Here is a 106,688-nt window from a genome sequence, read left to right as displayed (position 1 = left end):
AAATACTGGGGTTCAATTTAAAGCAAATCCAAATGGGACTTTTTTATACAGGAAAGGGTTATTTTGTATTGTTGCTTGTTGTACACGTTTGCATATGTTCATATAGTTCTTGCAAAGGATGCCCCAATTACTGTGCAGGGATCTTTTCCCCTTCTGATTTCAGAGGGAATTGTTTCTATGCTTTTCCCTCAGAATAAGGGTTCAGAGACAAAATATGCTTCTTATATGAACTGTGTTTTGAGTTTGAGAAAGCATTCTAATTCCATTCTGTGAGGAGCAGTACTTGTTGCATGTTATAATATTTTACTACTTGTTTAATAAATACTATTTCCTAAGAGGTGTGTCTTAAAATAATACTTAAATTATTTTGATGCTTTCTTGGTGCTCTTTGAAAGAAGGTGCAGCTGAAGGCCAGGTTTATAGTTGACATCCCTACAAAGGGCTTCTGAAAGTTTGCTTTCAATTCTAGCAGTGCTGGAAATACTGTTAGATTTAGCTGGGGCAGCAGCTTCATGGCTGTTCTTACAGGGTGCCAACAGATTAAGATACTGCAGGGTTATGATTTTTTTCATGTTGCTTTTTGTTCTCTTTTGGTGTCATTTTTCATGTAGCTCCTGTTCATCTTGAATACTAAAACACCTGCTAAACTTTGAAAAGCTCTATTGAACTTTGGTTGTAAAATCAGTTCAGTGCCCCGAGCAGGCCCATAAGAATTGCTGCATTTTGAGGGCTAAATTTGTAATTGAAACAAATTCTTTGCGGCTTTTTGTTTTAAATAATATATGGTTCTGCTCTGCTGTGGTTATATGCGGACAGCATGTGTATGTGAAAGGACAGCTGCTGGATTTTTGGTGTTAAATTTGACCTCTGTACGCCCACTGTCCACAAAATAATGAAAAGGAGAGCTTCTGAAAGTCTGACTGTGTGTGTGCTTCTCACAGGTTGTTTTATCAGCTAAGCGCCACACACAAGTTACTATTTTACTCTAAAATAATGATTGGAGAGGTGAGCATATGAAGAACAAAAGCCATTTTGCTTCTAATAGGATTGCCTCCAGGGTGTGGTATCGGTGGTGTTAGTACAAACAGGCCCAATATTTTTTCCTTAATGCAAACAGACTCAGTATTTCTTCTGGTTATCTCTTCTTCCCATTCTCTTGTGGGAAATGTGTAAAGAGTGAAAACATCCAATCACACATTAAATGTATTGTGCTCTCATGCATTAGTTGTTTGCCCAGGTATTAACTGTTTGCTCATGCACAAACTAACTTTGTCCTCGTGTGTGAGCAGGACGTGTGCTTATGGATGAACTTCTAGCTCATGAGTGGACTCCTTACGTCTTCAGACGTAAACGAATTGCCTCAGTGTAAACCGATTGTGCGGTCCTGGTGTAGCCAGTGTTAGTAAGGTGGGTCTGGACCTTCACAGTGTCTTCTTTCTGCTCTGTTGTGTAGATAACTTGTGAAGCGTGAAAGAGGGGGCGGGGAGGAGGTGTTTGTGTGCTTGCACACGTGGATCTCCAGAGCTAGAAGTAAAAAGAATTCAAGTCTTGGTGTGGACTTGCTCAGGGTTTTTCTCTGTGGCCTTTGCAGTAGGGCCACTGTGACTAGCACCCTCACCCTCTGGCTCCATCACACCATACTCCCCCAAAGAATGGGATTTTCTTGTTCTGAGGTAAAGCTCCAGTGTATGAGGTGTCTTCAGAACTCCAGTGGTGGGCTGTGTCACTTGAGTGTCGGGTGGCCTTGTTGCAAGCACAACAGCCTTGACTCGGGGAATTCTCCCTTTATTGAATTCATTGCTTATTAGTACAACTTCTGATCTAGGAACTGGGGGGGAAACCACAAGGAATCCTACACTTTGGGAAATGCCTTTCCTTCCCCTTCCCCAGGCTCAGTTTAAGGCAAACACCTACACTTGTCCTTCCCAGGCTCAATTGTCCTTGGTTTTGACCCAGAGTCGTGCTCAGGCCATCCCAGTTCCTTCGAGGAGGTGCTAAGTGGCTCAGAAGGTTGGTTGTTCGCAGGAGCATTTGTTAACTGGTTTCTGTCACCTGTGGGCTGCAGGCTCTCGGCAGGGTGCCTGGGTGAGGCTGCCTGTGCTAATTGCGCCCTCCTGTGTGATTCAGTGAGGGCTGAAATTCAGGTCCCCTGCAAGCCGTGGTCCGAAAGGAGCCATATTGAGGCTTCTCTGGGTTTCTTTATAGGGAACCCCCTCTTTTGGAGAGAGGCAACAGCCGCTCCAGTGTCTGAAGGGACAGCTACTAATTTTTCTGAGGTAAGCTGAGGGTCAGGGTGGGCTGGGGGCGCAGTGCCCGCGCCTGGGTCTGCCCGGGCCTCGGGAGCACCCGGAGCTGCGGTTTGTGGGGCCTAGAAGCTTCCTCGCAGGCCGCGCTGGGCTCTCAGCCGTGGCGGGGCTGAGGCTCTCCCTGCACTGGCACCCATGCTTGTCTGTGCCCGTGGGTCCCTGCTAGCTCTTGATTCCTCTGTGAGGAAACCAAATCTGAACCAGGGATGAATGCTTTGTCAGCAGCAGGGAACGTGAAACGCAAAATACGTGAGGCGAAGCTTAAAGCTTCCAGTTCAAGCCCGTTTTAAGATGAGCGTTGTGAATACGTGGGCACAGGAGTTCTGTGTATCAAGAAATACTAATCATGTTGCCAACTTATATGAGGTGATTATAGATGCAGGAATTGTACATCAGCTCAGCTCTTGATTTTTCATCTCTGTTAAGCAATATACACGTGTACCAAGCTTTGGAGGACACAGGGCTATGTCTTCTCTCCAGTGGGCTCATGTGTCATGCTGGTCCGGGATTACTTTTAGCAGCCTCTTCAGGTTGGTAAGAGTGAGCTATTTTCCAGCAGTTTGGCGGTTCCACAGCTCAGCTTTTCCACGTGTGATTGCCACTAGATGGTGTGTTTGTGCCAGTTTATCAGCCAGGGAGCGGGCTTAATGAGGCTGGAATCGGGCATGTTGCATTCCTTTTAAGAACAGTAGGGATGCACACATCTGAACTATCTGTGGTCCATGTAGTTGAACTGCAAGCCACACTGTAAGGGGCCTTGTTCCTCCTCTCCTTATTGCACCTCCTTTCTCTCTCTCTCTCCTTATTTTTGAGCAGGTTTGGATATTAAATCCACAGCTCTAGTAGCAGGTGGTTAGGTCTCTTATATGGATGTTTTGCTCTGAATGCCACAGAGGAGTTAATCTTCTCTTTCAGCTGACTTCCACTGACTGCCTTCCTTCTGCAGAAGCCCCTTCAATTGTCAGCGAGATGATCTTCAAAGAGTGATTCGGAGGATTTAGATGAAGGCCCTGCTCTGAGTCACTGCTTGCGAAGAGAAATGCTCCTACCAGTTATTTAAAAAGACAAACCCAAAGAGCCTAGGAAGCTCTGCCAGCAAAGGGAGGTCCTGGGAATCCCCCTCAGTCTCATTCAGGCACCTACACACACACACCCCCCCTGCTCCCTGCCTCGCTTCTGTGGCTGGAACAGAAAACTGCAGTGTTGGCTGCCTTGAAACCAGGGGGATTGTTTATGGCTTGCAGGGCTTTTTTAAGCAGCTCAGCAGTACTGGGACTTCTTCTGTATTCCTCTAGCAGCAGAGGGTCTTACTGATAGGCCTCTGTCTCTTGGGTTTGTGACAGCATGTAGAAAACGTGACCTCTACTTATTTTTTTTCTGAGTTGCAGCCTTCGGTCAACATTCTTATAGGTTCTATAAATAAACCACAACACAGCACGTCCCCTTGTAAGCAGTAGAGAGGCTTTGGAAATGGCTAAGGAAGTAATTGCATTCCCCTTTCCCAGCAGTAGTTATCAGACTGTTTAGCTATTTTTCATTGTGTTGCCTCACATCTATATTGATTTGGGGGTTAGAACATCTCTCTTCTGAAGAAAGGCTGAGGGACTTGGGGCCTTTTGCCTACAGAAGACTGAGGGGGCAGCTTACCAATCCTTATAAATACTTAAATGGTAGGTGTCAGGAAGATGGGGCCAGGTTTTTTTCAGTGGTGCCCAGGGACAGGACAAGAGGTAACTGGCACAACTTGAACATAAGAAGTTCCATATAAACGTGAGGAGGAACTTCTTTGCTTTGGCAGAGCACTGGAACAGGCTGCCCAGAGAGGTGGTGGAGTCTCCATCTCTGGAGTCGTTCAAAACCCACCTGGGTGCTGTCCTGTGCAACCTGCTCTTGGTGACCCTGCTCTGGCAGAGGGGTTGGACTAGAGAATCTCCAGAGGTCCCCTCCAACCCCCACATACTGTGAGTCACTCTTTCCCCTTTTGTTTTTATCAATTAAAAAAAAGGGGTTGTGTGTTACTAACAGTAGGAAAGAAGGACAATTTGCCTGTGCACAGTGCTGACTTAGCACAGGTGTAAAAGTCTTGATTGGCAGAATCCATGCTACGTACAATGTAAGGAGATGCTTAGCACGTTAAGGCCTATAACTGATCCTGAGCTGTTGCTGGGATGTGCTAGGTCATTTTTGTGACTTCATATTGTGAACTGTCACCCACTATGGCTCAGGTTGTGCATGCCTACCCTACCTGCATTCCCTTGAAAATTTGAGCACAGGTCTCTAGAAGCAACAAGTCAGGCTACATTTTGTTTGGCTTTTTCTCTTGCTTTCAGCATCACCAGAATTCCTGTGAGATGGCTTCTTCTCCTTTTTGTTTTATCCAGTTGGTTGGTTGACATAAACATAAACATGGCTACATGCAGAGACAAAGTTGGAAATACTTTACATGAAATGTTTGCTTGTTTGTCAGTGGTTTGTTTGGCTTTTCTGTCCCCTACTTGTGTTTTTGCCCCTAACTGTTGTTTCCTTATCTCCACCCTTTTAAATCTCTCAGCCTTATGTAGAAGACTGAAAAGATAAGGGTGTGAGCAGTGAAGACTCCTGCTTAATGGCGACCTTCCAGTCAGAAGCTGCCAGCAGAAGAGAGTGAGGTGGGAGAGCTGTGAATGCTGAGGGCTGATCTGTTCTTCTGCAATAGATGGATGTGATTCAGGGAGGCAGGGAGCAGTCCCAGTTCCCAGCAAGAGCAACAAGGGAGATCTGAGGAGGGGATATCTGGGAAATGATGCTTTGTGCATTGTCTAGGGAGAGGTGAGGTACCCAGTCCTCTCAATGCTCTGGGTGTGCTGCACCCTCTCCAGTCTGTTCTCTCCTCCACAGAGTCCCTTCTTTGGCCATTATTCTATATACTGGAGTGCAGTTGCTGACTGCAATCTGTTTGGCATCTCTCTGAGCATGGCAAGGAGGCTGCAGATCCTGCATGGATCTGGAACAGGTCTTCTGCTCCTTCAGCATTTCCAGAACCAGGCTGCAAGGTGCAGAGCTGTGGTCTGGAGAGAGTGCCATAGTGGGAGCTCCTTGCCTTCAGTCTTCCCTTCTCCACCACGCAGCAGCGGGCAGCATGTGCTAGGACTCACGTTGACAGTGAAGTGTAGCAGGCACTCCAGGAACCTCTGACACCTGTGGGTTTAGTCTGTGCTGTCCTGATACAAGCTGCACACCCACGTCTTCCCTCTCAGCCCCCAAGACCAGCAGACCCTAGTGAGTGAGATGTGTTTCCCTTCACTCTGTGGATTTCCCCTCCCTCGGTGGTTCTCTGGCCATGCAACTCCGTAACCAGTTTCCCGTCAAGAGCAAATTCGGCTTTTCTCACCGAGAAGGTGGCCTGTGGTGAGGGGGTGGGGTGTGTGTTGGGGGAGCTATTGCTGCTGCAGTTTCATGCCTCAATCTGTATTCTCTCTCTTCTCTGCATGGCTTCCTGTTTTTTACACCACTGTTCTTTGAAACAACAAGCAGCAGGGATATGGGGTGAAGGTTACAGGGCTGGAAGAAGCCTCTGGCAATGCTTGCAAAAGGTCTGGGTGCAGGCTCTGGAAAAGGCACCACACACATGTGTTGCTCAGGTGTGATCCTGTCCACAGAAGGTAGTGATGCGGTGTGCTCCGCAGACCTGCATTGCCCAGCGTTGTGGCAATGGCAGAAGTGTGTTAGTTCTCCTCTTTGGCACTTGACTTCCTCAGCTGCGCTTGAGTGGACAAAACTGGAATTTGTCCTGTAGTTAAGCATCTTGTGATAATCAGTCAGATGCAGTCAGTGTCAGAATACTGCTGAAAGATGAACCACCAGTGCTGATTCCTGCAGAATCTGGAATTTTGTGCTTAGTGTGTGAAATGAAAAAGCATCTGGTTTGAAGTGCAGCAGTTAGGAGCTGCCCTACCTTTCCATGACCTTGGGCAACTGGCAGCTTCTACAGAGGCTGGACAACGGTCGGCTGCTCCAAGAAGTGATTGCTAACTGAGCCAGACAGCAATTGCTAACACTTTGCAAAGAGCTGAAAGTTCTTAGAACCCTGACTTCTGATTTTCAGCATTCACACAAACCAAGTTGCATTAGGAACTCTGCAGTCAGTCTAATTCCTCTATTTACTGCTTGTTTCTCCCTGCTTTTGAGAGAAGGAAATAGAGCATCAGCAAAGGGCAGAATTTGAAGTTGGTTCTAGGATATTGGGATGAGGGAGATGCACCATGAGGTGTCCTGCTTCAGTCAAGCCTACAGCAGAGTCCTCTCCCAAAGAGGACTTGTTAGCAGTGTTGTCTGAAAGCATTTTTCCAGTCTCCTGTAACAAGAGTTAAGTCTAGTTAACATGAGTTGAGTCTAGTGAAATCCAGAATTCATCCTTGGTAGATGAACAACCTGTGGGGTTGAGAGAGCTGTTCAACCATACAGGACAAGTTTCATGATCCACCTCAGGATCTGGTCTGTGCTCTTGTTCAATGCCACAAGCTTTAGAGAGACCCAAGGAGACCTGTGTTCTGGTCAGTAGGATTGTTGCAGAGTGGAGATTGGTTTTAATCTGAAAGCAGTGTTTCTGCCGTGTCTGCCAGGGATTCTCTAGAAGCAACAAAATTGTGAGGAATGGAGCTAGACAGCTACAGATAACTTTGTTTCAAGACATGAGACAAATGGGTGTTTGTGAGATGCTATTTTTATCACGTCACCATCGGAGCCTTGATTTGCGGACATGTTGCTAAGTGACTTCAAAAGCTGCTCCTCTGGATAATAGTTGTAGAGTCCAGAGAAAGGTAAATAGAGGATTAGGTTGCAAAGAGTCTTGTTCTGGCAGCGGTTCCTCTCTGCAGGAGGCGGATGGGCAGCCAACTGAGCACAGCTGCTGGTGGAGTTCCTTGCTTGCCAGACAGTGCTGTAGGAAGGAGATGAAAAATGGGGAAGATTGCATCAATTATTGAGCCTTGTAAAAAATAATTAGCAAGACAACAGCAGGCAAATGGGCAGGGAGGAGGAGAAAAACAGCTGCCAAAGCGTGGAAAGATAGGGCTCCAGTGGAGACAGAAAAGGAAGGGGAATTGGGTAAGGTGCCCCTTTAATGATTGGCTGGGGAGAGAGATGAAAAATTAATGGATGAGTTTTGCATGCACATTAGAGCAGGGCAGGGAGGGAGGGGATGTCTCCTCATTTAAGTTGCCTGCTCTTGGTTTCTACCAAAGGCTCTTGCAGATTAAATGCCATTTTTGTGGCTTTTCAACGTGCTACCATCGGTACCAGACAAGACCAGTGATACAAGCAGAGGCAAGAGCAGCTTGTGCAAGTGTTTGTTAGGGATTGCCTGGTTTGGTATCAAGGCTGTAATGGAACTGGCCAGTCCAGGTTCCTCAGTAACAGGAACAGGCTTCCATTAGGATTCAGCTTTCTCCTTCATTTTGCAGTTCCCTCCAGAGCCACCAGCAAGTCCATGGCTGATTTTTGTGCTGTAAGGCTGTGGTCTCTGATCTGTGGGCAGAGCTGTTGATAGTGATACAGGGATGTAGTTAATAAGATTTCACAGTGAGGATTTAACAATGAGGCTCCACTGTGTGCTGAATGCAACTTTGTCATTGGAGATTTCATGGTAATGCTCATTCATGTCTTCCAGATTAATTCCTAGGGTTGTTATCCTCCTGGATTTGTCTCCTTGTGACAAGTTTTCCAGGCACATCTGTTTAGAATTTAGCAGATGCTCTGTCCTCGTGGAGAGCTGCAGCTGACTGGCCTCTCACCTGGTTCCACGCAATCTCTTGCAGAGATTTTGGTCTGTATTCCCTAGGCAGATTTTTGTTGGTGGTGGTTTTTTGTTTGTTTGCTTGCCTTTTTTTTGTAAACCAGTGTGATGTTGCAGATCATAAAATGGCTGGGGTTGGAAGGGACCTTGGAGATCAGCTGCTCCAACCTCCCTGCCACGGACAGGGACACCTCTCAGCTAGACTCAGCTGCTCAAGGCCTCATCCGGTCTGACTTTGAACACCCCCAGGGAGGCATCCGCAGCCTCCCTGTGCAGCCTATTCCCAAGTCTCACCATCCTTCTACTGAAGAACTTCTCCTGAAGATGCAGGCTAACCCTACTCTCCCTCAGCTGCAAACCATTCCCTCTTGTCCTGTCACTAGACACCCTTACAAAAAGTCCCTCTCCAGCCTTCCTGTAGGATCCCTTCAGGTATTGGAAGGCAAATAGCATAAAAGTCTGCACTGCACTTTAGAGGAAACAGCCTGTCAGCTGGCAGTTCCCAGCCCTCCCACCAGAATGTTAAGGCAACGAGCTCAAAAGGGGAGGAAAGCTGTGAAGGTGAAGCCCTGATGCAGCCAGATGACTTCTGAGCGCTTGCAATCTGCTGATGTGGTCCTTTCCTTCAGGGAGAGTCAACTACACTTATGTAGTGGAGGGTGATTCAGTCACCCGTGATAAGATCTAACTGATATCTTCACTGAAGTAAACAAACAATATCAGCACACAATCAGTGGCTGGCTTTACTAGAGCTCACTTCTGCCTCCGTAATGGAAAGTTATAGGGAAACTTTGGGGGAATTTGCACACGTGCAATCAGAGCTGCTGACTCCTCACTCAGAGCAGAGAAAAACAGGTTGCAGAATCACTTAGCCTGCCCTTATCCCCTCCCCCTTTTTTTCTGTTGATGGCCTCTTCCTCTATTTTTTGGTGACATAAGGGAAGCAATGTGACTTGTGATTTGAATTTTCTGTTATAATACTAATCTCAAGGGAGTAAGTGTGGAGTAGTACTACTGGGTAATTTGTGCTCAATGTCTTCTCCTGATGCTGCCAGCATGGAGGAAGTCCACCTTCCCCTGGACCCAATGACAGGAGCACTGTTTACTGAGCTCATTAAGTCAGTGCTAATTCACATGTGGGCAGCACTACCAGAGCATGTGTTTACCCATGCCAGTTTGTAGCTGCAAGGTCTCCAAAGTACAGCCAAGGTCACAGGCTCAACCATCTGTCAATGATCTGGAAGCACTGATCATCAAGAAGGTGATAAAAAATTAATCAAGGTTTGGTTGTCCCATGACTGGTCATTTCACTGTCTGAAGTGCCTGAAGGGGAAGACTTTGCTCTGTGAGCTCTCCTCCCTGTGCAAGTTTGTCAGGTGGCCTCATCTTTACTGTTTTGTAACATAGCAGATTGACTTCAGAAGCTGTTTGTTGTCATTTTTAAACTGAGTAGACATTCAGCTGCCTTCCCTCTTTTGGTCAGCTGGACCCCAGCAAAGGGCTTCAGAAAGAGGGAGGAGGAGGGAGAAATGCTGTCATGTTCTGAAATGAGTCATTCCTAGTGCCAGGTTATTTTGTGTGGCCCAGCATCTTGGGGTGTCTGTTATCAGAGATAAGAGAAGACAGAAGTTTAGTCAAGGTGGGAGCTGTGGGGCAGAAGAGAGCCATTCTGGTAAAGAAGATCAGATGTGTGGACTTGTGTGCCTCTCCTCTTGGTGCAATACATTTCAAATCTCTGGGGGCTTTTGCTGGTTCTGATTCATCACTGAAACAAAAGAAAAAAAGATGAGGTGTGGTGGGTTTTGAGGGATTGATGGTTTGCTTTTCACCATTTGCTAGTCTGAGGGAGCTACTCCAGGCTTTAAAGTTCCTTCTGCGGATATTTATGGGACCACAGGGAAAAGACTGTCTGGTGTTTCAGGAGCAGAAAGCAATGTTAGACTCCATTCCCACTGCAGCACGTGAGCTCCCAACACAGGGGGACACAGGCAGAGAGCAGCAGCAATCAATAATGCACTGAAGGAAGAGAGGAATGAAGGATGGAGGAAGAGTCAGGGCATGACCTGTTAGCTCTGAACGGTCTGTAAGTGGGTGCTGTGCTTCAGGATGTAGTGGCATGACACTGAAAACCCACGTGGCATCATCAGGAACTCAGTGTTTTGAGAGGGCATTTGTCTGGCTCCATGTGGGGAGCAAGTAAAAGAGACAAGTGTGACAAGCTGGGAAATGGCCCAGAAAGAGGAATGCTTCTGTAGAAAGGGAAGTCTGAAGAGAAGGGTGGACGTATTTTTAGTGTCAGGGGGCTTGTGAATTTATTTTGCTTTGGCCACAGAAGAAATCATGTAGTAGCTAGGTATATTTTTGTTGGGGGCTTTTGAGAGTATGGAATAAAGTATCTTTAAAGGCCCCTTTTCTTGGCAAATGTTTCTTTAGAGTGTCCTGAAGGAACCTGACAGAGGAGCTGGTGGGTGGTCACCACAGAAGCAGGCAGGAAACACTTCCATCAGAGGTTCACTGGGATGCTGTGCCATATGTCTGCAGGAGGCTTGTTAACCTGTTGGGCATCTGACTGGTGAGTCACACCTCTGGCAAGTAGATCACCACAAGAGGCATATTAGTCATGTTTTACTTTGCAAAGATTTCACTGCATTTTCCCATTACATTTCCAAGCCTAATTCTGAAAGGCTTGCCAGAGTTGGGCATGAACTCTGTGGCACAACCAATCTCCTTTTTGACAGTGGTGTGCACCTGGCTGTTTTCTGCAGGCATCCAAGCACCAGCCTCTTGCTGCCTGGGAGCTCTGCTGACTATGTGTGTCTGTTACTGACTTCTCCTTACCCCTGTCATTTCATCCAGGAGACTTTGCTCTGTGCCTTCCTACCAGTGGCCTTTAGAAGAAGAGAAAATTGAAAATCTATCTTCTGACAGTAGCTAATTCACACCAGTTGCTCTAAACACCAAACAGAAAGTGGGCAGGAGGAGGAAGTGAGAGGCTGAGGTTTTTTCCTGTTGCAGGTAACAAGGAAATAAAATAGGAAGTTCAATGCAAAGTTGTCATCTTGCTGAGTTCCTCCCACCAGCATCACAGGCTGCAGGTGCTTCATGGCTGCTTGTGTTGGATGATTTATTCCTCTTGGTGTCAGGATAAAGCTGGACTGAAGGGCTTTGTGTGATGGTGCAAACAGGCTTGCAGCACAGACACCTTAGAAACAAGACTTCCAGACAGTCTCTGTAAGACCAAACTTTTTTCCTGTTTAAGACATGGGAGGTGAATTGCTGTGTGCTTGTACTTATACAGAAACTGGCTATTGAGGACCCAGTGGAAATAAAATTGCACCAAGGTCAGTCCAAGATCATTAAAATTTTCCAGCCACTGTGAGATCACTTGCAAAGGTGTGTGAGAGCTGGGGTGGTTTGTGTTGGGTCCCTGTCCTTCTGTAAAAATGGAACAATGGCTGTTAAAATGGAAAAATCACTTGTGTGGAGCCTCATTACCCAGGGCTAATGTAAAATGTACAAACATGAAGACAGGCTGCAAACCCTTCTAGTAAGCAATTAAGATTGTCTGCACATGGAAACTGTCCTCATTCAATTGATTTAATAACTGAAGGAATATCTAGTGTTGTTTACCAATATGGACAGGTTTATTGTCTGTTTAGGTCCAGATGACTACTTTTATGTGCTAGGCTCAGCTAAAGCAGCAGTTAAATGAATAGGACTTATTTTTCTCCCTTAATTTTCAAATCTTGAAGTGTTTGCCTTGAAATAATAAGCAAGATCTCTTGAAAAAATGGAAAGGAAAAGGTGGAAAAGGGTGGATCTCTGAAGTGATCACACTGCAAAGCTCTGAAGTGATCCCATACTAAACGTTGCTGTTCCCACTGTCCTGAATGGGTAAGCAAGGCAGCAGGTTTGTGCCGTGGCCAGTGTCATAGGCAGGGTGAGACCTGCAAAAGTCCTTCGAGGCCACAAATGCAGCTGCTTAAATGCATGCTGCTGGTGGGAGGAGAGACCCAGCCCCGCTGAAGTGCTGGCTGTGTCCTCATTTGAAATGACACAGGAACAATAAAGAGTGAAGCTTTTCATTTTGTTTTGAGAGGTGCAGTCACCCTTGTAGCATATAGTTAAGTGCTTCATGTAGGCAATGCTTGTCCAGTAGAGTTCCCAGTCCTAGCTCTGTTTAGGCTGGCTGGAATGTTTGCTTCTGTGAAATACATCTTCTCTTCTTTGTAAATATTTTTGAAGACTTAATGAAAACAAACATTATCTATTCCTGGACCAAAATTTGAGTGCAAAAGCTTTGCACTTTCCTGCCACCGAAAAGAGTTTGTTTTTCCTTCAACGCTGTTCCCAGGGTAAAAATTGTCATTTCACCTCCTGATATGTAAATGATTTTTCATCAATATGTCTCAGGTGGAAATTCCCCTCTTCACAAATGGAAATTTTACTCTGGTAGCAGTACAAATAATTTTCTTTCAGCCAAAGTCATCTCTCATTTAAAAAAAAAAAAAAAAAAGGAAAAAAAATAATCCCTGAACATTCCTTTTCTCCTTGCTGTCATTGATGACTCATGCAAAGGCCTCTGCTACTTATTTCTGACCCTTAAGTGATTTTTCAGGTGTCTGCTAGAGAATTCTTAAAGCATTTGTCACTGGCATCTGCCTCATTTAGTAAGGTGACACACATGCTTTGGGTTTTTTACGCAGAGAGTATATTTATTTGGGTTCTGGATGTTGCTTGGTTTGGAGTACACAGGCTTTAAACATCAAATAAAGCCAAACAAACCAAACCCACCCAAAATACAACAAAGTCATGAGTTTGTGCAAAATATTTAGCACGGGCAGGCACCTGCATCTGTCTGCCTTCAGTGTGCAGGCAGCCACCCACACGCGAGTTTGCAAGGTCATCCGGTCTTACTGGAAATGATTAATGAGGACCCCCAAAATTCCCAAACTGGATGAAGGACTTTTCTTTTGTAGTGCTCTGACTTTAGCACTGATGTCTAGTTTTTGGTTTCTTTTTTTTTTTCTTGAGAACACAGTGCTCATCTGAACTTGAAGTGTACTTTTGAGTGTGGGAATGCTGGGTGCTGCTTTTTCTTCTGGTAGCGAAGGATCCAGAAAGCCCTTACAGTAATTTCAAGATTAAATTGTGTGGTTCAGTTCAACAGGCAGTTTACAGCTCGTAATGGAAATTTGTGAGTTTATAGATCACTCACTTTCTGCAAAAAAAAAAAAAAAAAAGGAAATAATCCCAAGAAGTAGTACTGCAAAAAGAGAATGAGGGGGAAAGTTGTTTGTCCCTCCTGAAGGAACCAATAGTAGACAAGGGGCTGTAGCTTCTGGCCTTTTGTGTTTGACAGTCCTTGGTTTTGTGTTAAAAAACATCATCACATCTTCAACAGAAGTGGGTTTTTGAGAGGTGTTCCTTGTGGGTGTGCAAAAATGCTGTGTGTACCCATGCAGTCGTATTTTGAAGTGCTAAAGAAGTAAACAATGTTTTGTGTTGAGATCTGGAGGCTTTGAACTTGTGTAGCACCGCCGGTTAAAGACCTCAGATGACCTGGACAAACAACAGTGCCCTGCAAAGCGGGGAAATAATTTGTCTGTATTCTGCAGGCAGAGAGGTGAAGCAAGTCCATAAAAGCACCAGTGCCAGTAGGAGGAATAGAATGGGAGTACCTTACTCCAGGTCCTGTCCTTGGAAGCCATATGTCTTGGGTTTTCAGGGTAGCATGTGTGATTTTGGAGGGGATTTTTGTTGGTGTTGCTTGGTTTTGTGTGGTTTTCCCCAAACAACATTGTCTTAGGATTTTGCAGTCAGTAACTCAAACTTATCCCTGACACAACAGTGACCTCGCGTATCTTGCAGAACTGGGTCAGTAGCATCTCCTCCTGCCTAGGGTTGGACTAATACCTCACTTGCTGTTCTCTCTGGGATGTTGTGCTGCTTGTGACACCACCAATGAACAGAACCTGCTTTTTCCTTAACACAAGACTTTGGCACAGGCAGAGATTGTAACTTTGAAATTCCGATGAAGAAACATCCAAGAGGTATCAAATGAAGCCTCCTGGTCTGTTTCGATAACCTCCAAAGAGGAACTGCCTCTGGGGATTTTTCTTCCTCAGAAGTCCTGTGGTGTTGCTGATGATCAAGATAGGAATCTCAGCAGCCTGCTGCAGCTAACTCAGGTCAGTTCTTGTCGCTTGTTTTTCCTCTGCAAACATTTGTGGGGAAATCGTGGAGGAAGACATAGTTCTCAGGTCTGCAATATCCTTCATTTAAATGCACAGTCACACAAATAAAACGGTTTTTGACTGGGCAAGGACACCAAAGGACACCATTCTGGCCTTCAGCAAGTGAGCTGAGTATCTTGGTCGTTATTCTCCCTTCTCTCTGTCATTCAGGGTCCCAGGCTTGACAGCATTTCAGTGGCTTTCTGAATAAATGAGCTGCTTGGGTCCTTGAATTCCATCCTCTAGTAATTCATCATCAGCTCATGGAAAGATTTGACTTGGTGAGTTTCTTGTTTGAACACATGTCCGTCAAACAAAGAGAAAAATGTGCTGGGGCTTTGTCATGGGTTTCTTCTCTGAAATGTCTCTTGTGACAATATCAACAAGCAAACTGTGGCCTTGCTTTTGAAAGAAAAACAGTTGGTGTTATAAGCACTGTGCACTCAGCTGTCCCAAAGTCTAAACTATGAAATAACTGCTGCATTTTTCTTCAGAGAAATATCTTCCTCCTGGGAAGGTCGCAGGAGTACAGATGAAGAACAGGAGAAAACCAGCATCTGTTTCAGGGCTGCTTAGGGAGGGATGTGTGCTTCAGGAGACTGGATAAGTTAGCACAGTGCATAGAGGCGGTCAGCCCAGGGCAGCAAAGAGCTGGGTGCTCAGTGAGGCCCTTGTCTTTGTATCTGGATTCCACTCAGGTTAAAGCTGGTAAATGTGCTGGCAAATCCTCTGGGTTTTGTTCCTCTAAATAACCCTGCCTGGTGTTTGTCCCCTGCCTTGTCCTTCACAGGGAATATTCCTTCTTTGTGCCGCTCAAGGTGGAGGAATTGGAACCTGAGATGTATGATAGTGACCCCCTGAGAGAAATGGTAGTTTTAGTCTTCATTTTAAGAAGGGGTTATGGTGAATTTGTCTTCTCAGTTTTATTCAGCACAGCCTTTTGCTTCTGTTCTCTCCAGAGACCCATGTCAGGGGCTAGCTACTGCAGTCCTTGCTGGCTGCTACAGATCCATGTTTCCTGACTCTGCTACTTCGCCCAGGGAAAGTTCCCTTTGTAACCTTACGATCTCCATCCTCTTTCCTTCCCTGGCTTCTATCATGGGAGCTATGGGATTGTTGTCCTTGCAACTCTTTCCTGGACAGCCATTGTCCATCATCTCTTTACATTTCCACCACTGGTGGTTCCCAATGCATTTGCTGCTCTTTGTCCAGTCACTTGCCAACCTGCTAGAATTATTCTGGACCTAACTCTGTTGTTTTTTTCAAGTCTCCATTTCCTCCACTTTTTTTTTCTCTTTTTAATTCTTCTCCTCACTGAATATGTAAATGTTCCACAAGTAAATTTACATAATCCTAATAAAACAGCTCCTTTAGCGAGGGTAGCAGAAATCTAATCTGATTTTTTTTTTTCCCCCACCATCCCCCTTATTTTACTTTTGGCCAATTAATTTCTGTGCCTTGGTTTTCTTGAGTGTCAAGAACAAAGGAGGGAAAGGAGGAGCGTGCAGAGTTTACACTACGTGCCCTTCAAGTGTTTTAAGCAGTACAAATGGAAATGTGTGCATCCTGAGCAGATGAACAACGTTTACTCTTTATTATTAGCTGTGCTGTGCTCCTATCGAACAGGAATTCATGTCAAGTGAGGCTGGTGCTGTCACACTCCCAGTGCTTGGTTTCCCTGGGATGAGTGTTTGCTCTGATAATATTTCTGGCTAGTTGAGCAGTTTGTGCATCGTTATCTCTGATGTTCTACCATGCTGCTGACTGCTCAGTGAGCAGTCTTACAGGGCTTGACATTCAAATTGCAAATTCCTATCTGAATTTCCCCAACAAAGATTAAGAGCTTTTTGCATCTGCAGTTGGTTCTGATTAGTCAATGCCTTCCTCAGAGCACTAGCACTGATTTTCAAAGTGATGAAGGTCTAGTCTTTCCCTCATCTTTTAGGTTGTGTTCTACTTGAACAAACATCTATCAAACCCAGCAGTAGTAAGCTCATCATAACTGGTAAGACTCTGGTTATTTGAAGATGGAGAATTGCAAAGTTCTAAATATGAAAATGAATGTGTGCAGCAGTTGGAGGCTGTCAGGAGCTGTTAAAATACTTAGTACAGTTTATTCTAATATCCTGAGTTCCCTTCAGCATGCACATTGCTTGCAAGAGAGCTTTTAGGGGTCCCAAATATGTATTTAAAGGAATCCCAATAAAGAATTAAAATGCTGTAGCAGTGTAGCCTTAGGCTACAGCACACAGACCCTTTGTGTAGGATGCAACAACAAATGGTGCTCTTCAAGTCTGGGAGCGCTGGTTTGGCTGGAGGTGTTTCTCAGCAGAGGATGTGCTGTGGCTGTGCTTACCCAGGTGAGCTCTGCTGCTCACCTCTCCAATAGCTGCTGTGGATCAGTGTGGTATACTTCATGCAGCTATGAGCCTATTTCTGCCAAAACCCTCTCGTTTGACTTTTAAATGTGCCCAAGTTGCCAGCTGTATCTGCAGCCCAAGCACACAGCTGAAGCAGAAGCGTGGTTTCCCGCCTGTTGGGTAGTGTTAACCACACTATGGAGCAAATAGTTTCAACTCTCCTAAAACTGCTCTGGCTTCCTGTTTGCTTTGTGGTGCAAATAAATGTGGTGAGTTGGTTTGTTTGTTTGTTTATCCCATAGCCCAGTAAGTGGTGGGTTGGAGAGGCTACCTTCAGCCTTGTGTGCAGCAGTGGTGAGTGAACACAGCTTCCCAAATGGCACTGTTTGCTAAAATTGCCAATGTCTGTGGCTCAGGACCCAGGAGGAGACATGGTGGTGGTGTCTCCAGGTGCACACTGGCAGTTAAAAGCGCTCCTGCCAGGCAATCCTGTAAATACCAAGACACTCTGGTTACTTTATTGGCTTGTTGTTATCCTCCTCCTCTTTCACCCTTTGTCCTCTTTCCTCCCAAATCTGACCAGCTGTCTCATCCAGGCTGTGAGTATTGGCCCTTTTCTCCTGTCCATTTGTCTTTCTGCTGTCTGCGGTTTTGTTACCCGTGGGTAGTGCCAGTGCCCGTCCTTTGTCATGCAGGCTGAGAGAAGAGCCCATTTCCTTTACACACGGGCAAATACTCGTTGTTTGAGTGGAAGTCAGTTTGTGTTACTCAAGAACTGTGTCAAAATCAGGTTTAGACACCAATTGTTCTTCTTTGCCTGATGCTTAGCCTGGAGCCAAGCTGTAGCAGCAGCATTGTACCCTTTATGTTATTGCTGTAAGGCTCTTCACTGGGAACCACGGCTGGAGGGTGGAATCATCTCCCTGGCAAATTCACCAAGTAAGTGGCACGAAGGACGTGTCCACTGCGTGGCATGAGAACGTAAGAGCTGAGAACACAAAATGAACCTTTCAGTGTTTTCTGAGTAAGTCTGGGTATATTTCTAGCAGATTGGCATGGCATGGAGTCGGTGGTTTGAACTGGAAAGCCCAGCACATGCCACCTGCTGGATGTATTTGACATGGTGCCACATGGCTACCACTAGCCCTCTTACCAGTGTTTATTTCAAACCCTTTAGCACTGTTTCACTCTCAGCAACAGAGAGCAAAAACAGCCTTTCCCTTCTGTTCTTCCTGGAGGTCTTGAATCTTTTATCCAGCAGGTTAAAACTTTTTTCTGACTTTCAGTTCACTTTTTTTCCCTTCCCTATGGTTTCTGCTGTCCAATTTCTCACAGGCCATGTGGGCAAATGTCCTCTAAGTGTTCAGTACAGTCCTGCATGTGAAACTTGGAGGTGGTGAATAGAAAAGCTGTTGAAAAGGGGGTGGGGGGGGGGGAAGGCAGAACAGAAACCAGAATTCCTGTAAACAGTCTGTTAAAAATATCTTCAACACATGTCAGGGCTGATGATTTAAAATAGACAGTTTCTGAGCTTTAAAAGGTCACATTAAGACATGATAGTAGATTCACATGGAGTTGAAGAATGAATGTTTCAACAGTCACATTTTGTACTGATGGTAAGATATCTCTGTTGCCAACTAGTAATGTTCGGGGGGGGGGGGGGAAACCTGTGAGTCAGATTGCAAGAATAATGAGCTTTTCTTGGATTGTAACATGGAAAAAAAAGAAGGAGGAATTTATACCTTAATCACATGCCTCCATCAGCAGAAGCTTTAGGAAAATGGTGATTCTGGGAGTCATAACATTGCAGGAGCAGTCAGGACAATGCACTGAGGCTAACCATGTCCTGACCAAGACTGGTTGTTTCCATAAGTTGGAGTGAAAGAATTAACACAAATCCAGGTCCCCAATCTCATTATTTGTGACTGAAACTGTAGTAGGCACTTTGCAAGGGCAAGAGTTGTGTTAAAAGAGGTATTTTTTTATAATAGCAAATTGTCTTTGGGTGTCTAATTGCTGCTGGAATTTTAATGAGACAGAGGAGATTGTCTGCGGACACTGGAAACATTTCCTATCCCCATCTCCTGCTTTGGCACCACCAGTTTGCTGTGACAGGTCAGAGGGATGCTGTGTGCAGAAAGGTGATGGGGTGTCTGAGAAATGCCCAGTGTTTGAGGCACTTTGAGGCTCTGGTGGGCATTTGCACAATGGTTTGGTGCCTAGGTGGGTTCCCCCTGCAGTCAAGGAGCCTGTGCAAGGAGTCGGGGAGGAAAAAAAAAATGGGTGGATAACCTGTGTGTCCTTGGTGTCCAGCATAGACAGGTGTGCTTGGTTCTCTGCCATGACTAGCAGGAACTAGTGAAACACCAGGCATGTTTCCTGATCATGCCTTGAGCCCCAAGGGCACCTTGCCTGCCTTGGAGGCCTTTGTTCTTATTCCCCAGACACCCTCCTTTGGGATTTGGGGTCCTCCCCATCCTTAGTGTTCACAAGTTTTCTAGTTGAAGAAAGAACAGCATGACTGAGATAGCAAAAGGAGCCCTTTCCAGGGAAGGAGTGAATCCCAAGCCATCTTACATCTCCCATGTGAGCAGTTTTACATGTGTATGTAGATTTAGGGCCCACCTTCAACGTTTTACCCTTCGGCTCTGGCAGTACCAAAGCTCCTGTCTGGTGTCACCAGCATGTGGTGGTTCTTCAGCTCAAATACCACCAGAGCTATTTTCTGGTGTCCCTGCTGTGTACATGATGTCAGTTGCCTCAGGAGGGTGGCAGCCATGCAATGCTTTGGCCATTTCGGTGCTTGGCTGCCAGCACCGATTATCTCCTGGTGGAGTTGTGTTGCCTGTGGTGATCTCCCTGTGCACAAACCAGTGCCGCCCAGGTTACTGGTGTGCAACACACAGCTGGAGTGACCCGTGCGTGACAGCGGGTGGCTGCTGCATCGGGTTACTGGGGCACGATGCCACCTCCTTGCAGGGCTTGCAGCGCTGTGACGCACCACTGCAGCAGCTGCACCCTTCTTGGGGCCCAGTGTGGGATGGCTGGCGCCGGACCATTGATGCGGGGGTCAGGTGTACGGCTGCTCTCCCAGTGTCGGGCTACTGGGGTGCAGGGCTACCGGGGTGTGTGGTTCCCGCTGGCCCCACGCACTGGCCGGGTCACGGGTGGGCGGTGCGCGCTCGCCGGCGCCCGGCCCTTTGCAGTCGGTGCCTGGGCGCGACGGGCCGGGGCGGCGCCGGCAGCGGGGCCGGGCTGGAGCCGGCAAAGGGCTGGAGCCGGGGCCGCGTAGCGTCGTGAGCGGGACCCGGCTGGAGCCGGGGCCGCGCCGGGAGCGAGCAGCGCAGGTGAGCGCCGAGCTGGGGCCGGGGGAACGCGGCTGGGGACGGGAGCGGGGCCCGGGGCAGGAGCCGCCGCCGCGCTGGGGCCACGGGCGCTGCGCATCCCCCGCCGCGGCCCCGGCAGTCTCGGCCCGGTTCCCGCGGATGCTGAGTACGCGTTCGGCTCCGGCGGAGGCTCGCTCGGTCCTGCGTCTGTGTGCTGCTTGCAGCGAATCCGCTGGGGCTCCGTGAGCTTCTCAAGGCAAGGCGTTTCTGTTCTGTGCTCTATGGACCCGAGTGTTGTAAGGCTCGGCAGCCGGCAAGGCGGATGGAGATTGATCCGCTTTGGGGCCAGCCCTTGCCGTGTCTTCCCCCGCAGCGATAGAGGTGCTGGCAGCCGGGCTCCTCACGGGTTCCGGCGGGTGATGGCAGCGGTCGGCCTTTTCTTGTCCAGGAATTGGAAGGTAGTCACTCGTGTCATCTGCTAATGAACCCCCACGGGGTGCTGGAGGGGTCTCGTCCTTGCCTTTACCCGGGAGGTTTGGATCCTGGAACCTTGTGACTGCGATTAAAGTCACCCAGATTCCTGGGTGCTTGGCAACATCTGGTCATCTGTACCTTTGGAGTTGTGCTGCCCAGGGTAGTTGCTCTGGTTGCTCTGTATGTTTCTCTGGTGGGTTAGCTTTGGGCTGTAGGTTTTGGCAGGGCATGATGAAGTCCTTCAAGAGCATGGTGGGCTGTACATGTTCAAGATGAGAACCTGAAAATAAAAAGTTGAATGTGGTTTGGGAGGGTCACTAGAAATGCAGTGGCTTGGTTTTTGTTTTCATCAGCAAGATGCATGTGGGTTTCTGCAACTGCCCACTCATGGGAGCAGTCGAAAAAGACTAATTTCAGCAATTTCTTCAGCTAGATGCTTTTATTTATCCCAACTTCCTCCAACTCCCAGGCTGTGTCCGTTGTTAGCAGTAATACCAGCAAGATACAAATCACTGTGCCGGCACTGAAGAATTGTGCTATCCTTCATGAGATACTCTTGTGCACATGAGAAAACTGGTACAGAGAGGAGTCGGTTTGAAGTTAGGCACCACCAAACAAGCTGTCAGGGTTGGGAATGGAACTTGGCAAGTTTTCAGTTTTCACTCTCTTGCTTTCACCCCTAAATACATTGTTTCCCACTGGATGCTTCCTCAGACGGCACCGAAAGCGTGGTTGACTGACTGTGAATTTGCCTAAAAGGCTGTTTGAAAGTTTTCCCCAGAGAAAGGTTCTCTTGCTTTTCCAACTGCTTGATGTTCCTGTCTCTCTGCAGTGATACTGTTTTACTTTCAGAAGGAGGTATGGCTTTACAGTTCCATTTCTCTAGTTACTTTACCTGAGTTCCTTTCTCTCTCCCTCCCTCTGGCTATTATTTGTGGTTGGATCTAAGCTCCTGCTGAGTTGGAGTGATGGTGTATCACTGATGCTCTTTCCCTGTAGCTCTGGAGCTGGGAGCCCCACGGAACTGCAGCCTGTTGTTATCACTTGTGTGTACATTCTGCTTTCCTATCTCTTCCCTTACTGACAACCCCTTTCATCATCAGCCCTGCACACAAACAAGGTTAGCTCCAGTTCAGATTACATTAGTGTAGTTCTGCTTCCCATTGCTTTTCTCTGTGAGCCTGTTTTGGAGGGGGTTGTGTGCAAGGTGGGCATTGAGCAATGTAAATGCTCAAGGTAAAGGAGGCTTATGAAATACAGGGAAGGACACAAACTAAGGGATTCTTTGAATCCAGCAGTTGTTCAAAGCCTGAGTCTTTAGTTTCCACATGGCTAGAACACTCTTTGGAAGGTGGAAAAAGCCATGGTTCTCTGCTGACATCTTGATGCACAGAAGATGCAGGTTTATATCAGCTCCCCTGGTAGGGAAGGGGGTGCTATGTAGTGTTTTGGAGGATTCAGGAGTTAGATGCCCTTAGTTTCATCCCTTCCCCAGGTACCCTGGGCAGATTCCATTGTGGGCTGTACACATACATGTAATAGTTTGTGTAAGCAAAGAAAGGAGTAACAGTGATTAATCAGGCCTTAGAACTCTCTTAATAAAGGGCATTATCAAACCAGTGGAACTGTGTGTCTGCTGTCTAGAGCTGGATGAACAATGAACTGCTGTTGGAAGAATGAATGAATCAGTGCAGGGGGTTGTGTGGCAGGATATGAGAGATCAAATCTGTCCTCCAAGATGATGCTAGCAGGTATTTGGAAGGCAACAAAGCCATTCTTCTGGCATAAAAGGCTGCTGCCAGCTGAATGCCCAGGCTCAGAGTCACTCTTGGCAGCCTGCAGGGCATGGCTGCAAGTTGTCAGCCCAGCTTGTCATGGATCCTGTAGGCTGGCCAGAGCGTTCGATCTGATCTGCTGCGGTGAAGATCCCTGCCCAGCTGGGGTGAGTGGGGCACCCCAGCAGACACTTGCACCTCTGCAGGCTGGCAGTCCCTCAGGCTGTTTCTAGCACCTCTCACCAGTGTGTGCTCATATTCAGATGAGTAAAGAGCCAGGTGGTCAATACTTGTCAGCAGGCAGAGCTGCAAAGGTCAATCTTACTGTGAGCTTCTTTGGTTTGCATTCTCATCACAGGACTGGGGCCTGAATCAGGATTTTTTTGTTGTGCCACAAGGGAGGCAGGTGCAGCACGTTATTTTGGGTGATTAAGTGGCTGGCACTTGGGTCTGAGTATCTACCTAGCCCTGGAAGAAGGAACTCCCCTACAAGACTCCCACATTCAGGCACAGTTCACATGCTTAGGGGAGTTTTCCCAGCCCGTTCTTGGAGGGGAATTTGTGGGTTAATTTCACAGCCTGTCAATAGCTAAATGACTTGCCCACAGTGTACAACAGTCCTGTTTTACCCCCATCAAGCAGCCACTTTTAGAACACTCACTGAAATGGATCTCTGCCTGTGAAATCTTAGGCTTGGTTCAGATCTGCCAGGTGTGTTGATTGTGGTGAAGGCACATCAAGCACCTGTGCAGGTGAAAATTTTCATGGTCTCCTCCCCAACAAAGTTGATACCTGCAATAAAAGTGGCTTCCTGCTGTCTCCCACTCAACACACATCACCCCTGAGCTCTGTGCCACTCGTTTCTTATAAATTTGCAAGGTATTTTTGTAGCTCTGGGGTTTGGTAATAGTGTCATCTGTGGGCGTTGGAGCTTCCGTGTCTGTCTGATGCTGCAGCCTCAGAGGTTTGTGGAACACTGCTCCATGTGTGAGTTTGCAAGCTTGCTGCTTTTTCCTCTCTTTCAATAGCTGTTGTATGTTGTAAACACCAGAGCTGTGGTTGGTAAGCTTCAGAAGAGGAGGTTTGTGTGGTTTATGTTTACTTCTGGGTTGATGCATAGCCACTGGCTGAGTCCAACCGTGTCTGTTACCATCTGCATAAATTTACCTTTATGCAAAACTGTTGCCCAGGGGGTGTGAACTCAAAATGTGTCACCTGCCATTGCTGATGTTGTGCCTGAGCTGGTTAGACAGCACCCAGTGACGCTGGGGTTTATGTCCTGGCAGGCTGGTGCATGGACTAGTCCCATGTGCACATCAGCTCTGCCTTGCCTGTCTCTCCTCTTTGGAGAGATGCACGTTTATGACCTTTGCATTGATCGATTAATCACAGAATGATTTGGGTTGGAAAGGACTTTAAAGGTCATCTAGTTCCAACCACCCTGCCATGGGCAGGGGCACCTTCCAGCAGACCAGGTTGCTCAAGGCCTTGTCCCAGCTGGCTTTGAACACCTCCAGGGAGGGGGCACCCAATAATGCAAGAGGGTGAAGCAGTCTGTAGCTTTCCTGCAGATTAATGAGTTCAGGTAAAGAGAGGAGAGGAAATGAAGGAGTTGTCTTCATCTGAAACCTGGAGTTTTGTCTCATGATTATTTTGGTCCAGATGGTACATATCATGGGGTAGGTTTTTAGGTCAGGCTTGTGTACAAGTAGTCCAGGAGGAAAACTACTGCCTGAGATGGATGAGGAGGTATTTGAGACCCTGTGGTTTCCTCAAATGTTCTGTCCATTCCTCTAGTTCAGGGGATACCTGAAGTTCACAGAGTAATATACTTAGCCCTCACAAGGGCCAAGACTTTACCTTGTGTCTACATGTCACTGTGACTTGGTTGGCCACCCAAACAGATCAGCTGGCTGAGGTGTATTTCTCTCAGTGTGCCCCAGCTATAGACTAAGAGCTTTGTGTTCTGGTTGTCTGTTCTGTTGCTTGGGCAGCAGTGTACCTGCCTTGCACTTGAAATGAGGTTTGGAAGGTTGTGGGAGTTGTGGAGGAAGAAGCGTTGTAGGAAGATGTAGGTGGGGGAATGTGGAAGGGTTCTAGCAAAGTGTTTTGTGGTATATTGCAGGAGGAAAGAATAAGGGCCGGGGGTGTCTTATGGTAGAAAGTGGGTGGCAGTAAGCTGGAGTCTCTGATAGCTTCTGTACCTGCTTGAGGTTGGTTCTGTGGCTTTGCATCCCACTAAAACACAAACTTTTGTCTCACCCTTGCTTGCCCTAGCTCTGAGAAGCGTGCAGGTTGTGCAGTAGATTAATTTCTGTCCAGCGTGGATTGATTAACTTGAACCTCAGGCTAGCAGGTCAGAACACTACCATCACATGGGATTTTTAGCAATAATCTGTCTGCCCACCAGGGTGAAAGTCTGAGGTGATGCTGGGGCTTCTAAAAATCAACAGCTGCCAGGGGGAATCTTTATATAAAGACTGCAGTGAAGTGTCTCTCAGACAACCCTGGTAGCATAAACCCTGATCAAAAGGAGCGATGCTGCATTTGGCTGTTCACAAAGGGTAGACTGACCCTGAGAAAAGGGAACTGTAACTCACCCAGATAGTGCAAGCAAGGTTACAGCCTGGAGAACTCTCTCCCAGGTTCCCAGGACAAAAGGGAAGATGACAGTGGGGTGGTGCAGAGTAAAAACTGTCACACTGAATCAGATGTAAGGTCCAGCTAGTGGAGCATTCTGGATTTAGCAATGGAAGGGAGAGAGGATTGGTAAACAAAGTGTTGGAGGGAGTGCAAGACCAGAGTTACTCTGCGTGACACATCCATCCTAGGCTCTGTTGGAGAAATCCCTCTACACTGGGAGATCATCAGTGAGTTTGGGAAGACATAAGATATTGTGCAACTCAAACTTGACATTGTAATGCTGATAGCTTAGGTGGGTGCTTCATGTCTCTTGGGATGTGACACCAGCTAGAAATCCTCAGCAGACAGAGGCAGTTCAGCCATTGCTGTGTCTTCCATCTGTGCTGGTCAGTAGGGTGGTGATAGTTGGCTGCTTTTGTTGCCTTTGGGAGAGGCTGAGGTAGCTGATACTCTAGAAACTGGCAGGGTTTGTTGTTAATGGGCAGAGGAGGAGGCCAGCTTGTTTTGCTTTATTCAAACTTGTGAACCTTGTCTCCTCCCCCTTTCTCTTCCCTCCCTCTTGAGGCACATGGGGTTGTGGTCTCTGTATCCGGTCTCTGTGCGCTGAGGAAGCAGGACAGATAAAACACAGCTCATACTTCTGGGAATCCTCACCTCGCTGCTGCTGGGGAAGTGGTGTGCTCCCAGGCACTGCCAGATAAGATGCTGGGCTCCTTGTCATGCTGAAGTGTAGGACTGGCTCATGAGAAGCTGCCAGCAGGACTTCATGATTTGGGAGATCTAGTCCTCAGCAGCATGTTGCTCAGCCTCTTCCTAAGTTTGTACATTGTCTGACAGCTGCAAAGCCACATTTCAAGTTGTGAATGAGCAATTTTTTTGCTGGTTTCATGGGCTGAGGACAAGTGGTACTGATAGAGCTGCTTAGGGTACGTGCAGGGCTGGATTTGGAACCAATAACAGGGCAGACTGGTAGGAGGCTGAAGCCACAGCTTCCCCAGCAGCTGCGAGCCACGGCTAGGTGAGCACCCTCCAGGCTGCGCTGCTGGCACGTGTCTCTGCTGACCTGGTGGAAGGACTCTGGTACGTGAGAGGGAATTCAGGTGAGCTGGTTTCTCTGCTGAGGTGGTTGAAGGGAGTTGGAGCCACTTTTCTATCTCTCACTAGGAGCTAATGGGAACAGTTCCAAGTTCTCCCTGCACATGGGGACCCCACACTCTGTCATCTGTGGAGGAAACTGGAGTTTTACACTGCTGTAGTACTTTGCTTGTAGACAAATCACAGAATGTTAGGGGTTGAAAGGGACCTCTGGAGATTATTTAGTCCAACCCCCCTGCCAGAAAAAGATCACCCAGAGCAGGTTGCACAGGATGGTGTCCAGGCAGGTTTGGAATGACATATGGATGGAGCATGAGGGCTTCTCTGCTTTTGATGTTTGTGTCTTTAAGAAAGGAAACTTACAACAAGCTTCTGCTGAATGCCTTTCGGTTTAGCTGTGCTTCCACACAGCACTTTGTACCTGATAGCCTTCAGATTCCTTTTCTTTGGATGTACTGAGCATAAACTGTAGAGCCTGCCAAGTGAGAGGATGCCAGTGGAATTAACAAACCTGTTTTCATAGAATCACAGAATTGTTTCGGTTGGAAAAGACCTTTGAGATCATCGAGTCCAACCAGTATCTGACTCTACAATTTTGATTGTCTCAGCCTTAGATTTCCTTTTATTCTGTAATTGTGAAGGGAGGGATACACAATGGAGTGTTGTGTTTGTGTGTATAGAAATGCTTGTGTGCTCAGAACCAATAACACCTCTTTCTCCCTCTTGCAGACTGGAACTGAGCTCTGGAAAAACAAGGTGGAGCTTGGAGCATGTGGCCTGAGGATTGCCTTACCAAGCCGGGGTAGGGATGGACTCATTGTTTCTGTTGGCTGCTTGGTTGTAGATGAGCTATGAGGACAAGTGCCTTTGTTCTCATGAGAAGATAATTGTTTAATTTCTTTGTCCAGCATAGGTGTTCATCCCAGTATAGGAAAGATTAGGAAAAGGTGGTACTGAGGTAGGAGCAAATGCTATAGCAAGAACACCTGTGTGGTTTAAAGGCACTGGACTGGAAAGCTGGCTAAAGTGCATGTTTTCCTGGGTTGTGAGGATCTGCTAACCTCACTTTCTTTGGGTTCTTTTGCACATGAACTTTCTGCAGAGCCCAGCACAGGTCTGAGGATATATTATGTAGTCAACAGCAACAGACACTTTGCCTTTTTTCTTGCAGGTGGTAGCTGAGAAGTGAGCAGGATGCCCCCAGGCATTTACTGCCCTACGGAATTCTGGTCCAAGGGGGAAAACCAAAACATCCAGGTGGACTTTCTACTGCCCACAGGCATATACTTAAACCTCTCTGTGTCCTGCAATGCCAGCTTGGGCACCATCAAGCAGGTAACAACCTTATGCCAGTCTTTATGTGAAGTCTCCTGGAATGAGGAGTCTGTTCTTGGGGAGTACCTGAGGAAGCAGGTTGGATCTTAACTGCGTGCAAGTTTGGTTCCTTCTGTGTTGCTCTGAGGTGGTTGCTTGTGCTTCACTCTGAGAGCATCTCCTTTGTGACAGCCTCTCAATCCACTAAACCCATGTCTAGCCCCTGAGACTGCCAGAAACAGGGTGCTGTTGGGGTCAGGCTCAATTCTCTGGATGCCTGTCCAGCCTTGGTTGGTGAGAGTAACTATGGAGTGAGGGCAGATCTGAGATGGCCACCTAGGGCTTGTGGATTGTGTGAGAAGCAGCCAGTGAGTGCAGGCCCAGGAATGGTGTGAGGAGGTTTGGCTGGGCATTGCCTTCACTGAATGGTGAGGCTGTAGGGTGATGGTAAGAGGAAGAGGATGTTCTGCCAGTGCAGTGGCAATTTCACCCTGCTGTTGTTCTGGCCCAGGTGGTGTGGAAGCATGCTCAGTATGAGCCCCTCTATCATATGCTCAGTGACCCCGACTCCTACGTCTTCACCTGCATCAACCAGACCGCAGAACAGCAAGAGCTGGAGGACGAGCAGCGGCGGCTTTGTGACATCCAGCCCTTCCTGCCTGTGCTGCGGCTCGTGGCTCGAGAAGGAGACAGAGTCAAGAAGGTTATTAACTCCCAGATCAGCCTGCTCATTGGAAAAGGTCAGTTCTCCCAGCACTGCTCTCACCAGCAGTGTGCAGGCTGCTGGCTGTAGGTGAAAGGTGCTTCTGTCCCAGACAGCCTTGCTGTGTGTGGAATAGTGATGGAGCCCTGCTCACGCAGGTGGTGAGTTGGCCAGGTTGGTCTCCGGTGGGTCTGGTGAGGGAACTGTGTGTGCAGACACAAGGAGGATGATCTTTCCCGCTTGCAGAGGGCTGTGGTAATGGAGTGGGTGCTATTGTATGATAAGTGATTACCAGGAGCTTGGGCTGACTTCTCCTTTGGGCTGAATACTAAGCACATGTGCAGGGAGATTGTTTCACAGACACTTGGTTATCAAAGGCTCATTTCCCCATTGGGTGCAGGTGCTCATTTTGCCTTTCTTTCTTACTCCCTGCTTAGGTCTGCATGAGTTTGACTCTGTGCAGGATCCAGAGGTGAACGATTTCCGCACCAAAATGTGCCAGTTCTGTGAGGAGAGAGCAGCAAAGCGGCAGCAGCTCAGCTGGGCAGCTTGGATGGAGTACAACTTTCCCTTGCAGCTGGAGCCTATGGCCAAAGGCCTTGGGACTGGCCCTCTGCATATCCCCACCAAGAACATTTTTGTCAACATCAAGTTTCAGTCTGGCGGGGTAAAGCACAAGCTCTTCTGTGCTGATGTGTAACTGATTTGTGCTTTCCCTTTGGGAGCCTTTGGGCATTTGGAGACAGGACAATGTGTGTGTGGACAGCGTTTCCACGTGTTCAGTCTTCATTCTCCAGAGTCTTTTGCCTGTGGAGATGGTTGGGAGGGATCCTCTGAGCCTCCAACCAAGGGAGGGGACTTCCTGACCATGCATTTGGTGTACTGGTTAGCTGGTGGCTCAGGTTGCTGCTTGCATGTATGGGGGAAAGCTGTTTGGGTAGGAGAGGAGCACAGAATCCAACACGTGCCTTTAATTTTGAAGCCCAAGAGCCTGCTCAGCTCCTGCTCAGCAAACACTGCTTGCAGGCATTGGTTTGTGTGGCCCATGGGTCCCTGTTCTTGCCTGCTACCTTTGGTTAGTGTTATTTTTGCATGTTGTGCCAGGGCATGAAGCAGGAGGGACAAGGGCCTTGCAGAGCAGTATGTTTGAGCATGGTGCCTTGCTGGTGGAATGGCATTGGGAAGATTTTAATGACTAGCAAGCACATAAACTGGTGATTCTGCTTAAACTGGACTTGAAGTTCCTGCTTTCCAGCCTTGTGCTTACACTGCTGAAACAAGCTGCTGCCCCATTTGGCAAGCATCCCTGTTTATTTGCTTGTGTGTGTGTGATTCTGCCTTCCTGTCACCTACTGTCAGCAGCAGGAGTGTTGTTACCTATCTGCTGAGCTACTGCTATTCCTTGTGCCCATTTCAGCCCTTTGCTGTCATTTGACAGTGTGTGCTGTGTTGTTGGGATTGCAGGAGAGCTTCACTTTCCAGATCTCCCCAAGGGAGTTCCCCATCACATTGATGAGCTGTGCTATCAAGAAGCAGGCTACTGTCTTCCGCCATGAGACAGTGGAGAACCCTGAGGACTATACCCTGCAGGTCAATGGGAAATGTGAATATCTCTATGGGAACTACCCCCTGTACCAGTTCCAGGTGAGCCTGTGTCTTGTTTTGTCAATGAGTCTGTGCCCATACGGCCTCCTCTTGCTGGGAGGGTGGAGTGAGATGTGTTATCCTTTAGCCAGGGTGCTGCTTAGGGCAAGGGGTGCTTCCAGGAACCTAACAGATCCTTATCTTCTGGGGGGATAGTGATCTAAGCCTGTCCCTGGGTACCAAGTGCTGTGTAAATGCATTTATAGACTATAATTCTGTTTGCTTGCATGGTGAGCTAGGGGTTCTCTTCCTGAAAGCTGGACAAGTAATTCCATAGCCTATATTCCTCTGGCAGGGAAAGCTGCTGCTGGGAGTGCTGAATCCCTCTGTGTTTTCTCTTAATGCAGCTATTTGAGTCTGTTGATGAAATGCCAGCTATAAAAGGCACTTCATATTCTCAGTCCTGGCAACATGAGTCTAGTGAGTTGTAGGTTTATAAAGCAAGGGTTGCTGTGTCCTCTCCTCTCTCTTTCCACCTGTTTCTGCTTCATCCAGTTCTGATTTGCCTGACTGTCTTTGGCTGCTTGGCTGTTTGACCCCTGCTGACTCTCTCCTCTTTGCAGTATATTCGCAGCTGCCTGCACCGTGGCCTCACGCCTCACCTGACCATGGTCCATTCCTCCACTATCATTGCTATGAGAGATGAGCAAACCAACTGCATTGCCAGCCCCCCAAAGATGGTTGCCAAGCCTCCCCCACTCCCTAAGAAAAAGGTAAAAGGGGACAGTGACCCAGCAGGGTCACCCTCAACTCATTCACTGATGGAGACGCTGATCTTGTCTGGGAAGAGCAGCTGCTTCTCCTTGCCTCTCTCAGGACAGGTTCCTAACCAGGGTCCACAAGCTGGGAATTTGCAGTCAGCCTTCCAGCTGCCTCCACAGCTTCCCTGGTTGTCACAGCCTTTGTGCTGCCCACCTGCTCTGCAGTGATTTGTTTTTTTTTTACCAAAAAGCACATGATGAGAGATGAAGTTCAGGGCTGCGTTGAGAAGTCTGTTTCCTGTGTTCCTGATCCCAGCCCTTCTCTTTTTCTAGCCGAACTATGGTTCCCTCTGGTCTTTGGAGCAGTCTTTTTACATTGAGCTGGTGCAAGGCAGTAAGGTCAATGCAGATGAGAGAATGAAGGTATGTACTGACTCACTTTGGGGTTTTGGTTTTGTTTTGACTTTCCTAGTAGCATCATCCTATTTGTGTGGTGAGGAGAGCAGAGGCTGACAGCTTGGTCTCACGTGATCCTTCATCATGCTTCATTCAGCCTTTGGGCAGTTTGTGAACTGCAGCACAACAGGAAGGGGAAGGGAACTTGCTAGCCAGCAGCTCAGCAGTGCTTTCTTAGAAACATTCCCCTGCAAAGGTTTCTGAGCAGCAGACAGGGCTGCTGCCCTGTGGTAACATAGCTTGATAGCAGTGTGGAAAGGCAGGGAAGCCTGGAAAAAAACAGAGGAGGGGAAATCCAGCTCTGAGAAGAGAGAATGGTGGAAGAGGTGGTGACTCGTAATGTGAAGACAGAATGCAGCAAAGCCCTGGGATTTTTGAGGTCATGAAGGGGGAACAGGTGAATGAGAAAGGGAATAGTTGCTCTCAGGGAAAGGAAAGAGCCAGGGCAAGAATACATCATGGACACAGGTGGTCTGTTAGGCAAGGTTTGATAAAGGAACAGGCAGTGAAACAGCTCTGCCCAGTGCCTCATCATTTGCAGGGAGCTGCTTCTGGGGAAAACTCCTGTGGAGTAGTCAGCAATATTGGAACAGGGGGTAAAGCTGGGGGTGAGGCTGGCTTTTGGCTGTACAGTAATCTGGTAGGCTGCAAGAGGAGAGTAAAGAGACTGTAGGGCATCCTGTCAGGGGAGTGGATGTCCTTCCCTTCCTCTTCTAATCATGTCTTCAGCCAAGAAGGCCCCGTGGATTCATGGTGTTATCCTTTCTCCTTCCCACAGCTGGTGGTGCAGGCAGGTCTCTTCCATGGCAATGAGATGCTGTGCAAGACAGTCTCAAGTTCTGAAGTGAATGTATGCTCAGAGCCAGTGTGGAGGCAGAGGCTGGATTTTGATATCAACATCTGTGACCTTCCCCGCATGGCGCGGCTCTGCTTCGCGCTCTACGCGGTCATCGAGAAGGCCAAGAAGGCACGGTCCACCAAGAAGAAGTCCAAGAAAGCTGTAAGTAAAGCCAGGTTGGGGGCACAGGGCAGCATTCTGAACCAAAAGCCCTTTGCTTTCAGAAGACTTTACTAATAAAATTGCTTAGATCATGATGGCCAGAAACTGCTTCAGTAGGAACAGGGAAGTGAGGAAAGGTTGTTTAGAAGCTGATGTCTTGCCCAGAGAGACCAATAAGAAACATAACTGGCATCTGAATGCACATAAAGAGGAACCATTTGTTGGTGTCTCTCTTGCTGTTACACAACTTCCTTGTTTTGTAGTTGAGGTTAGAGCATCTTCTGTGGTGCAACTTCTTTCTAGTAAAGTCTTTCATGCAACCCCCCCTGTGGAGCAAATTAACAGCTAAGAAGGGGGAAGAACATGAGGAATGGAAACACTGGTTAGAGCAAAGCTTTAGGTGAGGTAAAATGAAAGTGCAGAATCTTCAAGATTACTGTTCAAATGCTGCAAACTGAGTGTAGAAAGTTCCTTTGGAGGCTCTTACTATTATGAGATCGCTTTGGAAGCTCTTGTTTGGAGCTTCTGAATCAAATGCAGTGGTATTTCTCCTTTTCCTCACCTCTATTCCAAAACGTTTAGCCCTTTCATAATTCAGTAACTAAAAGTAGAGCTAATTGCAGCCTTGAGTTGCTGGTTTGTAATTGAATTGCTGGTTTCCCATTGTTGTATCTTACACATGATGTTTGGAGCCCTTTGCACGTGAAAGGTTTTCTTTATGAGCAACAAATTCATTTGTTCCTCTGCAAATTACTGTTTCTGCATCCACAAACCCACTGTTGCCATGCTTTAAAGAGAGGTTTGGTGATGCCATCTTTACTAGAGCACAGAGAAATGTGGGGCTGATAAATGTGATCAGAGAAGATTTCAGTCATGGTTCTGTTAGCTCCTTTTGACTGCTGGGTGGTTCACTGAGCTTTGTTGTGTTGGCATCAGTAGGGATCTCGGTGCATTAAACAACAGGCAGCCCACAAGTCCTGCTTGTGTGGACCAATTTCTGGGTTGGGGACTTCAGACTGGAAACATTTTGAAGCCAACACCAGGATCAACATTTTATTGCTCTTTTTTTTTGTTTGGTGTTTTTTAAACTTAAGAATAGTAAAACTCCAACTCCTGCTGGAGGCTTTTGTTGGACAGAATATCTGATTCATCCACAGGCTGCGTTTTTGTGGTCACACTGAAATGATTTTCAGTTTTGAAGCAGTCAGAAGGAAATCTCACTCTCCTGATTGACACAAAAACACCAGCCTGGTTAGTTGAGTTGTTCAGAGGATCTTGGTCATTGTGTGTTCTGGTCCTGGGCAAAGGTGGATGCATTCTGGTGAGCCCTTCATGTAAAAACCACAATATTAGCTGGACCTGAGCTCTGCAGGAAGGGATTTTTCCACAGGGTTAGCTGTGAGTGAGGTGCCCAGATCTCATTTAAAATGCTTGGTAAGAGGAGGGTACAGTCAGGGTGCCCCCTGGTTTGTAGGTTTTGATTAATAATCTTTTTGCTTGCCTTGCTGACTGTACTCAGAGGTTAATTACATGCATGTTGTTTGTCTGTGCAGACTGTCCAGAGCAGATAGTAAACGATTTAGTCCCAGCTACCACAAAAACAGGCATGCTTGCAGACTGGGATGAGTCAGAGGGTTAGTGTCACCCAGAGGGTTGGCTTCCAGTGTTTTTCTAAGTCATGCAGGAGGTATTTCTGTCCTTACCATGCTGAATCGTTGCTTTGCTGGACCTGAATGGTCAAAAATCTTGCCTTGTGTTTTGGCAGGCTCTGTGCTGTGGTTTGCTGTCGCTGACTCTGTTAGAAAAGGTTATTGCTGGTGGTGGTGTTTTGTTTGGCTTTTCCCTGTGATCTAGAAGCTGATGTCTCAAATGGGATCTTACTGAAGACACTTAGCCTAATCAAATCAACTCAAAGCTTTATGAGGGGCCACTTGGAAAAGATTGATTTTGGCATGCTGGAGGAAAATGCTGGCTTTGCTCCCGCCTCTAAGGCCTTTGGTGTACATTTGGGGTGAGCCTCATGTGTTCTCTGGAAGGTCTCAGTGGAACAAGATGATGTCTCCCTGTGGTTCCCTTCAAGTACTCGTTAGTGGGTGCATCTCGCTGGAATTTTGCCTCATAGCTCCTTTGCAAGTCAGTTTCTGTACTAGCTTGCGTGTAAGGCTTGGCGTGTTCTGAGCAGCTGAGTGAAGTGCTGGTATTGCTGAAACTGTAGCATGAGGTAAACTGTTCCATTTGGGGAACCCGACAGCAGGAAATCTGAGGTCACTCATGGAATATGTCTGTCTGCTCTAGTGGCAGGGAACTGGGTTACAGCAGGGAGAGGAGTTTGCTTTCTTGGCCGTGTCTCAGTCACTTTATTGCTGGAGTCTCCCACCTCCGAAATGAGACTGGGTTGGACTTGAGGGATTTATTTTGGGGTGTGTGGTGGAGGACTGGCAGCATGAAGTTGGATTTCTCTAGTTTGTGTTCATTATTGTAGAAAGGAGCCAAGCCTTTTCTTCACATTATCAGATACATCTAGCACTTTGCCTGGTTTCTGAAGTTCTGTCTTCCCTGTTTCAAAATTAAGGTTCTTCTCCTCAAACTGTGAAATGTGTGTCACAGCTTCTTCAAATACCCTCGGGTCTGGAGTTGCAAGGCATTACCAGAAACTTAAGAGATTCTTCAGCTATGCAAAAGATGGGTGGGGAGCGTTTGGTGTCATTCAGCACTACCCAAAACACCCCAGGTTTTGATGCCATCTTGTACTCTGATTTCAGGAGAACTTAAAAGTCAAGCTAGCAGGGGTAGTTTATTTGCAGCACCCCCTTGGTGAGGGAGGGGGTGCCTACATACTCTTGAATGGGAAGTACCTGCCTGTAGCATTCTGTGTAGCACTTTGCAGACTTGGAAAAGATGAAGATTATAGAACTCCTTATTCCTACCTATTGTGAGGGCTTTGCTTTGCATGGGAATATCTCACTTCCTTGTTAATTCCTCTCTTCCCTTCTTCCAGCTTTTGCAGTCACAGTACCCAAATGAGCTTCTTCCTTTGCTTTTCAGGACTGTCCCATTGCCTGGGTGAATGTCATGCTCTTTGACTACAAGGACCAGCTGAAAACGGGGGAGTGCTGCTTGCACATGTGGTCCTCCTTTCCAGGTATGTCAGGAGATGGAGCTTCTGTATTGTGCTGTGTCTTGAGTTACTAGCACAAAGCCAGGAGACTCCCTGCATTCTGGCCACTAGTTGTAGGAGGGGCTGTATTACTTCAGATTGGCAGACCTGGTATGTTGTGATGGCATCTAGAGCCCTGCCACGATGAAGGCCTTGTTTTGCTCGGCATTAGATGTATGACGTGAAAGGTTGCTGCTGTCGTGCATGCTGCAGCTGTGAGAGGTCAGCAACATGAAGTGAGCTGCTCAGACTGAGGCCGTGTCCAGTGATGGAGCTGGGAGCCATCTGCTCTGCTTTCTGGAGCAAAGCTTCATAGGGTTTGTGGTGATGGGTTTATGTACTTTGCTTTCCAGATGAGAAAGGGGAGCTGCTGAACCCCATGGGCACTGTACAGTGCAACCCCAACACAGAAAGTGCAGCAGCCTTGGTCATCTGCTTCCCCAGCGTTGCTCCACACCCTGTGTACTACCCCTCATTTGAACAGGTAGGGAGCATGGACACTTCTGGGGGGCACAGAAACTCCCTGGGCAGGAGCACCCAGTGCCACTGTCTCTTGGGCAGCTGTTGACAGGGAGCACAAGCATGCTGTTGCTCAAAAATTGGACTTTTTTCTCTCTTAACGAGTGGACCTTAGAATGAATGCTGCTTCAGGCTGTGAATTCCTGAGGGGAAGCTGCTCTGAGATGAGCATTTGTTTAAAAAATGGGTTTAGCTGAGCTGCCTTCCCAATGCAGGCAGCATTAGGCTCTATAGGAAGGAAGAGGAATGAAAGGGGAAATGAGTGAAAGTAGACAGCCTCCTCCCTTTCAGCGCAGAGCGATAATGTGCTGTGTGGTGTGGGGATTTTCCATCTGTCATTGCAACTGGCCAGGCACTTGCAATGTGTGAGTGGAAGAAGAAATGTGCCTGTTACAGGGAAGAAAGGAGATCTGCTCTGCCAGGGACATACATGCACGCTCCCCGTGCTGCATGTTCTGGCTCAGCAGTGTGAACAGATTGTACTGGAGTGGAAGGTGGCCTGGGCAGTGCTGTCTGCTTGGCAAGCCCACACCAGCTCGAAGAATCTGGATTGGCTCCTCTTAGCCTGGAGCTGGGAGACCCAGAACCTCTGCTCTCAAATGGTATGGGTGTGTAGGTGTGCCCTTTTTGAGGGGAAAGGACTCATCCCTTCATCCCTGTCACTGTCATGGGAGAGGCTCTATGGCTTACATCTCTGAGCAGAGGGGTCCTGCTGAGTACATTACCTACCCTTGGGCTGTGAGAGGTGTGAGTCCCTTCTCCAGAGGTGGCAAATGACTGAAGTCTAACGCAGAATAAATGCCTGAAGTGGTGGTGAGCTGGAAGTAAATGAGAAGCCTTTCTCAGACTCTTTATTTGTGCCCTAGCTGCTGGAATTGGGGAGGAATGGAGAACAACCCCGTGCTGCACCGGAAGATCCTGAGGAGGTGAGTCTTCTGCCATCAGTTTTTTGTGAGGCTATGTGCAAGCCTGCTTTCACAGATCAAGTTATGTGCTTTCATCTTAACCCCCAGCCAGCTTTTTTCACCAAACTGGGTCATGCCCCAGACCTACAGGCTCTCTCTGGGCTGACCAAGTCCTCTGAGTTCAAACTGAACCTTGTGCATGCTCTTTCCTGTCATTCCCATGAGTAGAAGCAGCAGCTGAAGGAGATCCTGGAGCGCAGGAGCCACACTGAGCTGTACGAGCACGAGAAAGACCTGGTGTGGAAGATGAGATACGATATCCGTGACCAGTACCCACAAGCTTTGGCCAAGCTGCTCATCATCACCAAATGGAACAAGCATGAAGATGTTGCCCAGGTGAGGATGCTGGGCTTGGCACCTAGGACCCCATTACGATCCGTCTTTCAGTGTCTACATTCTTCCTGTGGTGTGGCTGAGAGGCCAGGTCTGGTTTAATTCATGGCAGGTTTAGGATCTGGATTGGTGATTTTTAACTGATAGTGAGAGACCAGCAGTGAATCTCTTCCACCAAGAGTATTAGACATCGGTTTGGGGTGGTGTCTGTGCTGCTCATCCCTCCTTACTTCTAGAGCTCTGATAGGACCTTCTAAAGGTCCCTTCTTGGTCTACATCATTATGCTGCAGAGGAGTGCTCTTCTCAAAGAGCTTATCCAATTTTTGCCTGTGGTACAGCAAATGTAACCCTGCTGTGGACTTGGATGGCTTCTCCTGTCAGCCTTGCTAGAAAGTTTGCAGACACCAGGTCAAAAACCATCAGGCCAAACTTGCTCTGGGGCATCTATAAATAGTGACACTCCCCTCAAAAAGGAGCTGCTCTTCCATCAGTGGGATTTTACACTTCTATCCATTGGCATGAAAACTCTTTTTTCCTATTTCCCCCTTACAGATGATTTCCTTGCTTCAGACCTGGCCAGAGCTGCCTGTCCTGAATGCCTTGGAGCTGCTGGATTTTAGCTTTCCTGACCGTTACGTTGGTTCCTTTGCTATCAACTCCCTGAAGAAGCTGACGTAAGGCACAGGGAGACGCAGAGCCCCTTCCCGTTTCTGTGCAGGGCTGTGAGCAAGGCGGACAGCCTTGTCGGTAACAGCTGTTGCAAGCACGTTTGTTGCAGTGCAGTGCACATTGTCTTCTCCTTTACCTTTCTGTCCACAGAGATCATGAATTGTTCCAGTACCTGCTGCAGCTCGTCCAGGTGCTTAAATATGAATCCTACTTAGACTGTGAATTAACCAAGTTCCTGCTGGACAGGGCATTATCCAACCGCAAGATTGGCCACTTCCTCTTCTGGCATCTGAGGTAGGGAGCAAACACTTAATGCTTTTCTCAGTAGTAAGTGAAGCCAGCAGTCACTGGTTTCCTTGGTGCTCTAGCAGGCTCATCTGTATCTATAGATGCCAGGGTATTTATTTACAGGCTGGTGGCTCTGCTTTAGCTGGTAGTGCCTTTCGTAATTTGCTTGCTGTGATTACCAAAACCCTGGAACTGCTGCTTTTGACTCTGGGAGACTGAAGAAGGGTTATTCCAGGGGAACACCACATCTTTGTTTGTTATTTTTCCTTCTGTTGCCGTTGTGGTGATGAGATTAGGTTCTATTTTCAGAATTTATATACACACACATATTGCCTGTGAGCTGAAATTTACTTTGGACATCCCTGGCCACCTGCCATTTCTGAGCCATAGGCTCTGAACTGTCCTTGCTTCTTAAGTAATGTTCTCAGGAGAGCTGTTAGAAATTTAGTCATCCAAAAGGATGTCTCATGACTTCAAGCACTGTTTTTTCTACATCACCTTCTGGGGTGGGTGCATCTGTTTTCCCTCCCTAGTACATAGAATCTAAACAGCAGCTAACATTCTGCACCCTCCTCTTGCCTCTCCTCTCTCCTCGTGCTGGCATAAATGGGATGAATGAATTAGTCACTCACTGCAGTGAGTCAGAATTGCTTTAACCTCCCTCCTTCCCCTAGGTCAGAAATGCATGTTCCTGCAGTTGCCTTGAGGTTTGGCCTGATCCTGGAAGCATACTGCAGAGGTAGCACCCACCATATGAAGGTTCTGATGAAACAGGTGAAAATTGCTTTTAGCCATAAGGTTAACTTCCCTCTTGCTTAGAGATGGTTCTTAGCTGCTTTGCTTTTCTAGCCTCATGTTATCATTAATACATATATATATATATATAGTACAACCCCCATCTTTTAACTGCTCTGTTGGTTTTGGCATAGCCTGTTAAGAGCTGGAGTTCCCCATCACATGTGGCTTTGCTCATCCCTTACTCACCCACACGTGCCCTGAACTACGCAGGGGATGGGGTTTAGTGGGAGCTGATCCCAACTGGCTGATTCAGTTGCTGTGTGGAAGTAATCCTGCTATTTACCCACTCCCTAATACATGTCTTTTGTCTTACCAATTATCACTGTACCCAGTTTGGAAGGGAGGGACTCATCTGACATCTAAGATGTGCCCCCAAACCAGTGCTGCTTCTGGTTTGGAGAGACTGTGGCACTACTGCACAACCAGGGCTCCCCAGAAGCACTGAAGAGAAGGGCTGTATGTCCTAGCGTCCCTTTTCTAGCCACTGCACCTCACGTCTTCCTTTGGTGCTTGCTAATGTGCATTATTCCTAGTGCAATCCATCTGTGCCCAGCAGAATATCCACCAGTTATGGATCTCCCTCAAGCACAGACTAAATTGGTTTTGTTGCAGTATGTGAAATTGCCAGAAGTCAGAGAGGGGAAGAGACACAACCAAGGTTTCTATTTCACAGTAGATTGTAAGAGGAGTTAAACTTTTCTCTAGGAATTCTCTACCTGATTCATCCCTCCCTTGTTTTCAGGGAGAAGCACTCAACAAGATGAAAGCTCTGAATGACTTTGTTAAAGTGAGTTCTCAGAAGGCCACCAAGCCTCAAACCAAGGAGATGATGCATGTGTGCATGAAGCAAGAAACCTATCTTGAAGCACTTTCCCACCTCCAGTCCCCCTTGAACCCCAACATTATCCTCGCTGAAGTCTGGTAAGGATGATTGCTGCATCTCTTAATTGGTGCTGCAGGCTCTGTGCAGCAGCAGAGCCAGGCTTCTGGTGGCCCCAAGGGCCTCCTTTCTCCTGGAAGTCACCAGATGCTGCTGAATGTGCATCTTAGCTGACCACTGGTTTTAATAGATAAAACCTTGATGGTATTACTTCTGCTTCCTCCAGTGTGGACCAGTGCACCTTTATGGACTCCAAGATGAAACCTTTATGGATTGTGTTTAATAATGAAGAGACAGGTGGAGGTGGAGTGGGCATTATTTTTAAGAATGGAGATGGTAAGTCTTTAAAGAATATATTTTCATAATAGTCTCAAATGTTTATTGTGGGGAGTGGCCTTAAATGCAGACCATTAAATTGGTGTTTGAATGAGGAACATCAAAGTGTTAAAGAGTTTTTTAACATTAAGCTGGAGATACAATAAAGTCTCCTCTGTATGTCACTTGCTGGCCTCTCCCTCAAGATCTTAGCACAGCAGCAGCTGGATACCCTTGCACAGTAAAAAGAAACCTGATATGAGGTCTGAAAGAGCTACAGCCACCCCAAGCTTTGTAGGGCTGGAGTGGCTGCTGCTCACTGTGTCCAGACAGATGCTTTCTAAAGTGCTACACTGACTACTCTAGGGAGAGCTTTGGTCAAGTGAAGTGTTCATGTCTCAGTGGAGGTGTCCAGTGTGGTGCCTTCAGACTGTTAACTGTTCTAGTAAATACTGCTCTGTGCTACTAGCTCAACCTGACCTAGAAGCCTGCTTCCAGGGGCAGAACAAGAGCCACTTGCAAGAGCACAAGAGGAGAAGAGAACAGGAGGTACTTATGACCCTTTTTTCCTTTGTAATGCTGCTCAGATCTTCGTCAGGACATGCTGACTCTCCAGATGATCCAGTTGATGGACATCCTGTGGAAGCAGGAAGGCCTGGACTTGAGGTGAGCAACGTGCACACAGTTACCCTGCTGCAGTGATGGAGGCCATTTTGTCTGCGAGTTTGTTTTGTCCCCAGCAGGTCTGTTTAGTATTCTGTGAGCAGCCAGACAGGCTTTGTGGTACTGAGGAGCAGATACGGAGTAGATGTTGGAGGAACAGACAGGGGAAAACTTAAGTCAACACAACCCAGTTCTGGGCAAGATTTCAGTGGAAGGGTTTCTTTCATCTCTGCAGGATGACCCCTTATGGCTGCCTCTCCACAGGAGACAAGACTGGCCTGATAGAGGTAGTGATGCATTCAGACACCATTGCCAACATCCAGCTGAACAAGAGCAACATGGTGGCCACAGCAGCCTTCAACAAGGATGCGCTGCTGAACTGGCTGAAGTCCAAGAACCCAGGGCAAGTGCCTTCCCTTTTACTCAGTGCTGCTTTACTGCTTCTTTCCCCCTAGAGATGTTTTTTTCTGCTTTGCCTAATTTTCCCCTTTGGTTAAGCATATCTGCATGCTGTCCAGCAATCTCTGTGGCTGCTTCTCTGCCTGGCACACTTGAAGGCATCACATAGATCTGTAGCATCTATTTCTTGAGCAGAAATTGAGGTGTCTGGGTTAGTGTTTGCAAGCTTTTTGAGAGCTTAAGGTAGCACTGTCCACAGGCTGGATTCTAAACCCTGCTCTTACTATGGGTCCTGTAATTTTCTCCACAGGTAGTCAGCATGGTGGCAGCTGGGAAAGGGGCAGAAAGGGTAATGCAAAACTGGGGGGTGAAAAAAGCAAGCAACACCAAAGCTGTGTAGCTTGTAGGTGTACTGCTGCTCACTCTGTATCCAGTAAATCAGTGTTCTGTGATGTAGGAGGACACCAACAGGAATCATTGCAGCAGCCCACTTTGTCTTTTGGGGCTGTGGAGATCTAGAAAGGAGTTAATTTAGTTGAGACTGAACCATTTTTGCTGAGACTGTGGACACAACCTTACCCAGATCTCCAGTTACTGACAGTTGGTAATGCAGCTGTGGTTGTGCAGCCTGTGGAGAGCACTGCAGAAATTCAGACATGGATCCTGTACCTTCCCTTGCAGCTTTGCATGGGGGAAGCTATAAGAACAACTTCCCCAGTGGTGAAGTACTGGTGTTCTAAGTGTCCCTGTTGTTCTCACCCTCTGCAGTGATGCCTTGGAACAAGCTATAGAGGAGTTCACTCTCTCCTGTGCTGGGTACTGCGTGGCCACCTACGTGCTGGGGATCGGCGACCGGCACAGCGACAACATCATGATCCGGGAGACTGGCCAGGTATGGGGACTCACTGGAAGAGGGGCAGGAGAGCTACTTAGCAATGGACAGGTACAGCCCAGAGCAATCCTACTAAGGAATTCACCTCACCTCCCAGCCCTGAGACAGACTGGACAAATACTCTCAGTAGCTTCTGTCATGAAGAGGGTAAATATTTTTATACCTTGAATTGCAATTCCATAAGCATGGCTGCAATCAGCTGCTGCTCTTGACACCCACTTAGGAATGTCAGTGGAGCAATTCATCTCTCTCATACCTAAAATTGTGTGCAGATGCACACTCAAGCACGTACTTATCAATCTGAAGACTCACTTGGCTTCAGCAGATCCCAAATCACTTGTAGTTGCTGGGTAAAATCCTCAGTGACTTCCCCAAGCTGATGTATTTATAGATTCCTCCTGGAAAAAACTGTTGGTTTATTTGTTTCACTTCAAAAATGAATGCAAATGATCACATTGTGATCATCAGTGTACTGTACTGAGTCCTTTGCTTCTCTGTTCCACAATAGCTGCCAGAGTTTCTCTCATACACTATTTGGAAGACAAAGGACAAAACTAGGAAAAAGAAACTCTTTACCTCAGCATTTTGTTAAAGGGAGAAGTCTGACCTAGCTTTCTTGTTTAAGCCTAAACCAACCCTGCACTGGGCAGTGCAACTACGTCTACTGCAGGTCCAGTGAGGTCAGCTGGTTGGTTAGTTAATACTTGAAGTAAGAAACTGTCTGCTGATGTTTTGAGCCTTATCTCCCAGGTATGTGCAGCTGCCTGTCTGCAACTCTATGTAGCCACCCTCCCTCTCCAGCTTATCCCCATAAATCAAGCAGAGAAACCTGGGAGTGCCTTTGGGGTCACAGCTAGGACAGGGACACTGTGTCACTTGCTAACAAGAGAGCACTGTCCCTCTGGGCTGTGACTGGCAGCAGCCCTTCTCTGAGTGCCTCTTCTCCCCATGAGAAGCTAGCTGCTGGGCAGGGAGCTCAGAGACCTTCCTCCGTTGTTTGTCCACCGGGGGGAGCTGATGCCCTGCGCTGGACAACCTTGGGTTTGGGTACCCAGAGCTGACAGCCACAGTGTGCCAGGCTCTGCACTGCATCCTCCTCCTTTGCACTGAGCTGGCTATGGAAAACAGAGCAAGTCAAAACACACAGCTCCTTGTTCTCAGTATCTTCTGCATTCAGGAACTGTGAAGAGATCAACTGATCAGCTGAAACAGATAACTATACTGAAAAGTTGTTAATTTTTTCCCCTTCTTTTCAGCTGTTCCATATTGATTTTGGTCACTTTTTGGGGAACTTCAAGACTAAATTTGGCATCAACAGAGAACGAGTTCCTTTCATCTTAACCTACGACTTCGTGCACGTCATCCAGCAAGGAAAAACCAACAACAATGAGAAGTTTGAAAGGTAAGTGGGAGCAGTTCAGCTTGCCTGGAGCTTTTTAAGCTCTGAATTCTCCGAGTGTATCTAGCCTACACCTGTCTCTACACACAAAAGAAATTATCATCCATCTATAATGGAGGTAAACCACAGCACAGAAAGTTCCACTTCAACATGAGCAAGAACTTTACTGTAAGGGTCATGGAGCACTGAACAGGCTCCCCAGAGAGGTTGTGGAATCTCCTTCTCTGGAGCCTTTCAAGACCTGTCTGGATGCATTCCTGTGTGACCTGTGCTAGATTCTACAGTCCTGCTCTGGCAGGGGGACTGGACTTCATCTCCAGAGGTCTCATCCAACCCATAACATCCTGTGATCTGTTCAAGATGGTGAAAGAGCTTGGTAGTCATCAGTGTAGCTAGCAGGGTTCACACTACAACATAGTTCTTGTACAGCTTGCAGCCTTCATTCCTTTGCCTCATCTTCCTTTCTGAACAGATTCAGGGGTTACTGTGAGAAGGCCTACATGATACTGCGGCGCCATGGCCTTCTCTTCCTGCACTTGTTTGCACTGATGAAAGCTGCTGGCCTGCCAGAACTCAGCTGCTCTAAAGACATTCAGTATCTAAAGGTAAGAGAATCAGAGCCCACATGGTTAAAACTGAATACCTGGTCTTGTAGTTCAGTGTGGAAGGGTCTGTCCTTAGAAACCAAGGACCTCTAAACATCATGAGTTGACAGCCAGTGTTCATGTGCAGGCCATCCGAAGTGCCGGATGTCGGTCCTCAGGAAGTAACTTCAGATTTCTCAGCAGAGAGGCAACAGGTACCTTGCAGAAGCAGCTTGCAGGCAAGGAGACAAAGCCCTTGGGGTGTTGATTCCTGTTTGCCTCTTAAATTGTAACAACCTAGCCCTGGCCACCTGAAAGACAGCAGCTCTGTACAAGAGCACTAAAGCCCCTGTTTCCCTGTGCCCAGTATGAGAGTAGGGTGTATGTGTTCATCAGAATGAAAAGACTTGTGCAGCTACAGTAACTGTTACAAATTAATGGCTACGCCTGCCTTACCTGGTGCTCCTTTCAATGGAGCAATTTCCTAGCAAGTAAACATCCTAGCAGGTGAGCAGTTAATAGCTCAGTTTGCTTTCAGTGAGGCCAGACTGATTTCTGCCTCTTACCTTCAGGATTCCCTAGCCCTTGGCAAAACAGATGAGGAGGCACTGAAGCACTTCAGACTCAAGTTTAATGAAGCCCTGCGAGAGAGCTGGAAAACCAAAGTGAACTGGCTGGCACACAACGTATCCAAAGACAACAGGCAGTAGAGCAGCAGCCTGCACCCTGCTCCCACAGAATGTAAAACCTGCACTGAGTCCAGCAGCTGCAGACAGGTTTGTAAAGACTGATGAATGTTGCTGTGCTGAAGATCCCCCACCTGTGCTCCCAGAGATCAGACATTCCTGCATGACTGAAAAATTGTTGGCCTGTCATCAGCTGCATAATCATCTCTGCTGTAGAGCTTCGGGGACAAGGGAGACATGAGGCAATAAAATTACTGCAAACAGTGAAAGGTAGGTAGGTACTGTGCCCCTGTCAATTTGTTAGGCTTCAACTACATCTTCTAGTGAAGAGTTCAGGCAGTTGTAACATCCTCCCAGTGTGTTAATGTGTATAGTTCTATTTTCTTGAAAATATAGCTGAACACTGAGAACCAACCACTCCTGTAGCTCCTGTACTATAGCCTGTCTTCTAGGTCCCCCTCACCGCAGCCCAGAGGCATTAACTCCACCATGTGACTGTTCTCTTACCTTGTTTCAGTGCACACCAAGGTAGGTCAGCTTAAATGCCCACTGAAGCCAGCCTGGACAGATGCATGTAGTCTACATTGTGACGGGGTAAGAACATCCATACTGTCCTCTTACTGCTACAGAGGCTGAAGTGTTCTGAAACTGAACTGGATAGTGCAGTCAAAAACCTGATGCCTGGCTTGGGCTGCCCACTGGGTTAGGTACTTTTGTTTGCTTTCCTATGTCAGACTGCAGCTGAGGCTCCAGCAGTTCCTGGGTTTGTTTGTTCTAAGCCTGGAAACTGCAAGATTGGCTTCTCAAAACTGGCCTGTAGCATTGGTTTCCACACGTCCCTCCTCCTGGGGTACATTAGAGGCAGGGTGCCACCTGGTTTCCCTGCAGTACCTGCATGCAGGGCCCTGGCCTACAGCTGCATCTCTGGGAAGCAACACTGGCAGTCCAATGTCAGTTGGGACAGATGGTACTGGTCTGTGCCCAAGTTCTTTGGCCAGTCTGCATTCCTGTGTGAGGATAGAGGGGTGCCAGGTTAACACTGAGGGGTTTCAGTGGTTAACACTGAAACACTTTACAGTAAGTTGCATCTCAAGTCTCATCTTCTTATGAATCTATTCCCTGTTCCTCTCCACTCTCTTCCTCCTTTCAACCACAGTACACAACTCCTGGCCTGTTGTTAGAGCTGGTGTGCAAAGACTGTGCCCATGAGGGGTTCAGCCAGGGAGCAAACCCTACTCATCTGTGCTGTTCCCTAAATCAGGACAAACTCTCTCCTCCAGCCTCACCCCCCTCCCCATGCTGCCTCTGCCTCCTTCCTGAGCAGAGTCTGCCCCACCTCCCACAAGGTGCTGTATTTCTACTCGTGTCATATTTTTGTCTCCAGCTGGTGTCCTCACCTGGCGAGCAGTTCTGAGCACTGCAGCTGCACAGGGACAGATGAACAGGAGCCACTGCTGCCACTCGGTGCCTCACACAGGGTAGAGCGAGGTGCACCAAGCAGGCTGCAGCCTGCAGCTCATGCTGGAAGATAGGTGGAGTGCTGTGGTTAGTACCTGCTTCCTTGAGCAGTTCCCTGCAGGGATTCCTTCCATTTTCCCCACATCAGGTTCCTCTGAGGTGCTGTCATTCCTCCTTTTTAAGGAAGAGCATGGGCTAATTTTCAAGACGCCCCTGAAGCTGGATGCTGTGTTTGCTCAGTAAGCCTTTAACTAGACTGAGCAAGTTTCTTTTCCTCCCAGAATGGTTTTTAAAACTCTTTTACTTACTCAGGTAGGTTAAAAAAATCCCAAAGCAGCAGGAAGTTCAGATCCTGTTCCTCAAGTGCCAACAGAGTTCTGCATTGGCAAAGGATGGGCAACTCTCATGAAAATTTACCTTTCAGGGCTGGTTCAAAATTCCCACCAACCCAGCGAGTTTAGAACACAGCCTAAGTGATTTGTTTTCAATACATCTTCCCTGTCCTGGGATACATTTGATAGGAATTTGGCATCCAGCACACCTTACACCTGACTTCTCCACCTCAACAGGACACAACAGTACTTTCTGGTGAGGATGGCAGAACACTGGAGCAGGCTGCCCAGGGAGGCTGTGGAGGGAGATACTCAAAACCCACCTCGATGCCCTCCTGTGCAGCCTGCCACAGGGTGACCCTGCCCTGTGCTGGCTGTTTAAATCCACCAGTTCAGAGGACAAGTTCAAATTCTTTTGTTGTTCACAACTAAGCTAACACTGCCCTCAGAAAGTAACTTCCACCCTATGTAGAAATGAAGAGCAGTTAGTACTGGGTTTGCTCAGTGAAGGGAATATGAAACACCTTTAAAAACCACCTTCCCTTGCCCCCTTTACAAACAGAACCTCAACCCTAAGTAGAGTTTCTTTTCATCACACTTCTTATGAAGTCTATTCTCTATGGCTCTGGAGGCATTCATATAAACCAGGTTGCCTGAGAGCATCTGGTACTAGAAGCAGCAAGTCTGTAGAAGACAATTCTTATTTTAACTTGAAATCACCCTGGGAGAGCCCCTTTTCTACACTGAATGTGAGGAAGAATTGGCCATGACATTTTGAGACAGGCTGGCACATACTGTGTGAGCCACAGTAACTGTAAGTAGCCCTGAAAAATGTTTGCAGCAAGTAACTGTTGTGGCTTTAAGTTCTGTGCTAGCTAGAACAGAGAGCTGGCTTCATGTCCTTCTGTGACTTTGCATCTGACAATAACACTAGGAAAAGAACAGGGGATAAATGTGCACAGACAGACCTGCAGGGACCAAAACACCCTCTCCACTGGAGCCAGCACTCTAGAGCTGCTGCTTCCAGAGGTTAAACCTAAAGAAACTTTCTCAAGTCTTTGAGTATTGCTGAGTTCTCTTCACTGTGCTAAACGTTACTTTCACTGCTGTGGTCCTTCAGTGTCTAGAGAACTGCAGAGAATGGTCTTAGGTTTCAAAGCCAGTCAGTCCATCCTTGCAGTACTGGGAGACTGAGCTGGTCAAAAAATTGAGAGTAAACCATCAGACCTCATTCTTTTTTAAGCTGTTTCAAGTGTTAAAAGGGTAATTTTCCTTCCTTGAGCCAGATTAGAACCTCAAGCTTCCCAGGCTGGGAGGGCACTGGCTATCACAATGAGGAGTAGGAAGATGCTTGGATCTCTCACAGCCAATTAGAAAAAAAAGTCATATAATGAGCTGGACAAAGGCAAGTTTCTACCTGCTCCACCCCAACTGACAGCAAGTCTGTGCCCTCACAGCCAGGTGCTGCTCCCACCACCTGATGACTGTCACTCACCTCTTTCTGTCCCCAGAAAAACCTCTCAATGCTCCTCCCAGCTCACGTGCAGGATGCACCCAGCAGTGTCTGGGAAGCACCACCTTTGTGCAGCAGAGCTTTGTGGTGCCTGCCTTCTAGGACAAGGCTTTCACAGGGTCCCACCATTGTGCTCTAAGGATTTGATGCCACCTTCTGTCATTCTTCAAGGGCCTTTTAAGAGCAGGATTTGTGGAGCCCAAGATTCTATATATGGTGTATATAGAAAACTTGCCACAGTCATGGAGCCTGCTGCAAGGGTGAACAGAAAATGCGAAGAGGCAGACAGAAGCCCCAAAATTCAAGCTTTAACTTGTTTTGGTATTAGAATAAATACTAAATTGTGCAGGATTTAGAGCTCTCTCCATGCTCAGAGAACAGGGCTGCCCCCACCTCGCTCATTGCTGCCCCATGGGGACAAGCAAACATTTATGACCAGGCTGGGGCTGCTAGGCCCACACCGTTTGCTTGCAGCATTCCTTGTGGCCACACAACTTTCACTTCAGAGTACAGATAAAGACTGCTGTTTCCTTCCTTATCGAACTAATTCACAGAGCTAAAACTATACAAAAATACCAGGCCACATTATGCTGAGATGCTCTGAAACCACAGCAGCCACCTCAGTCATTTGTACATTCTGGGGGATGGGAAGAGAAACTCTGTAATGTGAAAGCACTTCTCTGAAATGCCACCACGTGGGATTGCAGGGGACTTGGGTTTGCAGCCGTTGGCATCATTTGGTAGTTTCCAGGGTATTCCCAGAAAATACAAGCCCAAGCCCTACTATGATTTTACAGCAGCACAAAGCAGCAGTGGCTCCTGGCGTCTGTCCTCCAGTTTTGGAAGTGCAATAAAACAAAGCTGCAGGAGTGCTAACTGCAAGACCTGAACACTCCAAGGGTGTTTCTCAACCTGGCACAGTTCTACAGAGAGGTTAGTCTAGAGAATTGACTTACCAACAAGTAGTACAGGCCAGTGAGTCATCAGCTGGACCACACCTTCTGTGCACACCACTGGAATCCTGTCCTGATGGCTCTACTCTGACTCCAGATTTACAAAGCAGCAGCTCACCTGGTCATTTCCAGCAAGTTGAATTGTACTGCAGAGTGAAGCTGAAATCACTTTCACAATGTACATTTCATTAGAAACAAGCAGCTTCTGATTTGATGAATATGCTCAAAGGGACCTCCCTTTCTAGTTTATTTATTTAGAGATGTTTCTGTGATTATTTTTTTTAACTCTGTACAAACTGATTGTGCTTATTCTGTTGCCTTGGGGTGGGGGGGAAAGAAAAAAAGAAGTATTTTTTTAAGCCAAACCGTGGTTCTGTACGAAGAGGATGTTTACATGTTTAACTTCTCAGTTGCTTTAGGTACATGTTTTGTAAGTCAGAAAATAAAGATTATTGATTAATTGCAAACACCTGCTGCTGAAGTCTGCCTCTGCTTGAGAGCAAGCAACACAACTGGAGCAAAACCCTTCTACTGCCACCAGCAGAGGTAACTTAACACACAGTTAATTTAACTTGATTCAGCTCTGTCCCATTCAGTAAGAAATAAATGCAAACAACCTTTAGAACCAGAAATTTATTGTAGCTTATAGACTTTCCAAACTGACCTGTTACCAATATACACATCTGAAAAGTTATACCCACAGTGGCTACGAACTGCATCAGGACTTTTACAACCTTTCAGCATTACCATTAAGTCATGATCAGTTTTGGTCTAAAATACAGCAGCTACAGCAACAGTATATGGAAGGATAAGTCTTCTACACATTAACACAGGACAACTGTCAGACATAAGTTAAAAGTTTCCCAGTTTACTTAAAACTAGCAGTTATATTACCACATTAAGTAGTCAAAACCATTTCCCCATTTTTAGAAATCTAAAATTTTACATTAAAAAAAACAAACCCCCGAAGTGGTGAAGCTGCTGTGTGGGTTCTGGGTTCTCCTCCCTGCTTCCAGCTCCAGCTATGATTGGAAAAGGCACTCCGCAGTCGAGCGTCACCCCGGATAGGACCCACCCCCAGATCCCATTTCACACAGCACTAGGTGAGGATAGGTCTGCTCTGAAAATCAAAACTAGGGAACAGTTGGATCGCTTCTTAGCTTTCCTCTCTTTGCATTCCAACCCGTTGTGCCCACCCTTCGGCTTGCTTCTTGCTCCTCTAGCACTCTTACCCCTGCGACAGGTCCCTGCTGGGTCCTGCCACTAAGCAGCCTGCTGGGAGAAGTGGGCTGTGCACCTGGAACAAAGGCAGACTACAGACAAGAGCAAAAACTGGAGCTTGCTTACCGTGCTGAGCAGTCAGTGGAGTCCTAGTCTCCTGTACAAGCAAAACAAGTTACTCTTTAATCCATCTGCAAAGGTACAACTCAAGGAAGCAGTCATTATGCAAGGCTCTGCGTAAGCCCAAATGAAGTGAAAAACAAGACCTGCCAATAACCTAGCACTCTCCACCAAGGGGGCATCACTTCCTTCTCGTACCTTTCAGCTATCTCTTAGCAAAGTCCTTTGCAATTCCAAGTCAGAGCTTTGATCGGGAACAACCAAAACCCTCTGGACTTGGAATAACACAAAGATGAGTCCCAAGGTTGGCTGGTTGGATACTTTATGCTCTAGTTTCTCCCCAGCAGGAAAACACAATTACTAAGTGTAAACAAAGGCTTAATACATCAACAGTCCAAGGTACTGTACAAGGGGCTACAGGGAATGAGCAGGAGTGTAACAGAAATGGTACCAGCTATGCCCCAAACCCTCCCACTACCGAAGCAGAAAAAATAAACAACAAAAAACCCCAAACAAACCAACCCCAAAACACTGATCTATGTAGGCTGGTAGCCAAGGTGCCCAGGTACACAGGTCTCAGGCTCTCCAGCTTCAGTTACCAACGCAACAATCGACCAACTAGACAAACAATCCAGCCTGTCAGCAGTGTGACCAGACCATCACTGTGCAACAGGCAGCCTCTCTGGGATGAATGGGAGATGTGGCAGCACCCCACAGCAACAGCCACTAATCTGCTCACCATCCAAGTGGTGGTTTTTAACCCAATAACTTAAAAGCCCTTAATGCCGAGACTTAACTGGAGGGGAAAGAAAAGAAAAAGAGAGGGGAAAAAAGAGAAAGCCCAAAGAAAATACAAACAACAACTGTATTGCACAGGGCAGCTGAACCTCCGCAGGGGTAAAGCATTTACAGTTTCTCACAAGCTTGTCTGTTCCCTCTGCAAAACAAAAATAATAAAAGGAGATTAAAGGAAAGAAACATTAAACAGCAGAGCGGGGCATGAGGGACCATGGCAGTCAAGGCCAATGACACTGAGTTGCTGAAACATCTACACTAGAGCGCTGTGCTCCTGCTGCAGTAGTATGAGACTTGTACTATTTCATGCTGCATGATTAGTAGCTGTTTTTTGTTGTTTTTACTTTAGCAGGTTTTAAACCCCCAATCCCTGTTTGCACTACCACAAATGACATAATTACAGAATTCCAGTATATTTACAAAATATTAAAAAGTCTGTTAATCTTCTACATATTAACCTCATTCTGCCACTTTACACATGCACTAATTTCTGGGAGGGGGGGAAAAGAAGAACTAAAAAGAACCGAACAGGCTGAAATGAGCAGCTTTACCCTTTGTCAACAAGCAATCTTTGCGTCTTTTAAGGAAGAGGAAAAAAAGATCAAAGCCAAGTTTGTTTCACTGAGCAAGAAAACCCAAACCAGACAGTTCAGAAATTGATGTGCAATGGCTACAGAGCTGTAGAGTCACTTAGCTGAGATGACAAGAAGGGCAAAAAAAAAACCAAACAAAAGTGCAAGGTGGTTCCTCACAGAGTGTGAAAAAAAAGAATCCAGTCACTGAGGCATGGCTGAAGGAAAAGTGCTAACTACAACTCTAGGAACAGCATCAGGAACTAGCCGACAGAACACAAACACTGGGATGTGTGGGGGTGGGATCTACTGGCCAGAATGATTTTTGTTTTGTTTTGGAACACCATGAATCCTTGGTAACAATGGAGTGAGTTAGAGTGGAGTCTTCTAGAGCAGAAACAAAGACAGAGGGGACAGCTAGAATCAATAACTGAGGGTAGAGTCATCCCATTCCAGCTGTTGCTGTCTATTCACATTCTGTTGGTCCTCCTCCTGCTCTCCCTCTTCCTCCTCACTGCTTTCAGACTCTGCGCTAGTGATGTCATCTTCTTCCCCCTCTTCACTTTCTTCTTCCTCTTCCTCCTCTTCCTCTTCACTGCTGTGTTGATCCTCATAGGTCTGTTAAGACAGAGATTACCTGTTGATATCATCCTGGCCAAATTCTTTTTATGCTTTTTAATTCAGGAGGCACTACACTGAGAAAGAGCTACCACAGACTGCTCACTGGATTCTGCAGTAACTGGGCAACCAGACAAGGAAAAGGAAGCAGTGCTCTAAGTGGCTCTGTTACACTGTGAGCAATCCTGTCACTCCAAACAAACTCATGCTGGTGTGATCCAGTGCTTCAAACTCTACTGGAAAAGGCTCTGTCAGGAGGGTCACACCCAGAGCAGTAAGGTGGCACATCTTGTTCCTCATTTTCTGAAAATGGAGATGTCAGCCACAGGAGGAGGAAACATCATAAACACTCTTTGTTTTGACAAAAAATTCCTTCTACTTGGGGAGAAAAAAGAGGCCACAGTTAAGGCAGTGAGCAGCATGATAAACACTAGTGCTGGACATTGTCCTGGAAAAGCCAATTAGGTATCATGAGGCTGAAACCCAGGCAAACCCCCAGCTCGTGGCCTTCGTCACTCGGGCAAATCCATTACAAATCCACTGTCAAGGTCCCTACTCTGTTCAGGGCTGGTTCTGCTCCACTGCTCTCTCCACGTACAATCCCACCCATCCCAGCTGGAAAGGGACACTTTTCTGTGAAGTGCTGGCACACCAGCTTTACCTCCATGGGGTTCACAGTGATGGTCAAAGCAGAGTCATCCCAGTCCATCTCATTCTCCTTTCCAGTGTCCTGGTCACGCATCGTTCTCTGATGAGCGGCTCGGATCCGGAACACTCCCAGGATAATCATAAAAACCAGGAAACTGACACAAACCACAATCACCACAGTGGCTGTGCTTGGAACAACTGCAACGAGGAAAGATGAGAAACTCTTACACAATGCTAACAAGTGGTCCTCTGTTCCCATCACCTGCAGGAGGGAAAGGGTGTTGCACAAACACTGTATTGTAGCTACACAGAGGCAGCTTCTCTAAGGCCACCTGAAAAAAATCAGTTTTAGTGAGCAACTCAAACTCGCTTCCGTAAGTATAATGGCATCAGTCTGAAGGACTGATCACACGTGGAAAGCAGATTCCACCACACACACAGACTCCTCTCTAAACAGCCTGTTTTTCTTACTCTCACATCCTACACCCATGCCAAATTAATATAATTAAAACAGAAAGGACAGATGACACAACTCATCAAGGGAATAATGCTGCAGTTCTTTCCTCGTGCCAAGAAATACTGTCCCAATTCCTCACAGCCCTTTATCTGGGTCTCTCAGTCCCCTCAGGACTAGCACACCTCCCAGTTTCCAATGTGTGTAGACCAATAGGGAGCTCTCTTGGCAGTAAGAGGCATTTCCTTGGCCTCCAGTAATCCACTCCTGCCTGGGCAACAGCAGAACAGGACTGAGTAGCTGCTTAGATTATTAGCCCGAGACACACCGCTTTAAATTTGGGAAAACCTCTCTGCAGCAAGAAGCCTCTGTGACATTTTAACACCAAAAAGTGCAGGTGAACTTCAGTGACTGAGAGTTCCTACCTGAAAATGGGTGAGGGTTAGCCAAGTTGTGACCAGAGAGATCCACAAATGTGTGATGCACGGGATGAACAAATTGTGGCTGTGCAGCTATGTGATTAGCGTGCTCAACTGGGTTAGCTGTGTGGATAACATTCACCTAGGAACCACAAGAAAATGTTAAACTCCAGAAATGCAACACTTCACTTCTGAAGAGATAGGAAGGGAAGGACAAAGTAGAATTAAGCCCCCACTGTATTCCCCAGAGCAGGCATCCCATTCTGCTTCAGCACAGCAATGGCTTGTCTCAGGGACAACCATCCCAATCTAGCTCCTCATAATTACAATTCCTTGTCACAAACCCTTCAGTTTCACAGCTCAAATCTGTTTTAGTCTGGCAAGTCTGTGCTGTGACACCAGAGCTTGAGAAGAAACCAGAGCAAGCCAGTTTAGCAGCACGTTTGGTAGCCAGCCATTTTAATCCTGAAATAACAGCATCTACAAAGATATCTAACACACAAATTAATTGCACTTCCTTCATTCCCATGTTTTCTTACTCTGATGCCCATCTTCTGCTAACAGCAAAGAGAAAAATCCACATTACAGTCAAAGGGTTAAGGCAAAAAAGAAAGCTATTAAGTTTGACCCACACTTAAGGATGCTGGCTTTGAGGTACAAGCAAACCTCACCCTTTGCACAGCACGTTTCAAGTTTCCTTGCCAAAAAGCAGAGCTACATATATACCCCTGCTGTGGGGGAACACTGTGATATGGGTACCTGGGCACCTTCAGTGCAGAACAAGGAAAGCATTTGCAGCTCAGCAGCTTGCTAAGTTCTCAACTCAAGCTCAGAGAAATTCCTCAGGAAACAAACCCACACTGCTTAATACAAAATCTTCAATTCTGCAACACAGGAGGGTCCCCAGCCCACCAGAGCCACCCAATCAGTGGTGAGTACAATTAACCTCACTATCACCCCTTTGGTCAGCTTTAAGATGTACAAATCCAAGCTCAAAGCTGAAAGGTTCAGTGACATGTGTCAGCTCCTCTCAATTAACTTCACATCCCAGCACATGGAATTTTTGTGCCCTTTATGCTATTCTTCCATATGAATTATTCCTAAGTAATAATTAGCTTGTACTCTGCTGCAGAGGAAATGCAGTTTTAGCCTGCCTGTGCTCTTATATAAGCCCTTCAGCATCACACAAGCAACAGTAAAGGATCCAGCAAGTTCATCTGCAGAATTCTCAAAGTTATACCTGAAGGCCACTCGTGTCTCTGGCAGCACTACTCTCACTCTGATAAGTTTTTTGCCAAATGAATGCACTGCCTTTCCAGCTCAGTCTTGTCTCCTTCACACTTCCATTGGCCATGCTACTTCCACAACACAACAGTTTCACCTCTATTTAGGCAACCTTATTTAAAGCTGAAATGTCAGATTAAGACCCCATTTATACATAAAACACAGCCTGAAATACACACATTTACTAATATTTATTTACAGGACAAAAATCTCTATCAAAAATCGATCAATTATCTACCAGCTGAAGCAACAACTTCTACCCTCCTAGCTGTCCATGCTCTAAAACCTCTCAGAGTGATCAGATTATCAGCTTACATACCTCCACTTTGAACTCATTGCTGACATAGCGTCCATTAAGCTCAGAACAGACTAGTTTGAACTTCCTGTCAAAGAGGGAAACTGTGTGCCAGTTCCTGTAGTGTATCAAATGCAAAACTTCCTCATAACTAGCCATGGTATCAACCCCTGGGGAGAGAAAGAAACAAATAAAACAATTACTTTGCAAGAGACTCCTGGAACATCATCATACACTCAAATATCACTCCCCACTTCTACCACTAAGTTTTCTTGGCTGACAGATTTTTCTGTTAGCAGGAAAAAGCTAACACCACAGACATACACACATGGCTTCACAATTTGTGGATTGACTGTTAGTCTTGAAAGGGATTTGTGGAGCTTGTCTTTCAAATACATTCATATAGGCTGTATATAAACCAGAAAGGAATACTGCATGCTCCTAGGCAGTGGTTATCTGAGCAAGAGACAGGCCACTCCTGGGGCAAAGTGTACTTGATTTCCACAGCCCAGAGGTACTTTTGAATTCATCTGCCATTGGGGACATGAGAGAACACTAAGAAGGTTCTAGAATGATGTGTTTTCTAGAACCACAGCTTTCCACAAAACAGCTGGAACATCTCTGCCCTTGACATTCCAGTCAAACACACGGTACTTGGAATAACTGGAGGTGTCACAATAGCTGGGAATAACTGGGAGGTGTCACAAGCCATCTCCCTAGCACTGTTCCCAGGATCACTCTCTTCAGACCCTTCCTACAAAAAAAAGACCAGAAGTCATAACCCCTACCTGTGATTATCATGCCCAGGTTGGAACTACTCATCTCAATGCCTTTCTGCTGCAATCGTGTCATGTCAATCTCCAGGCTTTCCTGTTCCTGGTTTAGCTCCTCTCCTAGCACAGTCACCTCACATGTATCCAGGTTGTGCATGATCTCCTCAGATACCAAAGACTCTTGCACTAAAAAGCAAAGAAAAAAAAATGAAGTGGTAAGCAGAAATAAAGGTCAAGTAGACAACAGCCCAGGAGCTACAAAATGTCGTATGCAAACTTAACTCTTCTCCTAGAACAAATATAAAGATCTGGGCCTGAAGTAAAGAGAGGAAGCATTCATGAAATGATGGTTAAAAAACCAAAGCAAGCCAAACCCTCCAGCAACAGCCAAGGGATGTTTACAGGAAGGCAACAGCCTGGGCTAACTGCCATTTGCAGGTATATTTTTGTTAGCAAAGCATCTACAGCTCTCTCTTCCCCTACTACAATCTCTATCAAAAGAGAAATCCACGCCTCTCTGCAATGGGAAGATCCTCCAGCACCATCACTGAATGAGGAGCAGGCAGGCCACAGTCCTAAGCACAAAAGCTGTTACCTGTAGGATCTTCATCTCCATCCCCCTCGGGCTCCACCTCCCGTGTAATGGTGCTTATGATGCGCAGCTCAGGGAAGAGGGCAACGCCCTCAGAGCTCTCAAACTCGGAAGCAGAGCGAGCAAAATGGTTGATGCCACTGAGGCTGATTTTTGGCTCCTCTGGTTGCAGCACCATGACATATCCCTCCACAGAAGGGATGGAGACACAGGCATCTTCATTGAAACATCTGTGAGACACAGAAGCAGTGTGACACAGTCAAGGAGGCTATTTGAGAGGGAGGCACAATTATGCAGAGTAATTGCTTTATAAATGTTTAAAAAGCTCTGTCTCAGACCCAAGAGCCTTAGATAAATTCATCAATCGCCTTGGAAAGTAAGAACTCCTCACCAAGGGAGCAATCTCACAATTAATTTTTACTTACAGTTAACATTTGGCCCCATTTTCTATGCCATGAGTGACAGGCACAGATAACACCTTTAATGAAGGCTGTGATATTGGAGACACTCACAGCATATCCCTGCTGTGAGTTCCTCCCTCATTACACACTGCTTACTAAATTCTCAGGAAGAACAGAGAATGTTGATGTAGAAGACATTTGCTGTACTGAAATGGGTGATGGCTACATACAGCAAGACTCCTTTACCACAACTGAGATGCAGGAACCATTCCAGGTTCCAGTGGCCCTGCACAGGGGTGCACTGTTCCAGCACTGACTTACTTGACATCAGTGGTGATTTTAAGCCTCCGAATGCCAGGTGTTGGGAACTGGCGAGAATTCAGGTAGGAAATGTGCTGCATGGCCTTGTCAACTCTGTCAATGTCATCCCCCTCTATGCTCACTGTTGACTGACTTGGATTCATGTGGATCTGAAACAAGATGGGGAAAAAAATTAATAAGAGAATACTCAACCAGTAACATGAGCTGGTAATGGAAGCTGGGAGTTCTGCACTGCTGAGCCTGGTAAATGCTGGGATAATTACAGCTGTATCCAAAGCAGTAAAGCCATTGTTTAGTGGCCCTGTAGCACAAAGACTAACTTCCCTGTTCACTTCATCGCCACTCAGCTTGGGAAACTTCACAGAACAGTGTAGGTTGGAAGGGACCTCTGAAGATCATCAAGTCCAACCCCCTGCCAGAGCAGGGTCACGCAGAGCAGGTTACACAGGACAACATCCAGGCAGGCTTTGAACAACTCCAGAGATGGAGACTCCACATCTCTGGGCAGCCTGCTTCAGTACTACAACACCATCAACATAAAGAAATTCCTCCTCATGTTTAGATGGAACTTCTTTGTGTTCAGGTTTGTGCCCATTACCCCTTGCCCTGTCATTAGGCACCACTGAAAAAAGCCTGGCCCCATCACCCTCCTTTGAGTATTTAAAAGCACTGACCCAATGCTCTCAGTGTTTCCTCATCGGAGAGACGTTCCAGTCCCCTCATCACCTTTGCTGTACCCTCTCCAGCAACTGGGACACCAAAATTTGGCCAGCAAACCCAGTAAGTATTAACAGCAAAGCAATGTCCGTGCTCCCCTTGAGTCAACTTTACCTTCACACCCTTGCCAGTGCCATCAGCCATCTGCAGATCCAGGCCCTCTTTACAAGTGTACAGGCAATCAATCACCTTCTTGTTCTCCAGTTTGCCAGAACGAATCATCAAACCTGCCAGATTGCCTCGGAAGAACTGAGCCATGTGGAGTTCACCACCTTCATATGGGAGAAAAGGAACAATCTTCACATTTTGATTCTTCTCACTTTTTTCCTCTCTTGTAAAACAACAAATATGCCTCTGGTACCAAAATATTATATACATGCAGGTTAGTTTTTTATCCATTCTGGGTGTTAACCTTATGTTCAAGCATAAAGAAAGAATTCAACAGTTCACCATGCACATGGCCTTCAAAACAGCTGTGGCCATTTTGAACTGTGAAACAAAGGCCAACATTTCCATAACAAATTTCTTGAATGAAATTGCCCATACAGGAGGTGGTGTCTTCAGAGATGAGACAGAATGAATGAGATGAACTCTGAAACCTGAAATCTTCCTGCTGGGGTAAACCCTCCCACTAGCTGGTTCTCTACCAAATGGGCAATGCTTTTCTGGATAGAAGACAACGGCATCCTTCCTCTCAGTTACGTACATCTAAACACATCCTGACAGGCTCTCCTCACACTCAAAGGATAGAAACAAACTTCACAAAGTCATGCAGCTCATTCTGAAGAAAGTGTCTAAGACTCGTTGCTCCCCTCTAACAGTGCTGCCTTCTCTGTATGGACTCAAGCAAGTAGTTTAAACTCAGGCACCTCATTTTTAGATGTACCTTGAACACACTTCTAGCAACACACACTAATTTTGAGCGTCTCAGCTCAAGACACAAAATCCACTACGAAAATAACATCCTGTAGCCAACCTGGAATGCCTGGTAGGCAAAGATTTTGTGCCTACTCATTATCATTAAAACTTGACATAATCATTTTCTGATCAAAGGAGTATCTACTGTAAAGTACAGGTCTGCCTTTGGGTTATGCACAAGTAACTCAACTAAATACCAAATTAGTCTTGCTTCAAATGGGAAGCATAGCTACCTGACTTCAGAGGTCTCTCCTAACCCACTGAATCATTCTATGATACACACATACCTACACAGATACATATACTTGGATTTCTATACAATGAGGTGCATTGAGGATTTAAGAAACCACAGCTGATATTTTACATCAGCAACTTATTTTACACCACTTCACTGGACTCACAACGGGTGCCCATTTGTATGTGGATGTGTGTTTGGGTGCAACCAAAAAAGAACAAATTCAAAGAAAAGTCAAAAAGAAAGAAAAATAAAAAATAAAATCAGCTGATGAAGCTCTGGAAATAAAAGCACAATGAAGAAACAAGCCTAGGAGAGGATTATGTGAAGGTCAATGGCCCGAATGCAATGCCTGCATTTCATGCTGTGTGTGAGATGAAGCAATGTCTTGGCTTAAAACCGAAATAAAACAGTAGGGAAAAAACTCCAGCAACCTGCAGAGGTCTCAGGCACAGTTTCATTGTCATTTTCATTTCCTGTATAGTCTGTAGAAAAGCAAGACAAAGAATAGGACAAGAGGGAAAAGAGCAAGTAGTTACAATTTGGCAAACTTTCTTATCACAGAAAATACACAGCAGCACTTCCCCCAAAACGTCTGCTTACACTTGACCCAGCTTCTCAAGGATTAGGAGACCTTTGGAACACTAACAGCTGCAGTGCAGGAAAGAAGCATTCCTATGTTGTTACAAGAACATAACATTCACAACAAGACAACCTGAAGAGCCCCCGCCTCAAGCTGCAGTAGAAACAATCATACTGGAGAAGATGTTAACCACAGATACCCCACCTCACACCAGCCACTATTAGTAATGAGATACAGGTCATCCAGTGCCTCAATTGATTTTTCTCCTCTCTCAACTGCTAAAGGAGAAATTAAGGTGAGATCCAGCCTGTATCAGCAAATCACCCAAAGGCATTAAATGCTGATCAAAAGGAGCCATTACTGACACAGTTTTATTCTTTTTTTTTTGGGTAGTAGTATCACAGGTATTAAGCTGTCAATTTATCAGATGGAAGTGTCTCACTGGGGAAGCACCAAAAATGAAACCCAGCTTTTAATCTTTTAAAAGAAATGTTAAAAGAACTTTTTCCAAAGCATCAAATCTCTCTTTCCTTCAAGGTGAGCTGCATATATAACTTAGAGCAGCCTGGATTTACTTTAGAATCTTGGAAACACAAAGAGGAGGGAGGCTTTTTGCACTAACTTCACTCCTTTGGCAGGCATTTATCCCCTTGTGTTTTAATCTCCTAACAACCAGGCTTTTTGGTGGAATTTCTCAAAGGCAGCACCGCAAGTTCTTGTATTCCAGACTCCTGGAATGCTCCTACTTCAGTCTGCTGTCATTACAAAGAAAATTCTCATGGGAAGAAATTAAAGAATCATATAATGGTGCCAATATGAAAGCAGAGAGTTTTTTAAACTAAACACATATGCTTTTGTTAGGATGCAGAACATATATGGAAGCCATCACAATCCATACACTTAGCTGGAACAGAGTTTCCAAGCTCCGGTTTCTTGAAACCCAGCCACTATAGCTTCCCTTTGAGCTAGAAGAGATAGTTGGAATGTCAGAAACAGAGTGAAATAAACTATGAAGAAAATAATTAATTGACTCAAAGGGAAGGACAACAGAATGAGTTTAACACTGAAATAAAATTAATACTGAAAGACAGTGAACTTGTCACAGAAGAGTTAATTTGATGGAGAGGGTACTTAGACAACTTAACCTCCATTCACGCTTCAAAGCCTTAAAACTCCAAGAGAAAAGAGACATTAGAGGACAGAAGACTTAATTTGATTAACATGTCTCCAAGCTTTCCCTTTGTCTTCCATTCACAAGTTGCTTCTATGTATTATTACAGACTGCAACTACAGTCCATCCTCTGAACTACAGCCACACAGGAATGATTTAACACTGGTTTATCTCTAACCAAAAAGATGTGCTTTATCCCAGCGGAGGTCTAATTTGATCAGCAAGCAAACATTTCAGTTCAGGACTGTGAAGCAAAAGCTTTGTTACAAAGGTCTCTGGTAACCAGTCTCCATGTTCAGATGCATTCTTCTGCTCCTCAGGCTTTGCAGAGTATGTTACACAAGAATTAAAGCACACGAATCAGCATTTCACAGATTGTAGAATACCAAGTTTTAAGCCACAGTCTGCATACACTAAGGCAGATACTTTCTATGTTTATTTTTTAAGCAGAAATGGTAAAAATATCCAAGAGAGGCAGCATCACTGTGTTGCTTCACTGAACTGTCTGCTGGTCCTGCTTCTATTTATGAGAATGCTTATCCTACAATATGCTTTTTAACCTACTTGAAATTAAGTGTTCTGCTTAGTAATCTGAAGTACCTGACCTACTCTTATAATTGCTATTAAAAATAGCTAGCTACATTCCCATGGTTACCACAAAATTCATTTTGATAGAATGCTGCTTGGCAAGTACCTTCCTATTCCACAGGCACCTGTGGCCAACAAGCAAAAAAAACCCCAAAATATGGAAAAAATTACTGAAAGAGGAAATGTGTGATACTAGCCAGGAGCAGAACTAATCTGCAAAAGACAAAACAAGTTACCTTTCAGGCACTAGAAAATCTGCTACGTAAGTCCAAGATTTCATTTTTAAAAAGAGATTTCATTTAAAGAGGATTTCAATTAAAAACCAGAACATTTCATTTAAAAAGAAAAAAAAAATAGTTGTTAATTAAAATTATTAACAATTGTCAGCAGTTACCTTGCCAGCATGCTCCAACTACTAGCTGTGTTTCTATCTTTGAAGGATGAAGCGGGTAATCTTCAGTCACTGGGAAAGGATCATAGGAAACACCATCTACATAGAGTGTCACTGCAGGGAATTCGACATTGAGGACGTAATGATGCCACTCTTTGTCACACACCTGAGTGAAGAAAAGGTTGGAATGATTCTCAATCAGCTAACTGACTGATGTGATGCACATTCTGCATCCCCACACACACAGCCTGCCTATAAGCCTGGACAGACATATTTATGTTTCTCACACGTGGCATGCATCTGAGAAAAGCAAACCAACTGTCAAACATTTATAAATAGTTTCTTTTCTTCTATTGCCAATCCAGGAAGCTGCATGTGTTTTCCTTCCTTTCATTTCTGTAGTATCTAATAACAGCATCTTTCCATTTCAATATACACATCCACATGCAAACACGTTCTGAAACGCTGTTATAATACAATATGACTTGGCAAAGGACCTCTGCTTGCTGAGAGGGATTATTTGGAGAAAAACATGACTGTTTTGAATAGAAGAAAGCCTTCCAAAACAGAATCATTAATAGTGAAAGCTGATTAGTTTTGGGAAAGTAACAATCTTCCCATAAGGATGTATGTGGGCATTTTACCATGAAAACAGTACACACTGCCCTGCAGAGAAAACAGGATATAGTCAAGCATGTTAGAAAGTGCCTCATTGTTCAGGGAACTGGCAAAACAAAGCTGTAACAGCAACCTAAAGTAGCTAAAAGACCCTTTATAAATGCACAGATACACAGGGTTATTTCACCACTCAGATCCAGGGGGCTGGAAAAGTACACAAAATACTTAGTCCCTTCTGTCTCACTCTTCATGATCATAAACATAACGAAATCACTGAAATAAGTTATGCAGATCTTAGCAGGACCAACGTCAAGATTAGTTATTAAAGCCTCCACTTTCAGCTCTAAACCAATTAAGCATACATGACTGAAAGAATAAAGACAACTCCTCTCTAAATAGGAAGCAGAAAGTACCTGCATCCCTCAGAGGCCTATTAACTCTATTTTTATGGAGTAAAATCTAATTAAGAACTGATTTGTAGCTACTGCTCACGTGTAAAAAGTCACCAGTTTTGTTTTAGTGGGAAAAAGGATTAAGAAGGCAAATTCTTCTCTTATCCTATTAACAGTTTGGAATGTCACATGCTCAGAAGTACTTTAATACTATAAACAAACTGTAATATTTTTGTTTTCTCATGCACACTACTGTAGATAGGATTCAGTGAAGATGAATGCTATCACAGCCACAAGATTCATATTGTATTTTGACATATAAATCCACATTTTCCTACCTGTCAAGACAATGACTTGCACTTTATTTACTCAGTATCTCACAGGGCTTATAACAAAACCACTGATGTAGTATTTTATGTTCAAGATGAAAAGATCTAGATGAACCTATTTCTGACAACTGATCACAAACAAAGTCTTGTCGGGTTCTATAAAACATGACATCAGAAGTCTGGAGTTGAAAAAGTACTTAATTAATAACTGGGTTATCAGGGAGTTCAGTTTCCCATGGTTTTCATAGAATGGTTTGGGTTGGAAGGAACTTTAAAGATCATCTAGTTCCAAGTCTCTGCCATGGGCATGGACAACTCCCACTGGACCAGGTTGCTCAAGGCTTCATCCAACCTGGCCCTGAACATCTTCAGGGAGGGGGGCACCCATAGCTTCCCTAGGGTAACCTATTCCATTGTTTCACCAACCTTATAGTAAAGAATTTCTTTCTGATCTCCAGTCTATATGTCCCCTCAAGCTTCAATCCACTCCCTCTCATCCTTTCCACTACAAGCCCTTGTAAAAAGTCCCTCCCCAGCATTCCTGTAGCTTCAGGTACTAGAAGGCAGCTCTAAGGTCTCTCTGGAGCCTTCTCTTCTCCAGGCTGAACAGCCCCAACTCTCATAGTCTGTCCCCACAGTAGAGGTGCTCCAGCCCTCTGATCATGTTCGTGGCCTCCTCTGGACCCACTCCAGCAGTTTCACTGCATTCTAACATCTTACCAAGTGCCCTTCCAAACTTACTTCATTGAGTTTCCAGTGAAACTCAGCAGGTTTGTAAGTTTTTCCCTCTGAAGGATCTTGGCGGAAGAGGAAAACAAGGCGGCAGTTGTGCACGTAGAGCGTGTAGTGGTGCCGGTTCATATCTGCAAAGCAGTTTGCATTTATGTTATTATTTATTATTATTATTTTCTGTAAACCTAAGGAACCCCCCCAGATATACCTGTTCTGCAATTACACACATCCCCAAGCAACTGACAGGAAGAAACAAACATAGAAGTGAAACAGGCAAGGTAAGAAGGACATGGAAGGTCTGTAAGACTAATTAGGGTGAACACTCTTAAAGAATCCATGAGTAACAAACTGTACAAGCAGACATATCTATCTCCCAATTCCATCTAAACCAAGGCATAGGACTGAAAACTCACAGAGATAAACATGTCAGCAAGAGAAAAAGAGTAAGAGCTAGATTTATAAATAGAAGAGCTTCTTTTTGTTACAAATGAGGAGCTCCTGCCACATGAAATTACTGTTTTGAAACAGGTACAGCTCATGGCAGGTGGACAGGCTTTCCTAAGAGAAAACAGGATAGCTGTAGCTCTAAAGGATGAATCATTTGAAATAAATACAGAAGTGAGACACTAGGGAAACAGGTGAGAGTAAGAAAGGGAAATATTGTCTACATCATCCACTCCATGGCATGGCTGAGTCAAGAAAGCAGAGAATGAAAAAATACCAAACTCATGCGAATCCTTCAGCCTGAAGCATTAAATCTTCCTGCACTGTTCCAGTGCAATATATTCTAAATTGCCTCCCTCCAGCACACCTAATTCCTGTCTTTTAATATTGCAGAACACACCACTAAAAATGAAGGCAAATTAGATTTATACTACCAGAAATGATCTGTAGCAAAAATTACAAGGTTAGGTCAAACCAAGGAATTAAAAAAGGAAAACTTGTTTGGAAAGTTTATTTCCTATGTGCTATGAACCAGCAAACACTCTGTTTACATCTGCCTTTTTTCCTCCAGTTCACTCCCTTCAATGAATCAAAAGTTTTGGGGTTTGATTAGCAGGAATGGGTGAAGGTAGGGAAGACAGAGTAATTGTACCTTGTTCTGAATAAGACTCATTTTTCTCCTCTTCAAAGAGAAATGCTTTTAAGGTACTATCAATACTGCTAAATCTTTCTTATTTCCAAATGAAATTTAAAATCCATTCAGTGTGGTTTCCTCTGGCAAATCTTGCAGCAGGTTAACTAAAGCATCTTTCTAATACATTGAACAAATCCACTGTTCCAGCTAACAAAGACAAGAATTCTTTTAGCCCCATTAGAGAGCAATTATGGAAACACGGTTATCATATTTCCTTATTAATGACATCTTCTAAATGTCTGTAGCAGTCAGAGAGACTGAAATTATGCATGGAGTGAAAAAAAAAAATTATCACTGGGGAAAAATGAAATAATCTCCTTCCAGCAAAAAAAAGAAGACATAGTAGCAAATGCTGTCCCCAAACCTGATATATGTATCTTAACGATTTGAGGCAGCATCAAGAATAAATCTGTCTTTGGAGACGCAAACTGAAGACTGCATCGCCAGAATAAATCATCTCCCACGACAAAAAGGAATGCATGATGCAAATTCAAACAGAATTAGAACAACAAGTCTGCCTAATCTGAAGCTAGATAATCTGTGGCTGTGCCTATAGGTAAGCACAGACTTTTACAGTCCGTTGCATTTCCAAGGAAAATCTAAGGCAGGGTTCTCACCTGCGCTGCCACGGCATCTGAAAACCACCACACAAACCCCCACAGTGAAATCATTTGCATCTGAAGTACTGACAAACCTGTCTTGTCTGAATTGCACAGAATTGTCTCTTTCTCTTTGGTTCCAGGCCCGTGCCTCATCCACACTGAAATCATGAAGGGCTCTTTTAGATTGACTGTGACAACACCATCTGGAATCTTCACAGCTTGTGTACCATTAAATTCAAACACTTGGTCACTGTCATGACCATTATCAGTAGGCAGTCCTATTGTCCAGTTAGCAGCACTACTTGGAGGGGGAAGCAGCTCGACTGTGCCAGAAGCAGCACCTACAATAAAAACAATCAAATGAAAAAAGGCGGAAATGAAAAAGATTGGTTTCAAACTGGTTTTCCGAGCACTAATTTCCCAGCAATGTCAGAATTAATGGTTGGACTGGATCTTAAAGGTCTTTTCCAACCAAAACAATTCTATGATTATCACCACCAGCACACAGCAAGCAATTCTCCTTTCAAATAATGTGTCACTAAGAATAGAACACCTAATATAACAATGTCCTCCATACATTTAACTTCTGGGTAGATGACTAATCTCATGGAGATTGTTTTGCTTAGTATCTCTACATCTGTAAAATCCTATTTTGCCTGTAAGAGTTGTAAGACTAATATCCATCCAGCTGAAGAGGGCTGCATAAGCACCCTCTCCCTGATCACTGCCTAACAATATCCTAGTCAAGAGCAATGATACCCAGCAGGTGCTTGGCATGCTGGGTTTTTTCCTCCACTTCAAGCCTAAATCATTATCATCACAGTGACCTCAACAGGGAATAGCTTACGAATTGCTTGTGCCTCTTCTAGGGCTGTTCACACTTTCAGCTAACTTCAGCTGAAGACAAATCATCAGTGATAATTAGCCCTGCAATCCCAACTCTTCCATATTGGCCACAGAAGATTCCTAAACTTTTCAAAGGACCTTTAACTGGAGGAGACACAGGTGCCAAGGTGCCCTTTACTCCTTGGGTTAAGCATTGCACAAATGCAACCAAGCCAAGCAAACTGTTTTAGCCAAACCACACTGTCTTGGCTTTCTCATCTACTTTTTCACCATGTATTTCTTAAATTGGATCCTTCACATCCATCATGCCTCAGAAAAACCTCAGAGAGGTTTTAACAGCCATACCCTTCCACACACATGTAATTCTTTCAGCTCTTCAGTCTCCTGTAGGGAAATTATTTGTCTACGTAAGCTAGTGAAGAGGCAGAAACAAAAGCCTTCACTGCATTTGAGAATCATTTAGAAGTCACCTTCAGCTAATTTCATGCCTTTTATTGCTTGCTAAGAAAGAAGCTGGAGGAAACTACACGCAAATGAAGCCTTTATCCACTCATTGACTTGTGGTCTAACATAACAAAGATAAACTAAGAAGCAAGAGAGATGACTCAATTTTAAGAAAAGTGTTCTTACCACAGAGTCTGTGAATGGATTTCTCTGAGTAGGTGTCTCTGTCACAGCCCTTCCCAATGTGATTGGTTTCTAGTTCAACTGTTGCTTCAACAGAGGTTATGGGCTCATCACACGTCTCCAAACGCATGCCAGGGAAGAGAGCTAAGGAACCAGTACCAGGCTCATATTCTATTCTTTTGCTCCAACCTGTGCATTTATCCAAAGAAACAACACCAACATTTAACTCAAGGTACTGGCAAATGCCAAAGGCAGATAGGAAGGAGGGCAAACTAACCTTGCCAGCCAGGCTTGCATGTAGGCTTAACGCTAATTTTAACCAGCACATCCTCAGCAGCTCTCTTCTTCCCACAGTCATAGGCTGTTACTGTCAGTTTGTACTGATGTTCTTTGCCATAGTTTAACTTTTCTGTGTTTTTTATGTAACCTGACATACACACACAAAAGCAATAATCAGATGTCAATATCTGCTCATTCCTCAGTCACTGTCACAATTAAATGCATTCAGATACCACCTACATACTTGATGCAGGTACCAAGGCTTTAATAGACACACCTGCAAGTGAATTAGCCCTTCACTGTTTGACTTCTTAATGCCAGACATCAGGTACTGGTCCTTAAAAATGCCATAATCCCAGAAACAGCACATGTACACAGAACAGCAGGTATAGACTTAATCAAACCCTTTACAGTATATCACTCAAAAAGAAACTGTTCATAGCTGGTAACTGACACACAAACTGGCAGACACATGCCAGGATTCTCCAGCCTTTTTAATTTGCACAGCTGTACAAATTATCCATTGGCAACACAGATCCCCAAAACCTCAAACTTAAAGCCCACTAAAAAATGTTTTGCTTTGCTTAATCAGATTTTGAAAGGTCCACAGATAAACTGTGGAAAGGAAATAACCTCAACAAATCACTACACTTCAAACCCAATAACTATGATAATCTCCAGAGTCACATACAAGCATCTCAAATGTGAAAAGCACACACATGGAATCCAAATTCTGAGAGCTAATTAGCCAAAGCTACCCTACTACAGAACAGAAAACTACAAGGGCAAAAAAAAAGCCTACTAGGAGCTGGTTTCAAGCAGAATACAGCTCCCATGTTTTCTGTATTTTGAAAAGCATTTCACAAGAAACAACAGACATGCAACAGACCATCTGCTCCTTACATCAGTAGATAGTACACAGGACTGGCATTGAAATCCATCTCACTTCTCATTATCAGTTCAAACTGCTGAAGGGAATGTGGCCATTTAATGATCTGTTGTAGCAAAGGGCTAAGAGAGGACTGCTGCGGTTCTACGCCAACCAGTCTGAAGTGCTGTTCTTAGGATGGCAAATTACAGCAATTCCCACTCCATCTCACATCAGAGTCTTACCATCTTTGTCAATAGCAAAAGGTACATCCGGAGTTACAATTTCATAACTGCAGATCTGGCTGAACTGTGGTGAACAATCTGCATCCACTGCTTCCACTTTGAGGATGTTGTCATACCTCTTCCCTTCAATAGCAGTTGCTTTGTACGACTTCTCTTTGAACACAGGAGCGTACTCATTGACATCATTCACCTGGATATGGACTGTTGCCCTGCAAAGAAAACAGAAAGCTCAGCTTCCTATCTACTGCAAAACTCCAGTTCATGCAAGGAGCCTGCTAGAACAGCTCCCTCTATTACAGATGAAGCTATCCTTTGAAATTTAAGCTCCTGGGAAGGAAGTGATCAATGACTAATAAAACAATCTCAACTACCCTCCCTAGGAAAGCAGTGGATGTTCTCCCAGTGTGTTCCTACATAATTCATTGTAGCTTTATGCTTCCTGTTGCTGTTTATTTGCAAATGAAATACAAATGCTTGTATTGCAACTATTAAGTTGCCACCATTTTGCAGATACACAACAAAATACAGCTGTGACAAAATAGTCTTTTGCTTCCAGCAGCACAATCCTTCCTCTTTCCTGCTGTCAGATTATTTGATATAAACACCAATTTTTATTCCATGTGAATAAAGAGTGACAGTTAAGACTGGTCTTAGAGTAAGAGCTCAGTCAAGTGCATTGGATTAGCTTTCTTTTGCTAATAAAGTACTGAGCTGTAAGTCAGTGAAAACTGGCTTATTTCTTGCATGTAGGAATGAGAGATCAGACAATTTAAATGGAAGAATCACAGCAGTAGAAGATACACTTTAACACATCACATAGTAGCTAGTTAGGTAATCCTGAACAAATTGGATCTTGAATTCTGTCTTTTCATGCCTGTCACTGATTGTTGGTATGTACAGAATAGGAAAACAATTCAGTTTCTGCCAGTGACCCACAGAGAAAAGGTGAATAACAAAAAGTATCTGGAATGTAAACTGATAAAGAATTCCATCACTACAATCCTTCCATAAAAGCAAAAGGTTTCCAATGCTTATGCAAAAAAAAGTCTTTAAGTATTTCTTTTATCCTGTGTGCTAAATAAATGCCACAAAAAAGAGCCTTCTCTACCAAACACATTTCATATTCTTGCCTATAAAAGCTAAACTCCAAAATGGTTAAAAGCCATTAAAAAAAACATATAATAGACAGCCCTGGGCCAGGAAAATTTCAGCAGTGGTTTGTAGGTGTAGATCTTGGAAACCCATCATCCTGCTGTGAGTGCAGAAGAGTTGCAGAGCACACTGCCAGATCTGTGCTGGTTCATTACATAGCTGTGAATTTGGATAACCATAATTTTCACTAGAGCCACCAGAAGAAACTTCATCTCTCAGTTAACCAACACAGATAGAAAAATAGGTAAATTCTGCAGTCTAGGTTCTACAGTTCTATCCAAATGAACAAAGACTGATTCCAACCAACCCAACAACATTTACTTCCATCTTTCCCTTTGAAATCTTCCTTCAGAAGTAAAATTGAATATCAAATAGGGCAGATCTATTTTCCATAAGTGCAATCCCTAGGGAGATAACTTCCTGCTGCTTGTTTGAAGCTATGGAGTAACAAGGTTGCATTTGTCACCACGATGAGAGCTGCTAGTCTGTTCTTCATCTTATTTACATCCTTCTTTGCTTCATACAAACAGTAATCTTCCACATGCTCTGCAGATGTTTATACCAGGGTGTTAAAGAGCTATTCTCAAGTAGATTTGCAAGAGAGCATTTTATATTGTGGTTTTCTCTTCAGACAAAGATTAGCTGAAGATTGCTTTGTTCTCGTTCTTTAATCTAGGCAGAGATGAACTTTATGCTACTCATCTTGAGGTTTATTTGGTGAGGCTGTCTGGAAATGACAGCAACATGTGTCCTTTGCTATTTTGTCAAGTTTTATACAGACTGACCTCTTGAACCAGTTATTTTGGCTTTAGGAACTGAACTCTGAACCACTGTCCAGGTCTGGTATCCTCCGCAAACTCTTTAGGTCAACTCAAGCCAGATTTGGACTCCACCAGCAGTTTTCCTGCTTCTATCCCCACATTATTTTCTAATAAAAATTCACAGAAAACCCAGGATAAAGCAGTATCATCTACACCCCCATTAAAAAGATGTCAAAACCAGTAAATTTCCATTTTCTTGCCATTTCTATTAGCATCACATGAAAGTCTTCCAGCATCAACACTTGGTTTACATTTAAATACACAGACCACAAATCCCCATGAGCTGGAGACTACTTGAAACCAAATTTCCCCTCAGCCCACCACAGACTGACTTACTTGTGGGATTTTTTTGCATTGGCTCCATCTGGTCCCTTTCCACAATCATAAGCCTGGATGGTGAAGGTGTAGTCCTTCTGGAGCTCACAGTCAAGCTTTTCTTTAGAGCGTATTATTCCCTCACCAGTGGATTTATCCACTACCACTGCTTCAAAGGGAACATTTTGCCCATGAATTTTAAATCCACAAATCTCACCTACAGGGTCAAAGTAAGAGAGGTTAGAACTGGTCACAATTGTTAGACTTTTTTTTTTTTTTTAAAAATAAATGACCAAGTATTTTGCAGCCAAGGGTTTGTGAGGGTCTGTGGACAAAGCAAGAGCACTGTGCTTTAAAATGGGTGATTTCTGGGAACTTTAGTAAAAAGAAGCACACGTCTGCCTTCCAAGCAACTTGTTTACTTTGCATCCATTCATGCAGGAGTACAAAAGAGAGAGAAATGTAGACAGGCATTTCACAGGAGTACTTGAGATAGCTCTAGGGTAAAAGTAGATCTTATGAGAGCATACAGCCAAGGCCACTGGTGTAATCTTCTATGCCAAGCTACTGGGAATAGCTGGGCAGCTTGTTTATTTTGACCAGAGCAAAAGGTTAAAATGCACAGTCACAAGTCAAGGGATGAAAAAGCTTCATGTATAGATTCAGCACCATAATTACAGAAATTCTGTCAACAGATCAAAGAACAAAGTCTTCCTGTGCAATGTACCTGGCTAAAATTAGGGAATCAAAATAAACTATTGAATGAGAAAGGTAGAAATACCAACTTCTCAGGCATCCATTTCAACAGCTATCTACTAACAAAGACCAAATATATTAGCCAAGGAAGCTCTCACATTGAGCAATGTAATAGGCTTTCCTTCCTACTCAAACTCCTCATCCTAACAAACTTGCCAGAGAAATCCCCTAGTAGGCCATTTTAAAACACACCTAAGCCTAAGCTTAGACTACAAGAGCTCTTCGCTGGCACAGCTAGGTCCGTCTGTCCTCACATTATCTGGACTGAGGCTAGCACACCTAGCTGTGCTAACAAAAGCCAGTCCATGAACAGGCTGATCACCTCCATTGTGGTTTTACCTGTATAACTTGTTATGTTTGAAAGGTGATTTCGTTACACCAACATTTTGCCATTAGACTTGCAGTGGTATCATGGTATCATGAATGCACTCCTCCTGTGAACATGTCTAGAGGCATTATCCTGATTTGAGACTACTGAAGGAAGTGGACTGCAGGGAAGATGTTCCAATGCTTCAGCAGTTCAGTATTACTTTACAAAAAAGTTCAGATGTCCCAATGAAGTCAGCTATCAGTGAAAAGATCAGAAAATACTTCTTTTCCCCAAAACAATCTCTTCGGTGTCCACAGAGTGTACAACAATCCCAAATGGTTCAAATGGATGTCTGATTGACAGATATTTCTAACCAAGGGTTTGGTTACATAACAGGTTTTTTATCAATATACTTTAAGATAGAAAAAAACTGGGAGAATAATAAATGGGACAAAAGAGCATGACAGGATCTTCTGTTTAAGTGCTGATTCCCCATTTCATAACCAAAGTTAGTAGGTTAATATTCATAAAAGGGATAGAAAGAACCCTTTATCACCTTCTTTGGTGACTGTCACCTCAAAACTCTCTAAAGGGAGAAAAGATAAACCCAAGTCAGTAACAGGAAAGGTTGAAAGGGAGCAAATAAGGAAAAGGCAAAGATGCACACATTACACAGAAAAGCTTTGGAAAAACTGTCTTTTAAAATTCCAGTGGTAATCTGCTGCAACTGTTACAATTTTAGAGTTTTAGTTATGTTAAAGATGATTTAATCTTTTAACTCCAGGCTGCCATTTGTAGAATTCTGAAATATTTAAGAAGTTTATCAAAAGGTTTTTTTGCTTTTTTCCCCTCTTTTTTTTTTTAAATACCAACTGCCAACCCAAAGGTATTTTCAAGCTTCCATGTTGATTAAGAACTATTCATACAGTAGAATTCACGTATACTATTCTATTTAAGGAAGACATGTTAAATAATCTAAACAGGATTTATTCTAGTACACTGAAACCACTATGTTTCTACAATTAAAAATCTTCACACTTCCCTTCCAGTTCCAGGAAAATTGTTTTAAATAGTCATGGGATTTTTGGGTTTCCACATACGTTTTTATCAGTGTAACACCTGGCAGTTGCAAAATTCACATTCTCCATCAAGCTCAACTGGACTACTGCCACGATTCTTGACTAAAACACATGTTTAGTGGTGATCCTAATGAACATAAAAGCTTTAACATAAGAAGCACAGGGTAGGGGAGCTATGTATTCTCCTAGCAGCCCATTGCTTTTCCATGTTAAAAAAGCAACCAACAGCTGCTATCATTTTTATTTCTGCTGCTGAAGGAAAGAGATTCAGGTGCTCAGATACAATCTGCCAGTACTGAGAACGCCCTGAGCAGCCTGCTTTGCCCCCTCCACCCACTCTAGAAGAGTATGAACTTCCCCAGTGTCCTGGAGCTTCCATCCTTAGGGGAGATCTCAGGTATCATGGAGTTATACAATGGTATCAGAGGACTGTGACAGGCACCTGAGTGGTTTCACAGTTCTGCTGGGAAGGGAGTTAACCCTGTCCTTTACTCCCTGGAAATCATAATTGGTTAAACCCCTAAACTATCACCTAATGCATCAATTATTTTTTACTGATTACCATCATCCTTGACCTGAATTCCAGTACATCAAAGCAGACTCCTACCCTTAAAATCACTTCTAGCAGGTCTCCTGTTCATTCTCACCTATTTCAGACAACTTTCAGTAGCAGTTATTCAAGTCTCCATCCTAGAGTGGCCTTAAAAAGGCAAATTGACAGTTTAGTATTGAAGCAGAAATATAGTTAAGGCAAATTACCTTCTAATGTATCATGATTCCTAGTCCTTCATTTTAGAGCAGCCAATTTCTGAAATAGCTCTCATTAGGTTCTCCCTGAAACTCACTTCAGGTAATCCCTAGACTTATCATCAGCTCTTTATTTTAATGCACCATGTATGCTGCCTCTTTGGCACCCACCTAATTTATTTCAGTCTGTTCTAGCACAGGTTATAAATATAATCCCAGATTTTCATGTGTCTTGGCAATAGGAGCATTCCAGAAAAACTTTACACTGCTTAAATTCGGGGCTGACACCACTGGTTAGCCGCAAGTGACATTCCAGCTGGAAGCTTTTGAATATTCCAGATCTCTCACTCCTGTACACCCACTCCCTGCTTCCTTCCAGCAACTCTAAACTTGAGAGTCAAGCATTGATGTGAAACATTGAGATTACATTTAGAAAAAAAAAAAATTAAAAAGGGGAAGGGAACATAAAAGCAGAAATCCTGATAATAAAAGAGGGAGAAGTGTATTAATGTGGCAGTTATCTATCTGGGACAAGGAGAGGCTGTTTAAAAAAACTATCCAGTTCTCAACCACCTGAAGGGACCTTTAAATCTGGCACCACCAACAATTTAGCTGCCCAGGCATTACATTTCTAGCTCCTAAGCATAAGACATAAATAAGCTCTCTGGTAAATATCTGTGTGTCTCCAGATGCTTTTTGAAGTGTAAAGCTCTTGCTCAAGGTGTACTATAGCTCAGCTCTGCCAGGTGTTTCTCAGAACAGTAACTGATCCAACACAGCCCTATTTTCCACTTCACGGTACTCAGGTTAACAGACCAGGTTCTTGTGACTGAGAAAGTTTCAATAAATAAAAGCTCTGAGGTAACTCAGGATCTAAGTGCTCTAAATATGCAAATGCAGAGCTCCCAACCTAACAGGCTTTTTTAAGCTCTCCCTTTTCAAAGTCTCTCTGCAATAAACAGAAGCAAAAAGCAGTAATTCTCTGGAAGTACTTCTCTTTTCTCAAAAACGTATCACAGACTGGTACAGAGCTATTTTAAGGCAAATAAGACAATTAATAGATTAATTATGCAGCATATATATATATAGGAATATATGTGCTTAATGCTTTTTCTCACTCCATCCTGCAGTGAGACACATTACTGAAGCAGATTTCTAACTCTCCTAATCTTAGACCAAAATCATGATCAATCTTTAAGTTAGTTTATATTTGTTCAGCTAAATAGACTGTAACTGGGACAGAACTTTACTGTGCTGTAACCACAGTTGACAAAACATTTCATTTTACAGATATATCAGGTTTGTGGAATTTATATTAGCCAGAAAACACAAGAGTGATTTTCTATCCTAAAAGCATTCTGTGTTTCTCCTTTCCAGTGCAGCACAATTAAATAACAGTAAGGATTTGGTAGAATGTTAAGGTTTGGTTATTTTTCACTGGTTTCTCTCTTTCTGAATTGTTATGTAATGATGTAAAATAACTACACAGTCATAAAAATACTTGTCTCTAAACTGGGCATACAATCCAGTGTGTCCACTAGGCACTCTCAAACTTTGGAGTCAGCTATCCCTCTACATTTTATTAGATACAAGGGGAAATTTCTTTACTGAAAGGCATTGGAACAGGCTGCCCAGGGAGGTGGTAGAATCACCATACCTGGAGGTGTTCAAGAAATGTGTAGGTGTGGTGCTTTAGGATATAGTTCAGTGGTCATGGTAGTTGGGTTATGGTTGGACTAGATGATCTTAAAGGTCTTTTCCAACCTTAATGATTCTATGATCCTATATTCTCCTAGCTCTAACCAAGCAGCAGTCTCCATGAGCATCATGGAAAGCCTCCCATATTTCAATACATTTAGTAGCATACAAAACTGTTAAAAAGCCAACTCATTCCAAATGTCACAACTGATGATAACTCCAGTTTGTATCTGTATGCACAACAGGTAGAAAATAAAATGCCAATAGAAAATAAAATACAAAATTTAAGGCATGCTTTAAACTTGCTGCAAAAATGGCTGAAACCCTACAGCAACAGAACTGCCTCTCGGGTTTGCCAAGCGGCTGTGCACATATTGTTGCACACACATTGACTCACTCGCTGGATATGACAAGATCAAAATCTTTATGTTTGACTACACAGTGTCATTCTTCTCTACACATGATTCCTTTCTGGCCTGATCCTGCTGAGCACTGCATTATAGGGGCCTTCTGCAGACAGGACGTCAGCACAGCTCCCTGCCCTACACAAACAGAGCTCGGTGGTGCGGCACGGAAAATGCCATCAGCGCTCGCCCACTGCAACATGTGAGCCACACACACCTCCAGGAGAGGCTGGCAGGAAGGCTTGGGAGATTTTTTTGGGGAGGATTTTTAAAGAATAAATAGAAGATTCTTCAAGATCACTTTCAAAGCTCTATGTATATTCATGCTCTAAGTCAAAAAATTCCCAACCCCTACAAAAATAGTCCTTGTGTCCCAGATTAGTAAGGGGAAAAAATAAACTATAAGTGATTCTCTCTAGGGGTGGGGTAACAAAGACTAAAACCCTGTTACAGGCACATTAAAAAAGCAAGGAAACATTTCTTTCCATGAGGGAAACACCTCAAATATCTTGCTAGCAAGACCCTGTGTTATCCTCTCATAACAAAACAAATTCAGTTATCAGACACAGTATTGTTTCAAAAGCAGTAAAAATTCAGCTCCTTTATTATACATAAAGAGAAAACCCTTACTGAGAGCCTCCGACATTAAACTGGACACAAATTAATGTACAATAGAAAAATGTAGCTGTCCTTTGGGGTTGTTTCTTTCAGCAAAACCATCTTGGAAATGTCTGAAATTGCTGGAATTCCAACACGTCTCTATTTGTAATGTAGAGAAGTTTCACGGAGGAAGGACAATGGTGATTGTCCTCTCAAGCAGATCTACAACAGTCATGGTACAAAAGCCCAATTCCAGAGGGGCACTACAGTTGGGCAGCACGATGAGGCAGCCTGGGCATGACCATCTTCAAACCCTGTCTTCAAAAATGTGTTGTTTCAGGTATGAAACCACACAAATCACCCTAGAAATAAATTTCTAGATAACCCTGCTTATTTTTGCACATCGGCATTTCAGGATCCTACCCACAGCACAGAGTGAGAACAGCAATAAAATATTTCTTTTACTTGCTCCACAGGTTGGTGTGCTACAAAGAATTTAAATGAACCAGTTTCAAGATATTTCAACATGCTCAAAAATGAAGGCAAGCAAAAAGCTCTATTTAAAATATTTTAAACCTGCAGAGAGTTCAAAAGTTTCACTGCTCAGCTAGGGGCACAGTTAATTAAAATCTCCAACCTTTTGAAGTATGAATAAATTTGGGTTTTAAGTAGGAATATAGCAGTTAGGGCTGAAGCAGCCATTGAATCCAGCAAATGCTTTGTTTTGCTGTGAAAACACATCACTGATCTAATGGGCTTCTCACACTTAAAACACCCACGAAGATGCTGCTGGACAACACCAGTGCTGTTCTCCATCCTGGGATACAACTGCAGCACCACCAACCAGAACTGGTAATGCTGATTCAACACATCTCCCACTTTTGGGCTCCTCAAAGACAGATTCAAGTATTGTTCCTTTTAATGTCAGACAAATACTTCAATGAGCTCCAAAGCAGAGTCAGGCAGCCCTGAAGGCAAATTGTATCCTAGACTGCATCAAGAAGAGTATGGCCAGGAGGTCAAGCGAAGGGATTCTGCCCCTTTACTCTGCTCTTGTGAGACCTCCCTCTCAAACACTGCATCCAGTTCTGGTGTCCCTATCCTAAGGAAGACATGGAGCTGTTGAAACAAGTCCAGAGCAGGGCCACAAAAATGATCCAAGGGCTGAAGCACCTCTGTTATGAGCATAGGCTGAGGGAGCTTAGGTTGCTCAGCCTAGAGAAGAGATCACTCTGGGGGACCTTCCAGTACCTGAAGGGATCCTGCAGGAAGGCTGAAGAGGAACTTTTCATAAGGATGTCTAGAGACTGGACAAGGGTGAATGGTTTGAAGCTGAGGGAGAGTAAAATTAGACTGGATCTTAGGAAGAAGTTCCTTAGTACAAGGGTGGCAAGACTCTGGAATAGGCTGCTCAGGGAAGGTGCAGATGCTGCCTCCCTCGGGGTGTTCAAGGCCAGGCTGGATGAGGCCTTGAGCAGCTGATTCTAGTTGAGAGTCATCCCTGCCCATGGCAGGGAGGTTGGAGTAGATGATCTCTAAGGGCCCTTCCAAACTAAACCATTCTATGATTCTCTAATTATGCAAGTCCTTGGTATCACTCTGCTGGATTAAAAAAAATTCCTTTACATTTTTTAGCATATTATTTTGTTTAGAATTAAAAATAACTATTTTAAAGTCCGTTGTTCTGCTGCTTAAGAACTGCTAAGTTTTGAAAACTAAAATACATAATGGAGAAACATTTAATAAAAACAACTTCCAGCTGCTGAAAAAAAAAGTTCATTAAATGAAAGCAGGCTTAAACAATTTAGACCACCACAATGGAAAAGCAGTCCCATTTGAAAGGATGCTTTGACACTAGATTTCCCTCAGCAAATTTGACAACAAAATTTTCTTAAAGCTTCATGATATCCAGCCCTCAAGAAAACTTTGCTATCCCTCAGGAGATATAAACCTGTCATTTTCAAAATCTATTCAGTGCTGCCAAACTACCAGTACTTTTACACTTCAAAAGTAAAGCACTTAAGAACTGTGAGAGATGATTCATATTCTCCTAGTCACCATGCATGCAAGTCAGCCTTCCTAGATTTCCCATAGACACTATACAAAACCAAACAAAAAAACAACCAACAGAACAGAAAAATTAAATACACACATGAAATTGAAAGCCTGGAATATAAAGTACCCTCTGGTCTGGATAGTTGGATACAGCTGTATATTTAAGGCTGAAATATGAAATAAATATGAAGCAAAACTCTGGTCCAAGGACAAACATTTCCTAGGATCTAAAAGCTTTGAGACATTATGCTGCAAGGGAAAACACACTAATTAACATATATCATTTGTCACCAAGAAAGCATTTCCACTTCTTAAAACAATCATGCAGATGAATTCTTTACCTGCAAATCGCAGAGGTGCGTCTTTGTCCAGGGCTATTAAAGGGGGGTCCAAGAGCACTGTGTTGTCATTCTCTGTAACTATACCATGATAGGTTGTCTCAATCCATGGCTTATGTTTGTTAACTGAAAAGAAAACAAAGTACAAAGTCAAAACTTTTGATGCAGATAACTTCTTTTAAAAGTGTTTTATGATACTGATTCAACTATTTCCCTCTTACCTTTCTCTAAATCCAAACCATTATTTTACTCAATTAAAAAAACTGAGAGAAAAATCTCTGCTAAATGTGTTCAGAAGGGTTCAGCGTCCCTATGGGCTTTCCAGAAGTAACTCAAAGAGTCTAAATTAGTCTTGGAACTATGCTGGGATTTAAGATGCCCCTGAAGTGCAATTCACAACCTTCTAACAGAGCTGGTGAGCTGCTGCTATCAGTGCCAAGAGTGACACTAGAAAACCCTATATTCAGCACCAGGTGAAAAAAAGACTGCCCAACGTCTACTCTTTAATCCAACAGAAATGCAGATTTCAAGCACTGCTGGAAGAAGGCATCAAAATCTCAGGCTTTCATAGAATCACAGAATGACTTAGGTTGGAAGGGACCTTAAACATCTACTCCACGGGCAGGGATGCCTCTCAACTAGACTCGGCTGCTCAAGGCCTCATCCAACCTGGCCTTGAACACCCCCAGGGAGGAGGCATTCATATCCTCCCTGGGCAACCCATTCTAGAGTCTTGCCACCCTCATACTGAGGAAATTCTTCCTGAGATCCAGTCTAAACCTAATCTCCCTCAGCTTCAAACCATTCCCTTTGTCCTGTCAGTAGACACCCTTATGAGAACTCCATCTCCAGCCTTCCTGTAGATTGGAACATAGCTATTAGGTCCCCACCGGAGTCTTCTCTTCTTCAGGCTGAACACCCCCAGCTCCCTCAGCCTGTCTTCACAGCAGAGGAGCTCCAGCGCTTGGATCATCTTTATGGCCCTCTGTCATCTAACAGAATGCCTTAAAAATCTGAGTAAAAGACGGGTTACTTTTTCTGTCGCTTACTTAGTAGTTGCTTTAAGAGAATGGGAAACTCCACTAAAAGATTATCCATACAAGTATCCTTCATCTCTGCACGACAGAATGTGTAAATCCATCACTTCAGCATATTTAAGTCTTCCTCTGCCGCAGTGAAATGCAGCATCTTTCCTAGACAGCTTGCAAAAATGGTGTTTTTTTCTAGCACATCACAAAGGACGCAAAGAAGAATTTATGTTATCTACTTGGGTAGCATTCTGCTAGACAACAATCCAATGTGAGAGAGCTGTGATTTATTAAATATTTATCTTGATGTTACACTCTCCAAAGATAAATACAGTTCATAGTCCACAGAACCAGTATTTGTGATGAAACAACCAATTCCTCTTGACACTTGGATATCCTGTTTCTCTTAGCGTAGCTCTCTTCACGCTGAGGTTCTACATGCATCACTTCCACCTAAGCTCTTCTGGGCAACACACATCTGCTGCTTCAAAAAAAACCTCTGAGGCTACCACATATCCTTGCTTCCTAAATTAATGTTATTTTCCAGATCAGATTCAGAAGCCTATGCAAAACATTCACAAAACTGCTCCTCTCCAGACAGAGCCAAGTCAGCTTCAGCAAATGATGGACAGTCACATATAAAACATGTTTTGCTAGAGGGAATAACAGACATATCAAACAGCACTCAGTAGGTGACATCACCCAGAGTTTAGTCTTCGTGAGATGAAGTACTTCTGAAATAAATGCCCTTGCAGTCACAGTGAAGTACATAGCACAGCCAGAACAGTGGTACACAGTTGAGTCCTGCTATGTCACAGAATCATAAAATGGTTTGGGTTGGAAGGGACCTTAAAGATCATCTCTTTCCAACCCCCTTGCCATGGGCAGGGACACCTTCTACTGGACCACGTTGCTCAAGACCTCATCCAACCTGGCCTTGAACACCTCCAGGGAGGAGGCACCCACAGCCTCCCTGGGCAACCTGCTCCAGTGTCCCACCACCCTCACTGTTAAGGAATTTTTCCCTAACATCCAGTCTAAATCTATCCTCTTCCAGCTTAAAGTAATTGCCCTTTGTCAAAAGTCCCTCTCCAGCTTTCATGTAGATTCCTTCAGGCACTGGAAGGCCACTATAGGATCACCTCTCTGAAGAATTACAGACTGTCAAGGAGGCAGAGGTATAAGGCTAGCATTGTCTGAATCCTGCCTTTCCAACAAACTCAAATGGATTCACGATCTTTGCCATCTGCTTACCCAGAGGGATTAAAAAAAATTGTGATAAAAGGACACTTAAACAAATGATTAAACCTAAAGAACTCATACAGGAAACCGTAACACTCTGCCCCCAAGCTTTCATCTGCCATCTTTTACTGGTTAGCAGCAACAAACTGCTAGCCAGGATAGAGTACTTCCATGCATAATAGTGCAGCAAGAGAGAACTCACAACAAACTCCTTTAATGCAAACAGTGTTTAATTAGCACCGGGTGGTTTTACTCAGTATGGTAACACTATCTTTATTGCTTCAATCCACTCACGGGGGCATGCTTTCAATATTCAGCATACCAACTAGCCAGCTAAATGTCAGCCACATTGTTCCATTCACCCAGAAGCACACTGCTGCAGCACCCTCCAAGGAACTGTTTTAAAACAAACCTCCTCATGCTCAGAGGGACACATGTATCATTCCTCCCTTGGAGGGAATGCAACCAATAACAGAAGTGTGAGTCTCTAGTGAAGCAGGGCTCTCAAGTCGAATCTGCTTGAAAGGAAAGTGCTTCACTATGGCTGTCAGAAGCATGAGGAGGATGCAGTTGTGTATTTTTCAGTGCATATAGGGCAGCTGCACTTCAACTGAATGTATCAAGAGTCCTATCATCCCTTCATCTTAAGTCTATGCAAGGACCTGATATAAAATACTAAAATAGATCTCTGCCACAAAAACTTCCATCTCCATTCTAATGCTTCTGAACGCAGATGACAAATTGTTTAATTTTAAGCATCAGGAAACCTTGTCCTAATTTAGCAACCTAGAGTAAACCCCACGACTCTAGGGTAGTGAAGGCTGTAAAAGTTGAAGTACTGCAACCACATATGAACAGCATTATGAGTATGCTCAGCATCTGCAGAGTCTAGTGAACCTTCAAACAACAGACCCAGTTAAAAGCAAAGTCATGTCCTTTTATTGTGCTGTAGACAAATCATAAGGCTTCAACCCCTTTGTGTTTAGGAAGGCTAAAACATCACGAGATTTTAAAACATAAAGCTTAAATCCCTTTGTGTTTATGAAGGCTAAACATCACTGGGGTTTCAAACACCAAACTTACTGCTGAATACCCAGGAAAGGCCTGTTATCCATGTTTGTGATCTACTGACTCCAGCAGAACCACACACTGGAAGAAATTCCAAAGCTAGCTTGTGAAATACGAGGTACGGCTTAGGAGTGACACATTACTGCTTCCCTTGAATCAACTGTGAAATCAAACCAAGCACTGTTCTGATCTAAGTTGGCTTCGATATTGCAAAATGTTGGACTGAAAATGATCCTTTCACTTTTTCCTCTGTTACTGTGACAAAATTCCTGAAATCTAGAGAAAGTTGTTCCAAGACAGACTGTTAATTTCAAACCAAAATGCTCTGCCTATTCCAACTTGACTCTAACGAAGTGCCCTGAGCTGTTAATCTCCTGTCACTTCACTGGGATAAACTACCCTGGTTTCCATGAAATACAATATTCACACTATTTATAAGCACCTCAGCTGGAATCTGTTGTAAATCCCAACCAGCATTTAATCTACTCAAGCAGGGGAAACCACCCTGCACAATGCAAGGAGCTGACTTCTACTTGGTTTGTAGTGGCCAAAACCATTTAAAAGACAGTTCAGCACTCTTCTTCTTTCAAAGCTCATGCTAGAGCCTCTACTGCTGCCAAGGAAGACCTGAATGTGTACCTGCAAGGCGAGCACAAGCCGCTTGTCTAACCTGGCTTATCCAAAGATAATTGCTAAGTTACAAGAGGAAAGGGAACTGGTGCCTGATGTGATGTGTGCCTTGAACACAGGTTTTTAAAACACTGTTTGGTCTAGGTAGATGTGCTCAGCTTCACATCACACTGAACAACCCAGCTTTTACTAGTAGTGATTGGAACTACTGTCTGTTCTGCAGAAGAGCCATGTACCTTAAGGAAAGGCCTACTCAGCAAGAGCAATGCTTCATGATGCAGAATGCATCCATCAGATCAACTGGCAGCAACTTTCTCCTGATGATTAAAAGAATTAAAGCATGTAAAGGAAGAGGTAGGCTGGGAAATGGGCTTTAGAGCTAGTATGAAAACTTTCATCCAAAGCTATTATCTCAAAACAACCAGAATTAATTAATTTCTAGTATATGAATGGAAGCATATTAGAATTAAATGCATTTACCAAAAGTTCTGTCTGAGGGCTTCAGTTATCTTCTTACAGATGCTCAGAATTTCACTTGATTTAAATGGGATCTGGCATCCAGGTAACTGAAGATTTAGACACACCTCAACCAGAAATGCCTGCAGCTGAAAAGGTTTTCTCTTCTGGACACCTACTTCTAACACCTAGTGCTGTTTAGCTATGCTGCATATCATAGAACTAGAAAAGGATGACTGGTGTCAAAACAGTTTCATAATAATTAATTGGTACATTGCACTGAATGAACTCAGTAACAAATACTGGAGTTCAAGCTAGAGCTGTGCAATCTAGTGACAGTAAACAAAAATATTTGGGTTTGAAACCCACTTTTGAGACTTCATGAAAAATCCAAAGATTGCATACAAAGAGAATTGTATTCTGTCAATTCCAATGAACTGCACTCAGGAGACTGAGCAAACAGACTTTTACTCCTGTCCTGAAGGTCTGACAAAAACTGATTAACGTAGAGCTTCCAATTGCCATCCTCTTGATGTAAGAAGATAGAAGCTTGCCTTTCAGTGAGACAATAAAAACTATGAAGTATGTCTCACTTTGAATATTCATAACTTTGTACTGTTCTCATGGCATTTCAAGCAATATCATAAAAAGTTTGTGTAGTACATAAGCACAGAAAAATACAGCTCAGCCATGAGTAAAGATCTACACAATAAAATACACCTCCTCCACCCTGAAAGTAAAGTTGAGTAAGAAAGGGCGTCGCATGGCCTGATTACGACCTGTGTTCTGTTCCTGCCCAAGCCTCGCCAGCCTGCAACTCAGGCCTCTATTTTGTGTTGGAGAAGGGTGAGGATTAAATTTTAATATAAACAACTTCAAATATATCAATGGTCATGAAAAGATATATTTATTTAATTGGGTCTCCTCATACCTAGGATTTTATCAAACATCACTCACTCACAAGCTGGTACAAACAACAGGATAAAACTGAACACAACTTCTACTCAAATGCTGAGCTTGATAGTCTGGAACTTTTCTTATCTAAACCACAAATTTCCAAGACAAAACACAATTTTCATTACTGGGACATGAAAACTATAAGCAGTAACAAAATGCAAGGGGATGAAACTGCACCAGGAGAACCATTAGGTAAAGGCATTGGCATCTACCAACATTAACCTTTGCAGTTCCTCACAGGTAGTTGAAATTCAGCCTACAATTTCAGATCTATCTCGGATTTCTTTGCCACAGTTCACATGCACTTAATCTGTGCTCTGGAAGCTCAGCTGCCATACAGTGAGAGCAATCATCAGGTGCCAACAGTTTGAACCTGGACAGTTAATAATTCTCCAAACACCATATTCAAATTAATGGCTATAGGAATTCAAGAGGATTTATTCAATTATATTTTGCCTTGGGAAAGAAAAAACCTGGTTTAGCACCACTTAGAGAGTTTCCTGTGTCACACTGAACCACTTGCCTAATCTCATTTTATTTGTACAAAGGTACATGGAATAAGCCTGCTGCAAGTCTGAAGATCAGGTACAAACCACGACTGATGAGAAACTAGTTAACTACAACTGCATCCGAAGAAACATTCAAAGACCTCAGACAGAGGATACATGAACCAAATTTCAACTGGGATAAAAACCTGGCAGAGAAAAGAGCAAAACAGTAACAATCCACCTCAAGTCTGACTAGGATTGATGCAACCAAATTTTAACTTTTGAAGTGAAATTTAAAATGTTTAAAACCTAACAGAACACTGAAATGGAAGACATAAGCCTCTGTAAACTACCATTTAATAAATGTTACCTTACATGTTGCCAATCGCAGTACAAGAGTGGAAATAACTTGTTAACTGTAGCCATATTTATAAACTCCGCTCCTTGAAAGGGAATCTCATTTACAAACAGAGCAAACACATCTCAGTACAGCCAGCACTTCTAGCTCTGCTTGTTGACTCCATCTAAAAACAGGGAAACCAACTGGGAGCAGTAGCAGCAACTCGTTTGCAATCAGAATACAAAGCAAGCGAGATGAGACCTAACACTATCAACAAAGGACAGACGGACAGTTCTGAAAGGCTTGTTAGAACCCTCAGTGCCTTTGAAGAAGCTCCTAAGGAGGTTTAGTCCCTCCTGAAGACAATGGGAGATGATCAGCATGAGTCAAACAAATCAGAGTGCAAAATAAGACTTATAGAAACCCAAGGCTTCAGGCTTACTAAACTCTCCCTTGTTTTGAGGTATAGCTTCTGTCTTTGACAACAATAACACTACAAGATGTATGGCCCTTAACATCATAAACAAAATTTCAGAGAGAATTCTCTGAATGCAACCAAACAGAATGAGAAATAAGGCTTAGAAAAATGGTTAAAGTGGTTTTGTTCAGAAAACATCAATGACTACAGAAGTTTCCTCCTCTGCCTAACAGTTTCACAGCCATAAGCCACAGAGCTACCAGATATTTAGATTTTCATGGCAGAAAATGATGGTTTACCCAGAATAAGAGAATTCTAATTTAATCTGTTTGAGATGAGATGTATACAATACGCTGTCCTGGGGTCTGATCTGGGTTTAACTTCAAGCCTCCTAACTTCCATGAGAAAAGGAAGTCTGTGAGCCTAGCTTCTGTCCTCCTTTAAAATCCTCTTTGCAACAGTCTGAAACTGGTGATGTCAAGTCTGCAGAAACATTAAGACCTCAAACCAGAGATACAATTCTAGAAAAGCTTCTGTTGATAAATTTCCCTGGTAATTTAGCATAGACAGCACAACCTGCAGTCTAATACTATAGTACTCCAAACACAAACCAAACCATGCTTGCCCCGGTCACCTCTCCTCCATCTAAATTTCCACAGCAGTGCATTAATCTATATACATACAGAAAAAAAGATGAAAATTGTTTGCATAAGCAGATAGTTGTGTATTATGCCTTCCCAAGCATTGTGCATCATAGAAAGGTCTAGCACTGGTTAATTCTGTCTCTTCTTGGTCACCATTTAGCTTCTTAAATCCTTAAGAAAACAAACCAAAAACCAGCTCCCATAAAGAGGCAAACTGTTTCCTCATAATGCTTTAGGGTAGGCTTAAATTTCCTTGCCTCTAAAAAGGAGCTAGAAACCTAACCACCAGCCCTGTATTACACAGGCTGCTCCTGCGCCAGAGAAACATCTGCAGTAAGAACATGGTAGCGAGCAAGTGGTTTGTGGTTTGGAGTTAAGACATTCACAGCACCACATAACTTCCTCTAATAATCACAGCTCAGCAAAGCTCCCTCAAGATAGGATTATTTTGATCAATATGCTTCCCAAATGACATAAAATTGAAAGGGGCCCAAGGCCACAGAGGTATATGGCTCCACCCATTCGGTAACTACAGAAGCAGCAGCCATTAGATGCACTGCTTTCTGGTCGGGGAAGTCTTTCCACTCCCCAGTCAACTCTGCTGATAAACTTCCAATTGTTTCACTCTGACAAACACTATTTGAATGCACTGCTAACTACTGCTTTTCCACCACAACGTTAGTCCAAAGAGCTTAAAAATATATTTGGGTCAACTTGACCAATTACAAGATGAACTCAGTTAAATCAAGAGTTCTGCATCAGCTGAACAGGACTCTTTAGAACCTGAACCCACCCTCTGCACCCCTTAAGACAGCTACATGAAGACGGCAGGTCAGCTAGTTCACACCTAACTGTTCTGTAAGATCACATCCCCCAAAATCTATTTCTGTTTCTTACCATCATCAAACAAAAAGACAAGTAATAAAACAAACAAACAAATCCCCACAAACCAAAACCCAAACACTTTTCATTCTCCTGTTCCAACCACAAGAACATGCAGGACTGGTAAGAGAAACTCACCACTGTGGTGTAGCATTTCCAGTCCCTTTACTGAACCACACAATGCAGTCTTCACCATAACAAACCTTGCAACCTCTACAGCAAGGACTTTTAAAGTCACAGATTACAAAAAAATGAAATCATCAAACAAACAAAAAAATCTGATGATATAGCATGAAACAAAACTGATCACCAATGCTTCTAAACAAATGCTGCTCCTAACAACTGGGAAATGGAAGTGAGCTGACCTAGCAGCTTTCCAGATGTTCTCCAAAGCTTGTCATTACATGCATCCTCACATGCCAATATTAACAGACCCACCAAGCACAGACATAACGTCATGAGGACTAAGAGAACAGCACATACTAACCCAAAGCATACCTCCTAATCTACCTCAGCTACATGTGAAGTTTAACAGATCAGGACCTGCAGTCCAGCAGCTCCGTGGATTAGACTAAAACCAACAGTCTCTAACAAGCTGTAGAAAAGCTGACTAACAGAGCTATCCTCTGTAGGGCCAATTGGTTCGAGGCACACATTAGCTTTCCTCAAAAAAGATTTTTTATCTAAGTTTTATTTGTAATTACACATGATGGAAAATGCTGGCAATTGAATGAAATCATGCTTCTGTACTGGTGTGGTAAGCAGCACAACCAATGGTTTCAAGAATGCTAGTGAATAGGCTGGACTTAGAAAGATCTTGTGCAGGTGAACTATGGCCACTACCTAAACAGTGATGACTAACTAAAGCTTTTTGATCCTATATAGGGAAACTGCAGCAAGATGTGTCCCTTAATGAACTGATTTTATTAAACAACAAAAACTTCCCGTCAACGTACCTGCAAGCCATTTTAACGCCACACTTCTAATCTACATTCAAATTAAATGCCAGATCCCCAACCTCATCCTATGATCAGCCGTATCTTGCAGAAATGGCATCCTCAGTTCCAGCGGTAACCTTCAGGTAAGGAAGCATTTACAAGCCTCTTACTGAAATCTGCTCAGGAGGAGCCCTGCAATGCGTATGCTTTTACTCCACAAGATCAATCAATAGCCACAAGGCCGATGTTTAAAATGCCGTGTCGCTGAAGGTTTAGCAGACACCGGTTCTCGCCAACAACCCAACGAGTGCTCCTCACGTCAGGCCGATGGTTGGGCTCCCTCAGGGGCTTTATTTCCCCTTCCCACCCCTCTGGCCATCGGGGCTCTCCCCGGCACACGCAGCCACCTTCCCGACCCCTGAGGAGCGCGGCGTTTGCAGCGGGCTGACCGCTCCGGCCAGGGCAGCGAGCGGAACCCTTCCCTGCAACAAGTGACGGTCTCTGCCCGCCTCGGGCACCGCGGGCCACTGGCCGCAGCCCGGCCCGGTGCCTGCGGGAACGGTTATGTAACGGGCGGGCCTCCGCCGCGCATCCCGCCGCCGCAACTCGGCCTGGCCCCTGCGGCCGACCGCCGAGGCCCGCCGGGAAGAGGACTGACCTTCGGGGTCGTAAAGTCTCGGGGGGCGGAAAGCAGCCCGGCGCAGGTGAGAGCGGAGGACGAGCCGCCGCGAGCCGCCGCCATCCCCCGCATCCAGTCCCGCGGGGCCGCAGGTGCAGCGGCCTCGACGGGGTCACCCCGGCCCCCAGCCAGCCCCGGGGAGGGGCGGCCAGCGCCCTCCTCCACTCCCGCACCGCCGAGATGTCCTCCCCCGCGCTCCCTCCCCGCTCCCGAAGGACGAAGGCAGCCAAGGACACCGTCCCCCCACCCAGCAGCTCCATCGATCCGCGGTACATCCCTATGAGACGCCCAGGGAACGGGCTAGCATGGCGGAGGGGAGGGGGGGTGTCCGGACTTGCCGCCCTCGCCTTTCCCCCGGTGCCAGGCAGCCTCCCCCGACTGTGTTTACCTCGAGCGGCTTCCGCTCCTCCGCAGAGCAGCGCGGCCAGCAGCAAGCAGGCGGCGGCCGGCACCGAAGGCAGCATTCCCGGGCAGCACGACGGCGGCATGGCAGCGCAGAGCGGGGCAGGGCAGCGCGCAGCCCCGGCTGGCGGGGCGGCTGTGGCGCCCCCGCTGGTCCGGGCTCCGCTCTGCGCCGGGCGGAGGGCTCGGCTCGGCCCCGAGGAGGAGGAGAAAGAGGGAGGAGGAAGAGAAGGAGGGAGGAGAAGCGTTGCGCTGCCCCACTCCGCTCTCTTTTTCTCTCCTCCTCCCCTCCCTCCCTCCCCCGCCTGGCAGCGCGGCGCCCCGCCAGCGGCACCTAAAATGGCGGCGGCGAACGCGGCCGGTCCCCTCGCGCCGGTTCCCAGGCGGGAGAGGGAGCGAACCAACGGCAAGGGGGATGGGGGAGAACCCATCTGCGGCGGGGCGGAGCAGGGCACAGCGCGGCGGACGGCACCGCCTCTGCCCGGCCTGCCGGTCTCGAGTCCGCCCCCGCTCCGCCCCGAGGCCGGGCACTGCGGCATCGCGCCGCTGCCACACCGCCCCCTCCGGTCCAGACGGTCGGCTGGGCTGTGCTGGGGTTCGGGGGTTTTTTTTGGGGGGTGGTTGGGTTGGGTTTGCTGTGTGCTGAAGGTCCCTGCGTTGCTGCAGCTGCGGGCAGTTAGCAATCAGGGCTCACCTGCGTCCCACAGAAGGCTAGTAGCAGGTTTAATCAAGTGCTGATTAAAACCCCATCACTGGAGAACGAGTTAAAGCACAGATGAAGCTATTTAAATGCTTTCACCTTAATGTTCACAGCTCTTTTCCACAAAAATGCAAAGCCGCTCTTTTTTTTTACCTAACCCAACACTGATGCTGAAGACAGCAAGGCCTCCAGCAGCACAGTAAAGCGCTGGGAGCTGGAGGCACAAACTCTCATCAGCTGCTGGTCTCTCAACCATCCTAAGAACGAGCAAACTGCTAACACCTGCTGCAACGCACCAAGAAACAAACAGATGCTTTCTTGGTGTGTCTGTGCAGCTCAAACTGCAGTGCTGAGGAAATGTGTCTGGTTTAAGCATAAACAGCACCATCATGCCTCTCCACACATGCAGACCTCAGGTTTCCATGGTGCTCATCTCCAGGTACACATGCTGCAAAGGACGACCATCCTGGGACATAGCATTAACCTGTCCACAAAGAGGAAGAGCACTGCTTACAGTTTAGACAAATGCTCTCCACAGCGAGAAAGCTTTTCAGTGCAGTTTTACTGACTTAAGGGCAAAAGTCTATTAGATCTTTTTATAAGCACTATGAGAAGTTTCACAAGAATAATTAAGTTGCACAGACCCTGTCCTGTAGTGGAAAAGTTATTTGCTCTTTCATCAAAAATTTCTGTTAGAAAATGCTTCAGCAGAAGAAAAGAGAAAGTTTTGTCAACTAAAATGCAACCAACTTATTTTATAATTAGATATGACTACTCATGCTTTGTACCTATTAGCCATTCCACTCCCACAGTGAAATAAAAATAAAGTCCAGCATGTTCAGAATCCTAGAGATGTGGTATTTCTTTCTTTTAAAGTGCTACACAATTTAAATACCAAGGTGGATCTGTTCCGGAAAAACCTCCCCCTCCCTTCCAAGGCAAGCCCAATGCTGTTACCTTCCCTGCCAACTACCTGTCTACCTCAAACTCAACATGTGGAAACCAGTCAACCAAAGGTGAGAAAGCAACTAATTTTCTGCCCTGGATCAGTCACTAAGGTCTCTCAGCAAGCTGATGGAACATGGTCTGCAGCAAGCCAGTGCATCTGGATATCCAAAGGCAAGCTGTTTCGCCCACCCAACAGCTTCTTTGTAGCATCTTCAAAACCACCCATCTTCACTTGGTGTACCTTAAGCAATTTACTAATATGAGTGTGTGCAGAGAAAAAAAAATATTTGAAGGGAAATACACTGGTCCAACAATGAAAATATCCCAATTACCATACTGTAGGATGGAGCAATCCCTTAACCAAGCAACCAAGTTAGTCCTCATCAATTTCATTGACTGTGTGCTGTAGGCCACCTGCTCTATCAAGAGCTAAGACATCTTTCTTTTTTTAAACAAAGCTAAAGCCTCAGTCTAAACCCCCTTGATTTCTCAGCCTGTCTAACATATGCTGGATGGCAGATCATGTCAGAAGAAGCCTGTAGTCCATCTGTTGCCAAAGAGCTGAGTCTTTACATTCTGCCAACGCAGCTTCAGCTGACAGTATGCTACATTATCCATTTTTCTTTTGTATGGAGAGTGGAAGGACTGTCCAGCTCAGTATGACTCAAATTAGTCTTACTAACTTAATGCATGAGTATAAACTACCTCACTACTAAAGATCTGCAAGGCAATATATGCTCAGTTAAGAGATGATTGCCCATTGAGGATTTCATGATGTAACACAAATCTGCTTGCCCAAATACTACCTTGTGATTAGGAATAGGTCTATGTAGAGAGCTTGAATGTCAACATACAAGTCTCTGAAGAAGGCTTTTAAGTCAGTGCCCAGGTGCCATGCAAATATACACATACTCTAAAACATTTCCTGCAAAATAAATTATGATTGCCTTTGAACTGGAGAACAGTCTAGGCTCATTAGATTCGGCAGAAAAGACAGTTTAAAGAGCAAAGTTTGTTCTGTAGTCCACTTGGGCCATATCATGTGTTGCCAGAGCTGGGATCATGCTACCATTGACCACAGTAAGAAGGGAACTTCAGTGTTACCATCAGGACTCCTCTAAGTGATTCTGATTCAGCAGAATTAGGAAGGAGAGGCATTTTTCAAGAGAAGAAATGCCATATCCCGGTAAACCTTATTTATTGCACAAGAATACTACCAGCTCAGATAGTCAGATGACTCAGTTATGATGAAACAGGGAAATTTCCAAGGAAGGAGAAGGCATTGATTGCATTTCACCCTCTAAGCAAAACTCCAAGTCAGTTGTGACTAAGGCACTGATTCAGTAAAGCCAATGATTCTTCAGTCTGTCCTTTAAGATCAGGTAGGTGATTTTGTTCAGTTAGATGACTAAGTGGTTTGACTGACTTGCTCTATAAGTATGGCAAATACAACATCCTCTCAAATACCTTTTGCCTCACAGAACTAAGACTGATTTAAACTGCCCAGAGTGAAACCAGTCCTATTTGCTGTTCAACACCAGCTCTGCTATTGGCCAGAGGCAGCTGCATTTCACAAGCTGACAGAGCTTCTCACTTTATCTGAAATGCCACATGCCATTATTTCAGAGAAACTCAGAGAACTAACTTCAGCACCTTCATTTTTTTTCCCCTATCTCCCTCCTACTCTGACCTGCTTCTTGAGCTCCAAAAAAGCATTGATTTTTATTTTATTGGTAACAACAAAACTGGAACAAATGGCTCCTGGCAGAACACGTTTTCTGTTACAGCTGAAAAACTACGGGACTAATGTCCTTGAAATGCACACTGTGACTAATGCCCAGCTTGCAAGGACCCAGGAGGACACATTTACTGCACTTGTCAAAATGCAGCTGAGCAGCCAGAAATGAAAAGACAAGATGATAGGTAAAAATGGATGCTTCTGCTTGTTGCTTATAGGGAGCCAGTGCATACCATAAATAGAGAGAAGTGAGACATGCTCAGTGAAGTCAAAGCAGATCTGGATCTGATTGCTGGCGTTCAGGATCATAAATGATTTTGAATACACATGGAACATGCACCATTACTTCTAGATATATGACTTGGATCTTTCTTCAAAAGGAGAGGCCAAGTAAGTCTATAAGGGGCTTGAGAAAAGGCTCCAGTCATTAAACAGAGGCTAGGAACTGGGTGTGGGCTTCTTTTCATCTCAGTACAATTCATGTTTGCATACCAGTTTGTTCCCAGATTATGATTGCTTTTAACGGGCAGTCAGAGCTCAGAACTTAGCTTTATCTCCTTTGCTGAGCATTTGGTTTATCACAGCTGCCCTGAAACCACTTCTGAAAGGGGACCAATTGCCATAGAGACTATGCAGTAATTAAGCTCATGAGAGAGCTGCCTGCACAGCCAAGCAAAATAATAGATGAAGGCAGCAACAGACCAGTTCCTGAGAAGCTGTGTTGCAGCTCCACTCTGGCTCCTCCCATTCCCACTAGAGAAAGCAATAGGAGAAACTCAAAGTATGTGAGGAATCTGAATTCCAGTATTTTTTGTTTCTGATATGACTTTATCAGTCTAAGCCAAGCAGGTAGAAGAAACAATAATGACACTAAATAAAAACAAATTAAAAAAAAAAATCACAATTGAAGGGGACTATAAAAATTACAACTCCTCACAATGAGATCTATGAACTCAGAGTATTCTTGTGAGGCAACAGGCAGAAGTGGCATCTTTTGGGTCATTTAAAAGAACACTTCACAAAATGCCCCTACTAGCTTGAAGACAAAAACACACAGATAACCTGTTAGAGCTTTTCTAACCTTGCTGTCTCTGATACACACAGCTGCAATTCTCTGAACATAAATTCACATGTTTTTAGATTAGGTGGATGAAAATATGTCTTCTTTTTTTGTAATGGTTTGGAACCTGACTGTATAGATTAGAGAAGAAAGAATTAGAGGACTGGTTTTTCCCCACACTTGAAAATTTCCAGAACTGCTTTGATCATATGTGAGAATTGATTTAGGGGATGCAAATGAAGGCCTTGGCAATCTGAAGAAGAAAATCTTCTCCCCTGACATTTCTGAACGTTCAGAGAATTCTCAACAAGCCATTGAAGTATGGGTTCATGACAGAGACAAAAAGAAAATTCAATAAGCAAAGAAGTACATAAACCCCACTAGCTTCCTCACAAGAAAACCAGCAGCATTAGCAATCTCTCTACCTTGCTTAATCTCTTTTTTTCCCCCCTCCTGTTTAGACTTACCTTCTACTGCAAAATAAGCATCTAGAGACATGAAAGCAATGAAGGAAAGATGCAAGTCCTTCCTTGCAAAGACAGACTGAATATTCTGCAATGCCATTATAATATTTTACAACTCATTAGCACTTCCCATCCTAGGATCTCCAAGCATTTTACAAGCGTTAATTAATGCACTCTCACAATACTTGCGTGAAGTAGAAAGGCAGGTGTCTAGATACTGTCATGACAGGTGCATTGCAGTTGAATAAGACAGAATTTCTAGGCTTTTCATTTGCATATTTAGGAAAGCAGGGCACAAAGAGTGGAGATAAGAAGTGCTGCAATACCTTGAAATACCTTCAATTAAGGAACACTGGAATACCTTGAGATACCTTGAACTGGCTTTCAAGCACTTAGATAGAAAGCAATACTTCGGGACCTCAGTACAATTTGGGCTTTATTATTGTGAAGTCTTTGCATCTAACACCACAATGGTGTTGTGTTATATAAATAGAAGTGGAGCCTGAATGAAACTGGACCTGTTTCTTAAAAATTTGTTTCCTTACATGCAGGGGTATTGAGGTCTCCTAAGTCCCTGAAACCACCGTGGCCTCTGATTTTTTAAGTCAAGTAAGACACCACTAAAGGCTAAGAGAGACTACAGAAAATGAAACAAGTATCAGGCATAAATTATTTTACTAATTATCCTCTGACTCAATAAAACAAGAATTGCAGCCAGGTGCTGTGGAGGAGCCTTTCTGCAATGTGTGTACAAAAACACAAGGACTCGAGGGGTGGTTTTAGGTTGTTTTTTTCCTGTACTGTACTAACTTGTTTTGAAGAGCAGCATAGTGGGCCATGACCACAGTAACTCCTTTATTTCTCTAATGTACACAGAAAACTGAACTAGTAATTTATACCATGGGCAAGGAGGGGGTAAAAAGAGGGAGGAATTATAGGGTTTCTTTCCAGTTCTACCACAGATGCCGCTTTGGGTTGGTGACTAGACCCTACTCTACCTATTTCCTCTTTTGACAACATAATAGAGTAACATACCATGTATCGAAGGATGGATGGATCAACCAATTCAAATATTTGTGCCAGGTACTGCTGACAATGCTCATACTCCTCAGCTTACAGGTTTTTTTTGTTTTGGTTTGGTTTTTTCACTCTTTAGGATCATGGTATTCAGTGAACATCTGGTCATACAATGACGCTTTCCTCTTGTCTCTGCTTGCCTTCCTGCAAGGAAGAGGAGCCATGTGCATGAGTACTCCCCTCCCTAAGAGCCATATGGGAATGTAAAGGCATTCTCTGAATTCATTACCCTGCCCCACAATATGATTCTGTCTTTGTATGGGCATGAAAATGGATGTTAATTTATTCCTTATTGCTAATTTGAAAAGGAGCACAAACACAACAGTTGCATTGCAAAGACTTCTACCAAGGGTGTAGTTTAAGTCCAATTATGTGCTATTAGTACATTTGCTCTTTGTTCCTGTGGCATATTAATTACATGTCTGGTATTCTGATAATTAACACAATTACACTCTTTATTTTCCCCTTTCGTTAGACAATATTCTTGCATTTGACTCAGATAAGTAATTTTCTATAGGTAAAAGAAGCCAAATTATTGCATATAAATAACATCAAGCAATAGGTTTTTAAGTGAGAAATTCCATCAGTGTTCTTCAGCAGAAAGAAAAGCAGATGCTCTCCTGTTGGGCTGAATTGTATCTCAGAGGCTTCTAAAAGGGAACTAAATTACCATCCTCCAGTTGTGTATCCAGCATCATAATCACTGACTGAAGCAGCAGGGCCATCAGGACTACACAAGTACTGCCACACACAGCTCTTCCAGCAATGTCATCACTGCTGTTCAAAGGCTCACTGCTACCAAGATCCTTTATCTCCCACTGACATCCATGAAACTCAATGTCATCTGGCAAAAAAAAAAACAAGTTACATAGGGTCAACCAAGATGGTTTACAATTGCAAAGATCATCCACAAGTGAATGCTTGTGGGGACTAAATAAACCAAGCTCTCTTACTACTGTAAGGCAGTAAGGTGGGTAGATTTGACTAATTATGTAGGTAGAGATGTACTCCACTTACACCTGGAAGATTTGGGGGTTTTCCTCCAGAACCTTGCTCCTCTGAAAACAAGTTGCCGTTTCTCTAGAGCATATCTCCATCTCCACTAGGTCTCATGCTATGTCTGAAAATGCCCCACTGTGGAAAGACAGACACCCAGCAGTTGCCTTCTGTAAGTGGTGGTTTGGGAAAGGAGAAAAAAAGAACAAAATATTAAGGTTAGAAACTTAGTAGAAAGTTTTTCAGCATCTGTCCCACATATCTCTCATGTTCAGATCTCCAGCAGGTCTGGCTGCAATGCAGTTGTGTGTGCAGGAATTGGGGCTGGCACCCATCAGCATCAATGCCACTTGCTCCCTTCCAGAGACAGAAGTGGACATTTGTCACTTACTGCTCTCTGGTACAAGTTTTACCAGTAAAGACACCTGAGGCTTGTTTATGATGGCAAACTGCCTTTAACTGTGCCTGCCTCTACTGCTGGAGCTCCCCCCTCCCCAATTATACTGCACTGCCTTCTTCCCGTGGGGAAGAAAAGGAAACCTCAGAAGGCAAATACTAGCATTGGAAAAGCTTGCTCTGCCTCTCCTGAAAACACCATCTGGAATATTGTGTATTTTGAATGGTTGACTAGTAGATCAAAATTATCTAAGGGACCCCTGAAGACAGTTCTTTAAACCATTTTCTGTACAATCCAAAACCCCACAACCACCCCAAAACCTGATCTTAGATCCCAATTATACTGACCCTATTCGACGAGCACAATACTCTTGTCCTAAGAATTTGCACAGGTAAGAATTTGAGACAGGACACTGACATTCCACCCACAGACAAGTCTCTTACTCTCTCTATGCTTCATTTATTCTCTCAATTTAAAGCAACTTGCCTATTCCACAAGGAGGTAGTAAGACTTCATTAACTGTTTGTAAAATACATGAAGATCCTCAGATAAAAGCCTCTCTAGAAATTAAGAGTATTATTATTTTCATTAAAAAGTCAGCATTTGTAAACTCCCTGCTATTAAGTGACCATGTATAACATAAACAGCCAGGCCAAATTTCCAAACAATCTTGGGAATCATGGAGCCTGATGCTATTTTATAAATACCCAATGCAATAAGAAACAGGAGGAAGAACATGTTATCATGGTTCCTACCTGGCTATTGACTTTCAGCCAATGGCCAGTTTTATCTGTATTTCATTTTGAATAAAGATTGTAAAATCCTAGCATAACAGCCTAGAAGAAAGCCATCATGGTTAACTTATTTCCCCCCTGCCCCCTGGTCTTTATGGACTCATTAAACTGTAGCAAAAGAAAAACATATTACACAGATACAGACTGCAAAGCTGCTTTTGTCTTTCCTGCCCAAACACAGCTAGGATTTTTAAATCTTTTTCTTTTTCCTGGAAATGTGCAGCACTTCTTGGAGCCATTGCTCATCTCAATTAAATGCTTAGTCTCAGACTTGTGCTTGATAATAGCTTTTTAGATGCGTGGAAAACTGGGAATACCAGCCCAAAAACCTGAATATTCACTATTTCATTCTTTCTTAGGTACTAGTCCTTGTAACCAGTCTAGGAAACTAAAGTTATCTATTGTGCTACCATCTTCACAAGAGAAAACCTGCATCTCCTCTTTCCTTTGGGTGCTCTTGACAGACCAATTCTAGTAATAGCAAAGCAAGCAGGCACAACACCAGAACAGGACGGACAATCAGTGCTGGTCTCCCCATTGTCAACACACATTCTATTGACATTCTCATGAGGGACACTGGGAGAAAGGTCAGCATAGGAACTAGTTATGAAAGACAAGGGAAAAGAGGCTGTTAGGGTTAATTGTAAGCTGTTCATAGGTAAATGAAATAAATCTACCCTGCAGCAACTGAAAGGCTCAGAAAACAGATGGCTCAAAAGACAGAGGGGCAGAATTCATTTTTCTTCTTCACCTCATGGTGCCCAGATTTCCTCCAAAGCTCAGCCTTTCATGAAGATTTTTAAACATTTGTCCATGTATGAATTTCAATAATGGTCTTAAACCCCCCAATAAACAAAGGTCACTACATTCATTAACTATCTATGCAGAAAGAATTGAGAGTACAGGCTTTTTATTGCCTGTGCAATTCTATTTAATAGATTTATACCAAGACCCTGCTGTGCAATACATGGGAAAAGAATCATGTTGCTGTCTTTCTGAAGCTGGCTTGCCAGGTCAGAGTTTCAGGCAGAAGAACTGATTTAATGCCAGAAGAACCTAGGTTTACATTCCCAACCCACTAGAAGCAGTTTTGAATTCTCACAAGCTTAACTCTTATTGTTTAACCTTCTGTAACATAACAAGTATCAGAGTAAGGTTAGTTCACAGGTCACCCAGCTTATGTAGGCTTGAACTAGTGGAGTCCTGTTGGTTGTGACTGGACTTTAAAAACAGCTCTCCACAACTTTCTTCACAAGTCTGCATAAGGCTCCCTGGTCAAACCACCCACCTCTTCCCTGAATTGTGCAGAGTGTTGAATGGGTGCTCAGTGAGACTGTACAATAGGTGCCAACACTGCAGCCAGAGCCTGAAGAACAAAACCCTCTGTTTGCACAGACCCCAGTTAAATTAGCTGGTAGAAGTGAATTATTTCTAGCATCTGGGCCATGGATGAGAAGTTCCCCAGATCCCCCTGGATCTTGAATTTTCATCATGCAGTATCATTGCATGTAAGCGCCTCCTACTCCTGTGAAAACAGTGAGCTGCACAGTGCTGTAAGTGGGCCCAATTGTGCTGTCTCTGAAGCTGATGTCAACACTATTATTTAGATGTGGAAAAATGGGATCAATTTTACTAAACAGTCCTTCTGAGACAGTGCTAGTTGCTCTATTTTCCACATCACAGAGGCTTTCTAAAGGTAACAAAAGTGTGCTAAAAACACGTCGTTTTTTTCTCTTGCAGTTGGCATCAAGCAAACTGCTGTTCCTCCTCTACTTGCAACAGCTAACATGAAATCCTCACCACTCCTGGCCTGCTCAAATTCATCTGGCAATAACAGACTGCATCTTTGATAGATGTTTTGCACAGTCTCAAAGCATTTGTCACATTGACATATTAAAAGCTTCACAAACCTCTGCAAGGCAGGGTCAATACCTTTACCTCACTGCTGAGGAAAATGATGAAGCTCCTGTATTTCAGTCACCAAATGTGCCTGGGAGAAGATTTAGAACTGATGCAGGCATCCCAATTTCTGAGCCTGTGGTTTAGCTACATAAACCATCTCCGGGGCTTTAAAATTCTCCTTCAAAGTTATCCAGTCCAGGAGGAGAAGCCTCTTTTGCATTTTGGGGTTTGTTCTTTTCTTTCCCTACAACCCTAGCTCGGGGCTCCTAGCTCCTTCCTAGCTGTGCCTTGGCTCTTTAAGGTACAGTCTCATCAGACGAGAGCGCAGCTAAATCCATTGTCATTTCACATACTTATTGCTATTCTGACAGATACCAGTTGTGACCTTTCCTTGCAGTAAGCCACTGCCCTCCTGGCCTTCACTCTAATGGCAGATTTGCTAATCATATTTTGATCAGCCACCCATCTAATCGCTGGCTGCTGCAAGCCAGGGATCCAGCCCTATTTTTGGGGAAGAAGAGCCTAGCACGCAAACGCCACGCTTGTGTTCTCCTCCGTATGGAAGGGATCAGAGGATTAAGAGGAACAGTCAACCCTGATTAATGCTGTGAGTGAGTGAGAGATCCTTGCCAGCAGCAGGGGCCAATTGCCTCCCCATGGGGAGCTTCAAGGTGGGCAGTCTCCCTACAAAGACATGTCTGTCTTCTATTTTTAAAGCTAGATGCTGCTTTCCATCGCTGCTCTGCAACAGAAAGGTTAAATGCTAACAGCAAACTGTCCTAGGGTGGGAAGGTTGTGTTCAAGAAGTGGAATACTGTTCTGGGAACATACTGAACACCAAGAGAGGTTTGTTTCTATCACTGACTCAGCCACTGACCTCCCACCAGTAGGAAAACAGAATTCTGCTCAGTCGCTTCTGTAAAGGCTGAATAGGTGTGATGAGCATCCTTAAAAGGGAGCTAGCAAAGAGCTGTATTGACACAGCAGAAAACAAATAGACGCTCAGAGGTGAACCAACACCACCATGGTTTGTACTCAGCATAAAGATAGGATGCATGTTCTCCCCACCCCCAACCAACCTGATATATATAAGTGAATCTAAGTGAGTTACAATAATTACCCCATCCCCACATGCCCTGCTTTAATGCATCCATTACACTGTTAACTCCATCATTTCCTCTCCTCAGTGATGGAAGATAAAACATTCTAGTGAGTTCTTCTGTAAAGGTTATGTGCCCATTTCTGTGGGATCAGCTTATGATGGACCCAACATGATCTCAAAGACCATACTACTACCTAGACATTTGGTGGCCATGAATTTCCATTCCACCTGTACCTTTTAACATTTCAGATTTTCTCTTGTTTTCAGTGAGCCTCTGATGTGCAACTTCTCTGATGTAAGGCTTCTTACCTTTTCTCCTTCTGGTCTATCCACTCTTCTTCTATGTCTGTCAAAAGTGGACAAGCTGACCAAGTGGAACGACACACTGTCTTCTGCAAAGGAAGACGGGGGGCTGTAAATCCCACGTTGTGATAAATGAGTGAAGCAGAGTGCTTTGCACTGAGTCCTAACAGTACACATTCCCCTGTGTTTACCACTGTTTCGATGATACATTGCCCACTGAGTGTAAATAAAAAGCTTAGGAGATGAGACAGTCATATCATCCTGTCTGAGGCTCAGCTTACCCAGGCAGCTTTGAGCAGCATGAGAAAGAGCCTCTGGGAATGACTGGTGTCTGTGCAATGTTACAGTAAAACAAAACTCAGGATAGGTCAAGTATCGAAAAATGAGTCTGAGTGCCCAGTTCTTGCCAATTTGAACAAGAAGTGTATGGTAACAGCTGAAACTCCAGGGGCTCTGCAATGACAGAGTCCTCCTCAAACTGAGCAAGAGGCACAGAAGGTAGCCCTTCTGCCACAGAGCAAACACAATAGATGGACCAGTATGACATCTTTTCCATTTTTTAAAGCCATGATTTATGTACAAGATTATCATATGCATTTCTACAGTCCTAATCCTAAACCCTGAAGCAGCCCCACAGATTATAGCTTCTGACCATTTTCTAAAGCAATGTCAACAGTAACCAGTGAGAGATCTCAGACAGAAAAGATACTTGAGCAATGAAGGGGTAAAAAAAAACTTAAATATCTGTAGAGTAACCATGATTGTCAGTGAAAGGCACACAAAGCCACACATCATACACTAGATATACATGGGAGTTCAGCACTAGAACAGCTTTATATCCTTCTCCCTCAAGCATCTTTGCTCCCTTTGCTGCCCAGCTCTCATTCTGCCTGACAGCTCCTTAATCACAGTATCTCTGTCACATGCATAAAATATTATTTAACCTCCAGCACAGAGGAAAATGCATTTATAACCTACCGGGTTTTCCCCTTTAATCCCTCCTCCCCTCCTTACTGCTCCCTCTCTCTCTTTAGTAGCTCTAAGCAAGACTAGTGCTAACAACCTTCAAAAACATTTCTTCAGGTCTAGACAGGAACCAGCTCTGCCCTCTGCCAAGATAGGAGACTGAAGAAACAACACACATGACCTCTTCTTTCTACCCAGGTGGCAGAACACACTATCCATTAGACCACAAAAGCAGTGTTTCCTCTCCTGCAAAGATGTCAGTGTGTGTCATTTCAGAATTAGACCAAATCCTGCAGACTGAATGTTACTTAGACCCCTAAGTCATATCTAGATGTCTAACAGTACTTGGGTTTCAGAGGCTTTGCTCTGTGGCAACCTGGCACAGCTGCTCCTTCTGTCTGAGTTGAATTCAAGGTGAAAATACCATGGTCTGGGACCTTACTATGCTAAGACCTCATTTTCTGTGATCTCTCACCAGTACTTAAGCCATGGAGCTTTTTTTTGACAAATTCTCTATTTAACCCTCTAAGGATAGCAGAAAGGATGTTCTCTCCACTGAAGGCTATGAGCTGTGAGCACACACAGCAGTGTTCCCATGCTAGCCTGCTATTTACTACAGTAAGGTGCACGCCCGAGCTCTGGTCTGGGTGTCTGCAAACCCCTTAGGAAGCCTTTCCTGTTTGTTGCTGGTGTGTAGTTGATCTAAACACTTGTCAGTTCTCTAAGCCTTATCTCCTCCTTTTGACCATGGCACTTAAAGTGAAAAGATGTCGTTTAACTCCCCACAGTGCTCCAATCCTCTGGCATCTGACTTTGCTATATTTAGAGAGACGACAAAACCAAAAATAAAGCAACAACAAAAAAATCAAGTAAAAATGATCATGTAGCTACACCAGCCCACTGTCCCACTTAGTTTTAGAAGATTGTGTCCTCAAGGTCAAGGCCAGACTAAAACAAAAGGCTCTACCCTATGCCCATATGGTACAAGCAGCTAAGCACGCTCCAGAACCAGCACGCAGCACAGCTCCCTTTAGAGGGAGCCTGTGAAGTCTGGTGCTGCTAGCGAGGCAAATCAAAAGCTTAAGATCCTGTCTAGTTTAATTAACATCTTTCTCCAGGCTCAAAGAAGCTTATGAGAATACAACAGCGAGGCAGAATCCTCCTCCCATGCTTCCACCTACAGAAATGCATCCGTTCCTGACCTGCCCCTATCTTCCTCCTCACCTCCCCCAGAGATTTACCAGAACCTAGTTATTAAAAAATAAACCCTGGAGTACAGACTAGTTGTGAACTGTCCTACTTGCATGAGAAAGCTCAATGCCCAGCTGTGATTAGGCATCAGGCACTCACTCCAGGCACTAACTGCAGATATTGATCAGGTGAGACACAGTTAATGTCTACCTGCTCCAAGCACTTGAGATCCATGACAAAAGACTAAAGGAAAAGCTTGGCTCCCACTGTCCATTCCAGTCATGTTCAATGCAATTTACCCTGTGCCCTCTGATTAGGGGGTCAGAAGAAAAGCTCAAAATGGATTACAGTGCATAGTGACATCACAAGCTTCTATGTCATTCCATGATCAAGTAACTGCAAGCATTCTCCTACTTCAGGGGACAAATGTATGTACATAACAAATGATACAGAGAGCTGCCCTCTTCTGAAGCAGTTTCCTTCCTCTGAAATCACAGAAATTTCCCATCACACAGTTAAATAAACCAAACACAAACCCCAGAGCATCAGTGACAGAGACTGTCATAGTCCTGCTCTACACTATAAAGGCAACAAGGAGCTCCAGTGCCATGTTCTTTTGCTACTGTAGCTGAACACAGGGCTCCAGCTTCTCTGATGGAACAGACTAAGCACAGGAAACAAAAGAAACTTTTGAACTCTTGTGGCACCTTAAAACAAAGCCCCACAGGTAGAACAGATAGAGAGCAAAGTTTGGGAACCATATTCTTAGTCTCCACACTGAGCCTTGACACATTATCCATGCTCATGCCACAGAATTCCTCACATCTGGGGAAAGATATTTCAGCACAATCATCCTTGTTTCTTCCATCAGTTGGAATACTGCAAGCATCAGGAGAGTATTGAGTTATGGCCATATCTGAAGAGCAAAATAACTTACACCTCACTGCTAAACAGGAATGTGCTTTACGTGACCACAAGCAAATTCTGTCTGCTTGAATAACTTCATTATGATTTGTGTCTTCCAAAGTTTGGAATTAGATGTACAGAAGTGGTATGCAGTGCAAGTAAAAACAGCTCAGCCAAGATCACTATTAATTAAAGATAATAATAATCTAGCTAAATGGATCCCTACTATTGTAAAAGTCTCAACTCAGAACACATATCTTAACCTTAGGATTGAGCTCAACCGATGTAAAAGTCACAAGGTTAAGCACAACTATTTTGCAACCTTGGAAAAATAAATAGGTAAACCACCTGTGCTCCTCAGGGTGGGTAAAGAGCCTTTTTCTCTGCAGGGGGCCGAAGAGCTCAGGTGCTCTAAAGCCCCGAGATGCACAACACATGGGGAGAGCGTGCTTGCTCTGCATTGAGTATCTCCAGCTGCTCCCAGCCAGGAGGATCATCTTCTGACCCAGGAGGGATTGCTGTATTGGTAACTGCATCAGAAAGGGGCAGCAATAATCAGCTAAGGTGAAAAAAACTGAGGAAAAGTAGGGATGCATCAGTCACATCTGGGTTGGAGTTAGCATCGTAATTGTTAAACAAGGACAAGTTTATTTTATGAGTTTCGCAGGCCTCTGGTCACAGATCAGCATTTAGTAGCAAGGAGTTAACCCAGAAAACATCAGGAGAGCAAAAAGCTTTGTGCACCTATTTCATGCTGATACATGAAGCAGCTTGTAAGCAGGCCAGGTTATGAAGTTAAAAAAAATTATATATCTCTTTTCCAAAATAAACAATGCTCAAAACTGAGTGCTTCAGGCTACAAAGGAAGTCAGCCAGGTCATTTATAACTTACTGCAGGAATTCTGCTTAGGGCAGATCAGCTGCAAAGAAAATGAAAGCAAAGCTCAGAAGACAGTAGGTGATTTCTTTTCTCTTTTTGTATGGGAACCTGCTACAGTCTGAAAGGGAAGAGATCCAAGCTCCTCACTCACCTTGCTAAGTAACAACAATGCTCCTCCCTGTTATACAGCACTTTTAGTTTTGTACAACTGAAAAGCATCAGTCACAAGGAGGTTTAGAGGAAACTATAGTGGAAAGTGTCTCTAGAGACTTGCTGTATTTACACAGCCAGTCTATGGCAGATCTGAAAGAATTCAGTGACCTATTTACTGCAGCTCTGGAGAAGCCACAGATACACACGACACACCATTTGCAAGGTGCAGCACTAGAGCAAACTCCTCATGCTCCACCTGGGGCTGCAAGAAAAGTCTGCCCAGCAAACACCACTCAACACTATAATGGCTCATAATTAACAGTATCTGACACATTTTAACACCTTCAAATGCTCATTTTGTGTGAGGCCACTCTTGTTGCCTGAGCTTACTGAAATTTCTCCAGGCCTAGCTGACAGGGTTCTGAAGCAGAAGGTAAAATAAAACAGAAAGGGGTTTACAAGAAAGCCAGGAAGTGACTTTTTACAAGGGCTTGTAGTAATAGGACAAGGAGCTATGGCTTTGAACTTAGGATGGGTAGATTAAGACTGGATATTAGGAAGAAATTCTTTACAGTGAGGATGATGAGATGCTGGAACAGGTTGCCCAAGGAGGTTGTGGATGCCCCCTCCCTAGAGGTATTCAAGGCCAGGCTGGAGGTGACCTTGAGCAACCTGGGCTAGTGGAAGGTGTCCCTGTGTGTGGCTGGGGAGTTGGAACTAGAGGATCCTTAAAGGTCCCTTCCAAACCCTAAAAACCAAAGTAAAAATAAATAATTATCTTGCTGATGCTGTCAGCAGGGAAGGATTTGCCCTGCATACAACATGCACCTCTGACTCAGTGCTGAGCAACAAATAGGTCCAGCTTCATTCATGTGTTGAGTAGGTTGATGCTGGAACTAGATGCATGCCACAGTTGACTGAAAAAATCAGCTGCATTCAGCAAATACCCCCAGAGGCAGCAACTGCAACACTGCAGTGCTCCTGTTACACCCAAAACAACTATTCTTTTAAAAGCTCTCTGTTAACAACTACACTTTATTACTAACAGTGAGAATGAGATGCTTACTCACTAAGGGCTTCCTTTTACAGAGACTGAATACAACTGAAGATTTCTTAAACCTCCAAAACCCATTCTTACTGAACTGTTGGTTTCTGCTGGTTCCAGCACCCCGCAGCCTTTTTTGCTCTGCCACACAGTCCTTTAGGAGGCAAGAGACAAAAAACCCTAAAGGACTGATCTTCAACTAAACCAAATCATACATACCCCTAATCAGTATGGCTTTCATAAAAACATTTCTAAGACATGATAGATATCTCAAACGTTCAAGTTTTGCCCTTTATGTTCTCTTGCATTATAAAACCAGTGAGAACGTCAGACATGGCACTGCTCTGTTCTTGTAAGGCTCTCAATAGCTACAGGAATTTATCCTACATATGACCCTGAAGTCTTATTTAGGATGTTCTCTTCTACAGGTGACAGGGGTGTTTGAATTTCATGGGCCATTTCCTCTTCAGTCTTCACCAGATTTAGGCTGTGGTCAATTAGAAATACAGACCTCATGGAACTGAAACAGATTTACTGGGAAAGCATTAGACCCATTCACACAGACCACTGAAGAGCCAAAAAAGGGAGACAACTTACAATAACTTCTTACCTTAGACAGGAATGGGAACAAAACCATCTGAAGAGCTTATTTTATTAGTGGTCCAGCTTCTTTCAGACAATAGCTCCTTCCAAAGTGTTGGTGTGCCATCAGTTCACATGCTCTGTTACTCCAGAGGTTGTTTTAGGACCTGGGAGAATCAATCTAAAAGCCTATGTGAATGGTAGGATCTCATTTTCCTTTACAGTGGGCAATGTTCTCAGACACAATGACCTACCTACAATTACACCAATTGCTACCCATCTGGAGAGAGATGAGAGGAGCATCTGACTCAGATCTAAAGCTCTTCCACAAGCTCTGGAAAACAGGGTGCTAGGAGAGACAGATGACAGGCTTGGTAGGAGAAGTACAGCAGCACATTTTGAGTATCTACAGGAACATGTCTCCCCAACAGACCACCCAAAGGATGTGTGCTTTTTCAGAAGATGCCTCTAAAGCTTTTACACCTCCTCACTTAAGCACTGTTTAGTTAGTAGTTGAACTCCATAGCTTTTTCTGTTTACAAATGCATTTCATCTTAGATCTAATCTCACCTCTGATGTCTAAAACATTGGATGCCTCATCTGTATTAGTAATGGTTTGCTTCAGAAGGCAAAAG

At 44.5% G+C, this 106,688-nt stretch overlaps 2 protein-coding genes across 5 annotated transcripts; one reads left to right on the top strand and one right to left on the bottom strand.

The window, feature by feature from the left end:
* The first annotated feature begins 19,982 nt into the window (after positions 1 to 19,982).
* On the top strand, positions 19,983 to 46,755 carry PIK3CD (phosphatidylinositol-4,5-bisphosphate 3-kinase catalytic subunit delta). Its single transcript, XM_054175923.1, has 24 exons — positions 19,983 to 20,022; positions 26,718 to 26,790; positions 27,160 to 27,323; positions 27,814 to 28,042; positions 28,443 to 28,672; positions 29,470 to 29,649; positions 30,213 to 30,362; positions 30,684 to 30,773; positions 31,585 to 31,806; positions 34,852 to 34,948; positions 35,317 to 35,447; positions 36,349 to 36,408; positions 36,616 to 36,783; positions 37,334 to 37,455; positions 37,601 to 37,744; positions 38,413 to 38,512; positions 39,279 to 39,457; positions 39,643 to 39,752; positions 40,319 to 40,397; positions 40,630 to 40,797; positions 41,562 to 41,685; positions 42,942 to 43,087; positions 43,557 to 43,689; positions 44,241 to 46,755. The coding sequence occupies exons 3-24, from the start codon at positions 27,183 to 27,185 to the stop codon at positions 44,376 to 44,378; spliced, it is 3,141 nt and encodes a 1,046-aa protein (XP_054031898.1). The 5' UTR covers positions 19,983 to 20,022; positions 26,718 to 26,790; positions 27,160 to 27,182; the 3' UTR covers positions 44,379 to 46,755.
* A 4,263-nt stretch (positions 46,756 to 51,018) lies between these two features.
* On the bottom strand, positions 51,019 to 89,306 carry CLSTN1 (calsyntenin 1). 4 transcript variants are annotated; one of them, XM_054175919.1, is made up of 19 exons: positions 88,836 to 89,306; positions 78,681 to 78,803; positions 72,313 to 72,342; positions 70,712 to 70,907; positions 68,403 to 68,611; positions 67,288 to 67,437; positions 67,014 to 67,199; positions 65,630 to 65,878; positions 63,807 to 63,928; positions 61,730 to 61,892; positions 59,428 to 59,478; positions 57,955 to 58,112; positions 57,124 to 57,272; positions 56,405 to 56,631; positions 55,825 to 55,995; positions 55,061 to 55,206; positions 53,464 to 53,599; positions 52,598 to 52,782; positions 51,019 to 51,936 (listed from the first exon to the last, which is right to left on the bottom strand). In XM_054175919.1, the coding sequence occupies exons 1-19, from the start codon at positions 89,278 to 89,280 to the stop codon at positions 51,742 to 51,744; spliced, it is 3,291 nt and encodes a 1,096-aa protein (XP_054031894.1). In that variant the 5' UTR covers positions 89,281 to 89,306; the 3' UTR covers positions 51,019 to 51,741. The 4 variants fall into 4 exon arrangements, with proteins under 4 accessions (XP_054031894.1, XP_054031896.1, XP_054031895.1 ...); XM_054175921.1 differs by lacking the exon at positions 59,428 to 59,478; XM_054175920.1 differs by lacking the exon at positions 72,313 to 72,342.
* Positions 89,307 to 106,688: the final 17,382 nt, after the last annotated feature.

Source organism: Dryobates pubescens, chromosome 33 (genome assembly GCF_014839835.1).
Source record: "Dryobates pubescens isolate bDryPub1 chromosome 33, bDryPub1.pri, whole genome shotgun sequence".
Taxonomy (NCBI): domain Eukaryota; kingdom Metazoa; phylum Chordata; class Aves; order Piciformes; family Picidae; genus Dryobates; species Dryobates pubescens.
This window is presented reverse-complemented; position numbering and strand designations above follow the sequence as displayed.

Coding starts and splice junctions, on each gene's coding strand:
- PIK3CD (XM_054175923.1), top strand. CDS start 27,183: ATGCCCCCAGGCATTTACTGCCCTACGGAATTCTGGTCCAAGGGGGAA. Junction 30,363..30,683: donor CCCCACTCCCTAAGAAAAAG/GTAAAAGGGGAC, acceptor CTCTTTTTCTAG/CCGAACTATGGTTCCCTCTG. Junction 40,398..40,629: donor CAGGAAGGCCTGGACTTGAG/GTGAGCAACGTG, acceptor TCATCTCTGCAG/GATGACCCCTTATGGCTGCC.
- CLSTN1 (XM_054175919.1), bottom strand. CDS start 89,280: ATGGGTTCTCCCCCATCCCCCTTGCCGTTGGTTCGCTCCCTCTCCCGC. Junction 78,804..88,835: donor AGGAGCGGAAGCCGCTCGAG/GTAAACACAGTC, acceptor TTTTCTTTTCAG/TTAACAAACATAAGCCATGG. Junction 70,908..72,312: donor GGTGACAGTCACCAAAGAAG/GTGATAAAGGGT, acceptor TTGACCCTGTAG/GTGAGATTTGTGGATTTAAA.